Genomic DNA, 121,896 nt, shown 5'->3' on the forward strand with positions numbered 1-121,896 from the left:
AACACCTCCTCAGTGATGGAATCTTTCACTGTTGTTTTTTTTTCCACATAAACTTCCCATCCCCTCTTATCCCACTCCCTTATTTCCTGCTGTCTTTACCAAATTTGTATCAGACAGAGCTATGAACAAACAAACACTCCCCTCTTAAAATGTGCTGTGTACACTGTACTATCCTGTAACTATTCAATGGTCATCTCAAACATCTTGCACGAATTATAACAAGTTATTTTTATTTGTTTTTTTTCCTATCTGTTTAATACCATCATTAAAAAACACAATGGAAATTAAACCATAATAATCTATGGCAATGCAAAATGTTAAGTGTCTGCTCTAGACCCACAGAGGCAAGGAAATTAAAAGAGGCTTAAACTCTGAGCTAATGCTTCATCCCTAATTCATTCTCTTGTGCCTATATATTGAAGTCTCAGCACAATGAATCTGTGAAAGGACACATTAATATGTCGTGGAACTGGTGCACAATAAATTGATGGGGAATTTAATGTAACTCTGATCAGACACTGGCCCAGAGATTTCAGTGATGAGTAAAACCAGGCAAAGAATTTACATTTTAATTCAGGCTTTCCCTGAATTTTTGGCTTTAATTCAGTACTTTCAGGAAAGAAGGTTTCTGTTGAGGCATCCTAAACAAGGCAATGAATACTGACAGCAGTTAGTACTTTTGTGATTTAGTTGCTTAGGTATTACTTAAAAATAGTAGAGCATATGTCACAAAGCAATGCCAGGGTCTGAACTGCTCCTTGTAAAGACTACTAAAAAAATATGGTCTGTTTAGAACCAGAGGAGGATACTAGCCTTGATATTGCAGAAGATATTTGTACTGATAAAGGGCTCACGAGATCTCATAATCCTATATTTTAATGAAGCAAATATATCTTACATGATATTAACATTAAATCAAACAGACAGTCATGCTCTGTAATAGATTTTTTTTTTCAAGAAAAAGCTCACTTTTCAAACTTCTTTTTGCCCTAAGCTTGCTTTTTAGTTTTACTATGAAATGGAACAAGATTTTAAAGAGTAGAAATTCAGAAAATTAGAGAAACGGTATATTCTTCCCACTGTAAGTATCCAGACTGACATGACAAAGGAAAATAGAAGGTGTATGCAAAAATCACTGAAAATAAATTGCTACATGTGCCGTATCTCGTAGAACTGTCGAACAGTTTTTATTACATTTTTGTTCATTGGAGATTGCTATAGAGATCTCTGCATTGCAAGTAGCCACACCATTTCAGTGCTTTGCTGTTTCAGAAGAGCAGATTTTCTTGATTAATAACAAAAGGTTTTGTTGGGATCAGAGCTGTTTCCCACCATCTCTATGCAAACCCGGCAACACAAACTGTGTACATTAGCATTTCAAGGAGCCTCCTATTAATGATGGCAAGAAAAGCTCCTCTCGGTGGGTAAAATCCATTTTGTCCTCTCTTGTGACATCTGTTCTAACTTTTAAAGCCAGAAAGGAAACTAGATAATGCCAGAGAGTCTTTTGATTTACTGTATTGGCACTTGTGATGATGCTTCAGACTATAAAAGCATGTAACCCTAGTGGACATACATGACTGTGTAAATGTGAACATCTGCATATTCCCACAACATAGGGTGAATTGAAGAAGTAATTCCAAAGTTCTTTGTTAAATTTTAACTAGCTTTTTTTTTACTATTTCATAATTATGCTCTCAATTACTTCTATACCATACAAAACTCAACGTTTTACATTGTATTTTTATGTAAATGTTTAGTGCCACATATGCTTTTTGATTTCATTTCCCCAAAGACGATATTTTTTTTTACGTTTTTGTGAGTAAAGACATTTAAGTAAATAAAGTTGGAGAAGCTGAAATATGTTTAAAAATAAATAAAATAAAATAAAATAAAATAAAATAAAATAAAATAAAATAAAATAAAATAAAATGCCAAACAGTGTAGGAGAAGAAAAAGTAAACTAAACCCTGCAGATTTCTTACCTCTTTACACCATCTGTGCAGTATTGCTCTTAGGCCTTTTACATTGGTCATCCTGGGAACAAAGCTGAAGGCAGATTCCAGCAGTTTTTCCATTCACTATTCATTCAGAGGTTCATCAGCTCCATATGGATCCAGCCAACTGCTGTGTTAAATCAGAGCCTTTTCCCAGAATTGACATGGTAATGAAGTCATGGTATTGCTCACAGAAAAGGCCTCCATAGGTATTTTCCTCTCTAACAAATCCAGCCTTTTCACCCCATTCACTCCCTAAAATTATCTCATAACGTTACAACATCTGTGAACTGGGTTTTTGCCTTTTAATGTCTAGCATGTTTTATTACATGACTATGCATTACATACTGGTTAACAAGACTCCTACACAACCAAGGAAATAAAATAAACTTGCACTCTTCTCTTTCCAGCTCAGATCATTTTGTCCCTTTGCCTTTTAATTTATATCTGCTATATTTATTTTTCTCCAGATAGAGCTGTCCAAAGTAGTATATACAAGATGAACTTTGTTTTCTTTCTGCTTTTTATCAGAAAGTGTATTTAGGAATATTGCAGGATGATAAAATGTTTAACTACAAAATGGTAGGCCCGTCAATATAAGCAATTGCTAAAAGGAGAGTGTTACAATTTACAACTGTATTGTAAGAGTTTCCTTCAGTTCATCCCAGGAATGGATCTGAACTTTAATGCCAATGGTTCAATACTTGTGAAGTTAGGGACTAAATGTAAGTTTGTTTTTGTAATATGCCATCTGCAATCAATATGTAGGTACTGCCTTGCTATGACAATGTGAGGTGTCCCTATTGAAAACTAGGTCTTTCTCGTAGTAATACCGTATTTGAACAAATATCCCTCGACCTACAAAAGCAGGTATCATTCATTACACATGGGTATTCCCAAGGTTAGCCACATAGCAGCTTAACAGATTGGCCAGATATTTGCAGTTAGTGTATGTTTTTGAGGTGGTTTGTCAGCACATATTCCACTTCTAGTCAGCACGTAGGTGATCAGTCAGTACATCCAGATTTCAGGTCTGCATTTACCACTTTATCACCCAGCTCTGGAAAGCAGAAAGCAGAAAGATATGACAGACATGATTCCTCTCCAGCACCCCAAAATAACATCCATCCAACACCATAACTTGGAGGGAAGCAGTACAGCTGATAAGCAGACACCTCAGGATCAGAGTTAGATTGGATTTATGGAGAAAGTGAATAAAGGTTCTTAGCAAAACTGCCTGTGGTATCCAGCTCAACTCTTGAGTACCATTCATAGTCCTGGTCCCTGCATCCCCAGACAGATATAACAGAGTTACAGCATGTACAGGGAAGGGCAATTGAAACAATCAAAGTGGTTGTTCTAGGCAGGAATGGAGACTGAAAAAGATGAGGCCCCAGGTTGGAGGAGAGGTGGCTGAGAGAGGGAATATGAGCAAGGTTTATATAAAAGCAAGGTTCATAGAACCACAGAGGTCGTGAAAAAGCTGAAAGCAGAACTCCGACAATTTTTGCAACGCTTAAACTAGGGGTCACTGGACAAAACTAGTAGAAGATGGATTGGTTTGAAAGTAGTTTATACAGAAGTTATTGAACTTCTGGAGCTCGCTGCCACAGACAGCTGTGGATTGAAAATGCATCATTGAAACTGATCATTAAAAAAAAAAAAATTTAAAAATTTAAAAAAAAAAAAAAAAGAGAGAGAGAGAGATTGAGTGAACAAAGAGTCCATAAGCAGATATTAAAAGGACTGAGCAGGGCTATACTCTAACATGCCTCATAAAACTGTTCTGCATGCTATGGAAGTCAAGGGAAATGGACTGCATAAAGAGGCCAGGCTAGTATGATCTCCTGAAATACCATCTCCTGTTTCCGCTTTTGGAGACAGAACGCCAGGGCAAATGGGTGTTGGCCTGACCCAGTTAGTGCCATTCTCAAGTTCTTTTTTACATGTTGTGAATATCACCCCACTGTCACTCAGATCCTGTAGATCAGTGTTCAATCCACTTAAATAATAACCATGGAACTGCTCTGTCAAAACCAGTGTCAGATGTGGACCAGCTATTCAAAGTAAACATACAAACTGTCTAAACATACATAGAGCACAAGACCATCAGGAAGAGCTTTGGAGCAGAAATTGTGATCTCTCTCATACTCACCTGACACAAATATTTCATAGTGTCTCCAGTAACAGAAGAGATGCTTTACTACTGAGCAACAATTTATGGTTTTCTCACTGGGGTGCTCCAACTGAGTATCAGACAATCCCTGGGAGATGTGGGACCACATACAGTCACTGCTGCCTCAACTAGATGCCGCAGTATATCTACATGACAGCATCTGTGCTGGATTAGCTCCTGGGGAAAAGTATTCTTGCCCAGGCTTGGTTCAGTAAGGTGCACTGTCATGATACTCCAGATGTAGCTCCTGTTCATCTGGAAAAGGAACAACAGAAAATACTATCAGGACACACATGCTTCTCACAGGTGAACAAACTCACAAGTATTCATTATTAGCAGGAATAGCTGAACAGGCATGTCTGCAATCCTTACATCTTTAAGTCTGATACATTTAAGGATACAAAGGTCCGAGTCTGAGGATTTTCCTTCTATACTACAGCTGTGAGGCACAGTGACAGCTCCACCATCACGGTTATTCAGAAAAATGACCCTGGATGCATCCAAACCTGTCCTGGGATGCACGACGACAGTTCCTTGAAGAAAAAAGTAGCATTTAATGAGCATGTACAACATTCTTAAAATACTTAGAGCAATTTGGGAAAAATCTTTGTTTCTACGGAAATAGGAAGAAATGCAAGAAAAAAAAAATCTAAAAAGAAAAGAAAAAAAAGCACACATTGCAAAGAAATAACATCTGGAACTTCTATAGTGGATTATGCAAAAGAATACCCTGCCCACAAAGACTTTGTTTTACCTATCCATGAAAAACAGCTGCTGAGTCAGTTAGAATCAGCCCACTCCATTTGTCCTCGCTTTAGCTTTCAAGCTAACTAAAGTTTTTACCACCTAATACAATGCTAACTGTTGGAGCACGACATATTGAGCAAAGACAAATACCGTGCTACCTAGGGGCCTCTCTGGTCCCTCTGAATTCAGACAAAACACTGCGACAGACCCCATCCTGTGAAGTGATACTGGGCCTTGACACAACTGCTGCAGCAAAAATGTGGAACCGAGAGTAAAGCCGAGGCAAGTTTCAAGTCCTTGTTGGTCAGCCCTGCCGGGGCAGCCTCACACACCAATGGGATGGTTTCTACCAAGGTTTTGGCACCAGGCAGTTACGAAGAGGAAATGTAATCGCTGTCCTCAAGAAATCACACAGGACACGATGCCTCCTCTTCCCCAGGCAGCAGATTTTCCAAGCTGGCTTTAAAACCAAACTCTCCTGCAGGGCACGGGGCTGAGCTGCTGGCTTTCCCCCGGGGAGAGCAGCACAGGGGCAGCAGGGAGGGCAGACATGTCCGTGCTGGTGAGGAAGAGGCACCGGCTCTCTGAGATCTGATGCCACAGATTTGGGGCATTCTCTGTGTCTGGAACTGATCTCATCCTCTCTTGGCAAGAGCTTTTTAGCCATTCAAGGCACTTTAGACCCCTTTATTCCCAACTCAGACAGAATTGCTGTTTAAATACAGCCTGGGGTGTGGATGTATGGCATTGTGTTGCAATTGCTTCCCCAATATTTGCAAAGAGATTGCTTATCTATTATCTAGGTGTTATGCATCTCCCCTGCTTTCTTGTTCCTATAGGCTGCCATTAGGAACAATGCAACCACGCCAGCAAGTCTTTTAACCCAGTGTACAAACATTCAGGTCTGGGAACAGCTCATGCAAAGTATTTACAAAGCCACTGCACCTATCATTCTGAGATTGCTGGGGAGCATCTCCCTGTCTGCCACAGAGCTGTAAACCCCCTGAGTTGCTGTACTCACATGGAAATGCTGCTGAAGGGAACTGGTTTGAAAGGGGATGCTGGCACTGCTTGTACATAGCACTGCTCTAACCCAGAGAGTGTGAGGACCTAAGGAGGTGAATCTGTCTCCTCAGACAACCAGGCCTACACTTGCAGGTGGAAACCTGTATTCCAGCCCCTTTGTAACCTTCACTGCAACTCCTGTACTTGGGGTATGGGCTGTTTGATTTAGTGACACTGCACGAGACAGGAAACACATTCCCTCTCTCCCTGCCCCAATAAGTCAGCAGCACCTTGCTCGTCTGTCACTCCTGGTTGCATGAATGTAATTCATGGCTGAATGAAAACAAATGAAAAGATAATTCCTGTTGGAGTCAGACCCGCAAAAGTTTGCAAAGGAATGCAGAATCCTTGCTTGAAAAAATCCAGGAACCTTGTTCAGGGCATGATGGCTGAAATGGAGTCTACTGCTAGACAACTTCCCACATCCACTCAGGATTTTGGTGCAGCAAGTTACACAGCTAATTCCTGTTTTACTAGGGAGCTGGAAGAGAAATCCCCAAGGTGAATAACAGCTTTATTCATGGACACAAACTAACAGAACTCACAACATTGTCCCAGCTAAAGTGTCTGGTGTCTGAGGCACAGAAGCACGAAGTATGGAGGAGACTACACTGCCATTCCCCATCACCAGTGAAGAAGCAAGGAAAGGCAATGCACGGCCCTCAGACTTGAAAATTTTCATATGTGGAAACACTCGGTTTACAGAACAGAAAACAACACCTGAAACAGGTGTATAAATTTAGGACCACAAGATAAATGCATTGATTTTTTCTTCAGCTTAGCTCACAGGGGGTCCGGTTCGGCACTGATGAAACCAGTAGAATTCTTGCCTTTGATTTGCAAAGGGCAGACCCATCATTTCCCTTCCCCAACAAAGAGGCTCTGACTTTTCACCTCCCTTGGTTTTAGTCCAGCATTTAACAACAGTCACTTGGTGATTCAGGGAACTCATCCTTAAGTGTATAGCACTACTAATTTTTATCTCACTTGTTCTAATCCTTGCCGACTGCTGGTTGTTGTTGTTTTTTTCTCTTTTCTAGGCAAGTGTTTTCAGGCTTCCCTTTATCTGTTCCATTCCAAATTTGCTGTCCTTGCCACTTCTTTACATTCTTGCTTTCCACTTGACATTCGTGTTTAGGCACACTTCAACCAAATCATTGTTTCCAATCAAGCTACTACCTGCAGCTTTTGTTTCCGTTGACCAACAGCTCCTTGATATTTGCTGCCTCTACATTTAATCCATCACAAGCCACTGCGGAGGTATTTTTTCCTCCATTGTCTAGACCTAGAATTGAAATTGCAGATCATTTGTAGGATTACAATCAACTGATACACTGATACAGAAATCAAGAAAGAAATTTAGCACAATTAATGACCAACTACACTTCCCAAAGTAAAACAAACAAACAAACAAAAAAGTAAAATTTTTCACCAGTTACTTCAAGATGTCTTTTTTGGCCCTCCATAAGAGCACAAACAGTTCAGATAAGCATTATGCACAGAACAAGAACACATCCATAAAATAAGGTACTCATTAAGAGCAAGCTTCAGTGTCCAGATTCCCTACCAAGATGCCAAGAAAAGCAAGATGAAGGACTGGCAGGAATTTCAGGCCTGCTGTATACATTCTTTTGTAATTTCTTTAAAGATGAGGTAGGAGAAAATGTGCTTAGTTGTTCGTAAAACTCTTTAAAAAGAAGCAAAGTTTGCTTTGAAGTTCACAAACTTGCTCATATTTTAGCTACACTGAACTGCCTGTTAAGTGCAGCAGGAACAATCTGTTGCACTATTAATTTAAGATATCCATATAACTGCACTGCTAATGATGCTGTCACTAATAGGAGAGGGAGTGCTTCCTTTGTAAGACCTGCTCCTGCAGTGAGCTTCACATTGGCAGATTATGAGTCAGTCTGGGCCTCACAGCTGGATTGGGTGCCAAGTCCCTACTCTTTCTTCTTTACAGTTTGTTTACATACATCTTCTGCAACTTGCTTAATTTTATGTCAGCCTAGAAACTTCAGTTGCCCTCCAGCTGACCACCCAGCTCACAGTCAGGCATGAGGCAAGGAGAAGATACTTGAGTTCACCCCCCTTTAGCTGATTTAGCCACATTAACTGCAACCATAGCAGAGACTTGTGCCTGGACTCCTTAGAAATGACAGCAGAAAAAGAGAGAAAATGTCCCAAATCAGCAGAACAGCTGAGAACCATCAGGCTATCAGGCAGCACAGGAATGGGTGCACACTTGCGTGTGCATCCTTCTGTCTGTAGGCCAAGGTAACAGGGCTTCAGTTCAGGTCTGCACTTTCACCCCACACTGGGTGCACAGACCATTCCAGAAAGGCAACAGATAACAAATGACAGCTAGGGTGGAATTTAGCTGCTAGAGTAAGAGAAATAGCTTTAGTGTGTATCTGCAGGTGTCAATTTAAGTGGTGAAAGGCAGGAGAGTCATTCAACTGACTCAGAAGTAGATGTGCACATTGGAGCAGCTGGCTGGGCATTCCCTGGAGAAACCTTTGAGTGCATTTATTAGACATCTGCTGACTAAAGTCAGTGTCATTTCAGGTGCAATTAGGTGTCCAAATAAAAAAAAAAACATGCAGGGCTGGTGAGGATGGCACACCATCAGTAGGATTTCTTTACCAATATATAGCAGCAGCTGAAGGCCAGATTGGAGACTTGAGCACTTCAGATGGTGCTGGACTCCCACATGTGAGCAACTCAAACCAACCCTCTAAACACTGGTGTCAGTCTGTGAGGTGAGTCCTACCCTCACGTACATGAACATGTAAGAAGATTTCAGGGGGCATCTTTCTAAATAGGTTTCACAGGACACTGTAGACCTCTAAGAGACAGCAGAAGAGTCACCATAATTTTGGTGTGTTTGAGGCAGGAGAATGTCCAATGCACTATTAATCTTCACCATTGTTTTATACTTTCAGGGGTTGTCTTAGAAAGGGTCTAGAAGTACCTTTTAAAGATGAATCTGAAAAGCCTTACACTTTGAGAAGCACACAAACACATGGAGTCTTCACATCTATGTGAAGCTGAACTTCTTGTTCCTAAACAAATAATTTTGGAAGACACCATTAGCGTCATTTGGAATTTGTGAAATGTAAAAATGTATTTCCCACCACCGACAAAGAGACATGCTGTGTGCCTGCGTTGCAGGGGATGTTCCTGCAGAAGGTCTTATGGATGTTTACAGGGAACAGAAAGGCACATTCTGCAAAACCAGACAAAAGCTGCAAACCAAATTTGCTGAGCTGTAAAGCCTACAAACCTGCCAGAGATATTTAGAAGCAAAAAGGCAGCCTTTGAACTGCATGTTTTATGCAGCAGGGTGCTGCTGAAAAGCCTCAGATGGGCTAGCAGTGACAGATCAGGCAGCTTCTCTTCTAGTTAGGAAAGGTGCCTCAGCTGGGTTGGGGCAGAAGGATTCGTGGTGCTGTTTCTCATTGGAAACGATACCTCACAATTAAGGCTAATCCTTCATTTGATGTTTACTCAGTTTACTGCCATTCAGCACTGCCCACATCTGGCATTACACTTTGTATTTATTCTAGCCAATATATATTTATTCATCGGCTGCATCTTTCCTAGCCAGGGTTGAGATGGCAATTTCATTCTAAGTCTCTGCATGCATTGACAGATACATTACCTTTTAGCTGAACTTTCACATGCTTGTTCTCAGGCCAGAAATTATTTATTTATTTCTCAAAGTTAGAAGAAAATGTGTAGCCCTTTTGAAACCTCTCAAATTTAGATGTGAGAATGTGTCATTTCAATATTTTTTTAATAAAGTGGGGTTTTTTATTATTTCCGTTTTTGAGTCCTATCATTTTAAAACAGCTTGGAAATTGCATGCATAATATTTCTTCAAATATTATCACAGACGTGAGAAAGGCACAAGATTTTGTTTAGGGAATGCAAAGGAGAAGGATCACCGCCACTCCTAACTGTTTGGTATGCACTCCAATGGGAGGGTAAAATGTGTGACTATGAGAATGTTTAATGAGTCACATTTGCATACAAATAGTTACAGAGCACTCAAATGAGTCAGGAAAATTCACACAGTTTCTAAAAATGAGTGCATATGTTAATGCAATGGCACGGCTGAGATTGTAATCGAAGATAAGCAAAAATATTTACTGCTCTGATTTCAAAAGAGACCTTAACTTCTGCCCATCCCTTCCACCTACTACAACAGCCTCTGAATTATGTAATATTTGTTCAATTCAGATCTTGCCAGTGTTTATCTATATAGAGCTTTGATTACTTTTTTTTTTTTTTTCCTTGGGCAGGAGGGTGAATATTTTTGGTACAATCCAACATTATTTTTCTTGCATGAATGGCAAAGTACATTATATCTATATCACTTTCCATTTTGTGGCCACAATATCTGCTGACTTTCTTATCCTCCCTTCTGGGGACAACGCTTAAAAACAGCACTGTGAGACATCTTGAAGGTTATCCGAAGTAGGGCACGGAGCAGTGCTCACCCACTGATTACACAAGGCTCTGCAGAGACAAGGCCCTTCTCTTTAAGGTTTATCTCCTACCTGCTGGAAAAAACAGGGTGGCAAAGCTCTCCATTACAGGCACGTAGTCAGCCCAAAAGGAGCATGCACTGCAGGTGATACTCTAAGCTGAAGGACTGAAACTGGACAGGATTTCTGGCAGTAATAAAACCAGATGAATAAATAGAAAGTTAGTGTAGTCTGGGACTACGACTCTAAGCAGGATATATAATTATGAAAGACATCCAGCAAAGGGGTTACAATGATACCTGTGTGTTATAAATAAATTCTGTGTCCTGGTGAAAAATGGGACTTGGGCTCTCATGGTCTGGTGTGCTGGTCAGGAAAGTCAGCAAGTGTTGGAGAGCTGGGTTTTGTGCAAGAGAAAGACAGAAAGAAGCTGCTGGTTTGGGGGAAGAAGGCTTGGGTGCGTGCTTGCAGACCTGTGCCAGGCAGTATTAGAAGGTGATTTATGATGACTTAGGATGAGTACAGCCTTCTGCTGCTATAATGACCAAGAAAAAGAGTGCAGTTCATGTCCAGGACCCACAAGTCTGCTTGAAGAGCTCACTCTCCATTAAAATGGTTTATAAAAGCTAAGGTAACGTATAAGCAGAAAGAACAAAGAGGATTTTTCTTTCTCTATGCCTCACTGCAACAGCCAAACAACCCAAAAACGACTCGTATTTGCAATCATGCTGCCGTAGCAGCTATCACAAGCACCTACCCATGCCCTGGGTGACACTTTCATTGCTGTAGGGGAAGACATCACGTGAGGACTCCAGGAACTAAGCACTGCCTGACTTTTGCATCTGTCATCCCTGCAAGCTGCCTGGTTCTAAAACATTAGCAAAAAAATGGCAAGGTAACAGCTTGTGTTTGTTCTGTCATCCCCCCACTTCGAGACCCCTGACGCTCCGAGAGACAGACTGCGGGTCAGGTTCTGCTCTGCCCCGTTCTTTCTGTAGTCATTTACACCTGTACAAACTGAGTGGAAAACATGCAAAATGGTACCATTTTGTTTTGATAGTGTTTTACCCTCACTTCGCAGGGGTGAGAATGAATAGACAGGGTGCAAGGCAGTGGAGAATCAGGGATCCTGTATATTAAAAAAACAGCGCAGACAGCCACGGGAAGTGTCAAACGTGATACAAAGGGACTGCTCGTGCATTCACGCTCAGCATCTGTGATCCGGATGGCATAAACAGAAGCCGGTATCCTTGTGCTACGTGGGGCTCATAGGGTTTTGTTTATAGGATTTAAAAAGCCAGCAGACCCGCGGGGCTGGATGTTGCAGGGTGCTTTGCGAACACCGATCTCGCCCGTTCACAGCATTTCGGGAGCCTCCTCAGCACACGCCGAGGGATTCCCTCATTGCTGGGCGATGGTGAAGGCTATTGTCGGATGACGGCTGCTGGCTCCCTGCCACGTGATGTCAGAGCCTCCAGTTTTAATTAAAAACCCTAAAACAATCTGAAGAATCGCCCGTCTGAAGCTCCGATCAGCGAGGATGCCTGCCCCCTCCAAACGCATTTAGGAGAGTAATAGCAATGGGAAGGGAGCTTTTTGTCACTCTGCAAAGGGTTAAGATAAGCGCCCGCATGTGGCTCCCCCCAAAACAGACCTTTGGTGCTCGGAGCCAAGACGTGTTAACATATTCTGAAAGGGTGGACACTGAAGCGGTCCCTTGGTGATGCCGGGGAGCTGCATTCACAGATGTGCAAGAGCCACGACGAGCAAAATGAGCGTGGTGGCTGAAAGCAAGCTGGTGGAGCCGTGACTCGAGGAGAGGGAAGGTAACAACTGGGGGTGCTGAGAGCTGCTCTTATCTGTGTCAGCTTCCAATGACAGCTGGTGATTACTAAAAAGGCATTATGGCCTTGTCCTCCCCAGCAGGAAAGAGGCTGATAGGAAAACCGCAGTAGAAATAAGGCGAGCGTGTTTTCGCATAGGCTGGCTAGAAAACAATTTAGCTTGCAGTCTGCCTGGCCATTATCAGCAGTGCCCCATAGGCATCGGGGTCAAAGTGCGTCCTGAGGAGTGATTTGAATGAGAGCAGCTGGAGAGAGTTTTCCAGACTTTGTTCCACGCGTGGAGGGTAAGGATGCAGGAAAGCATGAAGATATCTGGGTGGGAAAAGGACCAACGCATGGCCAAGGCTGGCATCGCTCACAGAGCAAAGGTTACGCTCAGCAAGGCACTAAGTTAACGGAGCTGGAAGGAACGGGTAACAAGAGGCTGAAACAACAGCAAGCTTCTTTTTCGCCTGGAGCACAGGGGCAGAGCCAGTGGAGGGATGTGGTGTGACGTTAGTGGCTGTAGGTGCAGGTTTTCCCCTTATTTCACTATATAGTTTGGGAATTGATTGCATTTTTTGTTGTTTGGAAGAAAATCCCATGCATCCTGGATTTTGTGTTGGTCTCCTTCATACTATAAGCACGCTTGAGAGCTATTAAGCAGAGCAGTCACCAGCTAAGCAGTTAAAGCTGGGCTCTGACAGGTTTCCCAAGCTGCTTCTGAATGTCTTTGGCAAATAAATTCCTCCTCGCCTGCTAATTTAAGACTTTTAAAATAATTTAGCTCTCGAGTACATAAAATAAACTGATTATCTTGTTCTTTACAGTCTGAGGACAGAATCTATTTAGATCCCGAGCAGCCTGGCTATGTGCAAGTGGCAAGTTTTAGATAAAGTTCACTTGCCAACCCAAAGCACTGAAACAAATTCCCTCTCTGCTCTCACAGGCAACAGCTTTACCTGCCAAACCCCAGCTGTGACCTTCATACACATTCACAAACTCACCTGAAGCTGCATCCAGAGCCGTGGGGCTGACAGGGAAAGGCTTCCTGGGTTTCACTGTCTCTGCATCAGGCCCCACAAGAGTAAAGCATCACGATCACCGGGTCTCCATCAAAGGAGCACCTACGGCCTGTGTCGTGTCTCACCCATGGCCACCCCTGCAGCAGCTCATCCACGCGGGCAGCCTGCTTATCCTGTCAAGGAATGTACATTTGCAGCTTACACACACATGCTTGACTCTCCTCAACAGCGGAGAAGAGAGTGACTGATATACTGCAGATTGCCAGTTCTGAAAGGTGTGCTGCTGCTCCAGTGCAGAGAGAGGATCAGCTCCCAAAATGGCAATGCCTTTACCAGGTTTAAAATAGGAACGTCTACATTAGAGCAAAAATAACCACCCAGACAGCAAAAAATTACCTAAAACTTTCCCATGACATTTGTTTTTTCTTGATAGAATCTATACAAACACTATTGAAGACAGAGCAGGAGCTCACACAGAAAAGAAGAAACCATCGAAGCAGAACATAGTCACTCTGTACTAAACCATTTATGCAAACCTAGGCGAATAGCAGCAAGTATTCAGCAGGGATTTTACATCAGATATGACTTCAGAGTGATGCTGGATGTAATGAAAAGGTCCCGTACCCCAAAATTATACTGAACAGACACAGGAAGAATGATTTTCCCGTCACTCTTCAGGACAGTTTTGGGGATGTGTTACCATCATGCTGTAGAAGAAACCCAAGAATATTGTCATGAATATTTCCTCAGAAAATTCTCAGAGAACTGACCTGGTGTGTAAAAGACCAGTGCTTCATATCCCGGCCTTCCCCAGTTCAGACCACAACTTGGGATTCCCAGCGTAGCAGATGAATGCCCCACACAACCACTTCTGGAGTCTCTTCCACAGCAATTTATGTGAAACTTTACACGGATTTCACTGTATCATTCTTGAGCTTGTATCTCCCAGAGGCTAGAGGATTTACGTAGCTAGGGGTAAATGTACCATAACTTACTTCATAAGTGGTCCTGCCTATAACAGGACACGGAAATGCAAGGAACATCTTCAGAAGCATTCACTTTCTGAGTTGTGTTGTTTATTTTAGTTCCTGATTTCAAATGGGAAAAGAAAAAAAAAAAAGATTATATATATATATAAACCTTGAATTCTCCTTCTCCCATTTTCCTTTAATCCTTAGCCATCCTTGTTTGTGCCCCAAGTCCTACTCCAGCTCTGTCTGGCACCATCCCTGGTCCTCCAGCTCAAGCCAAACAACCCAGCACTCTTCCTTCTCCACTCCATCAGCTTTAACTGGCTCCTACAGTCACCTCGCTGGCTCTGCACCGCCTTGTGAGTTCCCAGCTGCAGAGCAGACATCACAGAACAGTTTGGGTTGGAAGGGACCTTAAAGATCATATAGTTCCACCCCCCCATTATGGGCAGGGACACCTGCCACCAGCCCAGGTTGCTCAAAGCCCCATCCAGCCTAAAATCAGAGCTAAAATCAGTCTGCAGGCTCTGAAAAGCTTACTGGAAACTGGAATGTCCCTTATTACAGCGAACGTCTGTCGCCCCCAGAATCACTTACTAGAATATCCTCTGTCCTGCCCTCAGAAGGGTCATTCCCTTTTCAAGGAAAAAAAAAAAATGATATCTGTTAACTTTAAACCAGTGGTCGTTTGTGAAGCAGCTGACCAGAAAATGTCCTGGTTAATAACGGCAGTTCTGGCTGCCAAGCCTGTGATAGATGGGACCTGTTACTTCACAGTGCTTGGCATTTTCATTACACTTGAGATCTTTAAGAACAACTCCCATGGACTTCCCATGTGGTGCGCAGTCTCCTGACCAAAGTCTGCTTTAAATGACTTGTCTGTCATCGTCATCTCACAAAAATAAATAAATAAATAAAACTTTGTAGCAGAGGCATGGATTGAATTAAGTCCTCCACAGCAGAATTCAGCTGTTTTATGGGAGCATCTTGCCTCTTTTACAGCCCTGTGCATGTACTGCTGCAATAACTGGGACAGGGCTCCCACAGAAGGCAACCTCCCTCGCTATGCAAGTCGCAGCTACACAGTAAATGAATAAGCAGTGCCATAATTGAAGTCACCACAGCCAAAACCAGGTTGAACTATGGCTCAGAAATGCATAAAGTTTACAGCTACGAGCATCTAGCCTAGAGGTTACACACTGCGGCCTGCAAATCCCCAGTACTCCACAAGACCCTAAAAAGAACTTGTTCTGGGTGAAAGTCCATTAATCACTGTTCATTTTCTGTCTGTTGTCAGGTGTTTTAATTAAAATGTGCCAAGTCACACAGGAAACAATAAAAAAGGGAGATTTTTCAAGTGTCTAGAAAGTCTGAGAAGCAGCCCTGGCACAGGCCATCCACATGAGGACCACGGTACCCAGTTAAACCTCACGTTGGCTGGGCTAAGCAGAGCTTGACTCGGAAGCCAAGGGGTACCAGGAGAGATTTAGAGGTTTTAAACTTGTGCATTAGGTTGAGAAAAGTCACTGCAAAAGCAATGATTTTATTAATTGTCTGTAACCGGAGTCCTGAAAGACATGGTTAGTTGTAGACATCTACCAGACTATGCCCTACATCAAGCGAGATGAATCCCACCTCCAGAGTCCAGAGGCCTGTAGGGCTGTGAAAGAGAACACGGAGCACAAAAGCACAAAACCCACCCTTCTGAAGTGGAAGGAAAGAAGAGTGACATGGCAGGAAATAAAGAAACTACAAAAAGTCCAAATTCTGACCCAAATTTAAAGAACAACTGAGATCCTCAACTAGGTATAAACCAGCTGTTCTGTTCTGGCCTAAAATATCCTCAAAAGTTTGTGTATCCTTTTAATCTTCTCAGACCTCTTGTCTCTGCTGGAAACAATAGCTCGAGGCCTTAAGTAATTTAATTTTGAGTCCATTCCCAATTACTTTTATGTTGCCAAATTTAAACATCTTGAGTGCACATATAATTTCAGTATTTTGATAAAAGAAGCAAAAGGGCTCCTCGAGCATGTGTCTTGTACTACTTGAAGGCACTCAGCCTTCTGGAGTGATTGACACGAACAATGTGGTGGAATCATCCCCAGCTACACTTGCAGCTAAAAACCCATCAGAAGAACATACAACTTTAATTTTGCCAAACTGAACGCCATCGCCTCCACCATCTAGATTTTGAAAAGGGCTGGACATAACCTCCAGAGGACCTCTGACAAATATTAAATTATAAAAACACACAGCTTGTCTTTTCCTGCAATCACCTATTTGCAAAGATTGTGTGTGCACCAAACTTAGACGCGCACAAAAAAAAAAAACACCACTTGCACGGTTGAAATCTGATAAGAAAGCTCGGTGACCTTTTGCTGATCTCTGATGAAACAATGAGGTACATATTTGGGGTTTATCCTGTGCTACACCTCAGCATTACTCCACGCTATCAAAAATGAAAAACTTTAACTTTTAGAAACTGCAAATTACATGGTCACCTCCTTGGGGCTAGGATTAAAGGCAGCATTTTTAAAGGCACCTAGCCTTCAGTTTTAGGAGTTGAAGAGAGATTTTTCTGGGTGAAAGTGCCTAAAATGCAACATAAGCTTAGTGACACTTTCCAAAGTACCTGACTTCCATTCATTTAAATAAGCAGCATTTCAGCTTTTTGAAAGTCCCAGCTCTTTCTATCTTCCTATGTTTTAATGCACATTCATGTGCAACTGGCACCTCTCAAATTAAAATAGTACAGAGTCACTTAGACCGTCCACAAAAGAAGTTTGTATGATGGCCTTTAAGAGTGCCACGCTCAGATAATTCACGCCAGCAATCCATCTCCAGCCTTCCAGGGGAAGGAATTGCCATCGCACAGAGAGAGAACTAAAATGACTAACATACCCGATTTTTAAAGACTAGAATCAGGTATGATGACTGAGAAAAATTAGTCATCTACAGTGGAATTCACCTCCCTTGGCATCTGTAAGTCAGGCTTCTGATCAGAACTGGTCGTCTAGCTTCTGCTGAGAACTGCCGGGGAGAGGCGGCCCCCAGCGAGGAGATTCGTTCCATCCAGAGGTGTCAAACAGGCACAGAAATGAATCATGCTCTGCAGGTGTCTCTTGTTCTCTCTTCCCGCTGCAGAGAGACAAGGCACCAGCCCTCTAAATAGCTGAGATAAGGTGAGATGAACCTCACCCTCCTGGGTGAGTCTGCCAGGCCAGGCTCAGCATTCGAGCTCCGTGCCATCCAGGAGATACCTTTGCCCCAGAGCTACAGTGGCAGGCTCCCTCTTGTTTATAACCCCTCTGGCCCTTGGAAATTTGCATCCTTTTCTTTACCGTGGCAAGCTTCGACAGGAGGGGTGGGTATCCTCCACCTCAGTCTTATCTTTAGTTGTTGGGGGTGCACTGCAAGCAGGAGGGTTAATATATCTCCTCTGACGAGGAGAGCGCTGAATCCAAGGCTCTCACTTCCAGGGCAAGAGAAAAACAGATTATAAGAGAAGAAACGCTATGCCTTCTCTCCCCCTAAGCTTTCCAGTAGCATTTAGCCACCATCTGAGCACACCTCCTGGATCAGGCTGCTCAGGAGGTTTAGACACGTACCTATTTTGTGATTTCCAGTTGGGTTTATGCAGCAGTGACCAAGAAAGTCAGCTTAACCTAGATAATGCTGACCGTGAGTTCATGGCAAAGAAAAGTTTTAAAAGCCTGAGAAACCTCTCCAGACCTCATGTAGTTCAGCAGGACCTCGGGGTTGCACATGCTTTTGGGACTGGGTGCACACATTTTAAGTTGCATTTCCAGTACCCGAGCCCTGGGTGGAATCAGCCTCCCCAGACCGTAAAATATCCTGCTCTGCACATTGGGTAAAAAGCAGCGAGAACGCTGTGGGTCCTGTCCTGACACAACCAACAGCAATAGCTTTGTAAACCGCTGAATTAGTGCCACCTGCTTAATCCTACGAGGCTTCCTATCACCTGAGTGAGGTGTTCTAACCGAAGCGAGCAGGAGGGAGAGATCACAGATTCACCAGCCATTAGATCACAGCTGCCATACAGCCTTCATTCTTCCCCTAAATATATGAAATATTGTTATTACAGAGCAACAACAACTGCACAGAGCACGCTATACAAACACATCTATTCTTAAAAATGTAAATTTACAGCTTGACAGGAGTGAGGTGGCAGGACCCTATCTGCAAGAGCTATTTAAAACCTTCTCCCACCAATGCAGTTTCCAGTCCTTCCTTTTCTCCCAGTGACATTAAGCCAAGCATCAACCCTTATCAGACCTTATTCACACAGGCCTAAAAATCAAAGTAAGGCCAAAGGGAGAGGCTGGGGCAGCTGGACCAGCCAGGCAGGTAACTAATGAAAGAACAAGCCTCTTTTTTATTCCTTCATTTATTCCTCGTCGCATGCTAGCTAGTGTCAGTATCCTCATGACTGGCTCTCCTCTCTTTGCCAGCCAAAATGGGTTTGCAAGAGAATTGTAGAGGGATACAAAAGTTTCTTAAGTATTTAGTTTGGGGTAAATGGGCAAGAGTTAATTGTCGGATTTAATACACCGCCTAGCAATAACATTGTGCCAGCGAGATGCTGCTTTCAGAGATTTCGTGGCGGTATTCTTCAAGGAGCATCAGCTAAGCAGCAGCCCTGTGCAGGTGGCAGTGTACATACAGAAATGCCCTCAGGGCACCTGCTTATAGAAATGAGAAACCCTACATGACAGAAGAACCGAAGTGCATGGACCTGGACTTCATAAAAATGTCCCTGCAAAACCATTCCTACAGAGACACCCATCTTCGCAGGGTGGTGCTAGAAAACATAGTCTGAGCAAAAAGGCATTCCTGCAAATTTGGGAGAGTGACTGTGAAGCAGTAAGCGTGTCAGAAATCAACCAGAACAGGGGCCTGTCTATCCTCTAGTCCAACACTTTGGGCCAAAAAAGCAGAAGTCTAGGAAGAAAGGAGAAAATACGTGTGTTTATGCCACAGCTGGGGGTGGCAGCGGGAGGTCTGAGTGTCGGGGGTGAAGGGCCTACGGGAGGCTTACAGGGGAACAGAAGGAACATTTCGGAAGCAAGGCTGAATTGGGAAAAGGCATCCTTGGGACAGAACAGGGGGGTTCAGAGTGGGGTAGGTGGAAGGGAAACAAGGATGTGTGTCCTTATGAGGTACCTGGGAGCGATGAGGGGCCCTGCTGCAGCCAGAGATGCAGCCAGGGAAGACCTGGGGGCTGGGATGCCCCCCCAGCAGCAGGGTTGTTCCCTGGATCAGGGAGATGTCCCCCCGCTGCCTGCTGCTGCTCCCAGGGAGCCACCAGCAGCGTTGGCACACGGCCGCACACGACGGGCGCGTGGCTCCCGGCGGCACAGGGCGGTGGAGCAGGGGGAACGAGGAGGGCCTGCTGCTGGCACGGCACGGAGCAGGGCACCGAGGCAGAGGAAAAAGCAGAATTTAATTAAAAAAAAAGAAAAAAAAATCCCTTCCCCCAAGGCAGCTGCAGAGTGCGATGAAACCCCCTTTTAGGCACAATCAGCCCCGAGCATCTGGGCAAGGATGAGGTGGGTGCAAAGTGCACGGGGAGGAAATGTGTCAGCTGCAGCATCTGAGAGCAGCAGAGCAAACTCAGAGACGGGAAATGAGCTTGCAAAGTGCACCCAACAAGATGATCGCGGGGATAAGTTGCTTCTATGGAAACTGCAGCCCGATGAACCAAAAAACAGTTCGATGGCAAAGTTTTAGCAGGAGCCGGCGCACGCCTGGTTTTCAGCTACATTCCCCACCCCCTAAAAAAAAAAAAAAAAAAAAAAAAAAAAAAAAGCTGCACAATGTGTTTCTTGTTATGGACAAAAAAAAAAAAAAATGGGGACACAGGTTTTTTCCTGTATGGGCTACATCATATTAAGCTGTAAGTTTAGTTCTGGACAAACAATCTCTTGTTGCATCTCTGGGATGGAGGTTAATGAATTCCCACAGATGATGTTGGCCAAACAGTGGTCGGCTTGTGACTTGATTTCCAGCATCATGATGTGAGGGGATCAGTATAGAAAAGCACTTTGAAGGGAAGAGGCTGCCTACAGCAGGATTGTTTCTACAAGCTAATTGTACTGAGTGCAGCTGCACAAAGCTGGATCAACAGTAATAGAAGGCGGCGCAGACTTCCTGACGCCAGCCCCGCAGAGCTCCCACCAACAGCCTGGCAATTCCAGATTGTTTTCCAGACCTTATCTCTCCCCCAAGTTTTTTTTTTTTCTTTTTGGCCTCTTTTTTTTTTTTTTTTTTTTTTTTTTTACTTTAATTTTGTGACCGGAACAAAAGTAACAGGAAAATCCTTTGTGAAAGTCGAAAACGCTGTTACAGCCCGGTGCGTTTCGCAGAAGTTGTAACTCAATATTTCGCGTGCAGAGAGTCTCTCCCGCCCCCCCTCCCGCTCGAAAGGAATAAAAGAGGGGGGGGTGGGAGAAAAAAAACACACACACCAAACTTCTTAAAACTCCTTTCTTTGAATGCATCCGAGACGTGAGGCGAACAAAAGGCGGGCGGGGGGCTGGCCGAGGTATTTCACCTGGCGCGCCGCGAAGCCCCGCACCAAAACCCACGCGGCGGTGCCGATGGCTTGGGAAGGGGCCAAGCTTCACAGATTTTTATTTTTATTTTTTTTAATTTTATTTCATTTCAAGTCCCGTTTGAGGCAATTAAAACCATTCGCGCTTATTCCTCGATAAATAAACGTCGCTAACAGCGGGGAGGGCAGCGCCCCCCCCCCTTTTTCTCCCCCCGCCATTTCCCTCAGGCGCCCCAAAACTGAGCGGGGTGCGGGGAGGGGAGGGGCGGGCGCATTTTTTTACCTCACAAAATCCCCCAAAACCCCTCCGGAGCCTCGTGAACCCCCCCCCCAACCCCCTCTGCACCCCCTCCTTGAGGCGTCCGGCTCGGGCTGCCCCCGCTGCAGGTGCGCCCGGGAGGGGGAAGCGGGGCCGGGCCCGCCGCCTGCCTGCCGCCTGCCTGCCGCCGCCGCGGGCGCAGCCCCGGTCGCCATGGCAGCCGCCTCAGCGGCGCCGCCGGGCCCGGGCGGCGAGGGCGGGCGGGCCGAGGGGGGGGCGGCGGCGAGGGGCTGATGTCACGGGGCTGGCGCCGCGCAGTCCCGGCCGGCCCCGGGCTGAGGGAGGGGAGGAGCGGGGCCGGGCAGCGCCGGGGCCCCCCCCGGGGAGGGGGATGCAAAGGGGGACGGGTGAGGGGTGAGGGATGGGGGGGGGGGGGAAAGGCCGCGGGGCCCCCCACGGCGGGGCTGCTTGGGAAGCGGGGAGCTGCGCGGGTAATTAGTGGGGATGTTAATTGGCTTCGCGGGGTTGTTGGCGCCCGCGCAGCGTTTTTTGGGGCGAGTTCTGTCAGTTTTGGTCGTGCGCGGCCGCCCCGCCGGAGCCGGCTCTCCCTGAGGCGCTGCTTGGTGTTAAGTACGGGGATGGAAAACGCGAAGGAGCTCGGCTTAAAAACCTGAGACGAGCCCTGCAATTAAACAACAACAACTCATTTATTGCTTTATTTCTTTTTTTTTTTTTTTTCCACCGATGTCCCCCCGGCTGCTACCGCCGGCGGCAGCTCCCTCACGGCCGCCCGCAGCCCGGCGCTAACGGTCCCAACGGCCGCGCGCAGCCCCGTGCGCTCAGCCCGCCCGCCCGCCGCGCACTATTTACTCCCTCAGCTGAGCGCCCGGGCCCCGCCCCCCCGGCGCCGCCATTGGCTGGGCACGCGGAAGCCCGCGCGGCCCCCCTCCCCTTTGTGGCCGCGCCCCGAGTGGGCGGGCGCTCAGGATGATGGACGGGTGCTCTCTGGCCAATGGCAGCGCGCGCGGGCCGGGCGCGGCGGCGCGGCGCCTATAAAAGGGGGGGCCGCGCGGCCCCGCGCCTCAGAGCGAGGTGCGGCGGCGCGCTGAGGGAGGCAGGCAGGGCGCTCTGCTGGGCTCCCCACCGCGCGTGCAAACAGCTCGCTCCGCTCCGTGCCCTTCCTTCCTTTCCCCTCACCGCCTTCCAGCGATGAAAGCCTTCAGCCCCGTGAGGTCCGTGCGGAAAAACAGCCTCTCGGAGCACAACCTGGGCATCTCCCGCAGCAAAACCCCGGTGGACGACCCCATGAGCTTGCTCTACAACATGAACGACTGCTACTCCAAGCTGAAGGAGCTGGTGCCCAGCATCCCGCAGAACAAGAAGGTCAGCAAGATGGAAATCCTCCAGCACGTCATCGACTACATCCTGGACCTGCAGATCGCCTTGGACTCGCACCCCAGCATCGTCAGCCTGCACCACCAGCGGCCGGGACAGAGCCCGGCCTCCAGGACCCCGCTGACCACCCTCAACACAGACATCAGCATCCTCTCCCTACAGGTAAGGCTCTTCCCTTGGTGTTCCCGGGGGTGGTGCAGCCGGGATCCCCCCCCGAAGGCTGCCCGTGCTGCCCAGCAGGCTAACGGCGGGGTCTGGTCTCTGCTCTCTCCCTGCAGGCAGCCGAGTTCCCCTCAGAACTCATGTCAAGTGACAGCAAAGCACTTTGTGGCTGAAGCCGACGGTGAGTAGAACACACCTTCTGTTTTGCTTAAAATAAAAAGTTCAGATGAAAGTGGTTGGGCTTTGAATGGGATTCCCCCCCCCCCCCCCCCACCCTGGATGACTGTCACATGCAAAACAAATCGCTCCTAAAAGTTTGCTTAGAGTTGACTTACTATTGCTAATAATCCTCTTGTTATTGCCAATAATCCTAATCCGGCTGTGAAAAAAACCTAGCCTCCCAACTGAGTCTTGCAGTCCAAAGTGTGTCTTGCTGCTAGGGTTCATTAAGCAGCACAGGCTGTCTGCTCTGCTACTGCTTAAAGCGAATTCCCTGGTTATCTCTTCTTGAAGTCTTAACTTCCTGGGCCAAAGTGACTGATTAAGTTGGGAATCTTGGCACAATTCCGTGAATTCTGTGATGTGGGATCGTCTGCACTATCAGTTAAATAAGTGACTGCTTTTAATCAAATAATTGCTCTAAGAGGCAGACTGGCGCCTCTGAGCATTGCGTTTGCAGAGATCTAAATAGAGATTGGGCTGAGAATCCTCTTTCTACCCTTTCCCTTGAGTGTATGTTATTTTAATGTTCAATTTGCGCTCTTGAGAGCGAGTGTGTGAGCGTGTATGTGTTGCATCTGGACGCCAGGGTTTGCCCAATCTTTGAGTGTTTGGTTAAATGTTCAAACTGTGGCTTCCTCTCTGGCGCCAGTCTGTCCGGATCTCTGCCCTGTTAGCATTCTCCTAAATATGCCTCTTTTCAATCTCTTGCAGGTGTTCCACTGATGAGTTTTTTTTTTTTTTTTTGCACAAGAAAATGTCTACAAGATTTTTTTTTTGAGGTGCTGAATTTATTTTTCAGCTGTATCTGGAGGGGGGAAATCCACGTTAACTAAAAGGACCTTTAAAAATGATTAAAGAAGAGAAACCAAGATTGATCTTTATCCCCACCCCATTCTTCAACTTGGACTGAACCTAGTTATTTATGAAGAGACTCTTAAATACCCTTTCCCTAGTTGGAAGGCTTCCTTTATATACTATTCCCAACGTGGGGAGCGAAACAAAATCTCACAAGGAGTTGCCCATTTTAAAGCAGACTTTGCCTTTTTTTCCAAAGGTGGAGCGTGAGTACCAGAAGGATCCAGTGTTCAGTTTTTTAGGAGCGTCTGTGGTCAGAAATTACCTTTCTGACACAAACCTAGGACTGAATGCTGTGTATATATTTATATATAAATATATATATATGAGTGAAACCTTGTGAACTCTTTAATTAGAGTTTTCTTGTATAGTGGCAGAAATGTAAATTTCTGCAAAAAGTGTAATGATGTACTTAATCATGCTAAACTTTTTATAAAAGTTTAGTTGTAAACTTAACCCCTTTTTATACAAAATAAATCAAGTGTGTTTATTGAACTGATTGCTGGCTATTCTTTGGGGACCAACTGTTGGCTGGCTATGATTTGTGGTGTTTGTTTTTTTAAAAATACTTAAACATTCTGTTACAGTTTTACTGAGTAAAAGTTCAAATATGTAGAGAATACAAAGAATAAAATTACCTGAAGTGAATAATAATTCTTGTAACTCGGGAAGTCTTATTTGAATGTATATGACAAACTTCTAAGTGATCTGTCTGTAAACAGTGTGAAAGGAGCTGGTAAAGTAATTTATTAAGGAGGGGATGCTATTGACAAAGTGTTTGGAAACATGCACAAAAGCGGTTAATCCTGAGACATTCCCAGGGAATGTAACTTTTTTTCCCACCCCTACAGATGATTTAGTGCTCAGTAGTGATGCCCTGGATCTGTTAATTTGTGTTCAGAATAATCGCTCCGAATGAGGGGTTGTGGGTGGTTATTAGTCCCCCAACTATTAAATTTCTCTAAAAAGGCTTTGAATGTGTGAGCTGGTGATGCGTTAACATGGGATCTAAAATGATGAAGTGACTGTTGCCTTTCCACACTGGAATTTTCATGCTTCCATGCAGTATTTCAGTGAAATGGGGTTTCTAATCAGTTGCAGCAGCAGCTCTGTATGACTAAGATACTGAGAATTGAGCTTAAATCACTGTTGTGTTACTGATTAAACTTTGGCTGCTCCTAAAGGAACTCTTTCTCCATAAGAATTAAATTAAGTTTGAAATGGGACTCGAAATTCTTGAAAGCCAGTAACAGCTTTTCTTTTCTCTTTTGCCTTCAGAAACGGTGCAATCCGCCCTACTTATTGCAGGGCATTATAGCCTACCCTCCGAGCCCACTCTAACGAGCATTGTTCATTGCACCTCTTTAGCTGTCATAAGACGGGATGTGGGAACGGTGCCTTATCAGATGATGTTCTAATTTAAGCTCAGTTAGAAACCCACCTCACACAGGAACTAAATTTCGAGTCCTACAAATGAATTAAAAGAGGATCACAATACGAGGGAAACTTCACCGGTGTTTGGGGTAAGTAGTGCTCCCTGGAGGCCTCACTCACGCTTCTGAGCATGTTTAGGGTTTCGGGGCTGTGGCAGGAGCCTCACCTGGGGCCAGCAGCGCTTTCACCAGCGGGCAGGTGGGCGGGTGGTGCGTGGGGGCAGCGGCAGCAGCTGCCTTCCCTTGCCCTTGACACCAAACCCATTGGCGCAGGCTGGGAGAAAGCCAGCGCTGAGCTCTTAATGCAGCCACGCACCTCTGCCAGGATCAACGCCGTCAGGAGACAGCAGGGTTCTGCCGGGAGGGGGGAAGGCCGGGGATGATCTTCTCACCAGGCATCCAGCAGCGATTAAGGAAATCTCTCCCCATCGCACACACTCGCTGTGCCTCCTGTGGCCGAGCCCCGCTACTGTCTGAGCGCTGGGTTTGTCCCAGCTCGGTGCGATGAACGTTTAACCCTGACAGCCCGCTAGTAACAGATTTCATCACTGCACATCGCAGTTCCTGAAATACTCCTTTTTGTGGGGATTTTACTGACGTGAACAGCAGCTGATTCGGGGGGTCAGGCAGTGCTGAGGGCTTAGTTCTTTCAAAACAGTAACAATCTCCACGTAATCACCACCCCATTTCTCCCTCAAAGCTAATTTTTCACCCTGTTGTTCGTTTTAGGGTGAGACAACACTGGATGTCACGTTAAACCCCTGGTTTAGTTGATGAAATTAAAGAGCTACAACAGGCAGATCAACCCCTCCAGAAACTGAGGCGTTGCAACTTCAATATTTTTAAGCTCGGGGATGATGAATATGCGCGTAGAATGAAACAAATTTCCTTGTCATGAATAGCCAAAAGAGAAATTCACAATTTATGAGGTGTGGGGAAATGAGCAGGAAGAAAAAAACACAAACATGTTTTTAAAACTGTAAATTGAGAAAAGAAAAAAATGTTTCCTCTTTCACAATTAACTAATTCATCATCTCCACACCGCATTCCTCTGCTCAGAAGTAGGAGCTTACCCTGCCTGCTCCAACTTCGGGGATTCGCTCTTTGGGTTTGTTCTTAAGACTGTGCTGTGCAAAAATAAACAGCAAGGTCAAAGCTTAGTGCGCAGGAATTTATGTTAAGGCTTCAAAGTTTCCTTACAGATTTGGGCTTTATGCTCTATCATTGCCAACGTACCCCCAGAAGACAGTAGGAAACTCTCTGAACTTGTCACCGCTTTCTCTGGCCCCGTTACTGGAAGCCAGTTGTTGCCAACAGCCCCGTTAACTCTCAGCCGAACACAGATGAGGAGACCCACACCCAGCTACACACTGGTGGGCAATGGTTGGCAACAATCACATTTACACACTGTAAATGCCGAGTAGGCCACGCACAACAGTTGCAAACACACCTACAGATGTAAATGAAACATCCCCATTTGGGAAAAAAGTAAATAAAAAGATTTAACAAGGCTGAGGGTGGTTCTTTTCTTGCCAGTATTTCACACCTGGCCCCTTCCCAACAGCGGGACCACCTGTAGTTGCCTCATTGGGACATCCCGGAAATGCATTATCGGGCATGTAACGCACATATGTATCAGAAGGGTTCCGAAATCCTCCCTCAAGCAGCGCGACTCCCTCCGGTCCATCACCCACCAGGTGTAGGGGACGCGTCCATCAGCCCTCCACCGTGTGTCCTGCACCAAGCCCAGCCACTCGAGGGACCCGTGCGAGTGTTTTGAGGGAAAAGCCGACTGCCAGCTACAGCAGCAGGTACCCGAGGTTGAGTCGCCCTCTTCCAGCGGTGGCCCGGCTGCGTGGAGGGCCACTGCCACCCTCTGGCCCGGCCGGGGACAGCAGGCTCCCCTCCGCCACCCATCTCCCGTCGGCTGGGTGCAGAGCAGACACGGATTTGCCGTTTTATTTTCTGTTAAAAGGATGAATCTCCCGATTCTTTACGCCTTACGAGTCAATATCAGAGCCCCGATCTTCCACGGGTTGTTTAAACTCACGTTGCAGCTGCAACTGGGGAATGATGATTTAGCTAATTCTGCTCTGCTGGCTGGGAATTTCACTCCTAAATGAAACGGTCCCAAAATTTTGAAGGAAAAGTTGCATAAAAAAGCTGTATTGTTAAAGGCAAAGTACCATTTGATAAGCATTAGGTCACAAAACTTATATTTGACTCTGGAAAGCAAAACATGTCCTCTACACAACCTTATGTGTTAGAGATTCTCCCATACAAGTCTGCAATCTGGATCAATTTATGCAATGTGGAAAATATATTAAATGATTTGCTAATGAGAATACTGTATTTGTGAGTAAGCACCCCTTCCTGTTTACCACTGTCTTTGCTTGCTTACATGCGACAAGAAATGATTTACACAGCCTTTACTGGAAGCTGTAAGGGAGAAGGACAGTAGAATGCAGCTGTCACGTGGCAAAAGATTGAGTAAGCTGTACAAACATTGGCACCGAATATTAGTTGGAAAATAGTTTTTAAAATGTACTCTTTAAAAGCACCATTCTACAAAAGGATCGGTATTTTCTGAATCTACAGAAAAATGGAAATGTTTGATCTTTCAAATCCAATTTATCCACATTAACATCATCCTCTCTCAAATAGCTATTTAAGTTGTAATTCTAAAACGTAAGGACCAAATGCAAACAGCACTTCAATGAAACAAAGCTTATATTGCACAGCAGTAGTCAATGTTTGTGTAAGCCACATGCTAAAGCAAATCGAAGGGGGAAACAAAAGAGGAAACAAATGCAGTTGCTTTTGGAATCAATCACAGCAACTGAGAGGAACTCATGTCTCAGTTTGTTGCTTTCCTTGGGGAAAAAAAATATTAAAAATTAAGAGACACGGGAGAAAGAATGTAAATAAAGCCAACCTTACTGCTGCTTGCTGCCCCTGAAGCCAAACTTTTACCTCCTGTCTGTCCTCGCAACACTGTGATGAATAGAGAGAGAGCACAATATTATATGAAGTTTTTGGACCTATCCAGATTCAAAACAATTCGGCTACATTAGTTAGCAGTACCTGTTGCCAAAAATAATGTCATTATAATCTTTAATAAATAACTTCAGAAATTACACCTTGTCTGTGGCAATCAGTTTTACAAAATAGTTCAGGTATTTCTGTGTAAAACAAAGAGCTTGAGCCGGCTCTTAAGTTTTACTGCTGATGGCAAAACTTCAAATGATTGCCAAAAAGCTTTTTAATTTATTAAAAAAAAAAAAAAAAAAAAAAAAAAAAAAAAAAAAAGTAAAAATCTGCTAAATTTCACTTGCATTTGAAAAAGAGGGAATTACTTTGATACTTACTGTCTTGCAGCTGGTGCCTAGGAGAGCAGCAGTAAGTGATGCTTCCTCCACGTGCTTGCAGCATCTCATGTTCTCTGAGAACAGGCTTCCAGATATTTTGTGTGTGTATACTCAGAACTGGAATATCCTATTCAAATTGTACACGTCGTTTTATTTTTTCTCATCCTGAGAAGAGGCGTAGTGCTCAGAAGGTGGAGAGAGGGCAGGAAGAAAAGGGGAGGACAAGGCTAATGTCCAAGACTAAGCATCTCACACATTAGAACGGGAAGACCAAAGCAGAACACCTTGCCTTCAAGAAGCAACGAGCAGAGCTTCCTGCCCATGCCAACCACAGCACTCAAGACCCAAGCTTCTTACATCCCCCAGAACCGTGTGGGTTTAGCTCCGATCTGATCCCAGCATCCGAGGGAAATGCAACCCCTGGAAGTGTCCTTCAGACACGTTTTCTGTAAATCTCAGGCTCATCGGAAAGCTGTGTGATCTTTTAGAAACTCATTGACAGGCCCATGCCGGGAGAAGGAGATCCACTAATTTAGCAGTCTGCTGGAAACCAAAGTAGAGAGGAGACGACAGTGCTCATAGAAGTCACTGGGGCTGAGACTTCTGCCATTTTCAGACCCTTATTTTCATAATTTTCATAATATCAACGCACTCCAGAATAAATTTGTACAGTGTCAGAAAGGCACAAGGACTCGGCTCATTGGCAAAGGGATAAAATGTTACACAAACACCATTATGTAGAAGGTTAACTACGAGAGATGCAGAAGGATGACAGAAAATATCCTTAACAGTTAGAAGATGGATAAGAGATCTGACCCCGGGGCAAGAACATATAAAAAAAAAAAGACCAAGACTATGAACATTTTTTTTTAAGGTTCAGATTAAGTTTCACCAGGAATTAATATACAAGGCATAAGGCAAGGGGAAGGCTATTTCACAAAAACTGGTTAAGCTCTTTCACAACTTCTTGGAAAAGTATCTCATTTGTGCTTTTGTATTTGTGCTTGTAAATACATAGGAAAAAAAAAAAAAAAAAAAAAACTGTGCTAGTGCTGGGGGTTTGCTTTTTTAATTAACAAATTTGTGTAAAACATGTTAAGTAAACCTCCCATTAGTACTTTTCAAAAGACATAACAGTGAGGAGGCAGAGGGAATTACATGTCACATCTATAAACTCAGTCTGGTTCTTGTTAAAAAGCTGTTTTACTGCACATAAACATTTCCACCCAACAGATATGAAGCAAGGTGCTACACATGTGGACACATGCTGCTTACCAGTCCTTACTGATTCTCATTTTGCTCAGATTATGCCATCATTACCCTTACCACTCTTACAAAGCTCCACTCTTGGTTGGAGCTCACCAATTACATAAGTATTAAAACTTACAGTAAATATAACATGAAATTCCTGAATTCCACAGTAAATCCACTTCTTCAGTCATTCAAAAACTTTGAGCTCCTTTGAAATTGAACTTTTGGACTGAATTCATTTGATTCGACAAATGTTTCTATATGCACCTATCTAAGGATCTTTCTATCTAACTCTAACCAAAAAAAAAAAATGCTTAGAGGGGGGAAAAAAAAAAAAAAAAAAAAAAAAAAAAAAAGGTTAACTGGAAGTTTGGAGCTTTGTAATCAACATAGACATAAAAGCTGTGTATGTTAAGCACATACCACATCCAACATGCAATTAGCAGTTTATTGACAGCATGAAGAAAGTTCTCATAAACTGAAAATCTGAAACAGATTGTCACTAATAGTGAATGGTATGTTATTTTTTGGCAGCTTTGGGTGCTTGCTAATACTGTTATTGCTATCTTAGGAGGCTTTAAGGTCAGCAATATTGTCCAACAGATATAAGCAAGGTAGAAAATACATGTCTGTACTGACATCTAAATCTTATAGCTCTTGATGCTTCAAGCAGTTGGTTCATACTCACCTGTGTGAGCTGCCCTAACATCATCAGGTTACAGTGCAGGCATACCCAAAAGCAAATTCTGGAGGGCTTTAGTGAAGGAGAAATTGCAACTATTACTTTGCTTAATCAATTACTGGATATCAATTGTTATGTTGGAGGCACTGTAAGTGTATGTGGTAATTGTAAGGTAATGGTGTGACAGTTTGATGTAAGACATAACAGACAAAGGTCTTGGAAATGATCACTTGCAAAGAGACCTTCAGCTGGAGCCCCTTAAATAACTGAGGGTTTCATCCAACAAGTATACATAGGCAGTTGCCAGGTTCCTGTAGGGGAAAAGAAAAAAACTCTTCATAAATGTAATCAATTTCAAATACTAAAAAACAAACAAAACCACCATACCACAAAAGAAATAACCTACTACTTTACTATATTTTAGTCAGAACTATGAGATGTATTTTTTTTTTTTTTGATCGATTGATGGCTTCCACACTTTTCTTAAGCATTTAATTATAAGTCAAGAAAGAAAATCAATTTCATTTGATGCCTATAATGCTGGTGAATGATTTAAGGTATCCGTGCAAACACTTAAAGGCTACAAACACTTCTTACCTTTCCCTTCAAAGTTCTGGGGTTTAAGCAGCTCAAACAAGTAATTTATCAGCTGTTGAAAGTGATGAAACAGGGCTTCACTGATGTGGGGGAAAATAATGATCTCCTGGTTAAGACTTTGAACTGGGAATTACGAGACATGGCTCTTATTCCCGATTTCCCACAGACTTTGTATGTGACCTCCGTGAGTCATTTCACTCCTTCACGTTTCTATACGCATGTAGAAATGGGAAGTTCAGTTCTCTCTCTCTTGGGAATTCGCATGAATCAGCATGTCTGAAGTGGCTGGACACTGGGCTGCCTTTGTAACACTAAACTGAACAGTAGCAGCAGCATTCTTGGGCATTAAAATTGGCCATTTATCCTCTGAAATTGTACCTGCCACATGCTCGAACAATTTCCAGTCATGACTAGGGAGTTACGTGGCCTAGAAGCCCTCCCAGAGTTTTTAAATATCATGTTTTGTTTTCCAGAGAGATTATCAGTATCGATAGGAGAAATTCCATTGCAGTAGGCCAGGGAACGGTCATTAGCTCGTTGTGTTAATTCAAGCCCTCACTTTGCTTACGTTACTAAATAAATAGCTGAGCAAAAAGCACTGGGCACACTCACACCCCTATGTAAGGAAAAAGCTACTTCTTTGGGCCTGAATGTTGGCAAGATCATTTTATGTAACTGTATTTTGCTTAAACAAGCGTGTTAGATGCACATTCTCTCTCCTTTCTCATCCTCCTCTAGTAGGATAAGGATGATTTACATTTAGCAGACCCTTAAGGAATTGAACAGCATAATGTGAAGAGACGAAACAAGAGCCTGAATGATCCTGTGACAAAGGAAAGATAAGGCACTGGAAGTGCAAAAGGCCTCTTTTTATCCTCTTTAAGAGGTTAAAAAGCAAACATTTTCACTTGGATTCTTCCAGACACACACATTTGAATATGAATGTTAATAACATTTTAACATGGAAACAAAAAAACAACGTGAAGAGCAGCTGGGCCTAAGGTCACTGAGCGATGTACAGGAATCAAACTTGTGACTGGAAGCCTGCCCATTAGGGTCACACACAAGAAGTTATTAGCTTGACAAGGAAAATACCCTCTTTTACTTCTGTATTTGAGCTGGCAGCTACGATCATATGTATCCCATATGACTGGAACAGGCTGGGGTTTCTCTTTTGTTGTTGCATTGCCACTAGGCCTCCAACCAGACACGTGTCCCATATCACTTCATTTCACTCTGCAAAGACAGCTTTAAAATTTGATCTTCTGTATTCAAACTTCTATTTCTGCTCCTCTGAGGGGCAATTTTGCAACTCTTGCTCTTTCACAGGTATTTACAGCCAGGCCTACTCCTTTGGAGGAGTCTCATCAGTGACAGCCACTGCCTTAACCAGACCTGTACGTTAGGCTACCTAAACCCAAAAAGCATAGGCCAGAGTGGCCAGGGGTCAGCTTATGATTCCTCTTGTTCAGTTTACTCTCAAGAGCTCCCAGTGAATTGAATTCTGCAACTTCCCTAGATAACCCTAATGTTACTTTAATTATTAGAATTTTTTTTTGTTTCAAAATGTGGTTTATTCCACCACAAATTACAAGTTGATTACTCTATGCTCCACTGATGGAGCTTCTTATAATCTTTCTGTAATGATGTTTTTCATATCAAGAAATTATATCCATTCGGGCTCCCTTCTTTTAAACTCAACAAATCCAATTCTTTCATTGCTATATACTTGTAGGTCGCTTTTTCCCTCCCCACCCTGTTCTCCTCCAGTTGCTTATTAAAGGTGCTCAGGTCTGGACACAGAGCTTCTCCAGCAGCAGGGCATACCTCCATACCTCTCTTGTATCAAACAATACTTCCATTAATATAATCCCTCAGAGATTTCCTTTTCTTCCCTCTACCTTCAACAGTATCACTTACGTTGTTGACTTAGTATTAGCTTACTAACCATGCTAAAACTCTATTGTCTTCTGTGCTAGTTTAGTGGGTTACACTGCACTTTATATTCATGCATTTGATTTCACTGTGATAAGTGCAATACTTTATACTTGCCTTTAATGACATCATGTTAATTTACAATCCCCTCTATCAATTGATTCTGTTCTTCAGGGTAAGGCAGGTTCAGACAAGAATAAACTTAGAAATTCTACCAATAAGGTTGCTAAGAGAAATACTAAATAAAAATGGAACAAATAGCCCCCATGTGACATTATTTGACATGAGGTAATTGACAATCAATCCAAATCTACCTTTTTAAGAAGCCTGGTTTCACTTCACTGCATTTGCTTGGCCTTTGACAATAGAAGTCTTACTACAGTCAAATGTACCACATCTGCTACATCTGTCTTCTGCAAGCCACTTACCAAACCAAAGGAAAAAAACAGAGCCACTTGATAAGGGTAATTCCTGAAAACTCCATATTGACTTCCATACTTGAAGCTTAAACATCTGATGAATAATAAAAATGTGACGAATGAAAAAAAATATTCAAAGGTAACCCCGAGTGCTGTCCTATAACAAGCCAAACATTTATATGGAATCCAATTACCTTGAACTATTTTTCTTCTTCTGCCTGTTTTGCTGTTGTTGTTGATCCCCCCAAGAGCTTTAAACAGAAAACCTTACAATAATGAAATGTGAATGCATTTTGATGTTTTCTTAACAGTATTTTCACATCCCAATAATTCTAAGCTATCTGAATTGATTAATTTTCAGTGCTACATTAGTTTACAAGGTTTTCATGACTACACTGTTTTTTTTTTTTTCCAAAATCCTTTTTCTTCAACTGCGATGTACATTCTTAGAAGTGTTGTTCATTTACATATTTATATTGTAATTGCACGTGTTCCCGGGTAGTTGAAAATCGTCAATTTTTGCACTATCTATGGCATGTGTTCAATACCACATCCTCAATTTACCCTCGAACTCTAGAGTTCGAGATGAGTTAGAGATGTTTCTTCATCTCAGTCCTTGCTCCATTACAGAATTCCAAGTACCAGAAAGACTTTTAAGGGTAACCTATGAATAAGACTTTTTTCTCCACTTCAAAATGTGTATTTTAACATCTCCATGCATCCCTCTCAGTAACCTGGAAAAGCAAGTCCAAGTCCTCATACCAAGCCTGACAGATTGATTAATTTTTCAAGCACAGCGTGAACCCCTATATACCTGTGTAGTAGCATAACTCTTGCTGAATGTTGGCTCAAAGTCTGTTGGTTCTGCTTTTACCAGAGATGAGCTTGGCAACTATCGAGGGTGAAGACTCTTCTCAAGGGCTGCCACAGCTCTGTGGAAGTGTGCCACTATGAGGAGGTTCTACCTTCGCTATCTCATATAGTATTTCACTGTTTAGAAGACTTTGCAGATAGCTTTGTTCAGCTGTTAACATAATCCTGACTTGATCTTGAAAATGTTACCCCCCCCCCCCCTCAACATCTGGGTCATGGAAGAATGGCTTGGGTATGGGACAATATGTGAAAATTACACTTGGAAGAAGGAGAAGCTGTAGGACCTTATGCATGCTTTATCCAAAAAAATGTGGCAGAGAAAGCCATAAACGTGGATTTCACCTCTGCTCTCCTGAACAATGCTACAGCCTGAAAAGAAACATAATCATGAATGGCAGAGTTCACATTGCACTCACAAACACTGAAAACAATTCCATCAAACCCAGAGAACCTTTGTGAATACTGAAAAAACACTGGTGCACCAAGATGACTTTGCCAAGTCAATGCAAAACAAACTAGTGGATGGCCATGCATCTTTAGCTCCAACACAGCCCAGAAACTGGAGCTTTATGTGAGAGAACTGACAGAAGGCTTTGTATAGAGCCCTTTATGTTCTCGATAAAGACCTCTGCCATAGCACAGGAACATCAATATTCTAATGCGGACAAATGTCCAGTTTTTGCATTTAAATAGGAAGGTTACTTGGACAAGGACAGGTAAGGAATTTCTCATTAAAGATCCAAAAGAGATAATTTTGTGATTTTTGACAAAACAAAAAATTCTGACGTGAGAAATCCCAGAAATGTGTATGCTGAATTTCTGATCACAGACCAAAAAGGGATTGAACTGAAATTAAAGATATGGACACCACCTTAGGAAGAGAAAGCTCTGCTTCTTACGTTCAAGACTAATCGTATGTAATGAAGCCAGTATATATGTACACAAAATCAGGACAGAGAAATTAGGATTCTTTCCCCAATAATGACACAAGTCACCGTCTTAAGTCACTCAGCATGGGAATAGGCAGGTGAATACATAATATATCAAAACCAAGGACTTCTGGACTGTGAGGAGCAGACCTTGTGCCACACTATTTGTTGTCACAGTACATCCACTTTGATGTTGCCACTTGAACATGCTGTTTCTGAATGTGGAAGTTTTGAGATGCTGATGAACAGAATTTCCTCCTCTTCACACATTAGTTTTCAGTTTGAGCATTTCACTGAGAAATGACATGTTATGGTCTTGGAATAAAAATATGCAGAAAAAAAAGACATTTTTGCATAAAGTGTTTGAGTGTCACTATCACAGAAACTTCTCAACTTCTAGAAGTATGCCATGGGATTACACAACTCACAGCTAGACCTGAAAATAGATGCTGATAGGTATAAAAAAACTTTTTTTTTTTTTTTTTTTTTTTTTAAAATAAGTTGTTTTTCCAGGTATTGCAGAAAGACTACAAAGGAGCTCATCATAGTAGGAGGGAGGATGAGCGTTCAGCTACTTTATCCAACTTTTCACAGCCTGAAATTAATCTTGAGGAGAAAAACCAAAACAAAACTCTCCTCCCCTGCCATTGAATTCCAGGGAATGTTTAGGTACAGGTGATTCAAGCAACTTATCTTTTTTGTCTACTGTCCCTTAAAAAAATAAAAATAATTGAAGAATCATAAAATAGTTTACAGAACCCAAGCAAGCTGGTCTTAGAATGTGTTTTTAGAAACCACTTACTCAGGCAAAGAAATCCTGGACCATCTTAGATGAGCTATCATCACTGCTGGGTCTTTGCTAAAAAGGCAAGTAGTCAAAACAGAAGTTATCTGCATTCTTTCTGAAAGTCCAAGTACTCTCAATGACAAGAATAAAAAAGTCCCCTTTCATATACTGAAAAAAAAAATCCAGAAGTGGGGATTAACTTTTCAGAATTTGAATTTAAAGCGTAAATGCCTTCTCTTGCAAACTGAATCACCGCTGTACGTTTTGCTTGGTAGTACTGTTTTTAGTATTGTCATGCAGAAAGAGTTCTGTTGGTCCCAGTATTGCAAAGAACCCACCCCATGCTTAAACGAAGTACTGTACAGTACTTTATTCTTCAACTTTAAAGTTGAAGTGAAGACTGTGAGAAAAAAAAAAAAAAAAGACAATTACTGAACACTACAGCCATGGACTACAAAATTAAGGACCTCAGTTCATATTAGCAAATAAAAAGATCTATCAGACTAGCTCAGCTTCTTGAGAAGAGAAGCAGAAGGTAGCACAGATGGTGAAGACAGAGGAAATTATTCAGGATTCCAAGACACACCTTGAAAGAAGCTACTAAAAAGATTATGTTGAAAATTAAGACCAGAAGGCATCCAGGAATGACAAAGCCTCCAAACCCTTCTTTATATTCTGAAGTTGTAGATAAGTCCTGAAGTTAAATGGGTTATGGTTTGAGGGCTTGTCTTACAAAGAACAATGAAATATCAAGATTTCTTTTTGTCTTTGAGAACAAAAATATCTGAAAACCAAAGGCTGGTTCTTGAGTAGGGAAGAGGACAGAAAAGGAACAAAAATATTGTAGAACCTACATCCTACCCACCTCAGGTAAAACAAAAACTGAAACCCACACAGCACCTCCACCCCCTGCAGACTAGCATTTTCTGCCACTGCTGAAGTGGAAAAAGTTATATCGTAAAATAGACCTAAGGTTATGATGAGGAAGTTAGAGAGGTAAGTTTCTTTAGTCCAGAATGACTGCCACGCAAAAGAAGCTTGAACTTACAAACTTAAGTTTTGGCTAAAAAGGGACAGGACCACAAACAGGCTACAAGGTTTACAAAGAGAAAACATCAAGAGGATTGAAAACAAAAATGCTGAGTAATAACAGAAAGCTAACTTAATAAAAATCTCTGATTCAGATGCCAAGACTTCTTACTGGTTTAAATGAGCATAAAGTAAAGGGGACCTCTGATATTAATAAAAGTCCAAACTGACTAGCAGACAGAATCTCAGTACTCAGTTCTTGGCTGTACTAGAAAATTTGTGTAATTCTGTATTCTACCGCTGCTGTATTTTTCTGGTGTCCAAAATAGCATAATGCTGCTGCCTCTCAGAACTGCTACGACAAATTCAGAAAGATTTGAAGATGCTTGGATATGTAAACTGATACAAGAGTCTATATTGCTTTTAGCCAAGTACTACCTCCCACATTATTCTAGAAGAAATATTAAAAAAAAAAAAAAAAAAAAAAAGTTAATCCCCTGCTGATTGCTTCCCTATAGTTTAATTAGTGAGGAAGGGCAGTAAGGCATCACAGAATTTCCATTAGTTTTACTGTCCTCTACAGTCAATATTTTATGCCTATGATTTTATTTCTAGGTTCCAGGGACACATACAAAGCATTCATGCTTTCCCTTTGTTTTCTATCTTGAGAAACCTTGGACGCAAGATTTTTTAATGGACTATTACTGTTCTCCTCTTATTTCATAAACAATACAAACATACTCAAGTGATGACAGAGAAACTCCCTTTGGGTTATTTACAGAGGTAACTCCGCGACCCAGGTTACTTCTGTAAGTAATGAGGATATGATGATAACAAAAATACTTGAAACATGAAAAAGCTCTGTACACTGCACCATGTAATAGCACGAGAAAAAACAAAGAATGCACTGTTACTAAAATCCCATCTTTTACAGAAATATACACACTGTCAAATATAACCTTTTGTTACATGAAATCTCACACAACTTCCCACCTACCTTTTTCCTCCAAAAGACTACGTTCTTCTAAAATATTACAAGGTGTATTTGTTGTTTATTTTTTTTCCCACTTCTGGAGAAGGTGACCCTATGATACGTTAAACTAAGAGGAGGAAATCAACTAACATCTTCTTTTTAGAATCTTATCCAGTATCACTGCTGTAACACATACACTTGGGGACAGAGTGGAGAAGCATCTTTTAATGCTTCTTAAGGCCCAAAAACTTGGTGTTATCAATGTCTTATTAATGACCTATAATCTCTCACGACTGAGAAAACGTTATTAAAAAAAAACAACGCACTGTAGTTTGGAGTCTTTATGGAAGACCAGGCACATCTTTCTAAAACAAAACTTAACAAAATACTAAGTGTATCAGAGGAGTCAGACCTGAAAAACCAAAATACAAACATTAGACTCAAAGTGCCATAAAGAAAACTTCCTCTATCATTAGTCTTATGCTTCAGCACGGAAGAACTGAATCAGTAGTGCCAGAAGTATCACTAAGCTGTAATAACCAAACACCTCTATTACAGAATTCCAGGTGAAGACTTTAATGAAGTTAAGTGTAAGTTACCTAAGTGTAGTGTCAGAAAAATACACCAAGACATCACTACAGGGAAGAAAACAAAACAAACAAACAAAAAACACTTTCCATCAGCTTTAAGGTTTTTTTGTTGTTGTTGTTTTATTTCTGTAACTATTATTTATTTATCAAAGGACAAACTGTACTGGATGCTCAGCTTGCACAACAGACATCTTTATTGAAAAAGTTATCTAGATATAAATTTTAAATCATCTTTTTAAAACCATTTAAGAGGTTTTCATGTGCCAGTTAGTCTTTAGAAAATTCTAGTTCTGTTGGAAATGGTTTGAAAACATAATTTATTTTCATATTGTTAAAATTTTCAATCTATTCATTTTTCTTCTTTTCATAGAAATTTAGAAATGTCAGAACACGTCAAGTTCATTAAACTCTTCCATATTCTCATGAAGAAATTATCCTTACCCCCCTTTATACTGACAAAAGAGCCCTTAACGAAGGCAACAGAAAACTAAAAAGCAACACGCACGGCTAACTAAAAAAAAGTACATAAGGTTAGTGGTTTTTTCTATTTAGCTGAATGTGAATTTTCCTTCAAGTTTTTCCCACCATTGCTATCATTTGGCACAGAAAAGTGTGCCAAAATTCTAACAGCTGTTTATCTAAGACAACTAATTAGCTAATGTATTCCTTATATAACACGACCATTTTATAGCACTAGCATGTCTAGTATAATTAACATGTTGCATTTCTCTTACATGTCTGAAAATTCACAACTAGGTATTAACACTTACATTTTACCACAATTGCTACTTTCAATTAAGAAAAATACTCAGGTAGTATCTTATTTGGCAACTTTTTAATAATGTATTTAGAAACCTAAATAAAACCTGTCACAGGTGATAAAGCCATACACCATCAAGGCCATGGGGTGTAACACACTGAACTAAGAATAATGGATGCTATTGGGATTTTCTGCCTGTGGCTCTCATGGCTGTACAGAGATTTTCCCGTATTATTCCCATTAGGTTCAGAAAGCTTAAAAAAAAAAAACAAAACAAAAAAAAAACACATGGCTTAGCTGGTGAGTAGCCATAAAAGAGTTACATAAACCCTGCAGTATTATTTGCATCCAAATTTTTCTTTTCAAAAACTATTTTCACTCTACCATACAAACATATCTAGGCATCAGAATAAGAGGACAAGCCAAACTGTGCTCTTCATATTCAGTTAGGCAAGAAGTTATGGTTTCAAGTTCCTGTAGTGTTCAGTCATCCAGAACTAGAACGGATGCATAAACCCTCATTACAAGAGTTCTGGAAAGTGGTGAGTAGCAGAAATGAGATTGCAGACGTGTTTTTATTTTATACTCTTCATTCATTTCCACTCTCCATGGAACTCTCGGGTTCCATGAATCCCACAAGCCACACAGCTAGCATTCCATATTTCAATGCTGGAAATTGTTTATGGTCCCTTAATTCCAAGAATTGTGCAACAAAACCAAGCAACTAGTAACCATAGGAACTATAGAACAGAAAAAAGAAAAAAAAAAAAAAAAAAGACAAGTTTCAGCAACGAAACTGCAGTTTAATTCTTGAAAATGCTATTTTTTCACAACCTACCTGTAACATTAAACCTATGCAGTAACACATATCTACTACACACTAAAAGATACTTCTTACTACTGTGCTGTGTTTTAAGTACTCCGTTTCTCTCTTCTATCTCTTTTCCTCTCTCCCTTTATCAGAGCACTACACTTTCTTCTGTTTGCTTACACCTGTATAAAACAAATTAAAAAGATGTTTTAATGGAGAAGAAAAATGCACTGTCTAGTCATTTTCATGCAAAAAGATTCAAAGTCTCAGTCATATTTAATGTCCTGTTAACGAACAGCTCTTGTAGCATACTGCCTTTGGATTGTGTATGAAATATTTGCATTCTGCTGATTGCAGGAACCATAAGGAAGCCATTAACCAGTGATCAATGCCCTGAACACAGAGGACTGTATAAACTACAGCGTGCATCACTATGTCCTGCAACTAAAGCAGTTAAAAAGAGGCAGGACTGAATCACTGCTTGGAACTTCAGCAATTTCAGGCACCCACATCCCATGCTGAGCAGAATTCAAATTGACTAGAAATCACTCTCATACAAAATCTGGTAATTTATAATATGGGAAACTGCATAGTTCTCTTCTGGAATTTCCTATTACTCACATCTTTATTGTGACAGTGCCTAGAAAGCTGAAGAGAGAACATCAAGCCCTGTGCAATCATAGACACACACTTTGCTCCTATTGGCTTTTAGTGGTGGTGAGCAATTACACTAATTAATATAATTTAGAAACACTGAAGAGTTTTCCACTCGGCTGCCTATTTCACCCCAATCCTGGTATTTTGCAAAGACTTAAGACAAAACTTTCAAGGATCAAAAGATTTCAAAACCACATGAAATGTAAAAATTAATCTATTTGGATTATTTGAGGACTTCAACAGACAAAATGACTTGAGATAACTGGTATCTTTGATCAATACTGCGAATATCTTTAAATTAAGAAAGCTACACTAATTTTCCTCTATTACAAAGCAATGCTTGTAAATATCTTCCTGAAACAAAACCAAACAAAAAACAACCTTCTTCATCCCAAAGATTCCAGAAAAGTGAGTGATACATGGTCACTTCCATAGGAAGGTCATATACTGAAAAACTGTTCCCAAACTTTCAGCAAAATACCATGAAGCTACATTGGCTTTGGAGGGTTGTTATTTGGTTTTGGGAGACTTCCAAACTAGTACCTTTTAAAACTACCTTAAAGTAATAGTCTAATAAAGATATGTGCACACAGATTCCCGTTACTTCTGTAATGCACCGATTATATTTTAATTCAGTTGAACACAGCAATTTAACAGAATCCAAAAGTGCAAAAGAGCAAGTTTCCAGATCTTTAAGTACTAGGCATCCATGGAATGAAAAAATAAAGCTGGTCTTTCTCTGCTTCCCTATGCCAGAGTCAACATTCTCTTGACTTGGATAACAAAGGCCATGACCACACGGTCCTGCTGGAGGCATCTGCTTGAGATGCATGAGATCCAAATAGGGAGGTGGCCCCCTCTCCATAGCTCAGCATTTCCTTTGGAAATGTCTGCTTTGCCACCTCCATGTATCAAATGTAGTTTTATACTTGATGCTTACTTAGTATCGTATTAATAACAGTATTGTTTTACTGCACTCTTCGATTAAATCTGTGATGTATTTTAATCAAAACAACATGTACAAAACATTATTATCAAGTGAAAAAACAAAATACCACTGCAAATAGAAATATGGACACAAACTCAATAGGCCAATTTATTTTTTATTCTCTTTGTACTACCAGAGTCTAGTTTGAACAATTTTTCCCCTCAGAATCATGCAGATTTCACTGGACAGTACAAGTATTTACTACAGTAACATTCAGGTACATTACTCAGATGACAAAAACTTTCAAATACTGTACTTCAGAAATATAGGAGCTGGCATACAGCTCAGACTAGATTCCAAAAAGTACATATTACTTTCAAAACAGCAAAAACTACTCATTTTTTCTTTCTGGAACCAAATGGTAAACTCTGTACCAAGGAAAGATCAATAGGCATTTGCATATCACAGCAATAGACATTCCTTAAGTTCAGACATCATATTCATACTTTATCCTTAAAATATTTTAAAGTTACTCAGTTGTTTCCATCTATTTAGACCAGTGACCGTACCTATAATAAATAATGAATTCACTAAAATGATAAGGCATTACCTTATAAATAACTGCCAAGTCCAATAACACATCAAGACAACGTTCCTTAAAATCTTTATCACCATTCTATCCAAAGTTCACAAAGTCAACAGCAATTACCGAACATACAGAGAATAAAAGTAGACACATAGCCAAACAGGTACCCTAACATTTAAATTTCAACATATGTAATATATGTTGCACACACTAATCCACTCGTTAATGCAAAGTTTGATAAGGCTGTCACAGGTTGTGATATTTTATCTTCTGATATCTCTGATGTCAAATGGCAAGGACGCAGTCTCCACTTTATTTGTAAGCACGTGTGTATGTAAGACTTACATGGAAAGTTTGGGAGGGATAAATATTACATATCCCAACACAAACGTAAAATCACATTTTAATAATTAAACCATACTTAATTCTGTAACATGTGCCCCTGACCTAACCTTTGCACAGTGTTAAGGAACTGTTTTTCCATCCTAACAAATACTGGTTTTTTATTTCTGGGGAAGGTCTGAAGTAATTTTTTTTTTTTCTAAAGGGTCTTTCTTCTCTTCAAGAAAATGACTGAAAATAATCTAGACCTTCTATTACAGTACTGAAAACTACATAGCTTAGTGTAACTACACACTGAAAGAATTCCAAACAAGCTACAAATCACATATGTACTCTGTTTTAGCCTGGCTTCTTTTTACAGGATACTTTCTCTCTCTTCTCCAAAACCAGCCCCTTCTGAGGCAGTAACAGTGTTGAGCTCCGATGAATCTTTTGAAAGCCTAGTATAACTTGAACGTTGGCTCCGTTTGTGAGCAACACTCTTCAGGTTCTCGTTCTGAACTGCAGTTGAATTGGAACCTGAGCTAGGGTGCAAGATAATTTGAGATGAATCTCTGGTACCTTGTATTTCTTCAAAATTTTGATTAGCTCGATTGCTTGGAGCACTGTTATTATTTAGGGTTACTGTACTAGGGGTTCTATTTAAGTTATAGACTTTCTGGCAGGCTGGCCAGTTTTCTTCTGGGCTACTTGCTATCAGGCTGCTTTCTGATGGGCTCTTCTTATCTTCTGAGCAAATAGACATACGAACCACAGCTGGATCTTGAAGGCCACTAAGGCTGTGCGGAATTCCTCTCTTTGCACTATGACTGTCATCTTCAAGCTCAATGAGATTTGCCTTTTCAAGCTGTGAATCATCTGCTCCTTCATTATGGAGGGAATGATTGGGAGAACTTTCGTTGGATCTTACACCAGAGTCAGACGAATCTTTTTTATCCAAAAGGGCATCTGTCAAGTACTCCTTTGCTTTGATGAAGGTTCTAATAGGTTCGGATCCATGTTCTGGAGATTTGGGTTGTTTGTCGATTTTTACATCTGTTTTCTTATCTTTACCTTCCTTAAGAAGTGGGGTATTATCTGACTCCTCAGTTCCTGACTCATCTTCATCACTTGGAAGCTTCTGATACCGGAGAGTAACTCCCTTAAGCTTTAAATCTGCAGCCTGGAAAATACTTGTTCTTTCTGAAGACTTCTTTCCTAGCAGAAGCTTGGAACCAGATTGATCAGATTTTTCATCTTCTTCAGTAATAGGATCCAAAGGAGATGCATCATTAGTAGAAACACCTGAAGTACTGTAATCGATAACATCATTCCTCTTCATCAGGAAGGACTTTCTTCCATCATCTTGTTTCTGCTCACCATCTTTTCCTTTTTCTTGTTCTGCACTCGAATGCAAGGAACCCCCTGATGTACTCTGCCCCATATAGAAAGCACTCGAACTATGAGGGGAAGACCTACCACTTACTGTAGTGGAACTGGCACCTCCTTCTAACTGTGACATTTGAGCAATATATTCTCTATATGCATCTCTATATTCTGCCTGTACCTTGTCAGTGAGCTTTGATATTTCAATACTTGAATCTTGAGAGTTAAGACTTGAAAGACTTGGCGTTCTGCGAGTTTGTGACTGGGGAAAAAAAAAAGAGAATAGTTATATGAAATATTTATTTTGACTTTTACTGATCATTCTAAGTTAAGTAACAAAGCATGAAGTTTGTGCTTATTTTTTTTTTGTTATGATTAGTCATGCAACTGAAATTGTCAATGTTATATGCTCAAACCCCTCAGCAAGCAGCATATGCAAGATCTTCAATCTACTGTTCCACGATTTCCTTTCTATTTCTTTACTATAGGATTACTGCCAGCTTTTTGTAGGATCAACAATGTTATGTATATACTAGAATACTGAGGAACAGCTAAGCATGAAAAACTAAAATGTTGGTTAAAGGACTTCTATATGCCCTGACTCCTGCCCACAGCAAAATGTAAGTATCTCAGAAATATTAACACTTGATTTTTTATGCATTATTCGCTACTTTTTATCCATACTCACAGCAGCTATAGTTCTTCACTAATGAGAATTATTTGATTATGTTGTACATTTCCAGGAATACTCCTTCCCTATTTTCTCTAGAAGAGCAAACTACCTTCCTCACTCTTTCAATTTCATTTCAGATAACTCTATGGGCATCAACTATTTTTTAAAACTTGCATCTTGAAGTGTTTTTAAAAGAGATTTTCTTACACTTCTTTCTGTGCTTTTGACACAAAAACAAGGTTAAAAATTTGAGTCATGCCACTTATGTTTTGAAAAACATACATTGATACTCGTAGCTGTAAATGGAGCAAGGGTAATCAGGATCTTACATATACGTGTGCATATACACACTCAAATACATATCTGGGATATATATCCCAAACCTCTTTTCAGCTATATTTTTCCTATTTTGATGGGACTTTCAAGATTTTCTAATTTAGGCCTCCAAAATCAGAGATGAAAAAGCTGCAACATGGATTTTTTTGGGAAATTCTGACCACTATTTAGATAATCTAATCATTCATTAGCTGTATTGTCTTGTTTCTTAAAAAGGAAAAAGAAAAGCTCACACTTAAGATAATTTCATAAGATAAAAAACCCTGACCATAACCTACAGCAGAAACTATAGGTACAAAAGGATGTGAGCTGTGGAGTGTATGATGAGAATACGTATTGTCAAGACAATGCTCCAATGTCCTGAAGCACTGCCTGTTTAAAAAAATAATAAATATATATGTAATCTTTTAAATAATATAACTTCTGTCTAGCACATACTTAAAAAAAAATCATACACAGTGTGTATACTATAAAAAACAGAAATCCTGCAAAACATTACTGTACGCAATAGCTTTGATTTTTTTTCTTCTCGAGGAGTGATTACTGGAACAGTTTTGAGATGGGAAAGACTAAAGCCCTTGACTCTCAGAGAGTATGATTTAAGAGTTCTCATCTCTGCTGCACTTCAGTCTTTGTCAAGACTGAGAACTGGAAGTACCTGAACTGTCACAGCAGATTTACTTCTTGACCTGTCTGTACCTCAGAATGTAAAAAGCCTGTTACTGTACTGGTAAGCACGTAGAACACATTTTTTTATTAAATACCTGCCAACTTAAGTTACTATGGCGTGGAGGAGCTTCATCAAGACCAATTGTGTTGAGTTCTTCAAAGCTGAAGTTAAGCGTGTAGGGAGCTTGACCAGAAAGACCTGTAAGCTCAGTGTGAGGCAACTCAGTGCTATGCCCAGGACGACGAGTAAGTTCACTGTGAGAAATCGCAGAGGCAGCATGCTCAGTCGTCCCACGAGGATCTTCCTGAACAGCCTGATTTTCTGAATTTCTCATTTCAAGTATCTTTACACACACAAAAAAAAAAAGACAGTGCAAATATAATCATATAAATAGAAAAAAAAAAAATCAAAACTGTTAAAGAAGGGCTGCTACATATACAATTAAGCAATTCACAAATATAAAAGTATACTTGCATATGTGTTTGTGATCATGGCAAACTATGAAAAAGGATCTGTTCACAGACCTAGTACATTCATTGTCTTTACTACAAACCACATTTTCATATTACAGATTTTTCTTGTATTTACAGAATTACTTATTATTACTCAGACCACTAAACCAACTTACATGCCACAAAACACTTCCAATAAATTTTTGTAAAAGAGTGATAAATTACTGATCTTAAATTAAAAACAAACACTCCGTTTTATAGCTTTAATCAACCTGAATCTAACAATAAATATTGTCTTACACTTATCACTGTTTTGAAAACTGATTTCACAGTTCATAGACTCACTGCAATTTTCAGAAAGAAAACTGGCGATATACTAAAAATACTTAAAATAAACCACAATTCTCTGTGATGCATATCCCTCACTATAGAACTGACATTCACTCTCAAAGTGGGAGGAGGGAAATTAGATATCTATATATGCTTCAGTAGTAGTATACTGTGAAAATGCTGCACTGAATACAACTACATGTCAATAAAATATTGCCCGTTTATCTGGTTGGCTTGATCTTTAGCTTCAATTTAATTAAAAATAGTGCTTATGCAATTGGGTGATATGCATTTCTAACAGCCTGGCTGTCCACTTCCTCTCACAAATGTACTTTGAACTCCCTAACAGGACGGAGGCCTTAAAGAACTAAGCTCTGACATTTCATGGAAGTAGTCAAATTTTATAAAAAGAGGAGGAAAAAAAATCAGAATTCACAATCAAGTAAGGCACAAATCCATAAATAACTAGTTCTTGGTTGCAAATACTCAAGACAAAAAGACAAAAATCACAAAATAATAAACACGTGCTTTAAGATGTTACTTATTGTTTTAAGCATAATAACAAGCAAGCAATACAAAAAAAATTATAAGGTTCATAACAGAAAAGACTAATTTATGGTGTCCTGAAGAACTGAAGAGGAGGTCTTACCATGCTCCTGAACAGGTGCCAGTCACCAAAATTCATACTCATTTCTTTTTTCAGTTCATCAATGTTGCACTGAGCCAAGACACGTCCATTTATATTTGCCTAAAAAAGTAAAAGTAAAAGTAAAAAAAAAATAAGTTACTGATACAAGAACTGTCGTGTGATAGTAACAGACCAGAGAGGTGAACACACTGATGGAGACTACTACAGAAATTCCTCAATATATCTTTTAAGTCCAATTCTACATAATAAAAACATATTTTAGAAGAATATTACTTGGTGATTGCTGCTGGAGTAGAAGAACCAGTTTCATGAAAAGTATGAAAACATTTTATTAAACCCATCAAAAACACGTATATGAAAGGCAATGATTTTGTTCCACAAACATACATAAGGAGAGGTAGAAAATGGTCACAGACAATAATCCATATTCAACTGCCTAGATTTCTCACACTCACAGCGCAAACACTGCAGACATTCAGGTATTCAGATTATCAGGCTGTTAAGTCCCAAGTATCACCTGACCCCTGGCTTGAGGCATCCAAGATCTACACCCAGAAAGTTCCCTCCCTGCACAAATACAAGCTCACATTCTTGCTGTCATCAGAAACCCCTGGGATGGAAGACCAGATTTCTATTTTCTTCCCCCCAATCTTCCTCATAACTCAGAGATCAACAAAGAAGTGCCTAAACACCATTTATATCCCAAGAAGGTGATTCTTTACGTTGGACTTAGGTACGCTGTACTTAATTCCTTTGAACAGCACCAAATTCAATATAGAACCATTTCCACTGTGAAGTAAAGGGTATTTTTCTTTGTACCATGTATTGGTGGATGGGCAGAATGTAAAAGAGGAATCATGTCTTACAAGGGTAGCTACAAAATGGAAGACTTGAGTTGAGCACTCTGCTTAGCCTTAGGGAATTCAATACTTCAGTTGCCACATCTCAGTAAGATGTATTTAATCAAATTTAATCAAAGGAAAAAGACCAGACAGACATTTTCTTTCATTCAACCACTCATAGTAAGAAATACAATGAAATAAATAAGAGGAATCTCAGAAATAACTGAGGAGCACAGTCTTTTAGCACCATAGAGCCACTGAAGCAACTGCATTTTTTTGCAGCTAGACCTAATGAGCTACAATCTCACATTCAACTTCTTGCTTTAAGCAACACTGCTGATGCTTCTGGTGATGAACTTGTCTCCTATTTCTTGAATCAACACTTTCCCAATATTTTAAGATATGATAGGTTCTGGCGCAAATCAAGCTCAGCAAAACCATTCACTAATTACAATCTTTTTTACAGTATTCTTCCCTTCTTTCTTCATAAAAAGAGCACACGGAATGGTGAAAAAAATAATAAAGACAAAAATGAATGTTTTAATATCTCACAAAAAAGAGTAGCAACAGCAAAATGTAAGCTGGCCTTGTTCTGAGGCAAATAGGTGTGGAATGTGATAGGAGAGAAACTGAACTGTCTTGACCACTCATTTACAACAAAAGATATTAGACAACTTTTCAAGGGGAAAAAATAAGCTGCTACCTAGATGTAGAACACATGTACAATACTATTCATCTAAATACAACAATTTAAAAATCATTTTTCTTGTTTCTTTTCTCAAAATAACCAGTCTCATTAACATGTATATTTCTGAGCTTATTTTTCTTTTTAAGAGAGTTTTTTCTCTGAGAAATACACACTTGTCTTAAAATGCCCTTTTAACTTGGCTCAAATTAAGATGTTCTGATATTCAATGTGTTTCAACAAACATTTCCAAAGAACAGAGGCAGTTAAATATTTCCTTTCACATGTTATGTCTGTGTTTAGGTATTAGATGCACTAATGAAATTCAGCAGATACCTTTCTTATAGTTGCAGAGTACTGAGGGAGCATGCTCTGGTCCAGACCATCTATCTGTTTTAGCTTCTCACAAACAGCTTCCACGCTCATTGTGCTCAGAGACACATGTGATACTCCTGTGGTCGATCCTGTGCCTGCTCCTCCTCCCTGTAAGAAGTGAGAAAACATGCATAAAAGATGTGTTCAAATACTAAGTACACCCAGAATTTCTCGATATACACGAGCACAAGCCAAACCGTGTTCAACTACATTTTAAAATTAAGAGATGAGAACAAGAAAGCACAGGCATTTTAATTAATATCAGAATATCTATATACTGGGAAACACTCAGTCTTTGTATGAGAAAAGCCAGAGCATCTTGAGTCCTGCCTACGTGAGAAAACAACCCTTAAATCATGTTATTTAAGAAAACCAACAGAAATCAAGAATATTAAGTAAGGGTTAATCAATTTCAAATGCATCTTTTTACAAAGTTTCCCACTGATTTTAGCAGTTAGTGTGTTTTTGGATGTTGGTTATTATTGTTATTACTACTTTTAGATAACCCAGACAACTTTTTCCTGTCTTAAAAAAACTCCTGGTTTACCATTAGACAAAGATGACCTGAAACACAGCTCCTCAATTGCTTGGATTCACTGGGTACTTTTAACCGTATCTGCTCATTTTGGTATCACCATCAGAGCTGGGAAATACAGTGCAGCACTGCTGCTGCCCTCCAAGATACTGAAAGGATGTTTCATGTATCTGGAGCTTTGGCAAAACTTAAGTAGAAAGCGCTCACATCTCAGATCTCTAATGGAGAAGTTGCCCTGATAACGTTGCCAGCATCTGGGCATTTCCAGGAAAGTGTGGAAAACCAGAACAAATACATCTGCACACAGTCAGCATATTAAGACAGTGTTTTCTCAAAAAAACGAAAAATAACACCCACATTATTCCTGGATGGGCAAAGTGCAAAGATCTGAACAGTTAAGTTAGTTAGCTCCCAACTCCTAAAAGCAAAACCAGAACTAGTTCCACCAGGTATGCTTTTTTTTTTTTTCCCACCCTCCTCTGGGGAAAAAAACCTTCCCTTTTTCTGAACATGCAGTTTTGGTTTGGGCTCCACAAAACATCCACCAAAGTGAAGCTCCTTTTAGGAGGATGCAAAATAGCTTCTGAAGCTTCAGAGCTCATCATCACATGCATAAATTTAAAAGTACATTTTAAATCTCCAAAGTTCAACTAATCAAGTTAGGCTATATTTCTTAATCACCAATTAAGGCTATTTTTATAATCCCAATATGTTGTTTTTGCTTTTGTTTTTAATTTTTAATTACTTCAACGTTATTTAGTTAATCTTGCAGAATTAATCAATTAATAGATCCAAAATAATTACCTACTAAAAGCAAGAATTATTACACTTAATGCCATTAACCATATCTAAATTGTCTAAAAGCAGAGTATTTGAGAAGAAACTATTCATTTATAAAGGCAACAAACCCCAAACTCATTCTCGACTACTTTAACCTCAGAGTTATCTCATTGTTTTCGGAGATATCCTGATCTGGGGAGGTTGGCAGATTTCCCACCTGAGGTTCAAGGTTCAGATTGCACACTGGAACAGGCTCCCCAGGGATGTAGTCACTGCACCAAGCCTGTCTGAATTTAAAAAGCGACTGGACTGTGCACTTAGTAGCATTGTCTAAACTTTTGGGTAGACCTGTGCGGTGCCAGGAGTTGGACTTGATGATCCTTATGGGTCCCTTCCAACTCGGGATATTCTATGATTCTGTGACATGTAATTCCCCCCGAGTTCTCTGCCAGATATGCTTGAAATGGTCTCAAAACAGGTGAACAATCAACTTCACTCAAAAACACCACAGGAGGTAGTGGGGATCCTAAGCACCCTTGGCTGAAAACAGAGCTGGGGCTTCTTCTTCTGACCATTTACATAATCGATATTACATGTCAACTGGACACTAAATAAAAGATATTTCTATTTCTATTTTCTGACTAGGTAGTCTACCTAAATCATTGCACCTTAGCATTGTCCTTTCAGTACAATCCAGGCACCTTGTTTAGTGGCATGGTAATCCTTCCAAGGACAAGCCACTTACTCTTCAGATTCTGCAATGTTTCCCTAATTACGTGCCTACAACACCTAATTAGTTAACACATTTAGCATGTAGGGAATTCAGATCTCAGTTTAACCTGATTTTTAGTACAACTAAAATCCTCAACTAGATAAGGATTTAAGCCAACCAAACTGATGATGTTGACAGGAAAAAGTTTAATCTACAAGCTAGTTATTGCATATTTCTAGTATTTTTGTATATTGTTGTAATATTCTGCATATTCATATTCCTGTAAATCTGTATTTCTTCTCTTAAAGCCATTTTCAGTTTTTCTTCAGACTCCTAAACAGTTTTGTCTAATATTTTCCCATAAACACATTATTCACTATTGCTACGAGTTTAACACATCAATAAACAAAAGGTATTATGTCAATTCAAATCCTAACTACCTTTTTGAAAGAACCTTTTATCGTTTAAAACAGAAGAAACAGTTATAGCCAGAATCACATTCTGGCACTGCTAAAGGAAATGATCCCTAAGCAATGTGTATAAGCAATCGCCTGTATTCACTAAATTTATTAGGTGGAATATCTATCAGTATCTACACATAAATGAAGTTTTTAAGACACTTCTAATTTAACAGTTCTCCTTCAGATCAAAATATTTCTTTAAACAGTCAAGAACAAGTCATACTTTCTGCATGCATTAAGAGTTAGTTTAGAAAGTCCTCTTTTCTGTGTATAAAAAATATATGGAAAAGCAGTCTAATATTTAGACTGTTTTTATTAAAGCGTGAACTGTTTGAAAGAGATGCACATTAATCCAAATCATTCTTTATAAAAAGCACTCTGAAGAGTAAGTAATGCAATAGCTTTAGGGATATTGTCATCATGTAAGTGAATTAAAACTGTACTTAAACTGACACATTTTTCAGCCTTAGTGGTTTTGTTAAAGATGCTTAAAGAACATTAGTCAGAAAAGTATTTGCCATGCAAAAGCTAAAAGCAGCTTGTCAAAACAAACCTCAAGGCTAGTAATGAGCATTAGTTTACAGACAGCCCAGCATGAAGTGCCAGTATGACAGCTTCTGAAATGACTCTAAAAAGTGCGTAATTCACAGAAAGTGGCTGTACCTGTCTTTGTCTGTTTAACCCAGACTTACACGGCTTTGAGGAGGAACAAAACAGAATGAGAAGAAACAACAGCTTAAAGTGACATCAACAAGACTGAATATACAGGTGACATGCTTTCAGGGAAACAGAGGAAATCAGCGTTAGGACAGAAAGGTACCATACAGGGATACTTTCATAACGTGATGGAACTTTTAGGACAGACCTTCATATTACCCATTTAGGATATGCTACAGAAGACCATTTTCCCACGAGCAGACTACTCTGTTTTGGACTTGTAAAACAGCACAGCATTTGCTTGCATAAGAGTTTTACACTGTATTTCCGATGGAAAATCTTGCTGTTAAACACATTCTCCTGTCAAGATCACATTATACTACCTGCATTTCAAATCTTTGAAACCTTCTACTTAAGCATGCAAAATAAAAAAAAAAAAATCCCACCACCCATAGCACTTAAAAGTTACTGCTAATAACAAATAGCAAGAGTAATGAGTAAATATTCAAAACACAACAATGCCACAAAAGCGTAATGTTCATTCATGCTCAAACTTTAGAAAAGCAATTCCCGTTTCTTAAAGGGTCTTCTATATTTATCTACAGTGCATGCACTGGGCCACGTTAGCTTTCAACCAAAGAACGCACACTACATTTTAAGGTATTACTCATTCTATGCAGCATGAAAAATGTATTGAAACAACATAATTATATTGCAACAAGCTGTATCCTAACAAGCCATAATTAACAATGCAAACTGAAACAGCCAACTAGGATTATTACGGATAACCACTTCTAAAGGTAGCTTGGTTTCTAATATAAGAGGGGACACTATGGGTAAGACTCCAGCTCAGTGAGAAATTCTTTAGAAGAGCATTGTAGAAGTTTTTGCAGCTCCTGTCAGAAATCAACTTTTGTATAGTATAGTAAATACATTAAAAAAAAAAAACAAAAACAAAAACAAAAACATATAGTTTATATTGGTAAAGTCAAGTCAGCAGAAGTGCATGTTTGCCTCTGTCCTGGTTTTAGCTGGAATAGAATTAACTGTCTCCCTAGTAGCTGGTGTGGTGCTGTGCTTTGGATTTAAGAGAAGAATGATGCTGGTAGCACCCGGGTGGCTGAGCTGTGGCAGAGCAGTGCTCGCACTGCCTAGGGCTATTCTGCTCCTCACTGCCCTGCCAGCGAGTACCTGGGGGGGCACCAGGAGCTGGGGGGCACATGGCCAGGACAGGTGGCCCAGGCTGGCCAAAGGGGTGTCCCACACCACTTGGTGTCATGCTCAGCAACAGAACTGGGGTAAAAAAGAAGTAAGAGAGGGATGTTCAGAGTGATGCCATTTGTCTTTCCACGAAACCGTTCCACGCACTGAGCCCCGCTGGCCAGGCAGTGGCTGACACCTGCCTGCCAAGGGGAAGAAGTGAACGGGTTCCCTGGTTTGTTGGCTTGCACAGGCAGCTTCTGCTTGCCCCAGTAAGCTGTCTGTGTGTCAACCCATGAGTTCTTCCACTTTAACCTCTCCGATTCTCTCCCCATAGCACCTGGGGAAAGCGAGCAAGAAACTGGGTGGCACTGAGCTGCCTGCTGGGGCCAACCCACAGCAGCCTCCAGCACAGATGGGCAGAGGCTGCTATCTCCAATCAATAAAGAAATTAGGTATGACTTAAAGCGGATACCCTAAAATTTGCAATGCATCTACATTTTGATACAACTACATAGACGGTATTAGTAAACTTAATGGTTTGACATCTATGTAAAGAATAATAAACTATGGTCTAAGATAAACAAGTTTTAATCAAAAAAATCCAAATACAGATGGTAGCACAAGTCAGATTATTTATACACAATTGACTGTTCTCAAGGTATTTCTGATTTTCATTAAGCTAACCTAGATTTATGTTGATTTTACAAGATAATGATTAAGATTTGAAACTTTAGAACAACGGGAGGGGCCTTAACATACATACAATCCTCAGCACAGCTCTGTCAGCTCATGCAAGGAATAGCATGATGATCTGTATAAAAAGTGATACTCCTGAAGTTTCTGTTTCTTTCTCTGTAAGATTAAAAATAATGATTAATTCTGTTTTACACAGAAGTAAAATCGCAGTATTTCTGCCTTCTTTCCAGATTTCTCCAAGTCATTTCTGATTCTGCATGTCTTGTTTTCAGTCATCAAATCAGTTACACACCTTGGTGCTCATTAACTATTTTACACAGTTGCCCTTTAAAAAAAAAAAGGTTATTTCATTACTTCACATACACCAATCCATTTGTTAAGACACAAGGAAAAAACATCTTTTATCTAGTGGCAGTGATCCATCAGTTGAGAGCTACCTAACTAGCTGGGTAAAATTATTGTACCTACCACCTATGGATAATTGCAGTACCTCAAAAAAAAAAAAAAAAAAAAAAAGTGTAATACTGTTTCCTTTTAACTGTGCTTTCAATAAAGCACTGACAAGATGCAAAAGGACTGGGAGACATGGGACAAGAAGATACTGAGATAAGTAATCAAACATGGGGAAGACATCAGCTTCTCCAAAAAATACACTACAAGAAAACATTACCTCAAAGTCATCCCTTCACCCAAGGTACCTGATGACCTGGGAAAGAGAACTTTAGGGTAAATTCTCCATTGCATTTCCATAATTGCTAAAGGAAGGTTATGTGGAATTAAAAACAGCAGTTCTGGGGTCTGTGTTTTTCTTTTTTTTTCCCCCTTTTCATTATACAATGAGAATACTTTTTTGTAACAATTTACTAGAAGAAAAAAAACAAACAAAACACCACCACTGAGATCTAACTATAACTGTTGCCAAGAACTATTGGCAGCAATAATTAAGAAAAAGATTAAATTGTGTTAACCTCTTTGGTATTGGATTTTCCACCGATTCCCAGTTAGAATTAAGACAGAAATCCATAAAGAAGACACCTTTGTGCAAATACTTACAATAAAACAAAAACAAATCGTGGAAAAGGCAGATGTCAGCATTCTGACTCAAGAATAAACTTATTACCTGTAATTTTACTTTTAGTTTATTTCCATGAAACGTTGCTTTATACTGTGTTAACTGCAATCACAGAATAACAGAATTGTAGGTGTTGGAAGGGACCTCCAGAGACCATCGGGTCCAACCCCCCTGCCACAGCAGGTTCCCTAGAGCAGGCTGCCCAGGCAGGCGTCCAGACGGGCCTTGAATATCTCCAGAGAAGGAGACCCCACAGCCTCCCTGGGCAGCCTGTCCCAGTGCTCCGTCACCCTCACCGTGAAGAAGTTCTTCCGCATGTTGGTGCGGAACTGCCTGGGCTCCATTTTGTGGCCATTGCCCCTTGTCCTGTCCCCACAGACCACTGAGAAGAGGTTGGCCAAATCCCTCTGTCTCCCACACCTCAGGTATTTATACACATTGAGGAGATCCCCTCTCTGTCTTCTCCAGGCTGAACAGACCCAGGTCTCTCAGCCTCTCCTCATAGTGAAGATATGAGGATATGAAGATATGAAGATACTGGGCCTCTCCTCCAGGCCCCGTATCATCTTTGTGGCCCTCCACTGGACAACAGCTTTATGCCACCAGCTGAAGTAGGGCTCAGGTGACAGAGCTGACTGAAACAAGAAGCACACAGCTAGAATCTAAGTCACAACTGACCAAGTCCATTCTCCGGTCTGTTTAGCTACCACAATACTCACGAGAGCTACTGAGAAAGGTAAGGGAAAAACTACAGGGAAAAATGTACTACATCTTAGAAGTGAAATATTAGCTCTTAAATTCATTCACGAACTACATTAGTTTTCAACTACTCTATTTGCCCACCAAAGCCACTGATGCAGTGTTAGTGAACTGCAGTTAAGATTAATGCAGACTCATTACTGCTGAAAAAGCAATGAGATGCTAAAATTTCCACACCACATGACTACTCGTTTACCATTGAGGGGTCTGTGGGTGAAGCAAGCCCCTCATCAGCATCCTCCTTGATAACATCCTAACAACAACAAAATATTACGGTTTGGGTAAAATAATCAAGGGCTAAACGAAAAATATGAAGTAAACAATGAATGAGAATGATCTCATAACAGTACAGAAACGACACACACATTTGTTTTTCATTAGTGATTAAAGAAAAGATTTCAAAACCTTTTGATAGTTTTGCTCAACGTATCAATATCCTAAAATTAGAGCAATTGACAAGTGAGGTTTTTACTGACTTTTTTTAAAGCTTTCTTTAGTTCTTAATTCCATTTGAACACTCATCTGTCAGTAAAATAAATACCGTTAATAGGAATTTATTCTATAGGAAGCTAGAAAAGTCTGTTCATTCTTCCCTTTCAATGGATAAAGCTGAATTATACTTACTTATAAAATCATGCTGTATCTAATGCACACTTAAGATTAAATGTATTTTGTTCCACTTGAATATTTAAAACTTTGCTTTTAACTTTGGCCTTCCAATTTGTAACATTCTTTACAACATCAAGGGACATCTTTTGCCTTCTTCAGATATCACAGAATTCGTATTAGTAAATTTGAATATAAATTTACCAGCAGCATTCTTTTTCTTACAACATGCTGTATCAATTTATTATAGCACAGTTGACATGTTTATTGACATATTTTCCTGCCAATACTACAGGTCTTGATACCTGGATGTCAGAATTAGTTTTTACCTTTAAGTAATTTGTAAAGTTAAAACAAAATACATTTTAAATTGCACATTAATAACACCTTTGCTTATACTATTTATAAGATAGAGCTTGCAGTTGTCTAACACCCAATCATCATTAGTAACCTTCATTCGCATTACCCACTATATTTATTGTTTAGGTTAGTATTTGAATTATCCTTCAAAATACTTACTAGGCCATTGTTCTGATCTCTGGACAAACTCGTTTTTAGTGGTGGACGTGAGATGAGATGAGAACTGCCAGGGTAATACCTTGGCATGTAAAGATATGGGGCAAAGAATGGCTATGGAAAAAAAAATAAAAATGTAACAAAAAAGGGACAAACAATTACACAAATCAAAATGTAATAATAAAATAAAACTTATTTCAACAAAGCACATCCTGTAGTTGAGTTTAACTAAGTGAAAAGAGCAATTATTAACAGCTTTCTTTACTTTTTGCATTTAATAGAAATCAGTCAAAAGCACTGGAGAGAGTTTTCCAAAACCCCTCAGCAACTGACCCCCCTCTATTCCCTTCAATGGCAGTGGGTGCTCTGGCATGGGCTGCTGGAAGAACAGAACTGGACACTAACATCTGATTTGAAAATGTGAAAAGGATTTACACTTAGGATATTTTCACTAATCTCTGAGCTACTGAAATCGAAATTAGATTCTCAGTGAAATTCAGAATGTTTCACAGGGCAAAATAATTATACACAAAAAATTGGATACGTAAAAGCATCACTAGAGCTTCCCCTGCTTATGATAATCAATCTGGAGTGTTGTTGTTTTTTTTTTTTTTTTTTTTCCTTCTTCTACATATAATAGACTTTAACATTATAGCAGAAAATATTTAGGCTTTGTTTAGTTAGGAATATGCCTGTGTGTGTTGTTCAATACAAATACCATTTTAAAGTAAAATGTTAATTATCATAAAACAAGTATCAGAAATATTTTTAAAAAACAGAAACATTTTGTTTCCCACAAATACAACCTAACTCTAATCACACTTCTTGTAACCAGGTACCTTTTTATCCCTTTTTACTAACAAACTTCAAGAAAACATACACTATCCAAGTTTTAACAGTGTATCAGTGTAAGGGGTCCAAATGAGGACTCAGGCTATAAATAAAGTCACTTCTAAGAGATACAGGGATCTCAAAACTACAAACACACCTCCTTTTGAATAAAGCACTCCAATCCTTGAAGTGCTGAAATTAATTGTATGAACACGTTTCCTGAAATCCACTCGCTACCCACTGGCATGTGATAAAAATACGTGTGCATTTGAGAATTTGGTAATGCATTTAAGAAGTGCTTCCCTAATATTGTTAAAATTTTGTTATCTGTGAATTTGACCTAGGTTTTGAAATAAAGACCTTAATTTCCTTATCAATTTTCAGTGGAAAAAAAGAATCTTCAAACTTGAGGATAAGCAGAATTATAGAGCCTATAATTGGAAGGCCCGTCTGGATGCCTAGCTGGGCAGCCTGCTCTAGGGAACCTATATTGCTATTCATTCATTGCCCAGTTCCTTAAAAAGTTTTCAAAATATATTTTCCATACATAACATTTTAAAATTGTATTATCCAGCTATTTAACAACAAAAAAACACATAGTATTTTGTTTGTGTTTCTGCACATGACAAGATTCTGAGTAGTCTACTAGACCAAATTCACTGTAGTCTAAATAATTTTATGACTTGATGGCCAATCTACGAGGGAGGAGTAAAATATACTGAAGTATTCCACTTTGGATTTATCAATAAGGACAAAAAACAAACAAGCAAAGAATTCTGCGTTCAGAAGCAGCTGTAAATGAATGGAATTCCTGTGTACAACAGTTAGATGGCATATGCTACAACTCTGAATAATTATGACAAAATACAAACTGTTCCCTGTTCTTAGCTGCAAGAGGTAGGCTTTGGACTCACCTGTATACAATTACCACAAAAATTTCATATGCTCTTCCAGCATACAAAGTTAAGATGATATGCATTGTAATCATTAGTCTAACTGTGGGAATGTGTTTTTGTGTGATTTTTAGTTTTACTTGGATAGGTAAGAGAAACAGTATCTAGGCTTTGCCATACATTTACTGGCTGGTACAGAATGATTCAGAAAATACAGATTTAAATTTATTTCACTGTCATAAGGCACATTCTATGGTATGTCATGGAAATAAAATCATTTTCAAAAAAAGTTTATGTTACTTCTTAAATAATTAAATGCCTCAGTTTTCCATTAACAGCTTAAACCACGTGGAAAACCCACAAGGCATGAGAGGCTTAATTATTATACTGCATCCAAGTGCCTAGCTCTCACAGCAAAGACTATCCTCTGAAACATCGTCAGCACCTGCTTGTTGGTTGCGAGTCATCAAGCTACAAAGCAATGAAAAAAAAAATTCCAATAAGGCAATTACACCATCATTTTTTCACAATTTCTATTTATGCTTTGTGCCCACTTCAGCTGCTTCACTGCTTCCAAACTGTGGAATCAATTCTCCAATATAAGCCTAAACTCTGCAGTCTCAAAGTATGATAATACAGATATCATGAAAATGTGAGATAAGTATAAATCCATGTTGGGCATTAACCACTGCAGAGCTGTTCTCCAAGTCTGCACACAGCCTATGAAGCATAAGCCTGGCCAAGATACCAAAGAACTTGCCGCTGTTCTGAAAAAAATAAAATAAAATTCCCCCATAAAGCCTAGATCCTGCTCAGGAAAATCCTGATTAGACCTGCCTACTGCTCTGACCTCTCCCACAGGAATCAGGATGTCAACAACGGTTTATGAAAGCAGCAATTTTGGGAAGCTGAACTTGAGTCCAACTTGTTGCCAGGGAGCTAGAGAGTAATCTGTACACCTCGATCACAGGCCAGTACTGAGAGCCAGAGGGCCAAGTTGAAGAGCTGCTGAACTGGACTGTAATCCTTCCTTTACAGCAATGCACACAGAGAAAGGGGCTTTACATCAAGAACAAGGAGATTATGTGACTGGACGTTCAAGAACCGTAACACAAGAACATCTGAAGAAAACAGCAGAAACATACATAATAATAGTAATAATAAAAAGTATTTCCTGAAAATAAGCAACCTGAGCTTCTCCCAAGAGTTCAATGTTTGTTTATTTTTTTCTCCCTAAGGACAAATGATTGCTTACAGACAACAAGACAGGAACCATTTGCTGTTCAGAAAAAAGGCAATGCATCTATACCAAGAACTTAAGAGCACTTTGCCATAAAATTCAGGCATTTCCAGAGCAGTATTTGACTCCATTGTGTTTTGGCATACAAGTACCCAAGACCTCTCTTAGATACTTCTACTATACTACTGGGGAGAGCCAATTCTTCTATTACTGTTGTTTTATTAAATACTATTCTTACAAAAACCTGAGAAGTGAAATGCCATTTAAAATCCTGAAGAAAACTGCCTTTTAGTCTAAGTTTTCTACTATTATGAAGTTCTCCTCATTTATTTCAGTATACAGCGTTCATGACAGCGTAACTCCATAGAAGAAAGTAATAAATGTGTGTGTCAATATTTGAAAGTGTGAACCACTAAAAATGATTATATCCTGGAAGAACAGTATAAAAACCCAGAGACAGGCCAAAACAGAAACATTTTAGTCTTAAGTAGGCAGAAAGGTAAAATAAATAAATAAATAAACAAACATACCTTTAAGTCCATATATGCACGTAATAAAAATGAACATGTAAACTGTTTGTAAGAACAGCTATGACTCTCTAATAATTGGTTTTGTAGTGATTATTAGAGGCATAAAAACACACAAGTTTCAGTTGTGTATTACCACACACTGTTAACCTTGTCATGTACAGTAACACAGACAAAAACAGGACTTCCAATTAAATGCTCACTTTAAGAAAGCTGAGTTACTATCAAGAGGAAGATTCATGGGATAAGCATTGATCAGTACTGGACTACTTCAAAGAATGTGTCGCCGTAAGTTATTTTCAACAAAACAGCATATATGCTCAATATAGTATTAAAATAAGAATAATTTTAGAACAGATAAAAGGTTCTGTGCTACACGTACCCTTTTCTACCTTACTAACACTGATTTAGATAACGTTTTTTTTCCAGATTATTAGCTTGAACATAACCTACTATCAAACGGTGTTTGTTAAAGCTAAGGGCATTTCTTATATATAGAAGCAAGCCATGAATTACATCAGCTTTCTGATTTTCTTTTTCCCTGATAGCATTACAAAAAAGAAGAAAAAAAAAAAAAAAAATACTGAATACATTCCACAAAAATAGAAAGCAACGAATTGTGGAATGTGCTCAGAGTTTAAACAAATATAAACAAAATCACCCTAAATAGATCAGTACTACAAATTTTAACATAAAACGCAACTAAAAAAGCATTCTTATTAGCTGTTGTCTCATCTAATAAGCAGATATATACCTCAGCAACTTGGAACAATGTTTAAAATAGCTCATCTTACATTGTTTAGATTAAATCCCACTATAACTACATTGTTTATATTAAATCCCACAATACAGTGAAGTATTGCAACTTTCAAGTGAGCTGTGCACAGGACTATGTTTTCTAATGCCCACAAAGAACTAAAAAAAATGTATGGTTTATGTAATTTATTTTAATTCTTTTAAACTAGTGCAACTTTGGTTACAGGAAAAGATCCCAAAATAAGAGACAAAGGGAAGGCAGATGTCTAGATATATTCTTGTGATGTAGTTCCTCACATGAGTTTCTGTATGTTTTAACTTGTCACCAAGAAAAAGCCAGAATCTCTTCTAAATACTGTAAGCAAGTATAGGACTGCACAGTTCACTACTCACGAAGTAATAAATAAATAAATATCTACAGCATCCTACCGAGTCACGTCTAAAAACAATTTGACCTTTTTTCCCCTTGCGTATTTTGTTTTTCTAATGCAATTTAATTTACCACATTTCTCAATGATACTACAATGACTGAATATTACTGTGAAGTTTACCAACTTTGGGGCTTTCGAACAAAACTCCATTTCCAAATATAATTTGCATGGTCTTTTAAATATTTTAGAGACTACATCTGCAATATTACCAGATGAAATGAAAAGAAAGCGAGTTGGTTCTCAATTATTTACCCGATTGTAGAATGGATGCTGAGGTCCTGTCATACCACTATAGTAACTGCTATGAGGCTGGGGTGATAAAACTCCGCTGTTGAAGGGTCCGTTGAACGAGGTTGTAGAAGAACAAGCTGATGAAGGCTGGCTGAACAGAGATGTTGCTCTGGCAGGTGCCTCATGTAGAGGCAATGTGGGATAAGGAAGTCCTCCTATATTCATTTGATCCCTTGCAGCACGAACATCTGAAATAGAAAAAGGAATGAGATTTAGACAATGAATTGTGTCCAGGTCTGGGCCCCCTGCTAGAGATGTGGACAATCCGGAAGGAGTCTGAGGCCAGAAGGCTACCAAGATGATGAAAGGACTGGAGTACCTCTCCTTTGAGGAGAGGCTGAGAGCTGGGACTGCTCTGCCCAGAGAAGAGGAAGCTCAGGGGGGATCTTATCCATATCTATCAATACCTGAAGGGAGCATGCAAAGAGGACAGAGCCAGACTTTCAGTGGAGCCCAGTGCCGAGACAAGGGGCAATGGTCACAAACTGGAACACAGGATGTTCTGTTTGAACACCAGGAAACACTTCTTTACTATGCAGGCAATAGAGAATTGGCACAGAAACCATACCTGAATTCAGATCCCACTTAGGATACTGTCATACCAAGAATTCATAAGGATCCTGCTTTAAAGATCTAGTTTTCTCTAAAACTTTGGCATCTCTAAACAAGTGGACATGTTAGGATGCCTCAGCCTTACTCCAGACCCAACAGCAATCCCTAAGCAGTGCCATACTGTAGGTCACAGCAGTTCACTTCAGCAGCAAGTAGTCACTGAACAGAGCATTTCTGCATACCAGCACATACCTCGATCTGATTTCATTTTTGAGACTACAAGCTGGTTAACAGTAACTCGTGAAACAGATAGCGTATAACTAATGATACTTGCTCTAGGAATAGTTTTTCTACTAATATTGTGTAATACAAAGACAGCGTGTGCTGTTTTTCCATGACTGCTAAAGCTATCTTTGACTACCACTAGCACCTTGCCCCCTTTAAAGAGATGCTTTGGTCTTGTATGATTTGGCCTTTACAGAAAATCTATAGTGAAACTGAACAGCTCGGTTCTGAAGTCAAGGTCAGATGACAGGAACGTCTGATTTGATGAACAACTCAGTATTCTCTGTAATATGCAAAGCAGCTCCACCTAAAATAAAAAGAAATGATGAAACTGTCACTTTCCGTTTATTTGAACACATACTCACCTGCAATGATTTCTCGTAGCTTGGGGTCTAAGTTGACAGTACATGGCAAAAATGTTCTTACATCACGTGCTACAAGAACAGGTGTTCGGGAAGATAAAAATACTTCAAAGTTCCTTATATCTCCATCAATTTCAAGCAGAGGTTCAACATCTTTAGTCGTTGGGATATTCTTTGAAATTCTGGTTGAAAAAATATAGATAAGTAATAAACAAACCACATTGGAGTCTGACTTTCATAGTGAAATGCTATAGAAAAAAGACTGTTCCGTACAGTTGCAACTGTTCTCCTGTTTGCTGGAAAATGAAAAGAATCCATAAAAACCTGCACTGTCTTCAGAAAGAACAGTTTAACATTTTCTATTATGAAAAAAAAAATATCAAATTTTTAAGTAGTCTGATCTAACTGCAAGGTTCAGAGAAATCTCAGAGAAGCCATACAGAAGACTAAAATCAGATCAGGAATTTATAGATCAGTAAAATCAAATCCAAAGTAAGGGCAAGTTAGCATGCGTCAGCATTAACCTCAAACATTTATTCAAACTAATAAATAAATTAGGAATTCCATAGTTAAAATTCTAACTTTTAAACTAATATCTCTTTCAACAGGAAGGGTCAGGCATCTTAGACGTTAATCAGAACCCAACAGTGAATGATTTCATAGTAGAAGAGAGGAAAAGAGAGTACCTGCTTTTAAATTATTCACCTTCTTAAAGAGGCAAGAAGTCACATGTATACAATAACAGAGGAGAACAACAAAATAGTCAGACGTGATCAATATGATGGACTCTTGATGTATTACAATTACTGTCAAGGAATGGAGGTGGGGTTATGGTTTATTTTTTTTTTTTGTAAGCACTAATATAAAGGACAGTTTTATGGAGAAGCAAGGATAGGTTTTTAATTTTTCTTTCTTTTTAGGCCAACATAACACAACAATTCTGAACGAAGTCTATCATCAGCTGAATTATTGTATTTCACATTTTGTTAGCTTTTTAAAAACAAAGATCTTCTTTCATCTTTATTTTAGGTCCCCTATAAAGGGTACTACTTTATGTACCATGGGATTATTCCAGAAATAACAATGGCAGATTTACACAGAATATTTAGTATTAAGAGAAATAAAGGAACTGAGGATCAGTGCTAGATGTTTGAAGTAAGTACAACTCTTTTACATGAAAAATGTATTTTAACCGTGTGCTAATCCCTCACTCTAATCTTTTAGCATAGTACAAGACTGTACTAAAAGTAAAATTAACGCATTCCTGTCAATTTTACTAGGTATTAAAGAAAACACCTAGTCCGAATGGACCACGTACCATACATGGTCCTACAAATAACTTTATTCATGATGATATTACATACTTTTACATTGGAGAAGTAACCAAGTATAAAAGCAGGTGTAGTCTATTCTAACAAAAGTCCTGATCCTGCAAATCATTATGAGCTGCACTTCAGATAGCACTGAGATTATTCACATTCAAGGTGTGTAAGGCTTCAAGGGCTCCAGCCCTAGGAGAACAGAAGGTGAAGTTTCTGTAGAAAGAGAAACTTGAGACTCAGAAGTAGGTTACAATTTCAAAGAATAGGAACAGTTCATGTTCCATTAGCATTTTTAAAAAAGAAATAAATATCTAACAGGAGTTAAATGATCTTCACAGCAATGAATGAATGGTCAAAAGACAAAAATTTAAGAACATGGGCAGTATCAAGGTAAAACTTGTATACTCATATTCTGAGAACTGTCTATTTTACATTAATATCTAGCTGCTACCTTAGGATTTTCCATTTTGCCTTATATCAAAACTATAATTAAACTATAAACATTTTAAATCAAACAACATACGTCTTAAAAACTGGAACATTAACACGCATTCCAGTTATTCATATTTACTTTGAGTACTCTAGGCAAGAATTCTCATTTTGCCAGTTTTAAACAAAGTCAGTTTTTAAGGCAGGGACCGAAGAGTTAAAGAGTGGCCTAGTTCAACACTTAAATCCAGAAAATAGAATGCCGAAAAAGAATGTGACACAGATTTAAATAAAACACACAGCTGATGAATCACATGAAACAAATTAGCTGAATTTTAATGCCAGCTCTACTTAAGGCTGAATGTGAACAGTGTTCTGACTACGATGAACAAAGCCACTGTTCAGAAGCCAATAGCCCACTGCTGGTGTACAGATTGAAGTCTCTATTCTAACCCCCTGAGCTCAACGGCTTAAGCTATGTCTTTGCAAGAAATATTTATGTAAATGATAATCTTTTGGCAAAAAGCCACCAAAATCATATGTGCCTGCACTTCTCAGATGAAGAAAAAAAAAAAAAAGGCTAGCAGGTAAAGAACTTTAAGGGTTGCTCTTGCTAGAATATAAGCACACAGATCTAAAACTTAAGCACTATGAACACCTTATTCTCCTTTTGGGGATAGATTTTCCTGAAGCAAAAAAAATTACTCTTAAAATCAGAAACATCAAAAGAAGTATCAGTGTTGCTGAGTGTCTGCTTCCATGAGAAACTACTTGAAATTACAAGAAATGGGACTAAAACAGAACATCACATTGACAGAAGTAAAACTTAACACCTCATTCCGTTATGCCTCACATGATCTTTCCATAGGTAGTTAAAATCAAAAACTTTTCAGTATGGATTCAGTTATACTGCAATAACAATGGGTTATTTCTTGATTTTTTTTTCTCTCAAATAAAATGATTTATTATAAATATGCATAGATAAATCATCTCCCATTCAAAAGACTCTGAATTTGCTCTGCTTTCTAGTTCTGGTTCTGGTTCATCTTACGTTTCCGTGACTGACTTGGAAGATCACCACCATGGTCCAACAGCACCAAATGTTACCAGCACAATCTACAGGAAGATGCTAGGCTGCCAGGCTGTACGTGACACAGCCTCCCTTTCACCATCTGCTGCTGGAGGTGGTTGCCACCCCAGGATGTGACCCTGCACCACCAAGCTAGTTGGTGGTCAAAAGGCAGAAGGATTGAGCAGCCTAAGAGTCATGGAATCATAGAAAAATTACGGTTGGAAAAGAACTCCAAGATCATCTGGTCCAACTGTTCCTATACTCCCAATGTCACCACTAAACCATGTCCCTAAGCACCACTTCCAGCCTTTCCTTGAACACCCCCAGGGACAGTGACTCCACCACCTCCCTGGGCAACCCATCCCAATGCCTGACTGCTCCTTCTGAGAAGAAATGTCTCCTCATTTCCAACCTGAACCTCCCCTGGCACAACTTGAGGCCATTCCCTCTAGTCCTATCACTGGTTACCTGTGAGCAGAGGCCGACCCCCAGCTCCCCACACCTTCCTTTCAGGTAGCTGCAGAGAGCAATGAGGTCTGCCCCGAGCCTCCTCTTCTCTAGACCAAACACCCCCAGTTCCCTCAGCCGCTCCTCACAGGACGTGTGTTCCCAGCCCCTCACCACCTTTGTAGCCCTTCTCTGAACACATTCCAGGGCCTCCATGTCCTCCTTGTACTTGTTGATGCTGAAGGCCATGCTGTGCCCACATTCCCTGTTCGGCTGGCTGTGCCAAGCCCCCAGGTATGCCAACAGGCTCCATCCATCACCTCTTCTCCCCCTGCCAGGGGTTTCACTGCCTGAGCTCCAGGCCAGCTCGGATACAGTGCAACTGGGTAAGCTGGGACCTGGCTGCTGCAATTAAAGCTGTGGGAAGCCTCACTGGGTGCTACCCCTGCCTGGGTCAAGAACTGCCTTCAAGTTCAAGCCTCTGCCTTTGGTCCTGACCGGAGCAACGTCTATTTATCTTGGTCATCTTGACCTTGACTTACTGAGTTCTTCCTGGCTTGATCTAATACATACCTTGTGGCTACAGACCTGCCTGGTGATCACTGGACTGTTGCTGTCCCTGGTCACAGTAAGGGAACACACGCTTTTCCTCCTGTTTGGGTACCACAAGACTGCACCCCTTGCCTGTGAGGACAACATCCTGCCTGAAGGTGAATACAAAGGCATCCTACAAGTTCCTCTTCACACACCTGAACGTTTTTTCCTCAGCTTTTTACGGCAGCAAGTAACCAGGCAAATAAGAGTCATTTAACTTTTGCACTCCATAAAAAGCAACACACCTAATTAATTAAAAATATTAAGCGGCAGAGAAACAGAAGGCACAAGCAAGAAGGCATGTCATGTTTTATTTATTATGTGCCTTTTAAGTTTTTCTCTCAACACAGTTTAAGACAAAGCTTAAAACAATGAAATTATTTCTCTTTCAAAATGACACAGACATTTTTTCCCCTATAGGTCTGATGCTAAGAATAAACCTTGAAGATTTGGATCACTCTGGAATGCAAGATAAAAATTTTATGGTTAACAACCTGATAATTAGATATCTGATCTCTTAATATCTAATAAACTGATACTACAAATATAATGCTTTGCTCTGAAGAAGTTATTTATCCTATTCTTCTCAGATCTGCTCAGAAAAGCGATGGTATCTGCTGTCACAGGGGTGTATTTCTTCTGGACTAAAAGCTCTCACACAAAACACTCCATAACATCTACAGTACTAACATTGTATTAAGAATAGAGCTGCAAGTATTTTTTTTTCTAACTGCAACAGATAGTTTGGACGTTGAAAGAGAACATTTGTTCACATACACACTTGTGTAAGAACAGGAATAAAAAAAAAGTCATCATGCACTCAACACTAAAAGGGAATCAATGCTTTATTTTAATAAAGGCAGAAAAGCTTTAAGTTCGACACAGCTATCGAGACAAAAATTATAAACCCCTCAGTGCATATTAAGTAGTACAGAGACTTCACTGAACAGATGCAATAGCTATTTAAAAACTCCTATTACCATAGGTATTCAGGAAAGCTTTCTTTGCAAAACTAAGTAACCCATCCAAGTAACAGCAGATGAAGCACCTCTTCTAAGCGCTCTGGTTTTGATCACTTGAGAAAGAAAAAGCATTTTGATCCTTATAAGGCTGATATTTATTGATCTGTTAATCTGCCATACTCAATATCATGCTCCACCACTGAGCCATATTACAAAGGTCTGATTTTAATTCAACTTTCCACAATATTTCTTTATCTTTAAAGTGTTAATACAGCTACAAAAGCCTGAATTCATTCACAACTTCACAGTGCTCATTTGAATTAAAGACAAAAGATTATTTTTTTAAATCAATATATTTATTACACATAAAAGCAGCAAAATGGAGTAGCAAAGAAGAATTCAAGACTGCTCAAAACTGCTCTGTAAACAAAAAAAACAGTTATGTCTCACGGAGAAGTCCCACCAGATCATTCACATGAGTGAAATATGAGGATACTGCTTTCAGCATTTGCTCCTAAGAAAATCAGTTACAAAGCTACTTTATGGCTTTATGCAGGGATGCTTTCTTGCAATACCTTCAAGCTGTAAGACTTAAGCATTTCATCAAGTATTTGCAAGTGCTATAGGATTAGAAATTGCCATGGGTCATCCTAGCCTCCGGTACAGGATTCTTCTCTGGGGCTACATCATAGCATACAGTTTAACTTCAGAATTGGGCAAAAGAACATTCGGTCAGTCCTCTTCCAGAAGCCCAGAGCAAATACCTCACTCACAGAAGCACAAGTTCCACTTCTCAGAGAAAGAAGGAGACCAACCTACGAATCTGTTCCAAATACCATCCAAAATTGGAAGACAAAAAGGTACAATCACTATGCTACACAAACTTCAATAGGTTAGTAACATTCAAGTTAACTAGGACCAAAGACATTTTACTTCCTTCATGCAGCCTTTGGATTACCTGAGCTGTTCCAGTTATTGTCCTTCTGAAGCAGCTTCCTATCACAGAATTGACCTACTGATAAGGGCCACTAGCTGTGTATAGCTAAAGGATGCATTTACAGCTTATCATCTTACCCCACAATGCTTTCCCATACTATTGAGTTTTTGAATAAATATTCTCACTTTGACAAGTATGTTCAGCAGGCACAAAGCAGTATTATTTCCAATTTTATTTCCCAACTTCGACTCCCCCCAAATTATACAAGCCTCATGAATTAAACCATTTATTGTGTTGCTAAAATTAAGGCTTCTGTGTCCTGCCCTAAATTAGTATCACTCAGTAGAGTTTACAGGGATTGGAAATACACATAAGTCTTTTGTTTGTTTTATTTTGTTGGGAGAGAGATATGTCATTACTGCACACTAAAACTATTCTGTAAGCATTTAAAGAATTATTTGGAAATTAATTCAGAATAATAAGCAAAAATATAGGCTGGGTGTAGGATGGACAGCAGCCCTGAGGAGAAGGACCTGGGCATGTTGGTTGATGAGAACCTCAACATAAGCTGGCAATGCGCCCTTGCAGCCAAGAAAGCCAACTGTACCCTGGGCTACATCAAAAAAAGCCTGGCCAGCAGGTTAAGGAAGATGTTTCTGCCTCTCTACTCTGCTGTCATGAGACCCCACCTGGAGTATTGCTTTCAGCTCTTGGCCCTCAGCACGAGAAGGATATGGGCATATTAAAGTGAGTCCAGAGGAGGGTCATGAGGATGATCAGAGTGCTGGCTGGAGCACCTCTCCTGTGAAGCCAGGCTGAGGGAGTTGGGGCTGTTCAGCCTGGAGAAGAGAAGGCTCCAGGGAGACCTTACAGTGGCCTTCCACTACCTAAAGGGAGCTACAGGAAAGCTGGGGAGGGACTCTTTGCCAGGGAGTGGAGTGATAGGACAAGGAGTAATAGGGCTTTGGGCAACTTGGTCAAGTGGAAAGTGTTCCTGCCCATGGCAGAGGTGGAATTAGATGATCTTTAAAGTACCTTACAACTCAAACCGTTCTATGATTCCATTACAAAAGGTAACAATAAAAGGTAAAAGAGCTTTGGAGAACTCCCTGTCTTGTTCTGATCAGCTTTTCCTCCACTCCTTTTCTCTCCCTATCATCTTTTCATCTGAACTCCCTGCTTACTTGTCATGCCCTCTGGTACTCTTTACTTCTGTTATGTCATGCCTCACACAGGTCTGTTTAGGATACAGCCTAGGAAATGATGATCTAGTACTCAGCTGGTATGTTTTCTATTAATATTGAGACCACACTATTAGCATAATGAGAAACACGGCTATGTGCCCTACATAATAAGTATGGGACAATACAAGGAAACTAAGAAAAAAATCAAAATGCAGGTTAAATATTTAGAAGTAATGCCACGCTGTGAGGTCTACAAGAATAATAAGTGATTTATTTAAATCTGGCCTGGGCAAATGATTATTGCCCAGAACATTAAGGGCAGAGCGATGAACGTGGTACCTTTGGTTTCTGTAATCACTGAAGAGCTACACTTCTGAAATTAATACAACAATAGATTTTAGAGAAGTTGCAAATCACTCAAAAGTTAATTTTGCCCTTTTTATTAAAGGTATTTAAACAGTGTCAAAACTGGAATTAACATAATAACCTTCTAGAAAAGTTACATTTCAAGTGATCTTGCTCATTTTTAATTGCTAGAAATTTGCAGAAAACATCTAGCATACTTTTTAGAAGAATAATTTAGTAGATACTTGTCTAAAGCACTGTAATGGAAAAGTAGACAGATAATGCTTATCTTCAGTTTTTATTTTACTCCGTTTCTTACTTATGTATATTAACAAAAAAAAACTCAAATGATTTAGACAAAAGCTTTTAGCTCAACACATAATTGCAACAAAATTACAATAATTGTACCAATTAAAATAATCCTGAATGAACAGTTTGTCATCTTAATGTTCCAATGGTTTACAGAAGGATCTACTTAATTAGCTGAAATTGCTTTCCAATGTTAGTATCAAATGTCATTTGTTAAAAGTTGAACGATTTCGAAAATAATTTAACAAAGCAATTTTACAAAACACCAAGAACCAACATTTTCTTTTCAGCTGAATAAAGCAAGCAGATGTGTCATCAAATTGCTATAAAAATAAATGAGCCTTTATATGTGGAAAAATAAATTTTACTACTAGTGCTACTGAATACTATTTTCTTTTTTTTTTTGGTTTTGTTTTTAATGATATGAAATTATTTTATTAAAGAAATTGATTTCATTTATGTCTTGGTGGTATTTTTAGTATACTGTAAACACATTTCCTTGAATTGAAATAGTAAACAAAGTACCAATATTCAAATACAGGTAAAAGAGCAATGCTTTAACCCAAGTCACTTCCTGATTTAGTTCACACGGGCTTATCATACAAAAGATTTGAACTTATCAGTAAAATATGGCACCCATGAAACCACCCGATAGAATTGCAAATCCACAATAATCAACCGTTGTTAAATTTGCTTCTAAATTAGCCTTTACCAATTTAACCTGGGGAGGGGAAAAAAGATGAGTTGTCCAGTGACTGTCTAGTACCAAGAGCGTAAGTTCTCCTCTGGTTGCCATTAGTAGAGGTAACTGTTTCTACGGCTACTTCCAAAAAGGGGTAACTTCAATAAAAAGAGATGGGAAAAAAAAAGGCAACCAAAATCTTACACCCATACTGAAACTGGAAAGACAGTATGTAGAACTGAAGAAGTCAAGAAATGCCAATGCTTTCCATGACTTATGTATCAGTCAGTGAAGATGTCTTCTACAAATTATTCCTTAGAATGGTACAACAGTTGTAAAACCATTAAAAAAAAGCAGTGAGCAAGCTATGGCTGGCTTAGATCCTTTAGTCCTGCAGACAAAAAGAATCCTGAATGAAGTAAAGCTATTACGTTACTCTTCTAAATTTGGTGTGTTCTGCTTTGGCACGTTGATTTGCCATCCACCATAGGCAGGCATGCCTATGTATGTGCAAACACTGCAGAGGTTAAATTCAGCCAGACTGATTTATGAATTTTATGTTAAGTTTAAAATAATGGCAACTTACAGCACTGAGGAAAGCACAACCATTTTCTCATCCTGGAAGACATATATCATTTTTCAAACTCAAAGACTTCAGATTCTTGCTTTCCATAGTTTTCTTTAGCTTCCAAGAAGCGTGTTTTCAAGGAAATTAAGTAAAGGGTGGAGCTCCTAATCTGAACAGATGGTTTGTGAGAGTTTCTTCTATCTTGAGCCAAGCTATCATGTTCTAATATTCTGAACGTAACGAGTGTAAGAATAGGCATGTCACAGAAATTCAGGGACCAGCTACAACTTGCCAACATCCTCACAAAGCTTAGTACCTCGGTTTCAGCAAAGCCTGGGAGAAGAGTGACAGTTAAGATGTCCCTCATGACAACCCCCATGACAAGCGGAGCAAGATCAAAACCAGTCGGTAGGAAAGGCTTGAGCAGAAGGTTGCGTGAATACCTCAATTCTGTGTCATTAAACAAAATGTAAGTACAGTTCTGGGGACAAGGACGCTTCTTCAAGCACTAACACTGTGAGTCATGGTCTCCCTTAGGACATCCTCCCTAGACACCAGTTTTCAGTTTTATTTCTTACTGTTTCACCATGTAATGGCTAGAATTATATTCAGAAAGATAAGTCACCTAGAGCCCATCTGCATGAGAAAGAGGAAAATACCACGGATCTATCAAATTTTTGAGTCAATGTTCCATCCCCAGTGATATCCAGACATGACCAGGAGGAAATTCTTACAGACTAACATCAACTTCACACTGACTTTTTTCTTCCTACCCCAAGGGGCCCTTCACAGCAAAGAGGTCATTAAATCATCCTGGTACGCCGCAGTCTGTTCTCTGCCATTTTGCTTTCGAAGGACAATTGGCACTTTACTCCACTGTAGTGTCCAGACCTGCCTGGGCAGCTCTTCATGTTTACCAGGATCTGAAGGTTTCTGTGACTGGTGATAAAGCCTGCCCCAGCACCTGGTGTAACTGCTTTAAACACAGAACGTTATATAAAAGTCATTGCCACTCCTCCCCTTCCGCATGCATTTTTGAATTAAATTAGCCTTAGCTGCTGTGTTGTATGCTGAATTTAATCTTTTCCTCCTGTTGTAAAAATCTTCAAGATACTTACTCATTTGTGCTCAGTTTTTAAGGGCATCAGCTACTGACTCTCAAGGATCCCAAATAGGCTTTAGATGGAAAGAAAACATCGCACAACTCAACTTAGGCCTCTCATTAGCAGTTCTGGCCATTCACACTGGCATAACTGTAGATGCTGCAGGATCTTCTGGAGTAAAAATTTAGACATAGACATCTACAGTTTTTCAAGTGTTTACAAGCTTGTTTAATCATTTTCTGAATTGCACTCTTGAACTCAAAGAGCATATACATGCCTGTGTAAACCTTACCTTATTACAACTGTGTAAATCTTAGTACTTGGAACAGACTTTAATCAGCAAAGTCAGCCGAGCCGCAAGCAGCCTTAAAAAGTGACAAGGCTGCTAAAGCCACCACATCTAGAAGAGAACTGGGTAGCTCACAAATGCTGCCTCCCTTATTAACAAGTGCAGAGTTCAAAAGGACAAGTGCCTACTGGCAAGATGGTTATAAAATCAGTTTAGTGACTTCTAGGAACATACTCCAACAGACAAAGCACAACAGATTTCAGTCCCTGCCGTGGTGAGGACATGAAAAGATGTTTAGATATTACACAGACCATCTCATTCGCTGAGTAAACTTTATGAGGAAAAGAAGATATTCCCTCCCAATCATCGAGATTAAACTGACATGGTATCAATACCAAAACACTGCTTTCTATAGCCTAAAACAGTAGAAAATATCAAGAAACAACATAAGATGGCTCTGAGGCTCAAACTGAAATGATTAACTAAGGTCTCTATAGAAAAGAAATGACTCAGCTGGCTCAGACTTGAGGAAAACATGAGAATCCAAAACAAAAAAAAGAAAACATTCTTTTCAAGAAAAAGCAAAACTAGGATTCCTCGTAGCATAGGAAGTAGGACAGTGATGACATTCACAGAAAAACATGAAGTGAAACTAGGGCTCTTTTCATCCTCTAATATCTCTTCTACTTTAGTACATCCTTTTTGAAATGCAGTGACTGGAGTCCCAGCATTCAGAATTTAGATACATAACAGATTTGTTTAATAAAATAGCTTCCTTTTATTTCTTTGCTAATAATTCCTACAATTTCCTTTTCTGACTGTTGCTGAGCACTGAACATATTTTTTCAGAGAATCATCAGCAACGGATTTGTGAATTCCTTTCCTAGGTGCAGATTTACAGCCCATTACTACGTTAGCAGGATTACAGATGAGATCATTTTCCCTGCTATGTTATGATACATATAACCACAATGACTTGCATCTGCAATTTGCTCATAGCTACTTTCACAACCCTCCACAAAAACAGTTGTCCTGATTTTATCTCCACGTTGTATTTTCTCCCTCTGTCCAAGAATTTATAGGTATATCAAAGAGCTCAAGTACTATCTTCCTAACCTTACCTGCAAGATTCTCATCATTCTTCTATGTTTTGCTTCCCTCTTCTGCTTTCCTCGATCTTGCCTGCTATTACCCTACATTTTAATATATGAAAATGCACTAGAAACATGGTGTAGCAGGTGATATTGGTGGCAGGGGGATGGTTGGACCAGATGATCTTGGATGTCTTTTCCAACCTTAATGATTCTATGATTCTAAATACTCTTAGATCAGGATCTTGGTTAAAACTTCAAAAATTTCCAAACATTACATCACATTTTTTACATGCATTTTTTTGAAATCTGAATTCTCAAAAGAGTCAGTATCTTCTCTACAAAAGCCACTGTGGCTTTTCCCAGTATATCCTCTATTTAGACCTGGCACTCATATTCATTCTGGTGTCATGGATATTTTATGTGGTCTTCAAATGAGAGCACATTCCCATGGTTGGCCAGTTTACAAGTCTGAGATGTATCAGTTGCAAACATTCAACAGAAACTTGCTTTAATCTGACAACTTAATTCTCTGACAACTTCATTTACAGAATGCCCAAGTATTTTATTACACCTCAGGGTTTTAAAACATTTTTTTCTGCAACTTATACGTGCCATTTCGCCACAGAACTGACATTAGGGAGACTCTTCACAGCAACACTGAAGAGAACTCAGCACAACGTAAATGCAGAGAAATATTAACTGTGTATTGCAGTTATAAATAAAATGGTAAAAACAATGAAACCAGACCAGGAAAAATATGTGGCTAATGACCACAGAATAACCTAAACACTAAAGGGAAAGGAGAATACACCAGATGAGAAATCAAAATGGGACCTTAACTTGACAAGGAAAGAGACTGCATGAAAAACCTGTTGGTGGAAGATTACTTGAAAAGGCAACAGATAAACCCAAGAGAGCAAATACTGGTGCTATTTAGCATACCAACTGCAAAGCTGAACATAAAGATCCAGACCAACAATGGCTGGAGAGTAAGAGGATAGAAATGAGACCACACAACAAGTCAGTTTAAGGCAGTAAGAAGATTAAAGATATTTTTCTGCAGAATCTGGACTGAAATTCAACAGACTGAACATTTTTATTTTCAAGATTGGACACAATTACAAAACACGTACTTGTTATTCTCTAACAAAGGAAAATTACAACACAGTACCTCTACCTCTTACTAAGGGAGAACTAAGTGACTCCAGTCCACAAAGACTGTCCACAGAGGTGTGCCTGTGTTGCAAATTGAAGCCTTATTTTCTTAGTTTTTGTTTTGCTTTGTTTTATACAACTTGCCCATGCAATATTCAATAGGATCTCCCATCCTATTGTATTGTATCCCAGTAGTATGAAACAGGAAATATATGACTCCTGAAGAACTGTTTTCATACTCATCAATAGTCTTCCATATTTACCAGTATATATAGAAAAAGCACTAGCAAATTTATTTTCTGCAGCAATCCTTTATGATAATTTAGTAGTTAGCTTTTTTTTTTTTTGACGGAAACAAAGACATATAGATATTTTTATTTAGCAATCAATTTGATACTCATTTTTTCTTCCAGAGCACTTCAGCTACTGAAAGCAGAGCTCCCACTAGCTTCAGACACAGCTCTGAATACTCAGCACTCTCTAACATCAGCCTACAGAATCATAAGCTGTATGCCATCTCCCAGAGGTACAAATACCATCCAAGTGAAAGGTACAACAGAAGTGACTAGTCCAGCATCACACAAATTCCGCCACATAGCTCTAGAACAGTTTTCAGTTATCTTACTTTAGCTTTCCTGTTCCACTGAACTACAAGAGAAAGCAGCAAGATGTGACAGAAAACGTCCCTTCCCTTTGCTACATACCTGTCTACAGTTTACCAAATTAAATTCTGGATGTTACAAGACAGGATTCCTCTGTGGAAAAATAGCATATAATCATTAAAAATCATGTATTTTATTTGCAGTTAATTCCCCTCTGTGCACTGATTTTATTCTTTCATTTCTTAATCCTTGATGACCGTTTGGATCCTTTTCCTTTATTTTTTATATGCTGTGAAAGCATCGCTTATTCTCTGAAATAGTACTGAAAAACAAAACCATCCAGCGAAGAAGATCACTAATTTTAAATATGAACACTGACAACCCTCAGACGAACAAGAAGCTGTGAGCGCTGCATGGGGCAGACAGGTATTCTTCTAGTGCCACCTGCCGGCACAGCCCCACAGCATCACACTCCCTACAGCACTGACTGCATTGCACAGTGAAAAGCTGCCTGTAACCTGCCTCCAATGCAGCAGTAAAACAAGATGTTATTACCATTTGTCATACCCTCAGCGCAGGCACAAGATATCTGCTGCAACTCTTCAGTTGTGGGTACCTACAGCAGATCTATCCGTCGGGTTAGCCTCCTGCCCCACACCATCTGCAGCTCAGAGGAAGAGCTCTGTAAGGGAATCCTTGTGGCTCAAACTCTGTAACACAAACTTTTAAAGTTGGAAAAGCGACTATAATATTAAAGCATTTTCCTCATATGGAGGAAAGCGATCAAATGCTGAAAACTCCTACAGGTTTAACAGAACCTCCAAAATTGCCATCCTCAAAAGGAGGCGTCCAAGCAGAGCCCTCTCCTCACATACTCAGGATTAAGAAATGCATCAAAACCAAAGAATTTGCAGCATCACAACAAGAAGTACTCTAACACAAGCTATGCATCACTAGGAAAGTTATACATGTATTCTTGATCCTGTTCTAAAGTACTGAAATCTTTTCAAAAATCCTTCCAAGATAAAAGCCAGAGAAGTAGTAATAAGAACACAGATCAGGAGCAGAAATTATAAAAGTATCAAAATTGGTATCTATTCACGAGACTCCAAATGGGAAAGCTGTTTTTATGAACTAGAAAACCTAGGGAAACAGAAACTGAAGTTCTAAAAGAGGAGCTAAAGTAAATACCCCATTTTAAACTGATACAGAAGCAGATATTCAAGCCAAACTATTTCAAACAGTTGTAGATAAAGAACAGCAGTGACATAAAAAGGATTATTTTGGATAAAACAATTTTTAGAGCATCAGATAATCCTGGAGAAGAGTTCATAGACCTTTTCGTACTCAGCATATGGTAAATATAATCATCCAAGTCATCAGACAGATGAGACCTCAGCTTTATCGCTACATCAGGAGAGTTGTATATTTAGTTCCTCACATAGGTTCAACAGAAGTGGGTGAGAGAGACATCGACTCTCTTCCTGAGTATGTAGCAATGTTATTTTTTTTTATTGGTTAAAAATAGTCACCTTCCTTGTAATTTTTATTATTTCCATATCAAACTGTCCTGTTGGTATTTTTTGCACTATGCAGTACAGTGTTCTTCACATTACAGATCCTTTGTACACTATAAATGGATTTATAAACTTATTAATGCCTATATAACGAATTGGCAAGCTACTCCAGTGGCTATACTACTTCCAAACACAACCTACGTAGCAAGAGGCAAAACAGCACAAGACTCACACATCTCCTCCACACCTGAACTAATGAATCCTGACACACTCCAGTTGGCAGCGAGTACCAGCCATTCAAGCATCTCTACTAACAACAAACAATCCAGAGCCTGAGTAAGTCCTTCACATTCAGCCATGACTGTCGTTTCCTTCTCCTCAGGGTGGTTCATCACAGATTTGACATTTGTTTGTATTGGAATGACTTGTACTACCTGGTTTTGAGAATAATTCAGCTCTCTAATACTTCCTTTGGCTCATCAGAAACCATACATACATCAGTGTGTCTTGAAGACAGCAGTGGACTTTGATCACTCCGAAGTGATTTATTACTGCTGTTGTTAATAATCAGAATGCAGTGATGAGTCCCACAAACTAATTCCAGGTATACCTTTGTTGATAGTATGCAAAGGCTCTCTGGTGAAAAAAGAGCATTATTGTACATAGCAGAAGATTGACAATGTCCCAACATATTAAGTACAAGAGGTATCACTACAGGAGAATCCAATATGATGAAAGGATTAAGGTCCCAAGCAAGAGAGTTAAGCAACTGTATACAACTTGTCAGTAGGGTGAAGAAACATACAGAAATAACTGGGATTTGGCATTACTGAAAAGGGAGTGCTTACATATTTATTTCAGGGTAAACATGGGAGATTCTTACTCTGTACCAGTACAAATGGGATTGCACAGAGACTAAATTGCATGGGATTAGAAAAATCATTCCAAAACCTCCAGCACATAACTACTTGACAATGCTGATTACCCTCTACTGTTAAGCAATGAATGGCAATAGGGAACATAGAAAATAATCTGTATCCATAAAAAAGTTTTTGTTTAGATACAGCATTAGGATCCTTCAGAAATAGTGGCACAGACCTTATTTCTTCTTCAGTAAGAAACCACCTGTTTGTTCAGCCCTAAAATGGCTTAATAACCTTTTAAAAGAAAAGACAATTGAGGTTTTCCTGTTTTCCATAGTTTTGAAGACAAAACACCTGATACCAAGGCCTTATCTGTAGTCCTGTGGATTTCTCTCATACTGACTCGTCTGGAACTAAAGATTATCAGGGGCAGGGGGAGGGAACTGTGTTTGAAACTACATCGTTCACTCAGCCCCAGACATGATTCTGATAGCTAAAAAGCAATGACAGTGAACTTGACTGCTCTTATTGCTTTTAATCAGTCAACCAAGGATGCAGTCTGCAGTTCAGTAAGAAAGGGTAGTTGGATAAACAATGAAAATATAGAATTATAAAACATGCCATACAGAAAACCTAAATAAAGGTAAAGTTAGAAATATCTACAGCAGGGGTACTGTAAAGTATTAGAGGAGAGGGATTCTGAATTATTGTACTCACCTGGATCACATGAATAGTTCTGACACTAGCCTTATGAACACCATATTTTAATCAGTACATTTTTACAAGTAACTTACACTCACAGAGAAAACGCAAGATCTAGGAACTGTGGATTCATTCTATAGAGGAAAGTGGGTTTGTTTGTTTATAAGACTGATGATTTTAAGTTTGATATTTCATCACCAACACCTTCAACCTGAAGCCACTCCAGTCTACTACATGTCTTTATCAATCTTCAGTCCTCAGCCTTATCATGCCCAGTTCCCCCCCTTGTTTCTCTCAAGGGACACCTTCTGTGTCCCTTGACTGCACTTCCCAACAGAAACCATCCCAGCCTTCTTTCCCAATCAATTCTAGTCCCATTCTCACAATGCTTCAACCATTTCTATCCCAACCCAGACCCTCATTAAATTCATCTCCCATTCCTTGGCTCTAAGCACCTTGCTAGAATTTGCAATGTCCATGGAACAAATACAAAGGAGAATAAACTTGGACAGAAAAGTCTCCAGATTTTCTGGCAACTTCTTTAGTCAGCCCCAGTCTTTCCTCTTTACCTCAGCTGTTTCATCTCATCTCAAATATTTCTTAAAAAAGTCAAGTCAAATTCTACTTCCCTTTGCTGACTTTGATTCTGTTTGACTCTGATTCTGTTTCCACCCCTGGCCCCAAAGGGCCTAACTCCCAGCCCCGTTATCTCTTTTTATTCCTCCTCCTGTCACCAAGTCATTTGTCACAATTCACATTTCCTTTCTTAGAAGAAGCCAGGTTCTAGAGAGGCACATTCACTGGCAACACAGGGACCACTTCCTCTCAGCTGCAACACCTAGACAGCTCTCCCAGACAGCAAATCCTATCAGCAACCAAGAAAGAAAGCCATGTTTCACCCTCATATTTCTTAGCTGCAGCAAAAGGTACTGCTATATCCTCAAGCATGCTTAGCACTGAAACTCCAGAGATCTTTGCCATTGAAGGCAGCTTGTAGAGCTCAGTTCAGATTCTGATTTCTAACTAGAAAGGACTTCTGTCCTGACCATGGCAAAGATGAAAATTGTATCATGAAAGAGAAGCACAGCCAGCTATCCGTAAAAGAATTCCAGTATATTTTTCTTTGCTTTTAATATAAAGCATACATCCTTACATGTTGAATTAAATACGGATGAAAGTAATTTTAAAAGTTGCCAACGTTAACAGAAGAGTGTAAGTACAAATTCTAGATTACAACTTGGTAGCTGTTGGAAAGCCATGCTATTCCAATCATCATTAGTAATGGTTCTTTTAATAATTGAAAGTGCATACTATTATCAGAATAACACCCACCTCTCATATATGGTTTTCAAAGTCAGCTGATCTGGAACACCTTCAGTCTCTTCAAGATGCAGTATGAGCCATGATGTTCTGTAAGGCCACTGCTCTGTGAGATTGATCCAACTGGCCAGCCTATCCCAATTGAACGTGATCTGATTAGCTCTCAATAAGCGACCTAATACAACAAGAAAGCAAGAAAAAACACAGGAAGGTTTGTTTTTTGTTTTTTTAAACCACTTTCCCTTTTGAAAGGTCTGCTTTCACATATAAATCATCACTAGATATAAAAATCAACAGGAAAAAAAAAACGAGCCATTAACATTCTTTTATCAATTATATTAGCATTAAATTAATGGAACAGAAAACAAGCCACAGGTTTTTTTTTTGTGTTTTTCTTTTGTTTGTTTGTTTTGTTTACTTATTTTAGAACAGCAGTTACATTCAATTCTTTATAACCTGACTGTAGGGATATTTCAGAGAAATTGTGCATGAATTGAGATATTAAGATTACATTATTATGATTGAGATATTACGACAATATCTCAATCATGTTATTATCTTAATATCTCAATTATAATAATGTAATTGAGATATAATAATATAATTGAGATATTAAGGCAATTTCTGTGAACAATGCAAACACTGGGAATGCAACTTCAGAGACAGCCAGCAACTCTGTGTTACACAAGCTGGTTGGACAGAGCTGAAGCTCAGCTCACAGACATACAACCGTGTCTTTGTGTCATACTTCCCACTGAGATGATCACCTCAATTCTACATCAGACCAATCAGGAAATTTTGTTCTCTCGAATGCAATTTTAAATTGGACACTGGATGCAGCACTGTTATTGCTGTAGCAGGTTTCTGCAGCTAAATAAATCAGCGAGAATCAATTCAAGTTTGGCTTGGATCATTACTCTGTGCACACACTGGTAAAGCAAACACCCTGTATGAGACCTGCAATAGCTGCAGCAGGTTTATCAGCTCCAGCTATGTGCCATCCAGTAGTGACACAGTGATTTCTGACCTGTAGCCAGCACAGGCAATACAGCTACAATCACCCGATATTGAACTTAATGCTGAATCTGTTGAACCCATGCTTAATATCCATGCAGAGAACTGCAGTATTTTCACACCTGTTATAGTTTTATTACAGAAATTCTCCCTCAAATGATTCTGCTCTCATTAGAAATTTAAGAGATTATTTAAGCATTAAGTGTTTTTATAATAAGACAGGTCATTTAATATAATCTTTTACTGCTAGTATAAGGTAGGTAGGGTAGAATTGGATCATAGTCTTCCTAGCAATCAAATTTCATTAGGCATACTGAAATAAGAACTTTTAGAAATTCTATTTTCATCAAGATACGCTAGAGCTTATGATAATTTGATTAATATAGGAATAGAGCAGTGCTCTTTGCCTTCAAAACGCACTGTTACTCACTTTGTTCTGCAGCTGTATAGTGCGATACTACTCATCATTTAGTGAGGTCCTTTACCATAAGACCAGGTACTCAGATTAAAAGAGTTGAAATGGCATAAAAACCAAGTAAACTATTTTATTCCAGGTAAGAGTTCTACAGCAGAGGAGCTGGAGACAGTAGGATTAATATAGTATTTCAAGACCCCCTCTGAAATGAAGCATAGGAATCTGTAACTAGATTCAGTGTTACAGAAGAGCTCAAAGGTACAGCAGTTCACCCTAGAACACCACTGATATCTCAGGGGCCAGCTACAATTGCATGTAAGATTAGATACAGAGAAAAGAACAAAACAAAGGCAAACATATGTGCAGTAAATGTAACATTTTTTCTCTCAGCTATTTCAAATCTTGAGAGTGCTACCTGTGCTTTCACAAAACTCAGCTCTAAGTAGAAGAATAACTGTTTACTGTCTGCTCAATTATTATGCTACTTAATTTTATGAGCTATGAAGTTTGCTTACCAGGGGCAAAATGTTCTTCTGAATTAACCTACCTGTTTGGATCCTATCCTATCTAATGAACATAACCTAATATACTAAATATGCAAGTTAAATAGTATTAAAACGTTTTGAAGTATTAAGCACAATACACCTGATAGATCTGTGTATCCCTTACATTTTCCAATTAATCTTAGAAATCATTAATATTATTTGTTTCGCTAGTGTGAACAAAGCAAATTTTCTACAAGGGTCTACATCCTAATCAAACATTCAGAACACAAAGCCTGGAACACCGAAAAAGTCAAAATTTGATCCTTTATAAAAAGCTGATACTGGCTTTCACAACAAAATAAAATAAAAAAAAAAAATGGGCCACACTTACCTGTCACTGAAACTATATTTAGTAATCTTCTCATGGTCTGAGGACTGATGTCACTGAACCAATCCTCTGTAACCAAAAGCTTGGTCAAATCAAAAGACATTTGGCGGGTAATGGTACGTTGCATCTGGCGTCTTCGATAAGTATCCTTACAGAAAAAAGGAATTCCAATCAAGAACTTCTATGTACTCTAAATTAACTAAATTTTACTTGATAATAAAGTTAAAACCTTTCTAAATATATATCTGTGATATCTATATAGATCCTCTTTGGGGCAGCATCAGTCTACTGATTTAAAAATATGCTTTTCCTACTTGGATCACACTTAGTAATTTCACAGGAATGGTTTGATAAGTCTTCAAAGTTGACACCAGTAAGTACATTAAAGAGGGGAAGAAAAAAAAAAAAAAAAAAGTATTGCTAGTATTAGACATTTTAGTATAAAATCTCTCACCCGCCTATTGAGAGCAGTTTTGCTACCAAGTTTGGTCATCTCTCCAAGGCTATTCTGAGAAACTCTTCTGTCAACTTCTTCATGCAACCCTGTTGGGGGTGAGAAGAAAGGGATTTTCTCCATTCACATAAATTTGACTGAAGTGTGAAATAATGTTAATGATCTAACAATTTTGTAAATAGTTTGTTCCAGAAAACAGATTTTATCACTGGTTCTGTAACTTTCGTACCATCCTCCTGAGTAACTTTACCTGCATTATCTGTATAAGGAACATCTCCATTGGTTGTTGAAGCTACCATCAGCTTTTTCGCATTACTGAGCCCTCGGCTATTTAGAAAAACAGGCAAATGAACTATGTTTCGCATGTAATCATGTCCATTTATGTTTGAATCCCGTAGAACACTGTTGAGATTCTGGTTAATAGCCTTTATTATGATGTGTGGGTCACTTGCAAAAATAGCAATAAATGGGCCTTTTGAAAACAAGACTCGCACCTGTATGAAAGGAGACAGTAAGCCTTGTTAGTAACTGTGGGTCATTTGAACATCTGACTCAACATCTTATATTCACTCTGTCCGAGTTATAAACTTGAAAGGGCAAAGGATGCAGACAGGTATCTCATATTGGAAAAACTGACATCTACCGTTACGTACTTGTACAGAATTAGAAATAAACATCCTTAACACATTAGCAAAAGTACTTAAAGTAGAAGTCATTACCAAGAAAATATTAGGGGTGGATGTCATAGGCCCTCTCCGTCCCCCCCAAATATTTAGCATTTAAGTATTTTTCACCTGAAGTACACTGAAAGTATGTCAAACCCCTCCAAACAATGTAAGTTTGTTTCAGTGGGATATTAATTTTCAATAATTTACACCTGTTGATTTCAAAACATTTAACAAATTAACATGTCTAGTGCTACTACAATTTAATTTTCGACTTCTGAAAGCCATTGCTCTTTGCTCTTAGTGTTACAGCTGTGCCAGCATACAGAAGTGTGGAAAAAAAAGACTAATACAACACAAACTCTATATATGTGCTTTCCATCTGCAGAAAATACATAATAGCTGGCTGCACTTGAGTATATCTATGGAAGAGATAAAGACAGAGATAGTGGTCTAACTCACAGTATCAAGCATCTGTAAGACTTTGTCCTGTTCACAAGCATCCAATCCATCAATAATTACAACAAGCCTTGTCTGATTCTGAGTGAAGCCGTCAATGGTTTTTGCCATTTTGGCCATTAGCTCTACTTCACATTTCAAAACCTAAAAAAAAAAAAAAAAAAAAAAAAGCAAAAATCATCTTTATAATACTTGAACCTCATAAAAATGCACATGATTCCTTTTGCAGATTGCTAATTGCCACAAAAATACTTCAGTAAGATTACAAAAATTAATGCTTAAAAATACTGATCTCCCCCTAGAAGTGCAATTGTCCTAAAATATCACTTCCAAACTTTTTTTTATTTGCACAGAAATGTACAGAACAGCATATTCGACCTTATCAGATTATCCATAAATTAAAATGTCATTTTTATTTAAACTAATATTTATGCAACGTAAATCAATTTTCCAGAGTAAGCAAAAGATTACTTGTAGTTTCAGCTACTCCCCCAAATTGCTTTGTATAGTAAGTACAATAAAATTTTCTATCTGCCTTCCATCCAAGCTAACTGTACTATTACTGTCAGGTTCAGTCACTCCTATTCAGTATATATATAATATTAAGGTTTTTTTTTTTTTTTTTTTTCTCTTTTTCCCTAATGTTTTGAACATCAAGTTAGACATGTAACAACTAGCCCTAATACAGAAACAAATACGGAATTCATCTGCTTTTATTTTAGCAGCTACCAGCTAGACACTTTTATCTATTCTCTCCTAGCTTTTTAATGTGTGCATTCAAGATAAAGAGATGTTATATGAGTAACTCTCCAGAAATGCCCATTTCTCTCCTTGAATTGCCAAGGGCAAGCCTAACTTTTAGATGTCTGAAGCAATGCAAGATGAATACAATTCAAAAAGAAAATCCCCAATTCTCAGGAAGCACAGTAGCAGTACACAGATGTGATCATCTGTGCTACACAAAGATTCACACAATACATTGTTATACAATACCTTATCTGTGATCTATGGGGTTAACCATCAGGATACTGAAACTTATTTTCAAATAGGAGCACGCAGGATATTTTATGACAGTCTGATGGATACAGTTTAGATGCAACCCAGCAAAACAATATTATTTTCTAGCATTTGTCTTGAAATAGGTGACCAATTTTGGAATGAATGTTCTTGCAGTGCTACCATTCCCTTCTTGGTACAGAGGTCTTGTAGCCAGACAGCCAATTAGGCTGGGTTTTTCAAGCCTATTCAGCTTTAGAATATTTAATAAGTTATTCTTTCTAATCTTACAATCAAAAGTTAGCTTTTATTAAATACCCATTATTTAGAACAGTTGTTTTCATAATATTCTCATCCTGAAAACACAATCCAAATTTTCCCACTCAGCTGGGGACATTAAATCACCTAAGATCACTAACATTAGATCATTTAGTTTAATAACAATTGGAACAGAAGTGTTCCTTCCTAAAAAAAGGCTCATTCTAACATTGAGAAATTTGACGTGATGCAGTTAACGGTACCCCATCTTAAGAAGGCTACAGGTTTGGGGGTTTGTTTCACTTCTTTTAATGGTTAATTCATATATATGCTTACCTTCATGAATCCCTCGCTTTTCAACTTGTGAAGCTTGGAGGCAGCATTATGAAGACGTTTTCTTTGAGAATTCAAAACTGAATCCATCACTTGCCACCACGTGCGACAATTCAAGATAAAAGCCAAACCAACAACACATGTAACTGTTATAAGAATAACATTCACAGTCATGTTGGTTGGTTCTACGTTAAAAATTGCCAGCAGGGCAATTGCAGAAACAACACAAGACAATATGAACAGGAAAATCACAAAGGATGGGAGACAGCATGTTTTCTTCCATTTCTTTTTACCTAGGGGAAAAAAAAACAAAAACTGTTGTTAAAATGAATGTAAAATGTCATTACAGCTGAATTTAACGTATATTAACTTGCATACCTTTCATAAAACAGTAATTTGCACAAAAGATTACTGCAGCATTACTATCCACTTACAAACATGAAAAAACACACCTAAATTTGCCAAAATTATGGGAAATCATAAAGCAGTTATTTCTTTAATCTTCAGTTTATTTCCATTGCTTCAAGAAATCTACACTGGATGTAAATTATCATTATTAAGTAGATTTCACATCGGTGAAATCACCCCTTTTATGACATCTCTCAGTAACATTTATTTATGTAAGCAAATTCTAGGCAAACAGCGTGGTAACTACCTGGTTTGAAATAGAAATATGATACTTCAGTAATCTAATAATAATAGTGCCACTGGAGAACTAACTCAAACTATCAAGATACAATCTGAGATTGTAGCCCCAGGGCTACCTTTTCTTGCATGTTAACACACACCCAAACAACAGAATATGGCAGTACGTTAAGGATTAGACAGATCAGAAGAGCCTTGGGAGTATGAACAACCTGGCTTCCACAGGATTGGTAAAGAAGAGACAGAATACTGCAGTTAGAGGGTTAGCAGAGCTAATGCAATGATCCAAGCAAAAGGCTGGTTGTTTTAACCAAAGCAACTGCTTCTGCCTATGGGATTTCTACAAGCAGAGAAATTCAACACTTATCAGAAGAACAGAACAATCTAATGTAAAATGATTAAAGCTAAAAAAAAAATAAAACAATATTTGAACTGGAATGAAAAAAATGCTACATTTTTTTTTTTGGTAAAAGAATACCAAACCATGCATGATATTCTAGACCAGGGTTTAAGCTGGAAAAATCTTCCACACTGCTGACATGACAGACTGGTTTGTAACACAGGGGAAAGCAACAGAAATGCATCACGACAAGAGTGAAGGGCAAAAAAGGGAAGAATAACAGCTCAGTTATAATTACATTCACTTCTAGACATCTTTAATGCAAGTCTTCTCTAAATAGAGACACAAAAATGGATTAGAGACTTATAAATCAATGAAATGGCTATAGAATATGTTTATCTGTGAGTGAGACAGAACACAAGTTAAAGCTGCAGAAAATAACAAATAAACCCATGTGGAATTTCTATGAACTTCTACGGACAAGAAACCTGTGAAAATCTAGAGATAAGGAGAGGATGTTGCAAGATCATCGAACAGAATTGGGAAGAGCACAGGAAAGCAACAGAGTCAAGGAATACAAGACAAAGATAAGATTACAGATGAATGGGAAAGGGTATTTACTGCAGATAATCACAAGAAGCCAGCACCATGGTGCCATTCATTGAGTCAAATCCTGTTTTGCGAAAAATTACAGCATCATAGAAGCTATTTCAATTAAAGTTCCAGAGAAAAACTGCAGAACGTCTAACATGGAAATAATAGTGAAAAAAATCCAGATACTGCATTCATAAAGAACATACAGTGAATTTGAGAAAGAATAACAAAGAACAAGTTGTGTTCAGTAAACAGAATGCTTTTTTCTACCCTCCAGGCATGAGAAACTAAACGTTTCATTTTGCGAGAGAAGACATCTCATAGATTTCTCAATACATGGTCAAGACCAAATCTAAATGAGGAATAACTGACTGAAGCCGAACTCAGCAGAAATACACCTTCTATGAACTGAAAACTCAAGAACTCTCCTTTCTTCACAGTATCATATGCTGCTCTGTATATGTTTGGGTTTTTTTTGGTAATCTGCAGATGGAACAGTACACAAAAGTTTCTTCCATTTGGATTAAGCAGAAATACTTCATCCCATCTTACTAACACACATAAACGTTTATGATTTTGGGCCAATACATTCAAAACATTTATGATTTCCAATAATAAATAGTGATCAAAAAAGCTCTGAATAAACAGAAATTTATGTTAGATAAAAGCATGCTTTTGTGTCCTGCTAACTCAGACACAACTACTTAATTGCTACAGAAAACACTGCCACATCTAAGAGGATGCAATATAAACGCACATTCCAATTGTCACATATGACAACTGTATTTCACAAGAGACCCCTTTTGGGATTAATAAAATCAGGGTAAGCAAAGAAAATAGGGCATTTTTCTCTGCAAAACAACAGAAGGAGAGTTTCCCCTTCTGTATGAATTTCTGCATGACTACAACAGTTTCTAAAACGTCCTTATAACGTGAGAAACAGAACCCATAGTAACAGTGCATTCAAATGGTATAATCAGAAATGTCATTCAGGTAATAAAAACCTTGTGTATCTTCTGTCTTGAAAACTCGAAATAGCCTTGTTGCTAAGAAACCAAATTCCCTTTCACATGCATCAGAGAGGGTAGCAATCATCTCAGCCAATGAAGTTTCTCCACCTACACTGGACAGTCTATTGTAGTCCGTAAACAAAAATCTGAAAGAGAAAAATACACGTTGTATGCTTTGGAACGCTTTAAGCATTTTGGGGCAACCAAAGCAAAAATCCTTCTACATATCTGCAACTGAAAGGTTTTTTGTTGTTGTTGTTGTTGTTTTGTTTTTTTCCCATTTTGGTTTGTATTTTCTTCTGAAGTGGGGAAACAGCTAAAATACTTCAAAAAAATCTCTACATGAAATTGCATATTTATTCATTTTTTAACCTATTTCTTCTCCTGTTATCAACTTCTTCATCCCACTTCCTCTTCCAAAAATTGATTTATTCGATAAGTAGAATCAACTGCATCAATAATGGCACTCCAAACAGCAACAAGAACATCTTTATGATCCCAAATCATATTGGAAAGTATTTTTAAAACTGCATTCTAAGGTATCTCCAAATATTCATGGAGGAACAAAAAACGTACAGAAGAACAAGTCACATAAAATATCATATCTAAATGATAGGAGTAAACAGCCCCACAAAACACATGATCTAAATTTTTCTTGCTTTTCGGTAATAAGGAAGCTCTGAACAGTCTGATGTTCTGCTTCTTACAGGGGTGAAAAACACCACAAAAGCCTTTACAGCAGTTATCAGCAGACCATCAGTTACCATATTAACTACTTATTTTGTCTGTTACAAATTTGTCACAAAACAAAAAAACAAACTAAAAAGCAGTAACTTTGGCAGGAAGTTCTTCTTGAAATAATTGCCATCTATTTCACACTGAAGAATTTAACTGCATAAACTTCTACGGCTACTGTTCTCCAAACAGGAATCTTAGCAGTTTTTCATAGGAAGATAAATATGCACGTTAAAATGTACAGTCTGAAAAGTATCAGAGCGAACCTGAATTATTCAAGAATAAATAAGTGAAATAACCAACCTCACAGGTAAAGCTTTAGTGGTTTGCTCTGGTAACTCTGGTGGGTTCACAAACATGAGCTTGAGAAGCAACTCTAAGTATCCAATATGTCTTGCCAACCTTGCACTTAGCACCCAGGCCCAGTTCCAGCTCTCACCTTCCCTTCGGCCACCAAAATAAATTACAGCTGAAATAAAAAGTTTATATGTCAGTCAAAATCCACAACTGAATGAATCAGAAAGCTTACACAGATAAGGCATGGATTTGAATGAATCTGTAAGTTATTACTAAAAATGAGAAAGCTAAGAGCAACACAGTGAACTTAATATACAAAGGTTTTTTGTTCTCAAGAATGCCTTCTTATTTACATGCAGAACACAAGAAAAGAGCAGAGGTCTCATTTTCTATGAAAACGCTTCATATTTTTTCTGAAACACAAAGCACGTCTACAAAATAATACTGGATTCTAGAAACAGATATTAATCAGAAGCCATCACAACTTCATATAAAATACACTTACTAAAGAAAATGTAGAGTACTGCTAATAAGCTGAGTGACACTGCTATTCCCAGCTTTGCATCCACTGTGAAAGCAAGCAATAAACCCAAGCCTCCGCACAGCAGAAGTGTGAGGAATACAATAAGCCAGGAGAACTGAAATAGAGGTTCAATCTGCTGTCCTGCAAAAGTCTTCATTTCATCTAAAAGACAAAGATGAATTAATGTTAAATCATTTTAGAACAGAAGTTCTCAACTTCTAAACTTTAAAGTTCTCAAGAAGTTTAGAGCCATTTAAATACATAATTCTTGCACTGTTTGCTGCAGATCTTCTACTTTTAAATGCTTGCTAAAGATATTTCCTTTTTCTCCTTCAGAAGTTTAAAACATTTTTATGACACAAAGAAAAAGCAATCTGCCATAACACTAAAAAAATCATTCCTGAAATCATTGGATGTAACAGTAAAATTTAATCCTATTGTAAAAACACCTGTTTGTCGATGCACATTTGCTCAAACAGGAATTGTTTAAGAAACTTATTTAGGATCTATTGAATAAGAAATACTAAATGCACAATCCAGATGAATAAGGAGCAGGAACAAAATGCTGAAGAAGTGTTCTCAAAACATAGGAGTTAACAATAAACATCACGCTCAAAAATGAAAAGTGCATACAGCACTTTGCTTACAACATGGAACACGATGTGAACAAAAAGAACAGACTTCATTTTAACTAATATGGAAGCTTTTAAAACATAGAAATCACAGAAAATAGGAAACATCAAGATGATTGAAAGCATTTTGAATTAAGTATCTCAGAAAAATATCCTTTGTTCAAGAATGCCTAAACTGTGCAACTCCTCTGTAATGTCTTAACATGCTACAACTGAATAAGGCAAACTACAGATGAACTGATGAATTTTACTGATACTAAAATTTGTATGTTTTATTACAGAAACAAAGATACAGCACTACATGAACCAACAGCTGTTGCAAAAGAAACTCAACTCCCATGTGATGATTTCCATAGATGAACTTGAACCTACACAGATAAGGCTATATCAATTTTTACCTTCTAATTTCTTGAGCAGGAAAGACTTTCCACTTCCCCACTGAGCATATAAGCCTACACAGATCGGTGGCTGCATGGTCGGTTCACTGAGAATATCAGCCAAAGCACTGCTGTACAGATCATAACCCAGCATATCACCATCAGATTCCGTGGGAGACAAGTGTCCTGTAACAGGAATACTACGTTACAGAGCTTTGTTTTATGAAATCTTGTCGCTACAACAATTTTCACACACAAAATCATGATAGGTTTACCTGTATTTGTATACATATTCCTCCCATATATTATTATAGTGCTATTAACACAGTGTTATTATTGGTACATTTTTGTTCCAAGGAATGTTAATCATCCCTATACATGTTACATAATCGAAACTATTACATTTTACCACAGAAGACTCAAACAAAATCCCAGGTCACAGAAAATGAAATCATTCTCACATAAGCAAGATCTAAATAAAAAAAAAAAAACTATCAACAGAATTTGCACAGCATCCGAACTCAAAAGGCAAATTTCAAAAAGAAAATGAATTTGACCTTTTTATGGATTTCAGAATGATATTTTTCTGCTTTTTTTTTTTTTTTTTTTTTTTTTTTTTAAGATCTCATTAATCACAACATTAAAAAATGAACTTACTAGTTATCAATACAGAATTGAATTAACTGGATTCTCAATACACACGTGATTGAAAATAACAGGAAATTATTCAGATCACCAATAAAAAGCTCAAATTTTCTTCAGGATAAATTTAGATCTGAGGAAAAGATAAATACTTTTACTTACTGGCACCAAATATCTGTGTTAAAATACTCTTCTGGTGGCTACAGTCAATATTGTACGGAGTTTCTCCTGCTTTGTTGGGTCTATAAAGCAATCTACCATCTTTTGGATTTCGTAAGAGTAGTTCAGCAAGTTTACGGCTTCTTCCCCGAATGGCAATATGCAGCGGAGTATCTCCTTTCTGCAATTTTGTGAAGAAGTAGTAATATCAAACATGAACTCATAAGATGTAAAGACCGTATCACAGAATCACAATATCACTTACATTGGAAAAGACCTTCAAGATTATCAAGTCCAATCATCAACCTGACCTGAGTCCCATCACACAGCAAATATGTTCCACATGCCTTTAGATGCATTATTTATTTGAAATGCATCTTAAGGAACTCTCAACAGTATTAAAAACTTACAGCAAACATTTTTTCCCCTCAAACAGACATTATAAAAGTTTAAAAAAAAATGTGGAAAGGTATAGGCTCTTATCACACTAAAGTTAAGTCACTATCTTCTTAAACATTTATAAAAAAAATATAAGGTTCACAGAAACGGTAGTATTTATTTAGACAAAAATTCAGAGACTTCTGCTCAGACATCTCTAAAAAGCTTTCTGGTAAAAGTTTCCTTATTACACCAACTCAAAAGCATTACTTATTTGCCTTCAGTATAAGATAGTTCTAAGAGGTTACAACAGTAAAAAAAATAAGCATTCATGCATTGAAGAGATTTAGTAAAGTAGGCAATGCACAAGAGGGACAAAAGCAATTGTTGGTCCTGGCATTGCTTAGTTTAATGACTATTAATCAAAAATAAATATGAGTGACAATTAACATAACCCATCTCTGTACTCTTTTTTGAGCATATTAAGAATTGTTATTTCATATCTGAAATTCTCATTCAAAACATGTAATTTTTTCTTGCCATATCACAGAATCACAGAATTTCTAGGTTAGAAGAGACCATATGACTGAAAGCATCCTATTACAAAGAAAAAAATGAAAATACTAATGATGGGAATAAACTTAAGTATTCTAATCTTTTCAACTATTAAGCACAGGGAAGACTAAGCCCTTATTGCCATATAACAATTAACTCAAGAAGTAAGGCACAGACACTTTGGTATTGATGAAGCATGAGTTACCTCTAATCAAGTACGTAAATACTTGAACAACGAACAATGAAGTTTAAATTTTGGCATCAAAACATGTGCTAGCAACAAAAAGGCATCTGATCCAAGCAAAAAAAAAAAAACATTAACCAGTTCAATGACTGAAGCCATATAAGCATATAAATGGAACAATAAGCAGGGTTAGCTTCAGTCTTTGTTCTGTATCATTCCTAAATAATACTTTAAAAAAGAATGCTCACCTACCTTTTTCAAAGTTGATCTTCATGTTTTAATCTCGATAGCTCGCAATAAAATTTTGTTGCTAAACTAAAATGATTAAACATTCTAAAGTAAATGTGCAAATATTCTTTACCTTGTCTAGGGCAGAGACTTTAGCTCCTTTGTCCAGAAGAAGCTCTACTATTTCAATATTTCTCATCTTGGTTGCCTTGATAAGTGGTGTTTCTCCATCCTAAAAGGAAAAAGCCAGCCTAATTAAAAATGAAATGCAAAAATACACCCCCCAAAACAAACAAACAAACAAAAAAAGCCCTTTCCTGTATACTCAAAACCAAGCAAAAACCAGTGATAGTGTAACAAATTAAATTCTAAGCTTTTAAGAGAACTTTTTAGCTATGTATGTTTGTATGTGGGTAACAACACTTCAGCGTACCTGTTCTTAAAAAGAGCACCGCAGAAACTATTATGGATTGATATAAATCACAGCACAAAATGCAAGTGCAAAATAAGTTTCTGTTAGTAAGTGTCAAAGATAGAAAGAGTGGATTCAGATATAATAAAAGATATTTGAAAAGAGACTCAGGCATGGAAGAGTTAATTCACTGCTATACACACTACACCCTCTGTTTTTTGGATTCCTGTACAATGCAAGAAATAGCAATCTTAATCAAATGTAGTAATATCAGAAACCTGTTTCCTCACTTTCCAGTAGCAGCTGCTCTGCTATTGCTAGTGTCAGTGTTGTTGAGGTAAAGTATCCAAAAGATTTCCTCTTATGAAGTTTCAATAAGAAGAGACGTTTATCAACAGTGGACATTAACATAATGAAACACCTCTGTTCCACAACACAGAATTATTTTAAAAAACAAAACTAAAACAGCATGCAAGGTATTCACACTTGACAAAAAAAAATGAATTTGGTAATGTGATGCTAAGATCACGTAGGAGCTGGGAAAACAACAGATGTTAAACAAAGCAAATCACGTCCTCTAAATTCTAATACTTACTTTTGTACATGTTTCAGTATCAGGGTTGCATTGCAAGATATCCCTCACCATCGTAGCATTTCCTTTCTCAACAGCCCAATATAAAGCAGTTTTATTATCCTGAAAAAGTATTACATGTTAGTAGCACTTAAATTTAATTGGACTGATTTCAAAACCTGTATATAAAATGCAATCATATTGAAAACAGTAGACAAATCAGCAAGTTTTAGCACAATTCAGGGCAAAGGGAAACACTACCTGGTTTGGGAAACTCTAACTGGTACACCAGTGGAAGTTGGTGTGGAAATCTGGCAATAAAGTGCAAATCCACTGACAATACCACTCAGTGCAAGCAAGCAAATTTATTAGAGAGAAAACCAACCAAGCATAGCGACAGAACTAGCTAAACACCACTGACAACAGATATAACCTAAGGGGTATCATATATTAACATAATACCACTATTTAAAAAATAGTGAGTATTAAAATATTAAATTGCTTATTTAATGCATTTCACCATTTTATATCTCTTCAGAAGCACTGGTGAAATAAGTTCAGCGTTCTTTGCTTTTCAATCAATATATAGAATAACTGAAGAAAATGCTGCTTAGCATATCATTACAGTTACATACACCTTACAGCTTAAAGATACCATAGAACATGTCACGTTCCATTGCAGTTTTTCATGTTTGACAGGAATCTGAGTTCCCCACAGAGTAGAATTTGAGGAAGTTTTTAAAGCACTGTTTTTAGAAACATGATATAGTTATTTGATAGCAAAATTCACATTGCATTCAAGAACTATGCTAACGTTTACACTTCTGTACTTACCTGACCTCTAATGTCTATATCAGCATACTTATGGAGCAGGGCCCTCACAATTTCAACATGACCACCTCTAACAGCCCCAATCAGCACCGTGTCTCCACTCTGGAAGAAAAAAAAAAACAAAACAAAAGTGTTACAGAATATAGAAGACAAATTAAGACTCTGGCAAAAAGAAAAAAAAATATATGTAAGAAACAATTCTGGACTCTTGGACTCCCCTCCCTATCCTCCCAAAGAGAGGAGATATAAATCAATGGGCAAAACAAACACCAACAATAGATAGATCCACATCTTAAAGAGCATTGTGTGTGTAGATTATACTGCTATCCTGTTTACACACTCTATGTCGTTAGAATGAAAAAAGTTTTTGTCACATGCAACACTGCAGCTTGGCATGAAACCATCTAAGAAATGCACAAAGCCAATGTGAAATATGGGAAAATGCATCCACAAGTCCTTTTAAAATTACACAGTAAACATTAGGAGGTCTTCCTCACATCTCTGCAACTCCCAAGGAATTCAGTTTAGGACTGGACTTAGGTTTGGAACACTTCTAAACCACCCTGTAACTGCCCTGAAATATACTGATCTTAACAGAGGCACATAAGCTTAGCTGTCTAAGCTCCTTTTACAACCTAGGCTGAAGTGCTCAGCCTGCCCCTGCCACTTCAGATAAAAATGAACATCAAGGCAGGCAGTTCAAGGTACCTCTGCACAAGCAACTGAATAAAGCACTGCGTGGCTGGCTAATGATTCATGCTCTGGTCACTCAGAGGTACACAGTGCACCTTTAACAGCTCCTGTTACGTGTCTTAATCTGAATCAGAGCTGAATTCTCCCTTTCTACATGCAGGTTTCCTAGTAAGTTTACTGGAAAAAGATGAAAGTAGACACTGAATGAAACATTATTTGTTATGACATCCACTGATTTACAATTTTAACAGCACTACCACATGTATTAATACACCAAAAAATGCCCCAAAGCTGCAAGTCAATTCAGTATGAGTCTTATGTTACAAACCCAACAAATATACAACAATATTGTAAATTTCCATATGGCATTTCAATTCAAGACACTCAAAGAAAAAGAGTTTAAAAGAACTCTTAAAAGAGAAGAAAGTGATTTTCTGTTTCAGGTTCTTATGACAGCATTTGCCACTTGAAACAATTGCAGTTGTTTGTTGTTTTGGTTGTGTAATGTTGTTTTCTGCCCCTAGGTGGCAGAAAAGTTAGAAGTGTATCTGCAAACCTGCATATACTAGTATTTATTATACACATACGAAAGCCACAATAATAAAATAAGAAAATGTACTCACTCTATCAGGAATGTTCACATAAGTTCCAGCATCAAGAAGATCCTGCACAATTTCAGTATGCCCCTCCTTTGACGCAATCATCAAAGCTGTATTTCCATCCTTATCTGTTAAGTTTACATTTGGGTTCCTTTTCAGTATTTCTTTTACTGAGTCAGTATAGCCACCTTTCACTGCTACAATAAGTGCAGTCATAGAATTCTTTAAACAGAAAAAAAAACAATTTTGTTGTCCAGTTAGTACAGAAACCATCAGTATATCAGCAGTTTAAATAACAAAAGAACACCCAATGTTGTTACATTTTTAACTAAGTGTTATTTCAGATTTATCTTTTAAAGTACACTTGCTATGCTTTCTATTAAAATAAAAGACACTAATACCACAACAGAATATTCTAAATGCAAACAGGAAAGCTCTAATCAATTTATTTTAATTCCTGAACGTCATGTGCACTGTACAGCCACTTTCCTGCCGTATAAGAACTTAATATTAACAGGGCACCTGCATTTGCCAATACTGTTCAAAAGAGGTTTTTTCAAAGAACTTCGGAAATAGATGAATATCAGAAGTTGTCCTACATAATTTTCCACTTATATTTATTTATATTTTGTTTTGAATCAGCATTTTCAGTTTACCTAGTATCTTACATAAATAATAAAAAAAAAAGATTTTATTTAAAGATAAGAAAAATATGCAGCTGAAAGCTTAAAGAAATCTTAATTTCTGAAAAGGTGTAACAGCCACCATTATTTTCAAAAGATGCCTCGTGTTTCTTTGTAGCTTTCAATTAGCTGGAAACTAACATATTCCAACGTCAACATTTCATCTTGTTCCATGTATTTATTTTTCTTTTTTTGCTATTTATATTACAAAATTAAAACAAGACACAGAAAGATATGTACCCACATTTTATCACTGGAAAATGAGCAGTTACTTACAGCTCCTTCTTGATCGACATCAGCTCCCATTTGCAGCAAGTATTTCACACACTCCAAATGACCTTTCCTAGCTGCCCAAACCAGTGGGGTGGTTCCATACTGCAAAAACATTATTAGCATTTTTCCATAACTGCCTCTTTATTTAGTATCTTCTACAATTTAGCATTTGTCCTATACCTTAATGCGTTATTACTACAAAGATAAAATTTGGTCTTAAAAGTTACCATATGCACCCGAAAACCTTTTTTTTTTTTTTTCCTTCGTAGATTCTAGCTGTAAAAATTATTTGTCTACGCAACCTAATGTAGCAAGGCTTTCAACAGCTTAGAAAACAGAAGTATGGTCCACTGAAATAAATGTTCACGGACATCTTAACCACACTAAGGAAAAACCTCTTGCAAGTATAATGACTCAATCTAATACACTAATTCTCATCTCATGAGTAAGATATAACAGCAGGTGTTTTAAAGTCAGGAACTACTTGATATATTTTAACTAAAAATCATTTTAGGATATGACACGCTTAATAACAGAACTCATTGTTACAGTAACTGTACTAAGCATTAAAGAAATTAAGTATTACATAAACATAACTTACTTTATCAGAGCAGTTCACTTTAGCTCCATACTGAAGTAAAAGATGTACTATATCCGAGTGGCCTCGTCCTGCCGCCCAAATAATTGGATAGACACTGTATTGCTTAGAAGAAAAAAAGAACCATATGAAATAAAAGCCATAATTATTTTTTCAAGACCAATATTGATAAAAATGTTCCAAGAGAAGATAAACCCACAGAAGGAAATTAAAAAATTAAAACTAGGCATGTATCAGTAACTGTTGCCTAGTACTTTGGCAAGATAATGGCTACAAAAAGCTCTGCTGCTTTGAAACAATTCTGTGACTCCTTAAACAAGGAGTAAAAATTCATACCCTTACCTTAGTATACATTTGTAATTTAAGTGAGAAACACAACAGGTACACATTATCCCCTAGTAATCAAGGCTGCAGACTAATTGTATCATGCATACAGAACTTCGACATGCAAAGCAAATTTAATCTGCAATAGGTAAGGTAAGTCACTACTGGTTTTTGTTGTTCAATGTTGCCTCTGACACCAAATTGCTTATACTGTCACCTCTGCTTGCTCAAGTGTCACAATGCGTGTATTTTTACAGAAAGGCTTGTAAAATTAAAAAAAAATCTCAAAATCTTAGCATGGCACAGTCATATGATCTAGCCCATTTGATGACTTAAGAAACAATTGAAACAAATTATTGTTTCTCAACTACATACATTAGCTACTCCATAAACTCACACATGCAGAAAAATGACAATTGCTATAGACGTAGCACTACATACAGTACTTATACCCTCTCTTGCTGATTTGAATCTGACTAAGAGGTATGCGTTCAATTATTCTCATTAAAAACCACTGGCTATCAAAGAATTAAAGCAACCACTTGCACGAATAAAACACAATGATTAGTGTTGTATTGCCAAAAATGCTAAAAGTTTAGTCAACATAGGATTAGCATAGGATTCATGATTTTAAACATTTTGTCAGGAGAGGGAAGAAAGGTCATGGGTTTTGTTTGTTTTTCCATTTTTCCAGAAAAACCACTTACCATTCCTGTGATGTTTGGATTTGCTCCTTTTTCAAGTAGGAGCTTTGCTACTTCAGTACGGCCTTTATAGGATGCCCACATCAGTGCAGTCCATCCTCCCTGGCAAGCACAATTCAAACAAACAACATAACTGGAAAGTACTCTTTAGAAACCTAATTATTGACTTTTCCTTAATTTGACGTTGTCTCAAGACTGTTTTGCAAGTCCAAAATGTAACAAAGACTGACTACACAGTCTTATAATCCTAATAAATCCACATGTGGAAGTACTGATTTCCTGCTATGTGCAAAGCCTGGAAGAATATCTTATCCTAAATGTTCCTGAGTTCTCCCCGTAAATGCACAATTTCAAGCGCATAAAAATCCAGTAACTAGACAAACCAAAAAGAAAGCGTTATCTTAAAACAAAAAGCTAGAATCCAAGTCAATTAACTTTGATGGATTTCTTTTTGATTTGTCTAACAGACACCTACGTGTCCTTCATGAAGTAGCTATGTAAAGACCTCTTTGATAAAGAAGGAAGTCATATGTGCTCTCAAGGGAGTAGTGAGAGCAATTAACTTCAAATTTTAATGGTGCATTCATTTAAGTTTTTAAGCAAGGAAACAAAAGTTTTACATTCTATGGCACCTGACTGATCAGATAACCAAAACTAATTTAAAAAAACAGTATGCCTCTGAACTGTAAGCAGAGTTTTATTTCTCCACAAAAGATCTTTTCAATAGATCTTTGAGGGTTAAAGATCCCTCTCAGACTGACAGAGGCCTAGAAACGTTCTGCTTGCAGACATGACCAATGCTACAATGCTATGAAAAAGTTTGACATCACAACACGCCACAGATTTCAAATGCTTCCTTTAACTGAAGTCCCACTCTGAAGTCTCCCAGTGGTTTACTATTTAGGCAGAATGAAATGAGTTCTTGGAGGTATCCAACTCACTCTTCAATCAAAAGAGAAATCTGTAGCTCTTCAGAGGCATCTAACCTTCATTAGACACATAGGCAATCTCTATAATTCTTTAAGCGGACTGGACTATAGCGTCCACTCTTGCATATTAAAAATGTGGCAAGATGAATGAAATCAAGTCCCAGTATAATGAGAACAAGGACTGCTGTGTCAATACTCACAGTTGTACAGAGAAAAAGTAAATACAAAGAGCTATCTTTTGGGAAAGAGTAACGTGTTTTATGAAAATACTGAAAAAGCAAAAACAAAAAGACACACACACAAGAAAACAAACACTATTCTTCAGTTCAGCTTCCTCCCAAAGCAAATTAAGAGGGAAAAAACAGACTTCAACACTGAAGCAACTATTTCACAACTGTGAAAACAGTATTTAACAGTGTATTTTCCCATTTCAGTGGTACTGAATAGTCAACTGGAGAATAGCATTAAAAGTGATCTATTTTTACAGAACTGAAAGTTGCTAACTCACTGAATTGTTCTTCTCACTAAAAACACGGAGACTTATTTTTACACTAAGACAACACATACCAGATCCCGATGCTCCAAATTGACATTATAATTGAGTAGCTCTGCTACAATAGCTGCATGTCCTTCTTTAGCTGCTGAAATAAGAGCTGTCCAGTTATCCTAAAAAAATGAAGAGAGATTTAAATGACATTCAGTATTTCAGTTCAAATCACTTTGTTTTTCAAGTGTAAATTTGCATGACAGGAAATCCACAGCTCCTTAAGAACTATACTTTTAAAAAATACAAAAAGAAAGCTTATAGGCAACCTGACAGTTTACACCTGAAAATACAGACCAGCAGCCACTGCAAAATCTCTTCTCCTCCACAGTAACCATCACTCTCCGCTCCTCAGTTAAATTTCTTAATTTTTTTTATTTTATTTATTTATTTATTTTTACAGAGGAAGCAACACCTACAAATGATTAGATTATAATATCAAGACATTCAGAACAGCTGAGTGGGACTAGACAGTGACTAAGACCAGAAAATGGAGGTGGTCTGTCTCCACGTACAATAGGTGACAGCACTGAAGGGGCTAATACACAGAGGAGTTTGGGTCAGAGCCCTTCTTCTTGAACCTATGACCATTTCAGGAGGATCAGACTTATTTCCATTGCTACAGGTCCAGAAGCCTGGGATAAATTTATTCTTGCATTTTTGCACTCACCTTCCATACACTGCTCAAACCATGTGCAGGTGTGGACTGTTTTTTCATGAGCTGTGTATATATAAATGCAGCAACAGTTTATATGGTAATTGCTCTTTCTATTCTGTAACGCTTAAAGAAGATGAGAAAGTCTCCAAAAAATGCTCGGCACTCACTGTCACTTTTTTGTTTTTAAATGACAGGTTTTATACCTGATCTTTCCTGGATGTCTATGCTGCTGCAATTAAACTACGTGCAGGATAAATAAATTACCTAGTTTCGAAACAAACAACATCCTTTGTCTGTTTATTGCTCTTCATGAAAATGTATACACCTTTCAAAACTGTTCAACACTTCTGTCCTCTTCACCCTTTCTGAACAACTTGCACCTACAGTCATCCTCTTTGAGGGCGGAAACATGATTCATAAATTTGACACCCTTCTCTAGTTGTCTCTGTTCTCATTTTCACCTGAAATAATCCTTTAACCCAAATTCTCCCTCAATATTTACTGAGGAACACCAAAACCAAACAAAAACAACCCCAACATACTACATCACCACTGCCAGGAGCAAAATCATTCAGGCCTCCCTGTTGATGCAGTTTTTCTCTATTCCACCTACCCTTTTATCTCAAGGATTGCTCATACCATCACAACTCCTTCCTAGTAATAATTTCCCACAAAAAAAATAGCAGCAGCATTCATCAGAGACTCTCCGATATTGCAAGAATCTTAGACATTCCTTTTCTTTACAAGAAATCTAATCTGACGAAGACAGAAACAGGCGATTCTGGATTACTGGATTAAATTTCTCTTATATGTCATCATCTTCCATCATTCCATCTTCCATCTTCCCTATCCCCTCAATGCCCATCTAAACACCCTTACTTTCCTTGACTTGAAATTTATTCTTCCTCTGATGTTAGGTACTTCAACAAAGTGCTTATACGTACCGCATCTTCCAAGTTGCAGTTAGCCCCCTTCTTGAGAAGCTCCTGGACAATTTCTAAATTGCCTTGCTCAGCAGCCAACATGAGGGGAGTCTGGCCATTCTGAAATTGAAGCATCAGGCAAAAGGAGTTCATTAGGAAATTATGCAAGTTGTGCACATACTCTCAAAATAAATTAATAAAAACTATAGACGAATGTTAAGTTCAGTTTCCAAGTTTTAAATGTCAATGAGAAGCGGTGAAAAGGATTGTTTTTACAAACTAAATAGTAAACTTGCAATTAAAATCATCCTGTCCCGTAACAGATCAAAAAACAACCCGCACATTTCAGACTTTAAAAATGGCTATCAAAAAAATTTCAGGGTTAAAAATATTTTCAGTGTCTCTAACACTACCCATTACATTTTGACATCTATTTGACATTTATTTAAAAACAAACAAGTAAGACCAGCATAGGAATCAGAATAGCCATTAAAAACATCCACACTGATTCAGAGTAACAATGAGATTTCTTGCTGAAGTCTAGGAAAAAATAGTCAAGTTACATATCAAAAAGGTATTTTTTGGTAGTATACCAAATACAAAAACCATTCAATGCTTGTGCAACACAGGTTCTTCACAAGCAGCCTCAACTCAGGGAAGATGAAAGATACAAAAGCCAGTTTACCGGCCTTGAAGGTTCTTTCAAAAGCCAGTTATAATCCATCAGCCTCCATCATCCTATTCTGCATCAGAGAACTTCTCTTCAGAGTTATCCACAAACAGAAAACCTTCAGATCCAATTGTTCTGCATGATAAAAGCTACGCTTTACTGAATTCTACAGTAGAACTGTTAATCTTAACAAGTTCAATAAATGGATAGTTTTTGCTGACCTACCCTTTGTCTTTTCTCTGTACCATATAAAAAAACCTCAATGTTATCTAGTCTACTAAGAGCATTTGATAAATAATGCAAACGCTACGCTTTGGGAGTTATTTATCAGCAGCTTCCCTTAAAAGAATAAAAAACATCAAAGCAGAACCAGAACAAAGTTCACTAAACTTCATTGGAAGAATTAAAAAAGCATTCTGGGCCATCAGCTATTTTTAATTGTTTTTCACAGAATCTTCCCTATGACATGGCTAATCATCAGCATTATTCACAATATAACCTAGTGGCCAGCAATGAAATTGTTTAAAGGGAAAAAGTAAACTTTTATAGAAGTTTATGTTGCTATATACATTCAGAAGGGTAACTTAGGTTCCAAAACCTATTTAGTATCAACAGGCAGTGGTATTTAAGTCTGGTTATCAAAAAAATAAAGTGTAAATGCTCAAAAAAAAATCAGATTAGCTTCCAGTCAGTGTTGAAGGCTCAGAAAGTACTTCAGTATCAAGACTAAAAGAGTAGAAGAAAAGGCACCTTAAAGAAAACTGCAGACTGCCAGGATTAAAGTGCGTCACACAGGACAAGCATCTACCATCAGCTGTTAAGTAACCAAGGTATCTGGTTCAGGACACAAAAAGCACACAGGAAAAGGGAGACTGAGACTTGCTGTGCTTAACTGAAACGGCTGCCATCAATCCAACAAAACCGTGCACAAAGTGACTGGAACATCCCAGTTTTTCTGGAAAATACAGGCAAGACACTAAAGGCTGGTGACCACGTGGGTAATCCCACCATCAGCCCAGTCACTGCAGCCTGGGAGGTCCTGGCACTTCGCAAGCCTTGGCTCACCAGCTATCTCTTTAGACGTGTTCCCCTGGGGCTGGCATTCCTGCTTTGCTATTTTGTTTGTATCCAAGAAAAAGTGGTCTTGGCAAGTCTAAAACTAAAAAAAAAGAATTGCACTTAAACGCAATTGAATTCCAATGAAGAGCTACCCTTTACAGAAAAGCCCTATTATCGATACATACAAGGAGTGTCCCCTGAAAAAAACACGTATCGTGGAAGTGATGTCTGTAAAAAAAAAAAAAAAGAAAAAAAAAAGGCACTTACTGAAACCCAGGAGTGTATTTAGTGCCATCACTAGGGGAAGAAATTAGAAGAGCAGGTAAAGGCAGTGGCACTGTTGATAAAGCCAACACAGACTAACTATCTGGTCTGATTTCGGCCATGCTGCTGGCAAGAATTACCATCAGAGGGAAGAGGTCATTCTCCTTCTCAGTTATACATAAACCTCACCACCGGGCACACTGTGTATACTCTGAAATTTTAGAGTTTTCCAATCTCAAATTCTTCAGCAAATGCACACACAGCACGAACGAACAAGCTGACAATGAATGAGAACTGTCTTGAATGAAATCAGAGCTAGTAACTATAGAAAGGTTGAATTCTGTATGGTGTTTTCACATTTATAGGGTAGTTCAGTTTTGACTAATACATCCCATTTGAAAATTTCCACCCCAAAAATATTCTTTCCATCTTACGCATGTTTAAAAAAAAAAAAAAAAAAAAAAGGGATCAGAAAGCCAGCCTTCCATACACTACAAGGCAAGGAAAAAACTGCCTGGAATGCCATACTATGGCTATCTGGCTGAGACTGTTTCACATGGGGCTAACGTCATAGCATCTTCATCAAGCCAGGAAACAGGACATGCCCTCAGCAAGCTCACAGACAGCCCCACACACTACCCTATGTAGTCCATACTCCAGCGGGGCAGGATGCCATTCCCAGGGTATCCAATAAGCTGGAAAAACAGGCTGTCAGCCCTCCTGCGGCTCAACAAAGGCAAATGCAGAGATTTGAGAAAGAAAATAAAAAAAAAAGAAGCAACAGTCACAAGATGCAGCAAAGGATACCCTAATAACACACATGGAAAACATTATTAAACAAAGACTGGTTAACCAAGCACTGCAGCAAGGTCCTGAGGGGCTGCAGGATCTCCACCCTTGAAGATTTCCAAATTCTGCTTTGCTAAATCCCTGAGCACCATGATCTAACCATGCACTTAGCCCTACAATTAGGAGGCTGAAACCAATGACCTCCAGAGGTTCTTTCTACCCTAGGTTTTTCTACAAATCTTTGATTCTCTGAAGATGCTACCTAAGTCAGAAGGTTTCCAGTACCACAAAACCATTTAGGAAATCAGAACTGAAATAAACACTGATGATACAAGTTGTTTATCTAAACAAAAGTGAAGTCCCGAGGCTAACAAAATAGAAAATCTACTAAAGAAGATGAAAACATTATTTGCATCATCTAAGCTTATTTTTAAAACACACACAAAAGATATAATAGCACAACAAGATAACCTGAACTGTAATCATCACACAAAACAATGGAAACAATCACTAGCAACAAACATTTGTGTGAACCAAACCTCCTAAAAAACTCCTTGGAAGCCTTAATGGAGTATAATGAAATTAAGTTGTTAATGGTGATACGCTCAAATAAGACTAAATGACATGGCAAAGCAACAACTAACAGTTATCACACCATCCCAGGATTCAAAATAATCCACGTGTCAACTTCTTACTGTCTATCAGAGTTTGCTGGGTAATCCAGGTAGTCATTTCATCCTCCTGGTTACACCTAGACTTCCCTTCTAAACTGGTATCTTTTCATCCAGATGAGCATCTGCTCAGATTATATTTGAAAATACGCCCCTATTTGGATTGTATAACAAAGGTTTTCTTGCCTGGAAACCAGGATTTAGGGGTAGAATTGTTATTATCCCAGGTTTGATCCAAGATGGACAGGAGGAAAAGAAGTACACACAACTGGATCTGTGAACTAAGAAGCAATTCTCAAAGAAAGGGTGGATCCCTACTTTCCAGCTCAGAAGAACACTCAAAAAAAACAATTAGAATGAAGGATATGAGAGTGCTTGCATTGAATATTGCATGCTCAGTCTGCGCAAAGGTAAGCAAACAGCAGAAAATAAAACTGAAATGCATATATTAAATGACTAGCGCAATCTCTCTGATTATTCTTTCCGCAACTAAAAAGCAAAAATATGAAACTGACCTCCACAAAAGCCATCTTACCTCATTTCTTTCATCTACATCCCTGCACTTCTCAAGCAGGGCTTTCAGAGCAGGAACATTTCCTTCTTCTACGTAGGTCAACAGACTCTGACTCATCAGGCTTGCCATCTTCGCACAGGATTTGAGACGCTTCTATAACAAAGCTTACCTGTATTCCAGAAAAGAAGAAAAAAACATAAGTAAAGCATCAAGTCCCAATGAGAGTTGTTTCTAATATTAAAATTAACAGATTGTATGTGCCAATATGCCAGCAGCTGGATGCAAAGCCCCACCATTCTCCCCAATGAAACACTCTGGACATTACACCTAGACTACATTTCAAGTGAATTGTGTTCTTAGTTAGAAAATGTATTCTATTTTAAAGCTGTTTTGAGTGGATTGCACAGTAGCCTTTCATTTGTGTATTTTCTTCTGCACATACAACTTTAGGGGAATACCTGCATGCCCCAGAGATGTGTACAAACGCTAGTTGTTTATAACACAACCCTTATCCTTCAAGTAGATAAGCAGAACATCGAGACCATTCAACACGCTGAAACACAGTGCAAATATCTAAATTACAACCATGGAGAACTTTGAAGAACACCATTTATTACACGAGTTATCGTCTCCTTTATCCAGCCATGCCTGCATGCGATGGCACGTTGTCAGCTTACTGCTCAAGCTCAGCGTGGCTTCTGTTGACTGCTTGAATGCTTCTTTTGACCTTTAATAGGTAAGACACGGGAGATTGCTCTTGGTTGAGACAGAACACTAGGAACAATAAGACTTCTTATGAAGCTGTGAGCTAGGAAGTTGGAAGAACCAGCAGCATCACTGCACCACATGGACACCCAGAGCTCCAGAAGCTGATTTTATTCATTTTGCATCTCAGTTAAATTTCCCTGGGTGCAGAACACATTTTTTGGCTAAACCCAGGACTCCATGGACCCCCCACCTTTCTCCTCACCCACAGATGACATGTTTGCACTCTGTGGCTTTTTCTTGCATAATAGCACTGTAAGAATAGAATTAAAACTGACGGGTGGTGTTAGCTGAAACCTACTGGTTAAGCTATTCTCCACCAGGCAGAAGCCAAAACCCCGTGGCTTTCCCAGGCAAATTCTCTACCTTCTATTTTCACATAAAAGCAGCTAGAGAATTTTCCTACACTCCCAATTGAAGAGGAACATGAGCCAAAAAAAAAAAAAAAAATTAGACAAGAAGCAGCTAGCAGGAATTTCCCAAAGTTTAGAGCAGAGAAGTTGATATAAACCTCTAACTCTGAATTAAGTAATTCACTCCAGCTTAAATTGCTTAGACTGTAACCCTACTACGCCATCCCTCCTCCTGCAGCAGTGGAGCTATAATAGACAAACACAAACCGCTGTCGGGACATATTAGACACAACCTGAGCTCACCCGCAGCCGCCAGAGGACTTTGACACAGAAATGCCTGGCTCAGAGAAATGTCAGCAAAGCTGCCAACGGGCTCAGTTAAAATGACAGCAGCTCTGGGTGCGTGCAGAAGGGCTGGAGGGATACACAAAGGTTCAGTGCCAGAGGAAGCGCTGAACTGCCTGAATTGTAGGGATGTAAGCAGGGAGCATCAGAGGGAGGAGAGAGGGAAAGGAGAGCCTGTGAATCACACCGTTAAACTTGGGTTTATAACCCAGGCTGCAATTAAAAAATAAAAAAAAAAAAAGAAGCACAACCAAATTGTATGGTTCAGACAGTATTTTAAACCCAAACCTAAAATCTGTTCCAAAGAAGTCCAGATCTGGCACACAAAGCCCAGCAACAATTTTAAGAGGCCCTGCACAAACAGCCTAAGAGGGGTAAACTAAAAACCCACAAGGTATGCCCTGTTACCAAACAGTTCAGTACCAGCACACAAAGGGGGATAAACAGTACAAGGATGGCATCATGTAATTGCTTTGGGTTTGGTTTTTTTGGGTGTTTGTTTTGGTAGGAGGCGCAAGTGCTAACTGAGAGGCTGCTAACTTAAAGAGAAACAAAACAAAAAACACAACAAACCACAACAAAAGCGACTGGCTGAAAAGAACTGGAGCGATCGGAGTGATTCAGTGCCCACACATGGGCACTGACTGTCATTTTAGATACCAAAATAGCAGAAAAGTCAGCATCTTGCCTGGCACCCAGCTGCCATTCCAGAGGAGCGTGCCTCCTCGTGACCCGCTGTGCGCCTCCAGCCCTGCCCAGATGTCTCAGAGTTTCTTCAGCATCCAAAACGACACTTGATGTTCACATTGGGGCACCTGGATGTCTTCCATCTTTGTCTTTTCATTTTTTAAAACATATTCTGATGGAAAATCATGAAGTGCAACTTGCCACTAGCTGCAGGGCTGGCACAGACACTTGCCAATTTCCCTGTGCAGCATCCCGGCTTCCCTCCCATAGCCGTGCCTTGGCTCTCATGCTACCTTCCCCACCAAATAGTAAATGAAAAATATGCTTAAAAACATCAGCAAAACATGATTACAATCTCTTACCAAATATATTTTACCATACAGTTGCCATCAGATGTTTTCACACCAGCTTAAGATTTATTAGCAAAGGAAAAGGGCGTTCAGCAGCCCTTCCTCCTCAAAGCCAAGTCCTCTCCTTTATGTTCCTTACTGCCACGTTTCAAAGAGGCAACAGCACCGTAGATAAGCACATGGCTCCAGAAATCATTGCTTGATTTCTTGGTTATCAAAACCACACAGCTTCTGCCCTAATGTAGGTCTGAATCCTTAGGTGCAACTTCAGCCTTTGACTGACAGCAAGGCACCTCAGCTCATCCAGAGCTGCATTTGCAAACGCTCTGTTAATGTGATTTTTAAATAGTCAAAGTCTTCTTGGGGTGAATCAGCTCCAAGGACGATACTGATAGTCTTCCTCACTTATGTTTCACTGTCACAATAATCACTGTTGCTTCTTAGAGCTAATAATGGTCTACTTTCTAAAGACAAGAACAGCAAAAAAAAAAAAAAAAAAATTAAAACCCTGAGTTCCACATCCTCATGTTTTTACTTGACACTTTTCATGCAAGCTTTTCAGAGTGTCCTAAAGTTCAAGATCAGCATGAGGCCTTAGAAAACGGCTCTTTAGCAAGTCAGCAACATCGACTTCCATTTAAGAAACACAAGCTGGCTTTATCAGCTGAATATACGGGTTAGTATTCTTCTCATCCTTAAAGCGAAGTAAACAAAAAAACATAAGAAACCCACTAACACACACACATATAGAAGAGGTTAGCGTTAAGATATTTGGATGTTTCACATTTATTTGTTTTTCTTCAACAATAAACGTGCCTGAACTTACGCTGAAGTTTGTTTGTGGTATTTCACACCAACTCAGGATCAGCTGAGCACAATCACTGTCCACCCTATTATTAAATAAGTTTGTTGTTATTGCTATGAAAATTACGCGCAGTGCTCAAAGTCTGCAGGGGTGCTAGACATTATGATGTGATTTCATCCCATGCTGAAGGTTTATTTTAAATTGTTAGAAATGCTTTGAACCAAGACTGAGGGACTGTCCCTAGACAAGGAAATTAGCTTTATTCTGACCCCTCAAACGGAAAAAGCATGCATGCATTCCTATCCATTGCAAAATAAAAAACACACTACCACCACCACTCCACACCTCAAAAGCACTTCCCTTTACCAAATGAGAACATGCCAAACTTGGTAATTCTAGTGCAAAAACAATACTGCCTGAGAGCATCCAGTACATACAATGATAAATTGCTCTATTAAAACTATTTACTTTGTTCTTTTGACACATTTTGTACAACCTATACCCGTGCTTCCATCAGTTAAAACCAAGAAATCTATTTGGAAGTTGACCCTCTTTCCTATCAGGATTAATTCTGTTTATTTCCCCCCCCACTCACGCAGAACCAAACCAGTTCCCAGCTGATGAACCTCCTCTTCATTCACCTTCCTAACTTCTAAGCTCAGAAATTAAAAAAAAAAAAAAAAAAAAAAAAACAACACTCTTGGGCAGCAAAGCCTGGTACTTTATACAACTAAGAACACACCAAGAGCAAGGAAAAGACATCCTAAGCACCCAAATGCTCAGGTGAAGGTAACATTTGCACAAGGATTAACCTGTTTTTGTGCTTCATTGACTGGCTCTCCCATCCTGGGCTGAAGCAGATGTTATCACTGCTTTGGAAAGACTGCAAAAATTTGCTGATTTACTAAACTTTAGTCTCTCTCAACTGCAACGATACTGACGGCAGAGGTCCTGATCATGCCAACCTGTAGATTTTTACATACTCTCAGTACCTTGTATCAGCTTCTACCTACAAAGAAAAGATTATTACTACACACTAAACTTTTGAAATACCGCAGTCTTTTCCATAGCTCTCTCCCATAATTTTTGGTTATTTTGTGAGCTGTCACCACCAAATTCAAACATTAACATTACCAAGGAGACTCTTTGTTTACAATAGGATCATAGTGACTTACATAAAATGCACGCTTTATGAAAAAAAGATCGTCACCTTCTTTTTAAGATGTCTCCTTTTGTTCCAGATATTAAAGCTACCTTCCCAACATGCAGTACTGTGACAGATCTTTCAGGTAACTGTAAAAGAAATAATTAGTGCTGCTGAAATCTTGGTGTGCAGAAATCAGACTTGGAATTATGGGGAATCTCGCCCTGGAGAGCTGGAAATGCCATTCTGCCAAATTAGAATTTAAAGGAGAATGGAATACAAAAGAATTGTATGTATAAAAGTCATTATGAATTTGAAAAATTAATGAGAATTTGTATTTTGCAGTGGCAAAGAACTATGTAAGACAAGAACTGGAACGTGGTCTGTACTCATCCTGCAGGGAACCTTGCTGATATGAGCACTTAACCTAACCTTCAATACCTACTGTGCATATTTCATAAACATTAGAAGAGGTAACAAGTCAGGTATCACATGAAATGGTAAGTATTTTTAATTGCTCCTTCTACAGGAGCAAAGACAACCGTGATTTTGCTGAAATACCAAATTTTCAGAACAGATGAAATGAGTTTTGAAAACTCTAGCTTCTGGTATGCAGAGGAAAAAGAAACAACAAACCTAAGTTTCCATAACTAATGTACACCTACCCCACTTCTCCTCTGCCTGAAGTTTCAGTCTGACTAATGACCTCATGATGATTTTCAGCTTTTCCTTGCTATCCGGGAACATTTACTCTACCTCTCTCAGCCACACTCACGTTAGCCAAACAATAAATGTTTTAATAGATTACCACACTTTTTGTTGCTTTATATCAAAAGAACAAAATATAAAGTTAGAAAATATTGAGAGACAAAAAGAGAACTAAAGACGGGGATGTGATTATTCTGAAACCTGTAACAAACAGAACCAAGTGAAGTTTGCACAAAAGGAGGCCCCTATGGCTCTAATCATTATTATAGTAAAAAAGATGTGGGAAACTGGAAATAAGCAAGACGTTAAATCCAATCTCTTCCATCTTATGCACTCAAGGCAACTGTCAATTCCAAATATTGCAGTGACAGGATTTATTATTATTATTTTTAAGAGAAACAAGACTAGGGATTACATCCAAAAGACCAGAAAGATGCCAGGGTGTAGGAGAATCAGAGAATCACTGGGTATATTAGGACAAAAAGAGATCACTGTCACCTGATAGCAACTATGAGACACGTCTATGTTCTATCCTAATTAAAACGATCAGCTAAAAGAGAGGTTTCGAGCAGTATCTCACAGTGGTGATTTAAATCTCGTCAGAGAAATCACTCTACCTTTAAAACACAATTTGAATACAGTTAATGAACAAGAAGGTATTGTTAAGCCCATCTGAATTTTAGAAAATAATTCAATGGCTGTACGAAACACAAAATGCAGAGTCCTGCTAGACACCGCTTCAGGTTTTAAATCCTTCAAATAAAAGAAAGTAAAGAGAAACACACATCAATACTGAGTTTGTCAAAAGGAATTATACTAACCGATATAAACCAAGCTGTCAAAATTCATCCAAAGCACACCAAGTGCAGCAGGAAAGCCCAAAACATCATCTCAATCTGCCTTACAAAGCCGGGATATTTCTCCTTAGGAGATGAAGGCTTCCTCAGACCCAACCTCCTACAACAAAAACCTAACTTCCACTTGAAGAAATGGAGGTCTGTCTGCTACCAACACTTCAAAAGGAACATGGCCGTGTTCCAGAAGCAGTAAACATGCATGATTTTGATTAGATTCACGTTTCTCCATAAGGGAGTCGTTTTAAATAACCGGTTGCCGAACAAAGAGTAACCATCAAGCAAATAGGTGTGTGTGGGGGGGGGGGGGGGAGGGGTGGGGGGGGAGGGTTATTTATGCCTTCAAACCCGACTTAAAACAAAACAAACAAAACAAACAATAACAAAAGAAACCCCCACTCCTTGCATCTTTCCATCCCTTTATTACTTGGGGGGGGGGGGGGGGGGAGGGAAGGTGTCGGCGGTTAACCCCACAATTTGGGGATCTGCCCACCGCTGCCTCACCCCTCAGCAGCCCCCTGCCCCGCGTACCCCCTCAACCGAGCCCGGTCCCCCCCACAACACCCCAAGGAGAAAGACGAAGGCGAGGCCCGTCCCGATGCCCACCGAGGTCGCTCGGAGTCCCCCGGGGGCTCAGCACCGGGCCGGGGGGCGATGCCCGCACCCCGCGGCTCCCCTTTCCCCAGCGACTTTCCCCCCGACCTCCTCCTCCTCCTCCTCCTCCTTCCCCTGTCCCCGCTCACCCCACAGCCGGCGGGACTGGGCCCCTCGCGGGCGGCTCCCCGGAGCCTGACGGGGAGGCTGTGGCCGCCCGGCGCCGCTCACTTCCCCCAGGCAGCGGCCGCCGCCGCCATTTTACCTCCCTCTGCCTCCCTGCCCCGCTGCTGCCGGCCGGGCGCGTCATGGGGGCGGGCGCCGCCGCCCCGGGGAGGGCTCCCCCGCCCCGCTATGGGCTCCACAGAGCCGGGCAGGGCTCCGCCTGGCCCTGTTTGATATCCCGGGGCTGGCTGGAGCCTCTTCGGGTTGAACAACCCCGCGGAGCCGCCGCCGCCGCTTTAATAAGCGGTTGTGAGCGGGTAATAACGGGGACCCGAAAAAGCCTGCCCGGGAGCCCTCACGGCCGTGAGTCACGGAGCTCCGCGGCGCCCCGGCACGGCCGCGGCGGGCAGGGGAGGTCCTGCCCGGGCCGGTGGCTTCGCCTCGGGGCCCTCCGGGACAAAGGAGCGGCTTGGGGCTCACGGCGAGCCCGGCCAGCACCGGGAGGAACCGCGCCCCGGCGCGCTGCCATCAAATACATGTTAATAAAATAAAGTGTTTGTCTGCTGGGACTCCTCCTGTCAGCCTCCACAGACCTACGGGTTTTCAAATTTTCTTAAAATATTACTGTTGTTCAGAGTTTATACCAAATATATATATATTAAAAATCTCACTTTATGACAAAAGGTATTATCATAGCTTTTCCACCCGTCAGTGAGTGAGCTGTGTTCTACAAACCGGCTACAAGTTGGTCAGGCAGGGACCTACCTGCACATGCTGGCACGGAAGGCGGTTTCTGTGCTTCGCCTTCTGCCCTTCTCACTGGTGCAGTCCCAAAGCTGTCCCACTGTGCACTGACCCAACTCCTGACAGCCTTGTGCCGTCTGATCTCATCTGAGGAACTGCAAAACACTGCCTTGTGCTCTTCCTCTCGTACCCTACCCTCACATTAGGCACATTTTCCCATCAGTGATTAATTCACGCTGACAATGAAACGTGGTCCCATGGAAGAGTTGAAGCTGGAATCTGGTACAATTAGGATTTCACACAGAGCACTCCACTTCTCATAAAATATATATATATATATATATATATTTTTTTTTGTGAGGCATACAAATAATCTTTTAATGGTTGTTCCAAAGACTTTGTCACATCACGAATGTAGCCTGAGTGACACTTAACAACTTGGAGTAGTATTTTTCCAGTCTGTAAAATATAGAAGTATATGGTGATGCTCTTTAAAAGGGTAATAAATGCTGAAGTTTCTAAACTGCTGCTGTACAGCGCACAATCTAACCTAATCTTATGCCAAGGAAGGATCTTTTCTCCTTCCTACTATTCATCTTTAACAGGGTTTCACAGAAACACAGAATGCATGCAGGGACCTGAGGAGGCCCCAGCCCAGCCCCTACTCCAGCAGGGCCACCCAGAGCAGAGTGCCCAGGGAGGAGACCCCACAGCCTCTCTGTGCAGCCTATCCCAGTGCTCTGTCACACACACAATAAAAAACAACCAAAAACCCTTTCCCAGTGCTCAGATGCCACCTCCCATGTTTCAGTTTGTGTCTATTACCTCTTGTCTGATCACTGGGCACCACTGAAATGAGCCAGGCTCCATCCTCTTTGCACGCTCCCTTCAGGTATTTTTACACGCAGATGAGCTTACAGAATCACAGAATGGCCGAGGTCGGGAGGGACCTCTGAAGATTATCTACATCCTTTCTGAGCTTTCTCTTCTCCAGGCTAAACAGCCCCAGCTCTCCCAGCCTTTACTCCCAGGACAGGTGCTCCAGTTCCTTCATTATCTTTGTGGCCCTTCACTGAACTCAGTACTTCAGGTGTGGCCTCACCAGTACTGATAGCGTGGAAGGGTCACCTCCCTCAGTCCTCAGGCAATGCTTTACCCAATGCAGCCCAGGAAACCAACAGCCTTCTTTGTGGCACAGGCACACAGCTGGCTGAATCTGGGGAACCGGTGTCCACCAGGACCCGCAGGTTCTTTGCTGTGAGGTTGATTTCCAGCTGGGCAGCACCCAGCATGTGCTGGTGCCTGGGGTTGTTTCTCCCCAGGTGTAGGACCTTGCACTTCTCCTTGCCGAACATCACGAGTTTCCTGCCAGCCCACTCCTCCAGCCTGTTGAGGTCCCTCTGGATGGCGTGAGCCATTCCTCCTGGTTTTGTGTCATCTGCAAACTTGCTGAAGGTGCACCCTGTCCAGATCATTAATGCAGGTGTTGAACTGAACTGGGCCTGGTATGCACCCCTGAGGTACACCACTAGTTACAGGCTTCCAACTAGTCTGTAGGCTGCTGATCACCATACTCAGGGCCTGGCTGTTCAGTCAGTTCTCGATCCACCTCACTGCCCATGCAGCCCATACTTCATGAGCTTCTCTGTGAAGATCTCATGAGGGACGATGCTAAAAGCCTTACCAAAGTCCAGGTAGACAATACCCACTGCTCTCCCCTCATCTACCAAGCCAGTTGTTTCATCGCACAATTATTGGGTTGGCCAAGCACAATTTCCCCTTGGTGAATCCATGCTAATTTCTTCCAGTCTCCTTGACTTTGAAATGCTTCAAAATGGCTTCTGAGATTAGCAGGGGTCACCTTCCTGGGGATTGAGGTAAGGCTCACCAGTTAATTAACAGCCTAGAAACACGTGAGACTCAGTGAAATAATTAGTACAACTAAACAAAACTGTTGTATGAAAGCCCAGAGCTCCAAGAGCACCATGAAAACAATGAGACTTTATAAAAGCAGCAGGTCAATTCATCAAAGGCAGGTATTTAACTCCTTCCCCACTGGAACAGGTCTTTCTCACTGGAGATGCTCTTATCCACTTATTTTTACAGTTTTTCCATTGTCATGGCCACAGTTCTCCAGTCTGATCTCTTTTGATGTACAGCACTCCAAAGTCATGGATGAAACTTAGCAAGACTCACCAAAAAATCATCAAGTGCATTTTAAAACTTGTTATTTGCCTCTCTCATCCATGTGTGATTTTTAATTTTTAAACAACTGCAAAGTTTAGCTGTTGCAGTAAACAAGCTTGTCTCAGGCACACAATTGTCCCACTATTTCAGATGTCAACATCTGCCCAATACAAATATAAATTAAAGATGATTACTGCACATTAATGATTAATGAGCTTATTATTCTACTGATTATAATTACTACAATACTTGAGCTGTTTTCTTTCCTTCATCTGATTTCCTCAACCTAAATTGATCAAAATCGTGACCACTTAACATGCATATTTTTGTCTTTGGACCAAAGCATTAATGTGGGAAGAGGATATCATGGGATGGAGTACGTCACTCATTTTGTAATGAGCCAAAGGATAAAGTAGGAGACTGAGAGCAAAGATTTGACATGAAGGCCAACGTGTTTCAAACAACAGGAAAGCTGGCAAGGAATTCTCCTCCAATGAAATAAGTTATTAATTACCAAGCTAGTAACTTAGGTATCACGTGGGGAACTCACTGGGAAAACATCACTTTAATTACATGAAATATGAGTGTTTTGTTTATATCATGGTTGATTCATATATATATATATAATATTTTTTTTATAACACCAGAATAACTAGAATAAAAAATGTGGAGATTCCCTTTACTGTTATTGTTTACTTAGTTTGGAAAGATAGTGAATAACCCACACGGAGAAACATTTCTTTGCTTTTAGATACAACCATCCTAGGAAGAACTGTAAGATGTACTGGCAAACCCCACTGAAGGTACACGTCTCCACTTCTAATTCACTAAGTAGGTTGGAGATATCTTCCCCTAGAACTAATTCTGTATGCTGTACTAAAACATCCTGCATGTTATCAGGAAGTTACTCAGATGGAATTAAGTTCAATTACAGACACAGGAGAATATCTGCTTGCTCCAGGATGTTCTTAATCAGGACTTTTTCTTCAGTATCTTAAAAAAGCGGAGTTACAGTTTTCCATCATAGGAATAAATCAGATGCACCAACAAGTTTCATTGTCCTGAAATGGTAACAGAAAACTGTATTTTATCTTAGTATGTTCATATGTTTCTCACTAAATGCATTGATAAATCAATTAGTTAATTTAGTTTGTACTTTTCAGACTGGTGACCCCCACCCTTGTCAACCTGAGAAGGCAATTTTCATTGCAGTATCTAAGTTCTGGTTGAAATGACAAACCACCAGAGCCTCTAAAACTGTATCTGTAGTCCTTTGTGTTGGAATGGCAAGTCTTTTTTTGTCCTTGTTGCTTTGTTTTGTTTTAATCTCCCATGATACGACTTCCTAAAGGGGAATTCTAAACACAGCGTTTAAAAATATCATTACCACAGTTGGGCCTTTCCAGAGACCAACACGTACATTCTAGTGTATGAGTTGAACTTAGAGTTGTCATGGTCAGAAACAGTGCACAGGAGGTAGCAATAGGCTTATAGATAGAATTGTATAATACTGCAAGTACAATTCCCAAGTAACAAGTAGCTGGCCTTGAAATTCTGTTTACCAGCTCTACTGGAAAAGAATTATATATGCACATTGGTATGCAAGCTCTAGACAACATATGGGATATAAACAATTTTTCAACAAAATACTCCAAATAACATCGTAAATGCGTGTGTCGTGATGCTTAATAATCTATAAAGGAGAAACTGCATTAAAATAATACCCTTTTTAGCACTCATTAAAAAGAGACAGACACCAATGAATTTAGAAAAACAAGTTCACATTTTTTTTAAACTACAGTTTAATCAGATTTAAAGACACAAATTAGAAAAAAACATTTATAGGCAAGTTAAAAACACCTTTAAAACATAACAGCATGCTGCTTCTGCAGCACTGCTGAGACAAATTAGAAATAAGTAATTATTAAAATATCACAATCACAGTGTAACTAACAGTGGTATTTTAATTTTACCATACACCAACACTTAGTTTATGGATCTGTTGAAAAATAACACTTTTTTAAAAATATATATTTTGGAATAATAAAAATGAAATTCACTGACAATGCATTATATTCTGAATCAGGAAAGGCAAGTTTAGGAATACTGTAGCTATCCACACTTTCAGGGGTGGTTTCTCATCTGAACATATGAGTATTTGGAGGCATTACTACTTCTGCATTGAGGTAAAACTATTCCCTTGAACATGTGACCAACGCAGGATATAATGGAGTTCTGTATTTTAAAGTCTTAAATTCAGCAACTTATTACAACATCTTCGAATAATGCTATTTTCACCCATCTTACACTATGTCCCATTCAATGTATTTTGAATGTTCTCTTCTATCTGATCTAGAATACATCTGAGGTCTGGGATTTAAGAATGACTACCTAGTTACTATTTATCATTTTTGACACCTCTGTCACAGTAAGACACATCAGAAGGTTCTTCAGAGAAACAGTCAATACCACTGGACAAAAAAAGGTACAAAGAAAAGATATAAAAAGAACTGAAACAGGTAGAAAGGCAAAATATGCGTAGGCAAATACTCCTTTAACTTATTGTGACAAAAGATTGTTGCACCTTTAGTATGTAGTGTTACACTATTCTGATTGCCAGTCTCCAGGCACCCTATTTTTTATCTCAGATTTCACTATTTTTATATCTCAGATTACATCTTCACCGTTTGGATGGACAAAAGGTACCCTCCCAGTCTGACTGAAGCATGGACCACAGGTGTCTGTTCATACTAAGGATCATGGGGAAACATAACGTAAACCCAGCCTGGGATATTCCTCCCTCACAACCAAAGGAAGGAGATTCTGCAGAGGTCTCTTTTGCCCAGAGGTTCCTTTGGGATAAGGTGCTAGACTGAGCCACTATGAACAGAAAAAGCTTCCTCTGCAAGTGGCCCAGTTTCCAACTCTGATTTCAGTCATGTATCTGCAGTCCAGCTTTGCCTACATGGTCTGCAGCAGAAAACCCAAACTGAAAGAAGCCCTTTACCTTCCACTCAAGCCTGTTTGCACTTCTAGAAGCAGAAAGCTTAGTGCTCCAAGACCAGAGCTGAACAGACATCAGCAGATGCAGCATACAACCGGCGGGCTCAATGCTACTGCCGTGTAAATATTGATATGACCTGTTTTAAATGGATTTATGCACGCCATAGGCAGCTACAGCTTGTCAATTCGTAAGTGTTTATAGGATATGCACATGGATCCAGGCCTTTAAAAGTGCCTAAAACCAAAACCAGGCCGATGTCACTGAACACTGAACTAACTCGCAGAAGAGGGTGAAGTGGCAAAATTTGCTTTTGCACATTTGTATAGCTGCAAAGTGAGCAAGTTATATTGTAGATATTATTCCATGGGGTGAAAATTGTTACAGCTGATGGATTTTGTTAAAAATATACTAAAAGCTCATCTCAAAACTCACTTTGAAGAAAGTGAAAAAAAAAAACTAATTTAGTTTTAATCATAATAAGTAACCATTGCAACATTTGCAGTTAAAACATCTCAGGGAAACTTAGCAGATGCCTGGATTTCGTGGTGTTTGTGAAGTGTCTAGATCGGGATAGCAACACCCAGCACAGTTCCAGGCAGATCTAGCACAGAGCAGCAGCAGCTGGGGCTGCAAGAAGCTCCTCTGTCCAGCCCTGCGTGCAGCATTGGCAGCATGAGCCACCCCAGGAGCTCTGTGCCAAATCCTCCTGGCCACTGCTGGGACAGGCTCAGACTGCACAGACTTCTGCACAGGGAGCTGTTCCACAAGGCTGTGAGGAGGGGAAAAGGCTGATGGTGCCAACTAGCTGAGATTCAGACCTCAGATCTGGTAATCTGAGCAGAGAGTAGGTGCAATTCAGTAGAGTATCTGCTTAGATACTTACTCAGAGTAGCATTTAAGTACTTGTTTAACTTGAAGCACTTATAAGCCAGCCGATGTTTTGCCAGCACTTAAAAATATACCCAAGTGCTGATCTGAGCACTACTGGACCTAAATAAATAAAGAATAATTGTGTACTTCAATGCTGTGATGGATCAACACAGCACATGTTTTTATATGTAGGGTTGGCATCATAATAAAAGCTGAGATTTACTTCCATCTGTTTTTCTAACACTGATCACTTTTCAAAATAAATGGCAGCATTTCCAAATTCATTGCAAAAATAAAAAAAATCAAACCTGCTTTCACTATTCAATGAAAATTACAAAGTCAAAGAGTTAAGGGTAAAGGAAACGAAAGCCTAAAATTATTCTAGCTCATGCTTTTAAACTTCTCTCTCAAGGCCAACTTATAAAGTTGAACACGTGAAAGTTACATGTAAGCAACAGTGACACATTTGTATGCAAACCCAAGAATACGTCTGCCCGTGTACTTAAACAAATTGTCAACAATTTGTTTGCAAAGCTTCCGAGAGAAGAATCCAGACTCTGTTAAAATTACTTTTGATATGGATTTGACAGGAGGCCAGGCTCTCACCAGGGTGTTTGCAAAACAGATCTCATCTGCATCAGTTCTAGGACCAACTAGATCAACACCAGTAAAAGGGGCACAACTACCTCGTGTCCATCCTGTCATACAAGCTTAGTGCTTGTGTTTCTATGACTTATTCCCACAGGGGAAAGGGAACAAGCTAAATAAGCGTAGGATTCTGTTACTATATGACATACCCTACTGGTAAAACTCATATCACAAGTCAGTGTAGAGCACGGAATACACAAAGATCTCTTTGTAAAGTCTTCTCATTAAAGCATGATTTCTATTAAGAGCATATTAAAATGCATACCAATATTTTTACATGATAATGTTTTTTACATGATAATATGTTTTAAAGTGTCACCTATCACTGAAACCTTGTCTACATGTCAGCAGCTGAAGGAATGGCCACAGAAGAGTAAGTTTCCTCAAGAAGGGCATCATGTAACTGTAAAGCTAACAAAGCCTTCCCTGTTACAACAGTAGTAGGCACCACTGAAACTAGTCTTTAAATATATATATAACACATATCTCTTTCATTAATACAGAAGCATGAAAGGTTAAAAGAAGGTTAAGCAAGCGAATAGTTACTAGCAGGGTGACTACATTTAGTAACTAATATTAACTCATTAAGTGCCTCTTGGAATTGTTCACAACAGGCAAGTATCTGCAAAGCACCATAAAATGATCAATAATATGTTACATTTACTTTTCAAAGAGTGCTCATCTGGAATACAGAAAAGACTTCTGCCTTTTGGATATATATTAGTTAAGTGAAAGAACATTGAAAACCATGTTTCCTTCATGTCCAAAATGGTTCGAGGCAATTTGCTTTCCACTTTTTTTTTCTCAGCAAGAGTAATAGTAAGTCAACATCATCCTTTCAAATTCATTATTAGGAAGTTACGTGTGTAAAACTTCAAGATTATCTAAAGCGTCTGGGCTGGCTGCTCTTTTCTTTTTGACTGACTGAATAAAAAGGATCCAGTGCCACATTTTCATTTGTTACAGCAAGGCAGAAAACTAGCAAAGCTGAGGGAAAACAACTAAAACCCAATTTGACTAATATCGGAGTGCTCCCATTTAAAAGAAAAACCAAAAAAAAAAAACAAAATCCACAAAACACCTCCTTATGTAGTCCTCAAGAGAACTCATCTGCATAAGGAGCAATTTTTGTTACAAGTACTTCAAGTACTTCTTTGTTCCACAATGATTTTTAAAACTAAATTTTAGGACACTACAATTAAAAAGAAATTCTATGCAAAATAAAATTGTCATCATTTTCTTATGCTGCAATTATTTAAGGGATTCAAATAGTGAAGAATAAACTAATTGTATTGCACACAGACACCAGTCATGTCCAGTTTTGAAACCCGTATCTTGCTACTTGTGACAACCTAAAGCAAGCACATTTTCTTATCACTTTTAACTTGCACATCCGTTCTGAACAAAACTGTATCTGTGAATTCACTCACACTGAAGTACGGGACT

At 39.2% G+C, this 121,896-nt stretch overlaps 2 protein-coding genes across 5 annotated transcripts; one reads left to right on the forward strand and one right to left on the reverse strand.

Annotated features, from left to right (window-relative positions):
- Positions 1-22,216: 22,216 nt before the first annotated feature.
- ID2 (inhibitor of DNA binding 2) lies at positions 22,217-24,259 on the forward strand. Its single transcript, XM_084513260.1, has 3 exons — positions 22,217-22,687; positions 22,804-22,868; positions 23,621-24,259. Exons 1-2 carry the CDS (start codon positions 22,340-22,342, stop codon positions 22,858-22,860), a joined length of 405 nt encoding a protein of 134 aa, XP_084369386.1. The 5' UTR covers positions 22,217-22,339; the 3' UTR covers positions 22,861-22,868; positions 23,621-24,259.
- A 17,682-nt stretch (positions 24,260-41,941) lies between these two features.
- KIDINS220 (kinase D interacting substrate 220) lies at positions 41,942-113,137 on the reverse strand. Of its 4 annotated transcripts, XM_084513615.1 has the most exons (31): positions 112,982-113,137; positions 106,249-106,396; positions 102,282-102,380; positions 100,703-100,801; positions 99,210-99,308; positions 98,182-98,283; positions 97,584-97,682; positions 96,649-96,846; positions 95,336-95,434; positions 94,526-94,624; positions 93,652-93,750; positions 92,177-92,354; positions 91,394-91,558; positions 90,346-90,525; positions 89,847-90,012; positions 88,803-88,954; positions 86,223-86,512; positions 84,636-84,776; positions 83,759-84,002; positions 83,509-83,597; positions 83,058-83,202; positions 80,765-80,927; positions 63,260-63,438; positions 62,019-62,245; positions 57,092-57,202; positions 56,163-56,219; positions 52,243-52,275; positions 49,053-49,199; positions 47,190-47,288; positions 45,853-46,101; positions 41,942-44,341 (listed from the first exon to the last, which is right to left on the reverse strand). In XM_084513615.1, the coding sequence occupies exons 2-31, from the start codon at positions 106,354-106,356 to the stop codon at positions 43,070-43,072; spliced, it is 5,388 nt and encodes a 1,795-aa protein (XP_084369741.1). In that variant the 5' UTR covers positions 106,357-106,396; positions 112,982-113,137; the 3' UTR covers positions 41,942-43,069. The 4 variants fall into 4 exon arrangements, with proteins under 4 accessions (XP_084369741.1, XP_084369742.1, XP_084369743.1 ...); XM_084513616.1 differs by lacking the exon at positions 52,243-52,275; XM_084513617.1 differs by lacking the exons at positions 52,243-52,275; positions 56,163-56,219.
- Between the last annotated feature and the right edge of the window lie 8,759 nt (positions 113,138-121,896).

This window comes from Aythya ferina (assembly GCF_964211825.1).
Source record: "Aythya ferina genome assembly, chromosome: 3".
In the NCBI taxonomy this organism is placed as follows: domain Eukaryota; kingdom Metazoa; phylum Chordata; class Aves; order Anseriformes; family Anatidae; genus Aythya; species Aythya ferina.

Coding starts and splice junctions, on each gene's coding strand:
- ID2 (XM_084513260.1), top strand. CDS start 22,340: ATGAAAGCCTTCAGCCCCGTGAGGTCCGTGCGGAAAAACAGCCTCTCG. Junction 22,688..22,803: donor TCAGCATCCTCTCCCTACAG/GTAAGGCTCTTC, acceptor CTCTCCCTGCAG/GCAGCCGAGTTCCCCTCAGA.
- KIDINS220 (XM_084513615.1), bottom strand. CDS start 106,356: ATGGCAAGCCTGATGAGTCAGAGTCTGTTGACCTACGTAGAAGAAGGA. Junction 99,309..100,702: donor ATTTGGAGCATCGGGATCTG/GTATGTGTTGTC, acceptor TGTGCTTGCCAG/GGAGGATGGACTGCACTGAT. Junction 47,289..49,052: donor ACTCTGCAACTATAAGAAAG/GTATCTGCTGAA, acceptor TTACTTTTTTAG/GCAAATATAAATGGACGTGT.